The 109,353-nt window shown below is 48.0% G+C and overlaps 28 protein-coding genes across 28 annotated transcripts; 12 read left to right on the top strand and 16 right to left on the bottom strand.

Annotated features, from left to right (window-relative positions):
• Positions 1–6,079: 6,079 nt before the first annotated feature.
• Positions 6,080–6,886, bottom strand: F4807DRAFT_432555 (TIM21-domain-containing protein). The gene is made up of 3 exons (XM_047998611.1): positions 6,526–6,886; positions 6,273–6,457; positions 6,080–6,215 (listed from the first exon to the last, which is right to left on the bottom strand). The coding sequence occupies exons 1-3, from the start codon at positions 6,775–6,777 to the stop codon at positions 6,146–6,148; spliced, it is 507 nt and encodes a 168-aa protein (XP_047852478.1). The 5' UTR covers positions 6,778–6,886; the 3' UTR covers positions 6,080–6,145.
• A 310-nt stretch (positions 6,887–7,196) lies between these two features.
• Positions 7,197–8,867, top strand: F4807DRAFT_452519 (ArfGap-domain-containing protein; the record flags this gene model as incomplete). Its single annotated transcript, XM_048000337.1, has 4 exons — positions 7,197–7,268; positions 7,363–7,498; positions 7,552–8,463; positions 8,500–8,867. The coding sequence occupies 4 exons, from the start codon at positions 7,197–7,199 to the stop codon at positions 8,865–8,867; spliced, it is 1,488 nt and encodes a 495-aa protein (XP_047852477.1).
• Positions 8,868–9,665: 798 nt separating this feature from the next.
• F4807DRAFT_160152 (Ribokinase-like protein) lies at positions 9,666–11,508 on the bottom strand. Its single transcript, XM_047993324.1, has 2 exons — positions 11,285–11,508; positions 9,666–10,919 (listed from the first exon to the last, which is right to left on the bottom strand). Exons 1-2 carry the CDS (start codon positions 11,370–11,372, stop codon positions 9,751–9,753), a joined length of 1,257 nt encoding a protein of 418 aa, XP_047852476.1. The 5' UTR covers positions 11,373–11,508; the 3' UTR covers positions 9,666–9,750.
• Positions 11,509–12,014: 506 nt separating this feature from the next.
• On the top strand, positions 12,015–14,506 carry F4807DRAFT_432549 (adenylate cyclase associated N terminal-domain-containing protein). Its single transcript, XM_047998610.1, has 4 exons — positions 12,015–12,354; positions 12,500–13,102; positions 13,155–13,668; positions 13,732–14,506. The coding sequence occupies exons 1-4, from the start codon at positions 12,311–12,313 to the stop codon at positions 14,173–14,175; spliced, it is 1,605 nt and encodes a 534-aa protein (XP_047852475.1). The 5' UTR covers positions 12,015–12,310; the 3' UTR covers positions 14,176–14,506.
• F4807DRAFT_432547 (acyltransferase ChoActase/COT/CPT) lies at positions 14,507–17,273 on the bottom strand. Its single transcript, XM_047998609.1, has 4 exons — positions 16,856–17,273; positions 16,742–16,793; positions 15,014–16,676; positions 14,507–14,952 (listed from the first exon to the last, which is right to left on the bottom strand). Exons 1-4 carry the CDS (start codon positions 16,934–16,936, stop codon positions 14,826–14,828), a joined length of 1,923 nt encoding a protein of 640 aa, XP_047852474.1. The 5' UTR covers positions 16,937–17,273; the 3' UTR covers positions 14,507–14,825.
• Positions 17,274–18,103: 830 nt separating this feature from the next.
• F4807DRAFT_160101 (glycoside hydrolase family 16 protein) lies at positions 18,104–21,317 on the top strand. Its single transcript, XM_047993323.1, has 7 exons — positions 18,104–18,716; positions 18,769–18,986; positions 19,039–19,147; positions 19,196–19,265; positions 19,323–19,601; positions 19,653–20,140; positions 20,197–21,317. The coding sequence occupies exons 1-7, from the start codon at positions 18,616–18,618 to the stop codon at positions 21,059–21,061; spliced, it is 2,130 nt and encodes a 709-aa protein (XP_047852473.1). The 5' UTR covers positions 18,104–18,615; the 3' UTR covers positions 21,062–21,317.
• A 15-nt stretch (positions 21,318–21,332) lies between these two features.
• On the bottom strand, positions 21,333–22,936 carry F4807DRAFT_432544 (Metallo-dependent phosphatase). The gene is made up of 3 exons (XM_047998608.1): positions 22,095–22,936; positions 21,951–22,035; positions 21,333–21,888 (listed from the first exon to the last, which is right to left on the bottom strand). Exons 1-3 carry the CDS (start codon positions 22,619–22,621, stop codon positions 21,520–21,522), a joined length of 981 nt encoding a protein of 326 aa, XP_047852472.1. The 5' UTR covers positions 22,622–22,936; the 3' UTR covers positions 21,333–21,519.
• A 346-nt stretch (positions 22,937–23,282) lies between these two features.
• On the top strand, positions 23,283–26,180 carry F4807DRAFT_432542 (DUF590-domain-containing protein). The gene is made up of 4 exons (XM_047998607.1): positions 23,283–24,539; positions 24,591–24,699; positions 24,755–25,742; positions 25,797–26,180. Exons 1-4 carry the CDS (start codon positions 23,550–23,552, stop codon positions 25,879–25,881), a joined length of 2,172 nt encoding a protein of 723 aa, XP_047852471.1. The 5' UTR covers positions 23,283–23,549; the 3' UTR covers positions 25,882–26,180.
• Positions 26,181–27,368, bottom strand: F4807DRAFT_432539 (uncharacterized protein). Its single transcript, XM_047998606.1, has 2 exons — positions 26,757–27,368; positions 26,181–26,639 (listed from the first exon to the last, which is right to left on the bottom strand). Exons 1-2 carry the CDS (start codon positions 27,165–27,167, stop codon positions 26,391–26,393), a joined length of 660 nt encoding a protein of 219 aa, XP_047852470.1. The 5' UTR covers positions 27,168–27,368; the 3' UTR covers positions 26,181–26,390.
• A 732-nt stretch (positions 27,369–28,100) lies between these two features.
• F4807DRAFT_160062 (Pex12 amino terminal region-domain-containing protein) lies at positions 28,101–29,978 on the bottom strand. Its single transcript, XM_047993322.1, has one exon. It carries the CDS (start codon positions 29,848–29,850, stop codon positions 28,561–28,563), a length of 1,290 nt encoding a protein of 429 aa, XP_047852469.1. The 5' UTR covers positions 29,851–29,978; the 3' UTR covers positions 28,101–28,560.
• Positions 29,979–30,150: 172 nt separating this feature from the next.
• F4807DRAFT_160003 (uncharacterized protein) lies at positions 30,151–32,852 on the bottom strand. The gene is made up of 4 exons (XM_047993321.1): positions 31,975–32,852; positions 30,985–31,867; positions 30,769–30,910; positions 30,151–30,687 (listed from the first exon to the last, which is right to left on the bottom strand). The coding sequence occupies exons 1-4, from the start codon at positions 32,227–32,229 to the stop codon at positions 30,438–30,440; spliced, it is 1,530 nt and encodes a 509-aa protein (XP_047852468.1). The 5' UTR covers positions 32,230–32,852; the 3' UTR covers positions 30,151–30,437.
• A 623-nt stretch (positions 32,853–33,475) lies between these two features.
• Positions 33,476–36,743, bottom strand: F4807DRAFT_452510 (fungal-specific transcription factor domain-containing protein; the record flags this gene model as incomplete). Its single annotated transcript, XM_048000336.1, has 3 exons — positions 33,476–35,375; positions 35,436–36,338; positions 36,403–36,743. 3 exons carry the CDS (start codon positions 36,741–36,743, stop codon positions 33,476–33,478), a joined length of 3,144 nt encoding a protein of 1,047 aa, XP_047852467.1.
• A 9,527-nt stretch (positions 36,744–46,270) lies between these two features.
• On the bottom strand, positions 46,271–47,858 carry F4807DRAFT_462039 (mitogen-activated protein kinase HOG1; the record flags this gene model as incomplete). Its single annotated transcript, XM_048001771.1, has 9 exons — positions 46,271–46,343; positions 46,429–46,612; positions 46,669–46,747; positions 46,803–47,159; positions 47,224–47,323; positions 47,380–47,423; positions 47,483–47,612; positions 47,696–47,743; positions 47,803–47,858. The coding sequence occupies 9 exons, from the start codon at positions 47,856–47,858 to the stop codon at positions 46,271–46,273; spliced, it is 1,071 nt and encodes a 356-aa protein (XP_047852466.1).
• A 4,635-nt stretch (positions 47,859–52,493) lies between these two features.
• On the bottom strand, positions 52,494–55,531 carry F4807DRAFT_452508 (glycosyltransferase family 35 protein; the record flags this gene model as incomplete). The annotated part of the gene is made up of 7 exons (XM_048000335.1): positions 52,494–52,904; positions 52,953–53,025; positions 53,081–53,997; positions 54,050–54,559; positions 54,618–54,883; positions 54,942–55,262; positions 55,369–55,531. 7 exons carry the CDS (start codon positions 55,529–55,531, stop codon positions 52,494–52,496), a joined length of 2,661 nt encoding a protein of 886 aa, XP_047852465.1.
• Positions 55,532–58,363: 2,832 nt separating this feature from the next.
• Positions 58,364–60,565, bottom strand: F4807DRAFT_159404 (G protein alpha subunit). Its single transcript, XM_047993319.1, has 6 exons — positions 60,243–60,565; positions 59,836–60,181; positions 59,654–59,782; positions 59,464–59,593; positions 59,170–59,408; positions 58,364–59,111 (listed from the first exon to the last, which is right to left on the bottom strand). Exons 1-6 carry the CDS (start codon positions 60,367–60,369, stop codon positions 59,012–59,014), a joined length of 1,071 nt encoding a protein of 356 aa, XP_047852464.1. The 5' UTR covers positions 60,370–60,565; the 3' UTR covers positions 58,364–59,011.
• Positions 60,566–60,601: 36 nt separating this feature from the next.
• Positions 60,602–61,998, bottom strand: F4807DRAFT_159476 (uncharacterized protein). Its single transcript, XM_047993320.1, has 2 exons — positions 61,245–61,998; positions 60,602–60,809 (listed from the first exon to the last, which is right to left on the bottom strand). The coding sequence occupies exon 1, from the start codon at positions 61,753–61,755 to the stop codon at positions 61,270–61,272; it is 486 nt and encodes a 161-aa protein (XP_047852463.1). The 5' UTR covers positions 61,756–61,998; the 3' UTR covers positions 60,602–60,809; positions 61,245–61,269.
• Positions 61,999–67,998: 6,000 nt separating this feature from the next.
• F4807DRAFT_462036 (uncharacterized protein) lies at positions 67,999–71,078 on the bottom strand (the record flags this gene model as incomplete). The annotated part of the gene is made up of 4 exons (XM_048001770.1): positions 67,999–68,261; positions 68,335–69,009; positions 69,066–69,153; positions 69,222–71,078. The coding sequence occupies 4 exons, from the start codon at positions 71,076–71,078 to the stop codon at positions 67,999–68,001; spliced, it is 2,883 nt and encodes a 960-aa protein (XP_047852462.1).
• A 3,897-nt stretch (positions 71,079–74,975) lies between these two features.
• On the top strand, positions 74,976–76,787 carry F4807DRAFT_432401 (alpha/beta-hydrolase). Its single transcript, XM_047998605.1, has one exon. It carries the CDS (start codon positions 75,403–75,405, stop codon positions 76,405–76,407), a length of 1,005 nt encoding a protein of 334 aa, XP_047852461.1. The 5' UTR covers positions 74,976–75,402; the 3' UTR covers positions 76,408–76,787.
• Positions 76,788–79,817: 3,030 nt separating this feature from the next.
• On the top strand, positions 79,818–81,129 carry F4807DRAFT_432397 (uncharacterized protein). The gene is made up of 2 exons (XM_047998604.1): positions 79,818–80,310; positions 80,376–81,129. The coding sequence occupies exons 1-2, from the start codon at positions 80,092–80,094 to the stop codon at positions 80,700–80,702; spliced, it is 546 nt and encodes a 181-aa protein (XP_047852460.1). The 5' UTR covers positions 79,818–80,091; the 3' UTR covers positions 80,703–81,129.
• Positions 81,130–81,937: 808 nt separating this feature from the next.
• Positions 81,938–84,286, top strand: F4807DRAFT_159246 (uncharacterized protein). Its single transcript, XM_047993318.1, has 3 exons — positions 81,938–82,308; positions 82,367–83,619; positions 83,676–84,286. The coding sequence occupies exons 1-3, from the start codon at positions 82,120–82,122 to the stop codon at positions 83,854–83,856; spliced, it is 1,623 nt and encodes a 540-aa protein (XP_047852459.1). The 5' UTR covers positions 81,938–82,119; the 3' UTR covers positions 83,857–84,286.
• A 1,482-nt stretch (positions 84,287–85,768) lies between these two features.
• Positions 85,769–88,916, top strand: F4807DRAFT_452503 (vacuolar protein-sorting protein BRO1; the record flags this gene model as incomplete). The annotated part of the gene is made up of 4 exons (XM_048000334.1): positions 85,769–86,046; positions 86,113–86,542; positions 86,594–87,745; positions 87,798–88,916. 4 exons carry the CDS (start codon positions 85,769–85,771, stop codon positions 88,914–88,916), a joined length of 2,979 nt encoding a protein of 992 aa, XP_047852458.1.
• A 1,888-nt stretch (positions 88,917–90,804) lies between these two features.
• On the top strand, positions 90,805–93,783 carry F4807DRAFT_159188 (transport protein Avl9-domain-containing protein). The gene is made up of 4 exons (XM_047993316.1): positions 90,805–91,366; positions 91,437–91,863; positions 91,921–92,133; positions 92,183–93,783. Exons 1-4 carry the CDS (start codon positions 91,158–91,160, stop codon positions 93,581–93,583), a joined length of 2,250 nt encoding a protein of 749 aa, XP_047852457.1. The 5' UTR covers positions 90,805–91,157; the 3' UTR covers positions 93,584–93,783.
• Positions 93,784–94,146: 363 nt separating this feature from the next.
• Positions 94,147–97,721, bottom strand: F4807DRAFT_432386 (Cullin-domain-containing protein). Its single transcript, XM_047998603.1, has 5 exons — positions 97,272–97,721; positions 97,197–97,213; positions 97,069–97,148; positions 95,126–97,014; positions 94,147–95,057 (listed from the first exon to the last, which is right to left on the bottom strand). Exons 1-5 carry the CDS (start codon positions 97,401–97,403, stop codon positions 94,869–94,871), a joined length of 2,307 nt encoding a protein of 768 aa, XP_047852456.1. The 5' UTR covers positions 97,404–97,721; the 3' UTR covers positions 94,147–94,868.
• A 298-nt stretch (positions 97,722–98,019) lies between these two features.
• On the bottom strand, positions 98,020–100,154 carry F4807DRAFT_432382 (uncharacterized protein). Its single transcript, XM_047998602.1, has one exon. The coding sequence runs from the start codon at positions 99,427–99,429 to the stop codon at positions 98,386–98,388; it is 1,044 nt and encodes a 347-aa protein (XP_047852455.1). The 5' UTR covers positions 99,430–100,154; the 3' UTR covers positions 98,020–98,385.
• Positions 100,155–100,508: 354 nt separating this feature from the next.
• Positions 100,509–101,745, top strand: F4807DRAFT_159117 (mitochondrial K+-H+ exchange-related-domain-containing protein). Its single transcript, XM_047993315.1, has 2 exons — positions 100,509–101,169; positions 101,233–101,745. Exons 1-2 carry the CDS (start codon positions 100,733–100,735, stop codon positions 101,636–101,638), a joined length of 843 nt encoding a protein of 280 aa, XP_047852454.1. The 5' UTR covers positions 100,509–100,732; the 3' UTR covers positions 101,639–101,745.
• Positions 101,746–101,851: 106 nt separating this feature from the next.
• On the bottom strand, positions 101,852–102,391 carry F4807DRAFT_462028 (uncharacterized protein; the record flags this gene model as incomplete). The annotated part of the gene is made up of 1 exon (XM_048001769.1): positions 101,852–102,391. The coding sequence occupies one exon, from the start codon at positions 102,389–102,391 to the stop codon at positions 101,852–101,854; it is 540 nt and encodes a 179-aa protein (XP_047852453.1).
• Positions 102,392–104,481: 2,090 nt separating this feature from the next.
• Positions 104,482–105,227, top strand: F4807DRAFT_462027 (uncharacterized protein; the record flags this gene model as incomplete). The annotated part of the gene is made up of 2 exons (XM_048001768.1): positions 104,482–105,058; positions 105,115–105,227. 2 exons carry the CDS (start codon positions 104,482–104,484, stop codon positions 105,225–105,227), a joined length of 690 nt encoding a protein of 229 aa, XP_047852452.1.
• Positions 105,228–107,604: 2,377 nt separating this feature from the next.
• F4807DRAFT_159067 (uncharacterized protein) lies at positions 107,605–108,381 on the top strand. The gene is made up of 2 exons (XM_047993314.1): positions 107,605–108,126; positions 108,180–108,381. The coding sequence occupies exons 1-2, from the start codon at positions 107,670–107,672 to the stop codon at positions 108,200–108,202; spliced, it is 480 nt and encodes a 159-aa protein (XP_047852451.1). The 5' UTR covers positions 107,605–107,669; the 3' UTR covers positions 108,203–108,381.
• Positions 108,382–109,353: the final 972 nt, after the last annotated feature.

Genomic DNA, 109,353 nt, shown 5'->3' with positions numbered 1-109,353 from the left:
ACTAACACCAGCCAAGATAATACAATCTGGGGTTGGTGGTGCCTAGGTAGGTATTCATACAGATTCGCTCTTCGGTTGTTTCTTGGAAACATATCCCAATTTGTATATGTGTTGTCAGTTTAGTAGGAAGGTAATCAGTGAGTTATTGGTTGAACTCTGCGTCAGCCTATCCCAACTATCACCCCTTTGGCTATCATCCTATTTTTCTCCTTCAGTAGATTAAACCCCCAATCATGTTTGTGGGATTCTATTCGGATAGACTTCCTCTCTTTCGGATTCTGACTATCCCGCATTCAATTTCGCACAGCCCCGGGGTTCCCTGTCCACGTGTCGATCATGACATGATTCCCCAACCTTGTCGTCATCTGATTACCGATGGTCAACCAGTATATCGGGTAGTGACCGTATTAGGTGGAATAAGAGAATGATTCGGGGAAGACTGATTAGACCTACATGCCCTAGGCCACGTAAACCCTGTACAGTCGACGGCATTAAGCAGTTTCTGTGTCTCTCGGAGAAGCCTATGGAGGCCTAGATCAAGAAGATCTGCCACGGCTCAGTCCTTCCGGAACTCTTAGGGTGGATTGTGGCTAAGTTTGTCCACGCCTTACGGCCGAGCAAACAATAAGCGAGCTTCTAGTGAATGGACATCGAGCACTAAGTCCTAGGGTTTTCCTACTAAGAAGGCTCTCTAGCCTACTGATGTGAAAGGACCGATAAGTCAACGCAATTGAAACGGTTTGAAACACGTATAAGTCCTACCACTTTGCTGCGTCGTAAAGGGGGGGCCTAGGGAGCCTGACAAGCCCGACAGTCCCCAGATCGGTTCTCGAGTATCACGACACCATCGGGCATGACGAAACGAAACAAAACGAAATCGCTGTACCACCTCACATTTTGAAGAGCCCCGGGTTCTCGGTGATACCTACCTAAGTACCTGTTAGTGACATATGTACCCGCAACCAGCTCGACCAGTTCGATATCAGCAAGAGCATTTCGATTTGCTCACTTGTCTTTCCGAATTCTAGGAGGCTATTAGCCATGGAAGAAAAAAAGGGACAAACTAGCTGGACTATCCTGAGTAATGTCAACACTCTCGACATACCCCTTTCTCCCTAGTCAGTTTCCAGCTTTTATTTTCTGTCTTAGAGACCGAACCGGCACGTAAGTATCCTCAGCAGCACAAATTGTACTTTTCGCTCTATACATATACTACCTTGGCAGTCACCGGCTTCCGGGGATGATCCCGACTTGTCGTCACCCCGCCCAATAAGAGCCCAACCAAGTACAATATCTGTAAAAAAAAAACCCAAGCCTGTATGTTTGATCTTTAGGCTTGGGCTTGCATTAGTTTTCGACCCGGGCCCTCAGGTATGGTTCCGGTCCAGCATGAAAGAATTCCCAGGTGACTTCCCGTTATGGACCATCTCTCTGGTCGTAAGATAAGCTGAGCGATGCCGTAGGTCCTACGTGCAGTACACGAAGGAGGAGTTTGCGACAAAGACGTTTGGACTCTGCACCACCCATCTACCCGCTTCTAATTCGGCACATAATTTATTTACCTTTACTTTAATATGTACCTGTACGTCGTTCCGATTCTAACGCCTTCTTTTCGCAATACTTGGATGCCTCCTTGGCGAAATACTGTGAGAAGTAACTCGTAGACACCGCCGCTCAAAATAAAATTAAATCTGACGAATAACGCAAGAATTTGTTTATCTGACTTGGAGCATGTGATCTCTACTCCCATCTCGACGGCAATGGAATATACTTGGACAATACACGACCTGATCCATTCGATTGAGGTTCGCCTCTTCTCCACAAGATCTACTAGTAGACAGTTCATACAATGAAAATGAATCCGGGTCCTGATCCACAAATGTTTTAGATAGATCGCGCACGTAATCATCCTGGAAGGATCGTGAGACAATGTCATGCGAACAAGACACTTAGCCGAAGCCAAGGATCCTCATTCAACTCGTCTGCGGCGGAAGTGCAGCGCTCGACAAATGAACTAGAAGGCTAGGCATCATAGGTATGTAAGTGAAGAATGGCATTGTTGGGATAACCATAAAAGATAAATTGATTACGCCAATGCTTCACTTTTCCGGGGGGTTCTTGTAAGCTTGACAGTACCGAGTTCGATGTATGAAGCTGAGTTGAGACCATGTCTCTATCCCCACAAATTATACGTGAAGAGTTTCGAGAGCTAATAAAGACATGATAGGTACGTTCTCAGACGTGCTATATAATGCTGACGAATTACATAGTAAGAGCTCTTCCATTGGCAGGCGTTTGCTATCAACATAGTACCTAAGCGCGCATGAGCGTTGACATGTTTCTACTCTCGGAAGCAAAGCGTGTCTCCGATTAATATATCGTAACATTAAATCAGTCAACGGGGTCGGGTCAGGTGAAAAGATTCAAGCTTTATAACTAGGTACCTACTCGTTACGTCTCAGCTAGATATGCATAAGAGTCAAGAACAATCAGATATAGATATAGTAAGCCACCTAGGTGGCGGCTAGGTAAACGTATAGCCTTCGTAAGCATGAATCCTGAAGTATAGAATGGAAATTTATCAGATTATTGACGGAATCTGTCACATATAAACTACCTGGTGTAGCTACCTCCCTATATCACTAGCAATGGGTCCGCGACTTTCCTAGTGATCATATCAATAGAATAACTACCTAGGTACACTTATAATATTTTAGAGGAAGGATGATAATCCACGATTTAACGCTTAGGTATGTATAAAGATTGGGAATCACGTCTCTATAGAATCATCTGATACGTAATGTACTATGTTCAACTACAAACATATAACGATGCCGCTGTGCTGTTTTCCTCAGCAAGATATCCTATCAGCTTAGTATAATTTGATTTAAACGTAGAATGGCCAATTCGAACTGCAGAACGTGTCTCTGACCTGGGAGATAGGTTGATACCCATGATCTTAGATGGTAGGTACCCAGCTAATCGCCCTTACGTCGAAAGGCTCCACGTGCCTTAAGGATGGATTCTACCTAGGTAGTTAACAAGGGTGCGAAGTTTAATACCGCAGGGCATTGCTCACGACCTAAGTACGTGCGTCATCACGGCCTGATTTTACTAGAATTTCAGCTAACCCTCATCAATAGCATCACCTTACTCGACAATATACCCGCCAATAGGCAAATATAAAACGAGTAATCGGACCCAGTCATCACTCGCCTCATCTTTCTCTTTAGTAATTTCCGAGTGATTTTCCGTGGCATCGGTCACCATGACTCATCATCAAGGTCCAGCCAGCCACCTATCACGACGGAGCGGTGTAAACGCGGCCCATAGAAGCGCGCTTAAACTACCGGAGAAGACCTTGTCTACGAAAGCTCATGTCAGAAACTTACGACATATTCAGCTATCTATTCAAGTAAGAGGAACCCTGTTGAAGCTGTTCACCGCCCCCCTTCGGAACCGAGTCATTCCATTCCTTGCAACTCATCTCATACTGTAGCCGACAAAGAAAGCTACATGGCGAGACCCAGAAGCAAGTACCTGCGTAAAGGGTGGGGAGTACGTGTTATGATCGGGCTTCTACGACGAGCCAAGAAGACGCTAGGGATCTGTATAGACCACGTTCAAACCCCTGAGGAGATGGCGTACAGCCGGCGGCCCGTCACTAGTTTCGCTAACGTGGGTCCACAACTTACCGTAAAAGTCTCCGTCCCTTGCGCCGGGTTGAATGGAGCCATTGACTCTCAAGCCCCGAAAGGTTACCTATCACGAACATAAAAGTTCATCTTGGAAAATTATCGAACTCGAGTTATATTGTATAACTGATCACTCACTCCATACTACAGGTAGATTTCAAAAGATTTCTTGAATCAGAGTTACTAGGTATGCTTGGTCTCGTGAATGTTACCATCGAAATGGCCAACAGGCTTGGCATATTTAGTTATGATATGCAATAGAATATCTTAAAATCCATCGAGTATAACTACCAGAGATGTATAACACTGTAGACTAGGTAGGTAATGTTTAGATACAAGCTAGAATAGGGGAATAGGGGGTTCAGGTATCACTTCCAACTATTATAGACTATCCATTATTTACCTAGGTACTCCTTAACTCCAAGGTGTTTGAACGTCTTATTAACCCTATCTTCTAAGTTTCCCCTGATCTAATGTGTAACTACACATCTTAAATACTAGGAAGCTATTCAGGAGACCCAGCGCAATATTATTAATCTTCTATCATTCCCTTGGGCATTAATTGAGAACATGGTAGACTACCTACAAAAATCTCGCTACTCGCCGATGATTTGTGGAAGACAAACTCTATCCTGAAGACCTCGCCTGCATTCGAATCCTAGACTCACTTGGTAGGTTGAGAGGTAAACGTTAACGAGTCAGAATCCGGTTTTTCTCCAGCTCTAGACTATAAGGAAATGTAGTAAGACGGTGGTTATATATATTATTCCCAGTAAAAGGAATTGTGTACATTTGAAAGACGCCTACCTTGATACGCATGTATACCTAGTATCATTATGTCAACTTATAGCCTTTCCATGGTATTACCATAAGGTAGAAGCCCCTTTATAATAAACTTAAGTGTTGAGAACGTAGGTAGGTACTTCTCGAGACTTGTTCAGGGCTGGTACTCCTACTCCAAAGAAACTAGTGTTATATTATTAAAGCTATACAATCCAATATCATGGCCCTCATTTTAATCATCTTTGACGGTGTTAGAAATCGAGGCGACCGTTCGAAACCTTTTCATGAGCTAAATATCTAGTGATTTCGCGATATTCAAGCGTCTTGATCACATTTTCAGAGGCTCACGACATATCTAACCGTATGTTAGCATATAACATATCATCGTGTAATCACTGGGAAACGCCAAAGACCAACTATGCCATTGAAGTGATAATTGGATAGCAATCGTAGACTCTGAGCTAGACGATCTTGAAAGGGGACTGTCCGATATACCTCGTAATAATAGAAAAAAGGGCTAGACGTAGCCGGAAGGGGGTTAATAAGATCAAAGAACCGTACAATGCATTGAAACTTTCTTTGCAATCGTGTGCAATATAGGGGCTTACTAGATATATCTAATGTAGAAATCATGGGCACCTTAGCATTGGACCCAACAATAGGAGAAGCAGCTCTATGAAACTCTCATGTCTTCTACAACTTTCTCTTCCTTCTTCATGCCTTCTAAGGTTCTTGTTTCTGAGGCTTAATATTAACCACATGAAACTCCATGATTCATCAAATATCTGAAGGCTCATTCCAAGCGGCTTCCAAGCATGGTAATTTTCTCGACGCGTTCACTATGTGCCTACGAGCATGGCCCAACCCAACCCAGTGGCCAACTAGGCAAGGAGTTCTTCGAAACGGACTTATAGGCACGGCGGCTAGAAAAAATTCGATTAGGTTACGAGACATGTGTAGGGACTCATGACGTGTCGGAGGTCTGACCTATTGACTGGGATAGCCAATTGGTAGCTAGCTTTAGCAGTGTGGGCAAAGAGCGTAGCCCATTGTAGGTACTGCGATTCCAGACCAGAAGAATTTAGAGCTCCTGGCGCAATAATGGGTTTTTTTCATCCGAGATTTCTGTATTATCGTAATGTGTTTTTATTGCCTCCTGTGGCTTTATTATTAGGGTGCTGGTCACTTAGATGAAGCCAACACCAATAATTAAAAAGGCCCGAATGGAGGAATCATGACATGTCAAACAGACGTTGACAAGTAATTCCAGAGCTGGAGGATATAATATAACGTATTACAGGCGCAAAAGTCGCTAAATAGGTGCCTTTCACACAAGGTCCAGAGATAGGAGGCTGGCTAGGCACCTAGTCATTCGAAGACGCCATTTGCTATAAGACTATGTCGATCCTTCGTCGAACCATCCCGAGAAGTAATCAGAGCTAATTCCAGCTAACTCCAAATAGCTTGTACTTCCTATTTCCTCCGCTTGAAGGCTTAGTTTCTGCATTTTCCAGGTAGATCCTTTGATGGCCCCTGACATCCACGCACAAATACTTGTACTCAAATTCGTCATGGCCGGGACGCTTCGTTAGGTGCGCATGCACCGTGCCATTATTGAGAGGGCCTTCAACCTATGACTGGTAAGACGCCATTGGAACTCCAGTCTGTTAAAATGGACTTACATAAAAGTTTATCATTAAATGTTGTGTACCTTGGGCGTCCGTACTCAGTGTCGACCTATTGTCGTTAGTTAGGTGAAGAGGCTAACATACATCGAAACCCTATAAGACATACGCAATTGGACGCGCGCGACGCCATTTATTCATAGTTTCCTCACCATGCGCGACGATCTTCTTGCTGTCACCAAGGAGCGCCACACACTCTGGATCTTTCTTAACTCTATCGAAGGCTCGACTGAAGTATGCAGTCTTACTTTCCGGAGAGAAGACATCTTGGTACAGGAAGTATCCAACACCCCCCTAACAGATTACATTTCTTAGCATACTGTCATATCCGAGCGACCAACGGCAAACGACGGGAGCTTTACCGTCAATACCAAGCCTACCATCACAAGACCAAAGTTGAAAGTCTGTTGCGTGGCGCGCGAGGCTTTCTCTCCAACGGACAGCTGATGCCATGGCACATTGCCATCATCGTTGAATGGCGTCACGGCCCTCCTCTTGGAGGCGGCTGAACTATTCCCCAACCCATGCTGGGTGGCATAACCGCGGTAAGGAAAAACGGATTGCAACCGCGGAAGAATGGCGGAAGTACCTAACGGTCGGATTGGGAGCTTCATCACGACGTGGTTAAGTCCATGGGTGCTGATTTTCCCGATCGAAGATCCTGAAGCGAGGATATTCGTGACGAAGGAGGCTTTCAATAGGAGAGGTTAGTTGGAGTTGGTTGAAGCTTTTGAAGCTTCCGCTGAAAGCGATCCCGTGTGGGGAAACGTTGTTATCTTTCTTATCTTAGCGTATGGCTGATAATGCGCTATACCAGCTCTGGGCTAGCTCTCTTTATGAAATAGCATGTGGGTCCGTGGGTCTACTGTCCATCCATTGAAGTGTCATTTTGGCGAAATCTGGCCGAACTCCTGATTTCGATTTCAACATTGACTTTCAGGTTTCATTCCTCCCCCTTTTTATTCCACGCACAAGACGCGCACCCGCCCCTATATCAACTATAGCGCCTATTGCGTTCGAAGTAACTGGCAAGATGAGTGCGCTTGCAACCAAGCAGCAATCGCAGAAGATCTTCGAGAAATTGAAGACCAAGCCTGCGAATAGGGTGCGTGATAATCATAGTCACCCATTCCCGAACATACTACCACAGCGGTATGGCTTGTTTACAAAATGCTAACCTTGCTCGTGCGCGCGAATAGATATGTTTTGATTGTGGCCAGAATAACCCGACATGGACCTCCGTGCCCTTTGGCATCTACCTATGCCTCGACTGTTCCTCTAACCACCGAAATCTTGGTGTCCACATCTCCTTTGTCCGCTCCACCAATCTTGACCGTACGCCACTCTCACCAACCTAAACCCAAATGCCGCGCTAACTGTCCATATAGAATGGCAATGGGACCAACTTCGTGTTATGAAAGTTGGCGGCAACGAGTCTGCTACAAAATACTTCCGCGCAAATGGAGGAAGCGCCGCCCTCGCTAGCAAAGACCCCAAAACCAAGTACCAATCTAGCGCAGCAACCAAGTATAAGGAGGAGCTAAAGAAGCGGGCCGCCCGAGATGCATTGGAGTATCCCGACGAAGTCGTCGTCACTGATGTGGTTGGAGACGCTGATAACTCAGCAACCCCCTCTAGCGAACCAAGTGATGACTTCTTTTCTTCGTGGGATAAGCCATCTATTAAGAGGCCTACACCGCCCATCTCGCGGACTAACACACCGCCTGTTGTCGGTCGAACCGCTTCCCCGTTCCTAAACGCAGGCTCTAATGGGAAGGAAATCTCGAGATCTTCATCGCCGTTATCCAAGTCTGACTCCGCCACCGAAACCAAACCCGCCGCCAGCCGAATCACCACGTCTGCCGCTCTTCGAAAGACCACCACAGGGCCTCGCAAAGCCAACGTGCTAGGCGCGAAGAAGACCACTACTAAGCTTGGAGCAAAGAAAGTTACTGGAGATATTATTGACTTTGACGAAGCCGAAAAGAAGGCTAAGGAGGAGGCCGAACGAATCGCAAAGCTGGGTTACGATCCGGAAGCCGAAGAGGCCGAAGCAAAGCAGGCTCCTACATCCAAGACTGAAGCTACCAACGTTACTGCTCAGGCACCAGCGAACCCCCGTGGATATGGATCTGGTCATACCCGCGAGAAGTCGGCGGCTGAGGTTGAACGGTTAGGAATGGGTTTCGGAAGATTGGGCTTTGGACAAGTCGGGGGCGGCAAAGCTGCTGCCGGTGTTGCGCCCAAGAAGAACGCTGGTGGATTCGGATCAGTCGGACCCGTCAAGGCTGCTACCGAAGGTAAGACTTATCGCTCATTGCAGCCGATCTCTTAAGAATGTATGGCTAAATATCTCATTTTAGACGACGATGAGCGCTACGCACGAAACAAGTTTGGTAACCAGAAGGGTATTTCCTCAGACGAGTTCTTCGGGAAAGGATCATTCGACCCTAACGCCCAGGCTGAGGCCAAAACCCGCTTGCAAGGGTTTGAGGGCGCGACGTCCATCTCTTCGAACGCTTACTTTGGCCGACCTGAGGAAGAAGATCCGGTTGATGATTACGGCGATTTGGAGACTGCGGCCAAGGATTTCATCCGAAAGTTCGGTATTACCGCCGGCGACGATCTCGACAACTTGACGAGCGCGTTGGGCGAAGGCGCTACCAGGCTCCAGGGTGCTATCCGCAACTACTTGAACGGTTAAGCCGGGTCGGACATAACAGTACGGAACGTGGCAAGCCTTGTAGACTAGACTATTTCAGTCTAGAATAGCACGGGTTGAAAGGGTGTAGGCGAGGTTTTCTGTAAACCCGACTTGAATGGCAGCTGTTAGAAAAGTCTGGCGCGGGTAATACCAAGTCGATGCCGAGGGTCACGGATGAGACAAGACGCGATGAATGGTGTCACGAACACAAATGGCTGCATCAACTCATGATTTTGACGGTATAGAGAAGGTGGCATGGTACGCATATGTAGTAATGAAAACTGATTATCTGAAAACGCGTCGGGAGTTGAGTGTATTCCCTGTTGCCTAAGGCCTACACGGCCCAGGTGCCTAAATAGTTATAAAAGGGGTAATGTCGAAAGTGCGCAAACCATTCCGCCAGCCCAGGCATCAATATATTAGAGACGGGCTTTATTCGAGACATCCTATCTACCGATATATGTAAAACACCTCTGATGTAGCTACAATATAGATACGAAGGTAGGCATATCAAGTAGTAGATACCTAATAGTTAACGAAAAAAAGAATTTCAGGTAGTCATAGGTACTCATTTCTATTCTAGATAGTAGGCATGGTCTCAAAATCCCAAATTTCATACTCGTACCCGCTCTAAACCGTAATCCAGAAAAAAGAAAAAGAACCTCCGTTACCAGTGTGTTGATAAGTCTATACCATTTACCGCGCCCGTTCATTAATCTCGTGATCTTTTTGATGGATGTCGTATTCGTAATTTGCTCCCCTGCTTCTTCTTACCCCTTGTCCTGTCTTATCTTTGCCTTGTCCTGTCTGTCTTATCTGGTTCATGACTAGGTAGGTATGCAGGTACCGTACTATATGCAAGATACCTACCTACCCAAACCTCTTAGCTAAAAGCACTAAAAGCCAACCTCGTCTTAAACTCTTCGAACCGCTCTTGCACATTTACCCCGTTCCAAGTTTCGTTCCCCTGGTCATCCTTCCCTAATACCGGGGTCCCGACCTGTTCGATGGCCAAGCTAGCCGCGATGCTGCCCCACGCAGCCGCTTCCTCGAGGCTCTTCCCGCGGGCCAGCGCGACGGCCAGACCGCCTAGGAACGTGTTGCCGCCGCCGGTAGGATCGACCACTTTCGAGGGGTCGGTGTGGTACGCGGGGATCCAGCGCTCGACGCCCGGGTCGACCTCGATCTCCTCGCGGGCGATGGTGCCCTCGGGGTCCTGGAGCAGGCCCGCGAAGAGGGCCTCCATGTCGGTATCGGGCTGCAAGCCGCCGTGCAACAGGGCAGACGGCTTCTTCGCGCGGGGGCGCGGCTTGCCGGCGTTCGCCACCTTGCGCTTGCGGCCGCCGTTGCGCGCGAGGTAGCACCCCTTCTCGCCGGCGCGGACGACGATGGCGAAGGACTGGAGCGGCATGGAGCCGAGCAGCTGCTCGCAGGCGCGCTCGACGGCCTTGGTGCTGATCTCGCCGGTCTCGGGGTCGAGCCCGGAGTCCCCCATGAACCCGGCCAGCTCCGAGTGGTTCGGGCTGATGATGTCGATGAGCGGCAGCACGTTGGTGCAGTTCAGCAGCTCGTCCGGCGTGCACAGGTCCGGCACCGGCTCCCAGATGAAGATCGGCTTCGGCAGGGCGCAGCCGTCGGGCCCGGAGAGCCCGCTCCGCCGCGCCTTGATCTCGGTCACGAGCTCGCGGCACCGCGCGGGCGAGCAGATTAGGTGGAAGGAGCGCGCCGTGAGTAAGGTCGGGGTTAGGTCCTCGGCCGTGAGACGCTTTTTAGGCGTGGTGTAGCGGAAGGCGCGGTGCTCGTGCTCGTCATAGCCGTTCCAACCACGCGTGGTGAGGCGCTCGGGCGTGTGACGTATTAGTGCCGAGGTCTCCCAAGTAGAGATGAGGTCTTCGCAGGCCGGTGGGAAGTCAGAGCCTTTGTCAATGATCCACCCCACGGATCTTGAAAGCGGCGGCGGGGAGAAGAGCCGCGCCCCTAAAGCGGAGTAAGCACCGGCGCCGCCAAGGACGTCCTTCACCGGAGGCGTCGGTGGGAGAAATTCGATTTCATCTTGACTATGTTAGTTTTCTAAATTTCCTATAATTAAACCATCCCCATAGGGCCGAAACCGGAATAGATAGGATGATGATGGTGATCATATGAAATGTTTGATTCACGTGTCCGAGGCTTCAAGGTACAATAGGATCGGGTAGATAGAAGGCTGCTGCGAAAATTGTCCATTAATATCCATATCCCACCCACTTGGTTTGGACGCAGTCAACCAATCTGACCCTCACATACCGAAGATCATAAGGCTCTAGGCTTCATGATCAAAGGGCGGTGGGTGATAGATATGATGAATAGGTCCAATGAGAAATGAGTACTTCATAAGGAAATCTTTAAGATTAGGAAAGAAAAGTGAAAGTGTATCGTACCGATGATGAACATGCCCAAGGTGACGAAATCTATCTCTTGAGAAACAATATCGTCGCTCTCAGATTTGGGCACATGCTGGGCATCCATAATTTTTAATTTTTAATTTGTTTCTCAAAAACTTCGACTCTTTAAAGCTCTCCCGAACAGACTGTTGAGCGTCATGTCATGTCATGTATCGTACGGTTGGCGTATATTTTGGAGTGCATGAATGATTCCCCCTTTAGACCGCTGCTCTGGCTTTCTTGGGGTATCGTTTATGCAACAGTGTCGTATGGTTGTAGTTGAGAGGCTGCAGGTCTGAGATGGCCGTCGGCCCAGTGCCAGAGTTTTGGTGCTATTTGATAGGCAGGATTTACTGATCAGGCTGAGCTACTGCAATGCAGCCTCACTTCCAAAAGGATCCAACTTTTTGTCGTTTTTTTCGAGGCAGAATTCCAAGGTTCATTAATATAGAATTGTGTTTTTTGGTGGTTTGTCAGTTGGCAAATGCTAAAACGATTCGTTACGGCGTTGGAGATCTCATGCCTGTAATAACTTTGGGGCCAATCAGAATCGAGGATGCGCGGATTGACTTTCACTAAATAGGTTAATGTAGGGGCCCTAGGGCCCTATCGTTACCAAGTGTACCTACATGTAGGTAGGTGCCTCCTAGCTTATGTACAGTAGTGGGTCTTGGGTACGACCTTGGTACTTGAAGCTTCCATTGTGATTTCTTGGCGGCTGTCTGAAGTTCGAAATCCCACGTCGTACATCAATTTTCTGGCCTCATCGTCTATCACATCGTGCATCTGTCGCCTCGTCAGCATAGTAGTCTTCCCCTATACCAATGCTTACTTAGCTAGGCAGCAGCCTTTTCGATCCTATTAGTTACCAATCACGGACGAGGTATCCTGTGTTTCTGTCCAATTCAAACGGGTGCCTCTCTTTCTACATTGGGTCTTGATTCGATTTCCCCCTGATCGGAGCTTCAAATATCGTCAAACTTGAACTTTCGAGGAGAACAAGCCCAAGTTGCAACTGCCAACATGGCGCAAAACAATATGCATAATCTAGTAACATTAATCAAGCGGTAGGTTAACCTCTATCCTCAAAGCCCCAGTTATTTCACATCTTCTCCCTGTACAATATGATAATGGTGCTTAACGTTGTGCCTATTATACGATTCAGTTCAGCCATGTGGATAAGTCAGAGAGTGTTCTAACGAAAGGTTATAGGCTGGAAGCTGCCACAACTCGCCTGGAGGACATTGCTTCGTCGACAATAGAGCTGCCTCAAGCTGTTCCCGCCCTCACGGCTACCGTTGCAACACCTTCTGGTCCGTCTAGCATTTCGAGTCCCATACCACACGCCGCCTTACCGCCCCCTCCTGCGTTGAAAGAGGCACCCGCAGAGCCTCTACCAGAGTCCATCGAGGAGTTCGATAACTTCATCAGCCAGTCTGTCGAGAAATATGTCGCGGCTAGCAACAAATTGGGCGGCTTGATCGCCGAACAAGCTTCCAAGGTGTTAGAGGGCTTCAAACAGCAGCGTCGTTTTCTGTTGATATCCACAAAGGCCAAGAAGCCTGACATATCTGGGTCTGAGATGGTTGTCTACCAAGAGCTCCTGAAGCCTATTAACGAGGCGCTTATGGACGTCGGCAGCATTAAGGAATCCAACCGCGGCTCTCCTGTCTTCACCCAGCTAAGCGCCGTAGCTGAGGGTATTATGGTGCTGGCCTGGGTGACGGTAGACAACAGGCCGTTTAAACATGTCGAAGAGTCCCTCGGATCAGCGCAATTCTTTGGAAATCGGGTACTAAAGGAACAGAAGGACAAGTATGAATAACCCGACCCTTAATCTTCTAATCAGTACTAACCCGATCTACAGAGACCCTAGCCAAGCCGAATGGGTTCAGTCCTTTTACCAAGTTTTCAAAGACCTTGCGGAGTACGTCAAGTTGTACTTCCCTAGCGGCATTCCCTGGAACCCGAAAGGACAATCCGCTTCCGAAGTCGCGAAAACACTGACGTCCGCCCCGTCCGCTGCCGCTGCCGCTCCTCCTCCTCCTCCGCCTCCTCCCGCTGCAGGTGGTGCACCTCCACCGCCGCCTCCTCCGGGCCCACCCCCTGTCCTCCAGATCAAAGATCAGTCCGCGCCCTCCAAGCCGGAGGGCATGGGCGCGGTATTTAGCGAACTGAACAAGGGCGAGAGTGTGACTAAGGGCCTGCGTAAAGTTGACAGGTCGGAGATGACGCACAAGAACCCGGCGCTGAGGGCCGGGTCTACCGTCTCGGACTCGACTAGGGGCAAGAGTCCCGCGCCGGGGAAGAAGCCGAAGCCGGAAAGCATGCGCCTCAAGAAGCCCCCGAAGAAGGAACTGGACGGAAACAAATGGACAATTGTAAGTTGCTCGCCGCCCGTGCAATGTGCGATGGCGAACAGTAGGGACTAACGTTCGGAATAGGAAAACTTCGATAAGCATCCGGAACCGATCGAGATCGAGGCGGAGATGTCGCACTCGATCCTCATCAGCCGTTGCAACCAGACGACCATCATCGTCAAGGGAAAAGCCAACGCTGTCACCATCGAGAACACCCAGCGCCTAAGCCTCGTCATCGACTCCCTTGTATCCACCGTCGACGTCGTCAAGTCCTCCAACTTCGCGCTTCAAGTGTTGGGGACCCTGCCTACCATTCTTCTCGATCAACTCGATGGCGCCCAAGTCTATCTTAGTAAGGAAAGTATTTCTACGCGCGTATTTTCCAGCAAGTCCGCTGGCATCAATGTCAACGTCCTCGCAGGTGACGACGATGATTACAAGGAGATCCCCTTGCCTGGCCAGATCTGCTCGTATTTTGACGAGGAGAAGGGCGACATGGTTAACGAGATCGTCGACCACGCCGGTTAAGCTAGATCAAGTTGCGCCTTCTTCGGGATCCGTTCAGTGTTGACCAAGTACGGTGTAAATAAATGGTGGCGGTGATCGTCGACATTGGATTAGATTTAAGACAGACGCTACGTGATGCAAAATCTCGAACAAAAACGCTCTGCCTAGACGGCGAGCGAGTAAGTGTTAGAAAGCCAGGATACCTGGGTGTGCTCGGTTTCCCACGGTTTGTCGCATTGCCTACGTACCTAAGGTATTATATAGCATTCGTACTATTCAAAGCATTTGCAATTTCTATATGATCTATTCATATTTCCCGCATCTTTACACATAGAAGTCCGGATCATACGTGCGACCTGTTTCACAAAAAGATATTTATTCTTTGTTGAAATTTACCTTAGCTAGATACCTGGGGAAGCTATTTATCCATCCACCAACACCGGTTCTCATGCTCTAGAAGAAAATTCTAGCAAAAAAGGGCAAGCCCCGAAACAATTCGGGGATGAATACGGCTTGCGCCGGCGGGGATAGATCACGATGCAAGCAAGAAAATATCTACCCAATCCTCCCCATTCCGCAATCCTACGAGAAATAGCAGTAGCGGAATGTCTAGAGCAAAGCATAAACGAAACCCCTTTTTATCCTGTTTCTCTTCTTCCTCTGCTCCCTCCTTACAGCTTCGCCTTTGGCGGCTCCAGGGTGGGCAGGAGCAGGTCGCGGATGTCGTTCGCGGCCTCGTTGATGTAGTAGCTCAACTTCTGGCTTCCGATGCCCTTAGACACGATGTTGAAGTTAAGACTGTTTATCGAATTCTATATTAGCAGGTTTATTCTAGCAGATGGGTGGTTAGCTAGCTTACCTATTCTCGTTGATCATATACGCGATGCCGAACCCGGCGTCGATGACCTGGCTCCAGCCGTACCCGTTGAAAAACTCGGAGCTCAGCTGGCTCGTGGACAGGTACCACGAGCTACTATACCCGTACGCGGGGTCCTTGTAGAGGGCGGGCAGCTCCTCGCCGGGTTCTAGCAGCTTCTTCAAACCGAAGAGGTGGCGATCAACACCCTTGCCGTCAGACGCAGCACTAATGTACTCGATGTGCGCGTTGACGGCCTTGCGGAACAGGTCGACGCGGTCCTTGGCCTCGACGTCGGGGTCCGACATGGCGTTGCAGAAGACGACGCTCTCGTCCGACACCGTGCGGCAGGTCTCGGTGCGGCCCTGCTGGAAGCGGCGCGTCGCGGCGGACTCGTACGTGGGCCGGTTCTTGCCGTACATCTTCTTGTAGGCCAGCTGGATGACCATCTGCACGTACGCGTCGGGCGAGCACTTGAACTTCTTGATCAGGCCCTTGCCGTAGGCCTGGTACGCCTGGACGGCGAGCTCGTGCTGGCCGATCACCTCGTTGAAGTCCTTGATCGCGCGGTCGATCTCCGCCTGCACCTCCTTGGTGACTACGAAGTTGACTTTGACCGGCTCCGGGAGGTTGGATCGCACGGTGGGGTCGCTGAAGTCCAGCTTGTTGGCGAAGATGACGTCGTTGACGTAATCGTTGAGCCGGTGTGTGGGTGTGCCGTCCATCATGCTGTGCTCGCCTAGGAAACCGGATGTGCCGTTGTCGTTGACGACAAACTGCAGAGGCTTGTCGTACCATCTGTTCTGGCCATCGCCGTGCCAGTACTGGTGCGCACGCTCCTCGAGAGTTACGGGGGAGGCATCGTCAAGACATACGAGAAAAGAAGCGGACTCAATGGCTTCGAGGGCCGCCTTGTTCTTGGGAGAGGCGTCTAGAAGCACCTTGCGCGCGGCCGTCCAGACATCCCGGTTCTCGGAAGTAAGCGCACCTACGGCGGGGACTCGCTCAGCGAGGTCGTAGATGCGCGCGAATTGCGATTCGAGCTCACTCGTGTTGAGCTGCTTACCGTCGACCTCGTGGGCGACCTTGAAGAACTGGTTCTTTCGGATGACGATGATGTGCTTGTGCTCTTTGGGGTCGTACTTGACGGGGTAGTCCGCCGGCTTAGCGGGCACCCTGCTGGCATTGAACATCCATTTGTAGCTGTCCATGCAAATCGGCAGCTTTTTCATGTACTCCGGTTCGAGCGAGCCGCTATCTACCTGTTTCTTGAACTCGAGCGCGGCGGTCGTCAAAGCGGCGGCGCGCTTGGCGGGGTTCCGCCGCCGCCGGTCGTCTCGGTGCGAGTAGAAATAGCTGACATACGGGACTACGGGGTCGCGGTAGCTCAGATACGCCGCGTCGTTCCACCACTCGTAAATCCAGTTCTTGATCTCGGGCCTTTCCCGCCGCGCAATCAGCTTCTCTTGCAACTTTTGTCCGATACCGCCCGGTTTTATGAATTCATCAACGGCCTTTTTGCTTGCGGCTAATTCGTCGGGGCTCAGGAGGGGATGTAAAGATTTGAGGTAGCGGGAGGTAGTCTCTTCGAGGGTCGGAACTGGTAACCGGGGAAGGGAGTCCTGGAAGCGGAGCATGGCGCCCTTGGACTTATCCTCGACATATCCTGCAATTCTTTATTAGTTATTCCGATTACAAGAGAAGGTCGCACTCTGTGGCTTGGAAACTTACCACTGGGAATGGAGCTGTTGCTCCGTCTCGCTGCCGGCGCCATAAATATACTCTACGGAATCAGCGTCAGCTTTGCGCCACTACTCAAGCTGGCGGGTCGGAATTAAAACGTACCTTGGGAGCTGCAGCTTTCCTTACTACGGGTATTCTAAGAGCGGTCGCCTGTGCCCGACTCCTTGCTAACGAACTTAACATCCCAATGGTGTTGTCGGAGAGTCTGTTACTAAAGAGCAAAGGAAAAGAAGAGGAAAATACGAAGGCAAGACGCAATAATCTACGAGCCGATAGCTAGCCTCCCTGGCAATCAAAGGAACCGCGGTATGATGAAGTTTGTATGGGACATCTCCTTGTATTAAAGAGTGGAACCTAGGAACCTAGGCTATTTCTTTACGGGACTCCGTTAATCGAGCAGTGTCGACTCGCTACTTGCCCGCTCTAATTAAGTCTGGGCAAGCGCTACAAAAACATCCCTGGCTAGCCGTTAGCCGCTGGCCCGTAGTTGCTAACGTTCCCTAACAATTGAGAATCGGCAGTATGTCCGGTACAACATGTACCTAGGCAGGTACGTAACAGAGCTGCGCCTGCATTGAGGATCTGGTGGGTTGATTCGACCAGACCAGCCAGACCTCAGATCTCCGATGCCGAGGTAAAACTGCCAGCCCCACTCCGGCAGGGATCTCACATCCTTACCCGCAGCTGCGGGAATTTATATGTGGCTTGAATTTGTTTGTATCCATGATCTTGTGACCAAAGCCACATCCGCTTTGCTTTCCTTTCACATGTTATTTCGTAGTGCTATTTGAGGTTCCGCGTCTTATTACATCATTAGCGTCGCGCAACGACGAATGACTTCGAAGACTTCTCGAAGAATATGACCCAGGAACTCGGTCTACAGGAAAGATCATATGAAGATCTTAGGTTAGCTTGTCAAAGTGCCGACGAAAAAGTTAACTTCATTGATCTAGGTTCCCTCATGCTACAGAGGCAGCCTCGAAAGGGGTAGAGGTTTGCAAGATACCATCTCAATCAGTTCACCAATCAGAAGTATCACTTCTGTCAGATTATAATCAGCTCGATCCCCGTGGGGTACTGACATGAAGCTATCCCGCATATCGGGGTAGACATCTGGAGAAATGACAATGACGAAGTATATGACATCGATATCTAATAGCCCCCATGTATACCAGGAAACAGAGCCGAGAAGCTAATTGCTATCGTTATTATCGAATAATGACCCATGCAGCGGTGACCAAGAGGCTCTTTCGTCTAACTATGCTATTGTGTTTGGTAAGACCTGGAATGGAGATCCGCGTTTAACGTGTGGGGCATCTAAACAACACACGATCAGCTTCAAGGAAATTTCGAGCATAGCCTTAGAAGCTTTCCGTGGTTTTCACAATGCGCCAATTACAACCAGGCTCTATTCGTCTCAGTAGTAAGTATACGGTAAGCTCTTCGAATCACCAAGTATTCTGCTCTTAAAGTGATTTATCAATCACTTTTTTGAGGGCAGCTATCGAGCATTGACAGATAGTCTTTTACATCGATGTGAGACCTTCTTCGCGTTGCCGGGACGTCCCTGTCTCAGTCGCATTGGCTCGAGCCTCAGCTGCAACTTCGGGTTTTATTAGCATTCTCCATTGCAAGGCCGCGTCTTGATATCAACATTCCACCAAAACCGTGATAATGTCAATATCAACAAACTATTTAAAATACCAGCTGGGGACCATGTAGGATTTCTTCTACCAGGCCAGGTCTTCCCTCAACTTTCTTTCGCTACTACTAGCCCAGTCGCTCATTTACCATATGCTTCACTTCTAGTCACTCCTTAAATTTATTTCATCTTTTTTTAGAACCCTTATTCCGTTGGCACAATGGCTACGGGATATTCACTTACAACCCATTATGGTGGCCAGGGGCTACTTGATAGCTTCAGTTTCTTCACGGGGATTGATCCCAGTCACGGCTTTGTTGAGTAAGCATACAAGTTAAATAGACGCCTTGGAATCATATCTAATTACAAGCAGTTATCAAAGTAAAGAAGATGCTTTAGCAAAGAACTTAGTATCCGTCGATCGTGATTACAATAGCGTTATACTCGGTGTCGATTCGAACAATACTTATTCAACAAGCGATAAGGGGCGGCCAAGTGTGCGACTCACTAGCCATGATACTTTTAGCCATGGTCTTTTCATTGCGGATTTCCACCATATGCCTGCGTCAACATGTGGCACATGGCCTGCTTGTTCGTCGCCAGATATCCTCTCTTCAGGGGCTCAAGCTAACATATTTCTCAGTTTGGGCTTTTAACAATCAGCACAACGGAACAGATTGGCCCTTAGGAGGCGAGCTTGAAATTATCGAAGGCGCCAATACTGCTGAGAGGAATTTATTCTCGGCTCATACGTAAGTCTCCAGGCGTTCATCCTACTGTGACTTTACTAAACGAAACAGAACCGCAGGATGTCATGCTCCGAGTACCGGGTTTTCAGGAGAACAAGGTCCAACTGACTGCTCACCAAGTGTCAGTTCAGCGTATAAATAACGCTACACAAACTACGATGCTGACATGCTTTTATAGGACGAAAATTTCGGCTGTAATTACGCTTCTCCTCCATCCGATACAACTTCGTACGGTGATTCGTTCAATGTGGAAGGAGGCGGCGTATATGCTCTAGAGTGGGATTCAGAAGACCTGAAATTATGGCACTTCCCACGCTCTACCATCCCCGACGATATCGTCTACGGTCACGTCGTGGGACCCGACCCTTCGTCTTGGGGGCCGCCACATGCGGTCTTCGGCGGCTCTTCTTGCAAACCTGAGAACTACTTTTTCAACATGAGCCTTGTGATTAACACCGTGGGTAACTTCCATCCATATGAGAAACACTAAACTAATATGGGCTGCCAGAACTTCTGTGGCGACTACGCGGGCAATATCTGGGGCAAAGCTGATCAATGCAACCAACTTGCGCCTACGTGCGAGGAATTCGTTGCCAATAACCCGCATAGCTTCCAAGAAGCATACTGGGACATAAACTACATCGACGTCTACCAATATGGGCCGTTAACGAACATGACGATCCCGCCCCTTTCCCCGAGCGCCGCATCCTCGGTAACCCCATCGACCTCCAGCGCGACACCTGCCCCGAGAACACCTGCCCCGAGTGGAGTGACCCCAACTTTTACTCGAACCATCACTTTATCCACAGTACTTCCAGTCGAGACCGATGGTAGCACGGTAGATCCAAGTATCATTAACGGCTACACGCTCCTGGGTTGCTTCGAATCTGGCGCCAGTCACGATTCCTTCTCGCAGGTGTCCTCACACCCGGGAATGGATAATGGAGCTTGCGTAGCTGCCTGTGCCGGACGAAAGTATGCTGGTATACACAGCGAGTATGTATTATCTCTTGAACTCAAAATAGAATATGTACAATGCTAACCCATTATAGTATATGCTACTGTGCCGATACTCTCGGTCCCTCCGTCGCGGTTGATAGCGCCATGTGCGATACCCAATGCAAAGGGAATGGACGTGAGATCTGCGGCGGTTCCGTTGCCTCCCCTGAGCAATCCGGATCTGCTAATTATAAGATCAACTCCGCCCACAAAACCAATTCATCCGCCCCTGCTTCTCCAAACCATCGTCGTGACACACCAGCCGGTATGCTTCTCACGGTCTACGCCAACCTCGGGAGCGAGCCCGCTCCTTCCGGCGCTCCAGCTATGGGCGGTAGGCCAATGGACCTTCACCCTTCCACGCCAGTGCACAATGTAGCAGTCACCACCGCCCTCACCGTGACCTACACAACCGTGTGCCCGACAAACCCGGCCTCACTAATCGAAGTCGAATACTCCACAATAGTCACTTACGAAGACTGCGGTTGTACCGCGTCCAAGCATAAGACAGGTCATCCCTCCATTAACCCCATGAACGTCACGGCAACGATCCCTACTACTCCTATAACAACGGTGCCCATGACAACGCATGTAGAATCATGCCGGGCGTGCGGCCCCCACGGCGAAAGCATCATCACCCTCACCGTACCTGAGGCCATGGTCACTGAAGTCGTCACCTCGATCACGGTGCATACTGTCGTTCCCGTTATCAGCAATATCAGAAATGCCACCCACACCGCGCCGATTCCCGGCACAGCAGTGCCGCTCGCTCCCAACTTCAAACCTAGCGCCAGTCCTAGCAATACCATGCCAGTAGTTGCTGCCGCTCCTCCTAGTAGGTCTGTTAGTATGCTAGAGATGGTTGGCTGGGGCGTTGCTTTGTGGTTTGGGATATTCGGGTTCATGCTCGTCCTATGATAGGGTTTTTTCTAGGTGCCCTTACCTATCTCGCTCTCTTCTCTTTCTTTTGTTGTGTTTCTTGGGCGGCTCAGTGCTATTATGAATTTGAATTTTTATCGTTTTGTTCTTGTGTATTACACAAATGGTATGGGGGCTTAGGGAGCAAACGGTGTTCTAGGCGGGTTGCAGCATACGCATTAGCGACTGGGTAGGGGCATTCTTACGATGATTATGAAATCTTATAGCATACGTTCGCATTCAATGACAATTATTCATATAACAATGTGATTTTGGTGTCATTCCCATGTGAACGAGCACCTGAAGTTGCAATGAATGCACAAGCATTAATGGCCTAACTCCTCGTGATGAACCCGTCCAATGCCTAGGTGTGGCATACCGACCATATTCTTCTACATATATGTACCGACATATATATTTCTCTATAGTGCCATATTTTCAACCATATTTCCCAAATGTTATATCTCGATCGTTATAGGAGGCTTCTTGGTTAACTTCCCCGAAGTCCCATGTTGCATCGCCGCATTGATCATCACGCTTCCGTTGGCGACTCCGCCCAGCATAAACCAATGCCATAGAACGCTGACAAATCCGTAATAGAAGACTTTCCACGCGTCGAGCCAACCCTTATGAGGGATCATGTCCAAGATCAGCCCTCGCTTCGGACGGGACATGACCTTTTCGTAGGACTTTTGGCACTCGTCCCAGAAAATCGGCTGGACACCCCGCCCCCAGTGGACGTGTCCGAATATATGCACCTTCGGCTTCTTCTCCCATATCTCGCGCAGTAGGTTCGGGCAACCGAGGGAGAGATCGAGATGATGTTTCTAGCGTGGAAAGATTAGTCGTGAGAAGTAAAAGGGATAGGTCCAGGGGATAGGCAGCTTACCGGTGGAGTATGAGTTATGAGAATCTCTGTATCTAAGGGGATAGTGCCAGCCCAGGGGTTCTCCGTAGAAGGTATGTATTGGAACCTACAACACCAAGTATAGGTTAGAGTCAATCTCGCCAATGTGGTAAGCAGTTAACGTACGCGTGCTCGGGACCTCCGCACTTGGGAATATCAGGGGCCCCGTAAATATTCAACCTCCGGCCGCCCTTGAAATTCAGCGTGATAGACTTGTGTTCGAGATAATGCAGCGTCTTGGTATCAACCGCCTTGTGGCCCAGCGTATCTGCATCCATCCTCGACCGAATATCGAACCAGCTGTCGTGGTTTCCGCACACGAGGACCTTGTGCTGGTGCGGCAGCGAGACCAGCCAGTCGACCTGCTTCTGGATGGAGGCGACGGTGCCGTCGTTCGTCGTGTCGCCGCAGTGGACCAGCAGGTCGCCATCGGGAACGTCTTGCACGATCGAGTCGTGGGTGTCGGACAGGCACACGATCTTGATCGGCGGCCGGTTCCGCGGCGGCTTGACCGGGTTGCCGCGCAGCCACAGCACTAGCAGGTACAGGTGGAAGACGATGGCTTGCAGAGGCGACTCCAGTATCCAGTCCAGTAACGTCGGGCGCTCCCATTGCATAGGGCGGCGCAGGCCTAGCTTCACGAGCAATCCCATAGTTGCCTTTTTTCACTGCTATTTGTTGCCCTATGGCCCTATGACGTAGCACGACGAAGCTCTCTATGAACTGCCTGGAGAACAATAGGGGTTGGTTATAAAGATTGGAGAGGCAAGGAGAGGTTTGGAAGCTTCCAAGGTTGTTTAACAAGAAATCAAAGGGTAAAAATGATAGCTATGTGGGAAACATGGCTCTTTATTAGACCTTTCGACATGATTATCTCATGGATTGAGGTCTGTTTTGAAGTTGGGATTGACAGAAGGTTTGTAGCTCCCCGCCGCCGCAAAATGCGACAGCAACAGGGGCCCCCTAGCTCGCTATCATGATGCTTCAGCGCGTCTCAGTGCACCTCTACAGGGATCCATGGATGCTAGGGTATCATTTAGCGTACACGTTCCGCTAGGGTTTGTGCCGAGTGGGCGACGAACGGGGACCAGCTGTAACACTGTTTAGGGCAAATTACAGCGCACATCACTAAAGATTGGCGGGGTTCCAAGATCCCAGGAATCATTAGAGTCCTAGTAGCCCAGTTCCACAGCAGGGGTTGCACGAGCCACCTCTGCGTGCCGATTGATCCAGGTGGTCCCAATTGATGCCAATGTTCAGCTGCAAGTGTAATTAAGCGCGGGATGACGTTAATCAACTTCTTGCTTCCATTGTCCAACTTTCCCTCAATTTTCGTCAACTTCTCTTCCCTGATACTCCCTCTTCAATACCTGTTTAAGACATAACACGTCTTCCTATACATGGTGACGACCTCTTTTTTTATTTGTCACTTCCCCTCAGTAATTTGTTACTTATCATTTCATACCCTTCTCATACCTACATCGTTTCTTACATGATATTTTTACCTAGTAGTTCCCTAAATCCTACCTTAAACTTGCATGAGCACCAATCGACGAGAGCTCTCAACCACCACACTTGGCCATGTCAAGTTTCCAATACCTCTACGCTTCTAATGGCGACCGTCCTGAGCTCAAGACCAACATGGGCGTGGATTATGTAATCCACTACAAGGTCTCTGGCGATAGGGCTGAAGCTGAAGCCGGATTCATCCAACTAATCGAAGCTCTCACTAAGGTTGGACTGGCCTCCGAAGTTAGACGCGGTGATGATTCGTCTGTCTTGGTATTCGTTAAGGTAGCATCTGAGAAATACCTCACCAATCACATCTACCGTGAACGAGTCCAGGATTGGCTCTACGGCGTTAGAATCACCGCGCCAGACAAGGACGTGGCCAAAGAATTCGCTAATCAGTCTATTACCGAAGCTGAGCGATTACGTACCGTCTACCTACTAATCACAAAGCCCAAGAATGAAGGAGGTGCAGGTATCACTCCCAAGCTCGGCCAGTGGAAGAACGTTTTGTCCATCTTCCCACTCCACAACCACGCCTTCAACCGCCAATGGATCAAAGAATGGAGTACTAAATACTTCCTCACCGATAAGGATCTCGATCAGATTCGAGACAAGTTCGGCGAGAGCGTGGCCTTTTACTTTGCCTTCTTGCAATCCTACTTCACCTTCTTAATATTCCCTGCTGCATTTGGATTTGGTGCTTGGCTTGTTCTTGGCCGCTACTCGTGGTTCTTTGGAATTGTCAACTCCCTCTGGACCATTATCTTCTTCGAATGGTGGAAGAAGAAGGAAGTTGACCTCGCAGTTCAATGGGGCGTCCGTGGAGTTTCTCGCATCCAACGCCCTCGAACACAGTTCAGATGGGATCATGAAGCAGCAGACCCGATTACCGGGGAAGCTGTCAAGGTTTATTCTCCGATCAAGAGATTACGAACTCAGTTACTGCAGATCCCATTCGCTCTAGGCTGCTCGGCACTCCTCGGGGCTCTCTACGTTTTCTGCTTCTCGATCGAGATCTTCCTCGGAGAAATTTATAATGGCCCGTTCAAGTCATACTTGGTTCGTATCCCCAATTCAAGTGAGATATTGGATAATCTAATGTGCTTGTAGACATTTACCCCGACGATCATCCTGACTGGAGGATTACCTGCGTTGTCAACCATTCTCGGTAGTTTTGCAGAAACACTCACTGACAGGGAAAACTATGAGACGGTCGACAGTACGTAAACTTTCTCGATCCCACTTCATATTTACACTTTCTAACATCTCTATAGAGCACCATTCCGCTTTAGTTCAAAAGTTGTTCATTATTAACTTCATCACGTCATATACCCCTCTTTTCCTCAGTGCTTTTGTTTACATGCCATTTGGAAACTTACTAGTGCCATATCTCGATATCTTCAAGGCTACGGCCGAGAAGTTTTCCAGCGAGAACTCCATCAGCACCCAAAGCTTCCAAGTCAATCCCGATCGTCTAAGAAACCAGATGATATACTTCACAGTCACAGCTCAGATTATCAATTTCGCTCTCGAAGTCGTCGTGCCTTACGTGAAGCGAAAGGCTTTCCAAGAAGTTGAGAAGGTTCAATCTAAGGGAAAAACATCGGCTCCCGATGATGTGCCCGAAGAGCACGCTTTTCTTGAGAGGGTCCGCAATGAGGCGCAACTTGACGTCTATGACGTGACGGTTGATTACAGAGAGATGATCGTGCAATTCGGTTACTTATCACTATTCTCTGTTATCTGGCCGCTAACTCCTCTTTGCTTCTTCCTCAACAACTGGGTTGAACTTCGATCTGATGCGATGAAGATTGCAGTCACTACTCAAAGGCCTATCCCTTGGAGAGCTGATTCGATTGGTCCTTGGCTCAACTCACTTGGATTCATATCCTGGTTTGGAAGTCTCGTGAGCTCCGCTATCGTATATCTCTTCAGTGGCGAAACTGAGGGACCTGGAGGTGATCCATCGAACATCGTTGTTTGGGGTCTGTTGTTGAGCATCCTTCTCTCCGAACATCTGTACCTGGCTGCTCAATTTCTGGTTCGATATACATTGAACCAGATGGACAGTCCAGGATTGCAGAAGGAGAGAGCTGAGCGATTTTCTATGAGAAAACAGGTACTAGAGGAAAGCCTAGGTCCAGAAGTCACTGAAAAGCCACTCCCTCCTACGCCAGCTGCCGGCGAGAAGATTACTCGAGAGTCATTGGAAGATGTAGCTCGAAGGATATCCGTATCAGGTGGAGGGACCCCCGAACAATTGTATGAAAGATTCTCTAACACTGACTCAATGATACTTTGCTAACGTGCTCACAGGTTCTGGTTGAGACAGCAAGGCATGGATGAGACGATACAGATGGGCCGAAGCTTGATCTCTCAGACGAAGGAGGCTAAGAACTAGGTGTCTGAGCCGCTACGTAATATTTGGGGTCCTATAGAAGGGGCTATACTGACCTCGGCGGTGTCAATAGTAGTAGGCATGGTAATTGAGTAGGTAGCTAACGTTTGTCTATTCATCCATCTCTGAATAGAAACCGCCGGCACTTGCTTCTTGCGTTCTAAAACAGATTTATAATTTTCAAAGGACGTGCTATGAATCCGTCTTCTACGTGGCTGACTGTAAGCCATATGGTCAGTACTTGGCCTATATTTATTCATAATAACGACGAAGCACAAATACAAAGACCGATGATCTCATCTATTCGGAGAAATAGTTGCATATTCTATTAGGCTTTTATAATCCCTAAACCATATGAATTCCAAGTTCAAGTTTTCAGCCAAACAGTCGCCATGTAACAAAGGTATCCTCGTCCTCGCCCTCCACCCAGCCCTATCCAATCCCATCATATCCGACCAAACCTACGCTACCCATACACGGAAAATGATATGCAATGCAAAAAGAGAAACCTATTAGCACCGCCGCCACACGTAACTCCAGCTCTCGGAAGCAGTAGTATCGGGGTCCTTGCCAAAGTACCCGTACTGAGCCCCGGCAGCTTGGAGCGCGACGCGGAAGTTGACGTTCAGCAAGCCGACGTCGCCCTGGGTACCCGTGCACGGCGAGTACACGACCTGGCCGTCGGGCACGGTGCTCCGCGCCTCGACGTCCTGGTTCAGCTGCGCGGCGCCGGTGTTGGCGACCGTGCCCTTGATCGTGGTCTATTTTTCGCCGCGTTAGCTACTAATTAGGTACCTTACTGTTCCCGAAAAGGGTGACGCGGGAATATAGTGTGAAGGGTAAACACAAGCACGAGCAAGAAAGAAAGAAAACCGTACCGTCCTCCCCGCGTCCTCGCTCCAAAAGCTCGTAACATAGTAATCCAACCCAGCTCCCGGATCGAGGACCAGGTGGCCCCGGACAAACACATCTTTAACACCGACCTGCCAGCCTTCCGCAGCTCCGGCGATGGACAAGTGCGCCTGGCAGTTAACGGCAGACTCCTCGACGGCGGACGTGGTGCTGGTGCGCGCCTCGAACGAGTTGAGCCGTAGCGCGATGTCGTCGAAGCCGCCGGTGCGGTCCACGGCCGGCGACGCCGACGGGCACCCGCTGCCTGAGTAGGACACCGAGACGATGCGAGGGGGCGGCGAGGGCGCGTCGCGCGTCGTTAGTTGTTTTTGTTCGGCTGGCGTGGGTGCTGCGGCGGCGAGGCCGGGGAGGAGGATGAGGAGGGATGGGCTTCGCATTTTTGTTTTTCTACGTGAAGAGTTTGAGGAGGTGAAAGGGGGTTAGGTAGAGGTATTTATTTCCTAAAGTTCGAGCACGATCAAAGATTCAGGGGATGATTAAGGTTAAGAAAGAGGTGGAGATGAAGACGAAGAGTTCAGAAATATGAATTAAATAGCTAGATTAAATAGATAAGTCGTTCTTATGGCGAAAAGAGTAAACCGTCGATATACCCAGCTTCTAGAACGCGGAGGGCCCAAGTCTTTATAGAGGGAATGGTCTTGCCCGTTCGATCCTCCACATGGGACTTTGATACCGGAAACCAAGCCCGTGTCTTGCTCCGTGTAGCTACTCGTAGCGAACCTAATCTCGAACGCCGTCGACGCTGAGGAATCTGGCCCACGGTCCATGGCCCTTCTCGATATTCGTCCCCGGAGCAGATATACTCGTCATCATAACCCAAAGAATCATTAGTACATACGTCTAATCCCATATCGTCCGTCCCGGTACGCCACTATCTTAACAACAGAAACGCAGCCTGTCATTTTGGCGAGGACCGCGACCAACGAGGCAGCTGGATAGGCAGTTTACCCATATTAACCAGCTGCCCGTCGCGTACCTGGTAAAAAGGCCCTTGGAGCCCCGGGACCCTGAAATAGTCAAGCAAATCTCGCCATTGCCATCCAGCATCCCGGATAATAGCAAAACTGCACCGACTAGGTACCCGGTGATAGCCCAAGTCTAGAATGCATCGCCTAGTCCAGACGTTCAGCTTTTAAATTGCGGCGTGCGAGATTGGATTAGTCTAGGTAGCTCTCCTAACTCCCAAATGCAATCCAATTTTGTAATTTGCATAGGGGCCCTTTTATAATGCCGATAGCCAGACGATTCCTAGGCCCGTTTGGTGTGATATTTCTAGGGCGAAAGGCGTTGTTACTTCGGTGCTGGTTCTAGATCTCGTCCCAATGCTATTTAAAGTATATCGTTGTTGTAGCTCTAATCTCACTGTTAGTAAGATGAGCCTAGCCCACATAATCGGTCCATTGCCTTCTGAATATGTTGTATGATAGCACCCGAGGTTTAAAGTGAAGCTTCATAGATGACTGATAGACCCCTTCCGGCGGCCTACATCACCATAAGATGGGATGTCTGATAATTAGGAAAGACTCTAGTTGACGGCCATTATCCCCGGTAATGGAATAGGTCAGTCTAGACAGTCGTCTCGTTTAACGGCCCCTGATGATTGCAGCTAGCCAGCTATTAATAAATAATTCCAGAATACCTAGGCGTGCCATATGGCGTGTAGCAGAAGTTTCCCATAGCACATAGCTCTTTTTGGATGCTACCCCAGAACGCCAGTGCCTGACCCAATGCCACATGCAGATGCAATATAACCCAGATCCCAAATCTCTTTCAAACCATGATACGTCTTAGACCCTCCGTGCCGCCGAGAACCCGGCGTCCTGTCACGGCACATCTACCCTGTCCGTTCTCCCATTTGCCCGCGCGGTCGGCCATGAATTCTTCTTGCCTCGGATGCGAGCCCTCATGCCACTTATGTATGCAAGCGTAGCAGTAGACGACACCTGTCTGGCAGGCCGTCGCGGTCGTAATCTCGTCCTCGCAGATAGGACATAGCTCGGAATATTCAGGAGCAGGCACGGTGAAGATAGGGAGCAATGAGGGTGTGGCTATCGGCGCGTTCTCTGCCAACGGTACCTTAAGCTGTTCCTCATCTTTCTCCTTGCCCTCCCCCTGAGCCTTCTTCTGCAATGGTTTGGCCCCCAACGCAGACATACCAGATACGATAGGCGGTGGCAACTCCAGGTTTTCAGCCGCCTTCCTCGACAACTGTTTCGCAAAATCCGACGCATACCACCACTCGAGGAACTTCAACGCAAAAATGCTCGTCGGCAGCAATAACGACAAGCTCCCCAACAGCCTCGGGCCCATCGTCCTCGGGTTGAAAATGCTAGTAGCCGCAGGCGCCGCCGCATTGGCCCCCTTATGCTTCCCCAGAGCCTCGATGGCCTTGAAATCCGCCGCGTTCATCCTGCGTATGCGCGTGCCGATGAGCCACATGAACGGGTTGTGGTATTTGGAGCTGTCGAACAGGTAGGCCAGGTTGAACGCGATGATGGCGAAGTAGTAGGCGGCGTGCACGCTCGGGTAGATGTTCCGTATGAACCACTTGTAGTAGTGCAGGAACCGCTGCTTCAGCGTCGGGTTCGCGGGCATGCGCGTGTAGTTTGCTCCTAGAAGAGCCCGCGGGGCCTCGATCTCGTGACTCTCGTCCAGCTTTCGCTTTATGTATGGTATGCCGACCATCACGGCCAGGTTCTTCCATATGTCTGTCCCGCCGATCTTCAGCTGTTCTCGCACCAACTCTGGTGTGCGAGTGGCGGCGCGTGGTATCTCGGCGTGCAGGGCCTTCTCTCGCTTCAGGCCGTAGAAATGCTCGGTGAAGCTGCCGCCGCGGGTTTTTAAGTAGTATCGCTCAACAATGAGCATCGTAACAGCGTATAGCTCATCGAACGAGTTGAGAGCACGTAGTAAGTAGCGTGGGTATCGGTGAGTCGCGACTGTGAGGAGATATCGTAATGTCGGTGGTAGAAGCGTGTTAAGCTGTTGCTCGGAGAGGAGCTCAAACAGCGATGGTTTCTGATCGTCGAAGTTGCCCTGAAGGGCTGAGACGAACTCCATGCCGGATGGCTATCCTATATTGTCTAATTGGGTGGTTGTTGCAGCTAGAACATGTTTTGTATAGTAGTTGAAAGCGGTAAACTGTAAACTGTAGTTGTTCTTGTTACGATAAACATGACCCAAATAAAAGTTCGGGTGAGATCAACAACGTGCCGAGGTTCCAACGTTGACGTAAAATGAACTTTGGAGCCTTAGGAGCTCGGGCCACACAGCCAACCTACCATACCCAGGCCACGCTATTCACTCTTTGTCGGCTAACGTGTAACCGCCAAGTGTAACCGCGAGATGTGTACATGTGTAGGTACATCCATATTCCGTATATACATAAGTCAAGACATGTTCATCCCAAATGAATAATAACACAATTCCCAGACACTATTCGTTATAATGCTTATAATAAATAATGTAATGTATTGTATCATCGTGAAGTTACCCGTCGTAAGCTACTATGTTAGTATTTGGCGTAAAACATAAAGTCATGACTCAAACCAGTACAGCAAAACAACACCTCCCAGCAACAGCAACAGCACTTCTCCCAAAACTACTACAAGTACATAGAAACGAAACCGGCGGACAAAGGCTTCACACTAATCATCTGTCCACGTCACCCACGAGATGCCAGTAATCTCTAGCTCAAGTCCCGCCTCGTCTTCTTCTTCCTCCTCATCATCGTCGTCTCCTAGCTGGCCATTCTCAAAGTCGGTCGTGTCGTCGGGCCCATCCTGGATCATAGGCAGGAAGTCCTGCATAAGAGCCCTGTAGCCCCCGGACTCCATCACCTTATCCGAGACCTTCCAGAACGCAGTTGGGCCGGCTGGGCCGCGCGGGTCGAAATCCCTAGAAACATTTGTTCAGCACACAATTATCCATGAATTTATGATAACATAATACAGAGCGAAACTCAGCCAGTTGACCTACTTATCAAACCAATGCCCCAGCACGCCCTTCGCGCTCTTCACCCCGCCGATCTGCACGCTTTCGCTCCGCCACCTCTCGACGCCGCTGAAGACGGAGAAGGTGGTCCAGCGGACCTCTCCCTCGCGCGTGAGCCTAACCGAGCCTTTCGCTCCAAACAAAGCCAAATCGTTAGCACGTCCAGAGTGTTCCAGGAAAAAAACGAGGAAGGGGACACACCTCTCATACCTCTCAAGTCCGAGTTCGCGTTCTCGTCGTAGCTATCGTCCAGCGACCGCGAAATGCCCTCGAAGTGCACCACCGGCAGCTCCTGCCCGTCATCCGGCCCCGGCGCCTCGATCCGCGTCACCCGGATCTTCATGAGGATCAGGCGCGTCGCCTCGCCGACGTCGATCGGCGGCCGCGGCTCGTCGACCGCCGGCTGCGCCTCCGACGTGAAGTTGTACGCGAAGAAGTCGGTGTAATCTAGAAAGCAGACGACCCGAAGCCAAGTCCCCGTGATGCCGTACGGGTCCTGCAGATCTAACGGTTCGGGTTCGTGCACAACGGGGAGCGCTTTGTAACTTCCCGGCCAGGTCCCCGCGAAAGGGAGATCCCAGAAGTTCTTGCACACGGGGAACTTGGTGAGGCCCAGCTTTTTAAGATTAGATCCGATCACTATCATGATGGCCTCGACCTTCTCCCAGTCCACCCGGTCCGTGCTGTCGTCCATGAACGGACCCCAGTTCGTGTTGTCGGTGTACTGACGAAGGTCGTAGACCTTAGAGCAGGCCCACGGGCTCATTCTGCTGCGTCTGGTCCGGTGAGACTCTGGGTGCGCATACAGCATGGGCACTCCATAGAGACAATGCAAGTGGGCGCTCTGCTGGTGATCTACCTGCGGCGCTGGGTAGCTCTGGCCGCTAAATCCATGTCGAGCGCGCTCGAAAATGTAAGATCGGCATAGAAAGGCAAATTGGTTGGTCTCGTCCTTGAAAATGGAGCTTAGGAGATGGGCGTTGCGAGAAACCGGATGCGTCGTTTGCCGCACTCGCTCGGTATCGGTGGCGGCATTCTCAAGGAGTGACTTGACGGTCTCGTAGACGAAAGGGAGCTCGTGCTTCTGTACAAGATCGTGTTAGGAATTGGTCAACTCTATAGAGCGAGCTCAATCAGGTAGGTAAAGTGAGATTTAGGATGTAAGCAATTGAAACTTGGCAGGTATCGCACCTTGTCGTGGACATTGGCTCGACGACATATAACTTGCAGGCGGACAGCATTCTTCAGGGTCTGTTCCCAGTCTAGATCGGATTTGCGCGGATTGTCGTAATGGTTCAGATAGACGGCTTTGAAGAGCGATGCGTTGCCCTTGACGGTATGGTAGATGCTCTTACAAATGCGGGGGATCCAAGCCAAATCGGGCGGGTCGACATAGCCCAAGACGTGTTGGATGATCTCAGGTGGAAGTTCTGTTAAGAGCACCATGATCTCTGATATGCTAAGTTAAAAGTATACAGCAATCTTCTCTTATGCGCCCTGAGTAAGGTCGTTTGTGACAGGCCCACAGGAAGTGCAGGATGAGGTCACAGTGGACAGGACGATAATGTTGCTCGAAGGAACTGAAGGGAAGAGCGGTATTCGTGAGGCCGAAGGAGGGGTGGAGAGAGTTCCATCCGAGTTCGATCGTCCTAAGTAGGCTTTAAGTCCAAATATGCGGAGTTAGTGTCGAAGCGACCAATGTCATAATATAGAATTGAATAAGCAATCAATGCGCCATTTCCCTGATCCAATTCTGAAAGTCCGATCCTTCTTTCCATTCCTTACCGGACCACACACCCTTGATACAGCTTCACTAGAAGCTACACTGGAAGCTACACATGCATAGGTACTTCAGCTACCTCCAGGCTACATACATGTGGCCATACCCCACTAGACTAATTCAATCGTCTCTCAATTAGCACCTGAGATTTCTGGGTCTCCGACTAAATACATTTTATGTACATTTCTCCAGATATCGTGAATGACAAGGAAGAACCATACAAGCAATCGTGAGCTAAGTGCGGCAAGTGCGGATCATACGGGGTATGAAGACCCCCACGTTTCCAATTATCCCAGCTAGTTCCTTGGAAACACCACTAGATACAGGTAGAGCATCCCGTGGCTTGGCGGCGGTATTATATATTCAACCATCGTATGTAGGGCTTCTTCAAAACCAATGCTAGCATACATAAATACTAATAGTCCTCGAAGGATTTCAATCCAGAATACTCCTCAACATGATTTGTCCTTCTTCCCAGCACTAACGCTAAGCTAGCCCCATAAGCACTCCCACTGAAGGATACTAAGGAGAGAAGAACCAAGATCGAAAAGCATATCGTGACACTCAATAACTTCGCCAGTTTTTGGTAGATCGTTTTAAGAATCGTGTATATGTCAAAATATCAAACAACACCGGATTTCACACATATTTGTGTGGGCATGGCCGTGCGGCAGTGTTGCGTCGTTGTGGGTATATAGCGAGATCGCGGTTTTTAGTTACAATAGTAAAAGATTCGAGGTTCCAGACTCCCCTTGGTAGATACTCTGGTAGATATAATCAAGAAATTTTTCGATGTCGCTTGTCCGTAAATCCATTCCTTAGCCCTCATACATTGACTAGTCATCCTCAGAGTCTCGTTCATCGTACTTCCATATATTCCATAATTCCTCGTTTTGTTTGTGGCACGTTTCGCTATACCACGCTTCCGCCGCTGTTGAGCTGGATACAATTCCTCAGTAATGTCGCTCCTTCGTGTAGTAGTTCCCACCGTGTCGATTCGAACGAGTCTTTAAGGACCACGAGCAGAGCACTATTATTGTTAACGCCCCTCATACCTTTCAGATCTTCCGGGGATGAGACCGAGCCAACTCTTAACAGGTACTCGCGCATCTGGCTCATTTTGTCGTGTGGATTGCTTGGGATCGGTGTTCCAGGACAAGGTCCCTCTAACGCGAAGCCATAGCACCACACAACCAAGGCCGCAAAGTAAAGCACCCAAGGTCGATTTAATAAGACATCATCTCTGGCTAGATAGGTAATAACTCCTGTCTGGCGGTTATATTCATCCGGAGATGGAGTCATACTTTCATGGAGCAATACCGAACATAAAAATTTGGCAGCATAAAACGTGGCATCGCGAGCTTTCGCTGAGGGTGCCCAGAGATCTTTCATCCTACGTTGCGCGCTGCTCAGATCCTGCGATCCAATGGCTCTGCCAAGGAGGCGTTTTGCTCGGGCGAAAATCTGGCAGTCAACGATATCCACGTGCATGGCCATGTGCGCTAAATGGTGTAGTACTGTTCGACTTTCGAACACCACGTTGGCCTCGCTCCGCTTGTCGTAGCTATACGGATCGACCATCGTATCGGCACGTTGCAACGACTTATCGAAGTCCGTCTTCCACGAGTCAAACGCTTTCGTGAGTGTTGACCGCCATTTGTCCCGGCCGCCAAGAGCTTGTTGTACGCCGCCACCGAGCGAGCTCACTTGGAGATCTCGTTGGTTCATATGCCAGCTGACGCTTAGCAAGCCCGCCATAAGAATCTGCCGGCCGAAAGGATTCGTCTGGACTTCCTGCCCAGCGAGGGTTCGTTTGAGCCCTTCGAGGAACGAGATGGGCTTGATGCCATTAGACATAAGATTCGCCTCTATCCTACCAACCTCAGCTCCGCTCGTAGCCTTCCATAATGAATCATCGCAAGGGAGGGGTAAGCGCATTTCGTGCGCTACCATCACTGTTGAATGACCAAACATCGTAGCATGAATCGAATCGATAAGAAACGCCGCAAACGCAGCACGTCGCGTCGTCTCGTTTGTGATCCAATGATTCCACCATTCGTCCGGCGTATGCGCAAGCCCCGATGTAGAGGAATGCCGGGAACTATTCGCTTTCTCGTCTCGTGGATTTGGTGGTGAATCAAGAGCAGACTTCCCTATTAGTGACCTTCCTCTTCGCATGAGCGTAATCGTAGTCGCATGGTGGATATGGGCTCGTTCGTGCAGTTCTCTAGTCGAGTACATTTTCTCGTAGAGTTCCAGCAGGAGTAACGTCTGGAAGGCCCAAATTTTTGCTGGCGGCCGACAATTAACGTCCATAAATATTTCCCACCTCAGATGCCACGCCAGGAAGTTAGATAGCTGGGATCCAGCTCTAATGACTTTCGGCCCATGCGTTCTATCCAAACAAGCGGCACCTATCGCCATCACGGCTATTAGCAACAAATTCGGCGTCTTGTCTGGCGAGAACGTCGGTTTGTGAAGGATAGGTATTTGATCGCTGAAGTGAACCCAATAAGAGCCTATATATTGCTGCATCATCTTCCGGCTCAACATGTGGTTCTCATCACTTCTGTCGCCATCCAGAATACTCTCACGCTGGCGCTCGACTGGCGCGTGGTCGTTCTCATGAAACCTTTCCTTAATAAAGTCGAAAATCTCCTGGCTCTTCTCTTCAGATAAAAGAGACTCTGGGAGATTCGGGTCAAGCAGATTTGTCACCGCCATGACCTGTTGGTTAGATGGCGGGAAGTAACCGAGGGACGCACTATCAGTCCCATAATACGACATGCTACCGTATTGTTGCTCCGCATAACTAAACCCGCGCATATTAGCCTGAGACATGCCACCCTCTTCACGTATGATTAATACATACTTTGCATATTGATTTTGTGGCATCACGTGGCCCACTTGGGGTGAACCGCTAGGATCGTTAGTATTAAATAGGTAGGCGAAGAAGTCTTCCGGGATGGCAACATATGGCGATTTATTTAAAACGCCATCGCTGCCGAAAACAGGGAGTGTGGTTTGCGTTGCCATCTGATCCAATAAGACCATCTCACCATTCGACTGGGAGTGAGAATGATCATTGTAATCGTTAGGGTTTTGCGGTGCGTAAGCTTGTCCGGGTTCCCTCGGTATGCTAGCGGACGTGGGGAAATCTGAAGGTGGTAAAGTGAAGGGTGTCAGGTTTTGCTGAGTGACGTACGGTATCGTCGAAGCAGATTGGGGGTTACTTGTAAGTTGACCATGGTAATTTCCATGCTGTGTCGAGACCGGCGATAAAACGCCATAAGGAGCGCCTACATTAGGATGAACTGAAGGCCGCGGAGGACCAGAAGGGGAGTGGTGAGGAAGCCGCGCAGTATGGGAAGCGGCATAAGGTGAATCTTGGTGAATGTAACCATCGACACCATTTGGAGGACCGCCGTGAGAAAAAGCGGCAGGCGGCGTATTTGCTATCGGGGTATAAGGTGTGCCGATGGAATCTTTTGGTGACTGATATTCATAGTGAGCTCCGCGTCCTTGAGTATAAGGGCTTGGTCCAAGCCTATCGGAATCGGGAGAAACGGCACTGGGCGTAGGGTACGGAGCTCTTACGTTGTCGACGGGAGAGGTCTGGCTGATCAAGGAATCTTTTCGATTCAGCGCAGACCCCTTTGCAGTATGGCGGTCCTTATGACGGTTGCACAAGTCGAGTCGGACGAACTGGCGCTTGCAATCCTGAAAGTCGCATCTGTATATCTGTTTCGGGGAATGGTTCAATTGATGTCGATAGCTTGAAGTTTCACCAAGTTAGTGGACCAATTCAAATCGAGCGCAAACGTCTTCAAAAGGCTCACAGGTGCTCGGCCCTCGAATAACTCTTGCCGCATCCTTCAGTTGGGCATTCGAATTTCTTATCCAAGCCCTTGCGACTTCTCCTCCGCTTCCTCACGGGCCCATCCGAGTTTGACGAGTTTCCATTCTTCGTGTCACCATCGCCAGCCTGGTCACTATCATTGCCATCGATATCCTTGTCGGCAGAACGACTCCGGCGACGACCTCGCTGGGGATCATCCTCCTGATGGGAGTTCTGGGGCGGCGTCGGTTCCTGGACCTCGGTCATGGTTGGGCTCGATCGCGCGAAAGACAGGGCGGATGAGTTGACGTCTATGATCGGTGCGGGGAGAACAGAAGTCATGTTCCATTAAAGCGTCATGATCTTGTAAAGAATCGTGGCGCTTCAATTCCGGGCCGCTTTACGGCGAGTGGTCGCACCCCTCGTGGGGAGCCTCCTGTTGTACCTCTGGATTGGATAATAATTGGCCAGCAACGGCTTGGCCACACGCGCACACACGCACTCTCTTCCTCTTTCTCTTTTCTGTTTCTCTGACCTGAGTAAACGTATTAGACCAAGTGACTGACCGAGGAAACACGTTGGTGCCACAATCCGACGATCTATACGTGTTACGACGGAACAGCCCTAACCAGGTACTGGAGAGGCGCAAACGGCACAAGAGAAGCAAATGAAAAGCGGTTAGCTTCCCGAACAATCGGTTGCGACGGGACCCGACGGGTAGACGATAAACCTTGGACCTTGGACCTTGGTAGGTATTGTTAATAATAAAAAATTGGAATTGCCCTCGAAACAAACGACCTCGCCCGAACCAGGGAAGTACTTTATGTTGCGGCTACCACATAACGGGCCAAATCAAGGAATACCCAGACGCTATATCTTAGTTGCTTTGGTAACTTGATAGAATCGATCACCAGATGGAAGCGAATAAACCGGAGGTGAGCTGATTCGATGCGAATATGGGACACGCGATGGTCGTGCTAAAAGCTCAAAAGACCAAAAAAGACCAAGAAACTAAGAGACCAAACTTAAGTTTGCCTAGACCGGGAGGGAAGATGATTAGTCTTTCTAGTGCTGGGAGTCCCACGTCTAAAGACGGGTAAGAAGGTTCGAATTTGTAAATGCCGCCCATTGCGGTAAATTGCCCATGGAACGGAAGGCCTTTTTTAAGGAGCAGGTACACACCTAGCGCGCCCAGGTGCCTACCCTTTCCTACCCTTCGTGTACCTCGTAGCCTAGCAGGTAGGCATTGGTAGTTACCATAACCAAGCTAGCGCGGCTGGGCGGGGTTCAAGGTGCAATGCACTTAAGTGGGACAGAATTTGAGGAAGGATGCAACATCGAAAACTAGACTAAAGTACCCAGTTAGGCATAAGTCGTGTGGGAAAGCTACAATTTGTGCCTAGTAGTACACGGGATATCGTGATACTTGGGTACAACAAGAGTAGGTACATAGGTACCTGGCTACTATTGTACATTTAGATTTTGGGGGAGGAGGGGAGACCCGGAGAGGCGAGACATGGGGAACTCTAATAGATACATGTACGCAGTACTCAATGTCTTAAAATATATGTAAGTACCTAAGTATATAATAATGATAATAATAATAATATATTGCGATTACACTATGTAGTATAACACCACGGAATCCAACTACATACATGCCTAGGTACTAGGTATGTCACGATCTAGATTGGTTATGTGTTAGAATTAGGAATTAGTCGGGCGGAACTAACTAATGAACGAATGAACGAATGATCTACGAAAAAGTTCCCTTAGATCTGTACGTGCATAGATATATTAGCGTGTATGTAAATCGATAATAGACGTACGCGTATTCTGTATGAATAGATATAGATGGGACATCCAAGGTGCGGTCGGTTAATACCTATGTTGAGCTAAGACATGGCAGATTTAAAGATTCTTATACATCAACTAGATGGGGAACCGAAAACCTACCCGTCCTCAACGATGCACTTACTTACCTGAGGTTCCATTGCAGAACGAGAAAACCGTCGGAATGCACGTTGTTGCGAAAACATGACACTCAACAAGGGGGGTTGACTGGCCCGCCTAATGACAAGACAAGGGGAAGGTTATTATCGGGGAGAAGAAATCGTCGTGTCAAAGTAGTCGGCGAAGTTAATAACGGCATCAGAATATAGCCCGATGCCAAACCAAGTCGCAGGCGAGACCAATTGATGGTGAGAAAACGTAGGAAGAGCTCTAGTAAAGCTGCTGACAGTCATACATGAAACAGACCAACAACGTGATAACTGTGTTGCTCGTGGACTACATAGAGTTTTTCAACGAAGTCATCAAATATTGATTGGTGATCCGTCATCTAAGCCCCCCTCCGATGACCCGCATCTGACCGGTTTTGCAGCTGCCACAACCAGCGGTTAAAGTCAATTGAGGATAAGTACGAATCGGTGGGCAAAGAATAACAAGTCGTGATGAATCGGGCGAGGCGGCTGAAATGGGAGTTGTAGCAGTGGATGGCCGGATCGCTAAAATAACAACTCGAGTACCCAGGGAATGGGGTGAAAAGATGTGGGAGGAAAAAGAGTCGGAGTGGGGGTCTCGAGATGTTCACTGCTGCTAATACATAGGATTCTGGGATGATGATGGCTCGCCGGAATTGTGGAGTGCGTTCCCTGTATGAAGCCAAGGAAACCACCTGCATCTAATAAACGCAAGGAGGGATATATGTGTGTTATATGTGTATGTTTAATACGCCGAGTTTAGTTCACTTGTGTTGGGAGATGCAATGGCATACGATAGTCAGGAGAATATATCATGTACACGTAGTCTAACCCCGTCCTGGCAACCCTCAGTTGCATCTTCTCTTACTACAGCATACACCCATACTTGCCCTTGAGCTTTAGTTATTCGTCGCTGACAACCCCCCGGTTACCAGGGTTCGTCATGCATATTAGTCAAATTAGTCAAGCAAGACGTCGTCGTAACTTGATGATGTCTCGTCTCCATCAAGCCATTAGGGGATTTCACTCAGGGTAGTTAGTTAGGTAGATAGAAACAGCGCCATGAATAAACAGTACATCGTTGATAGGGTTGGTCGATATTGAACTAGGTATATGGGGCTACCGAGTCCAGCAAGCGAGGTCAGACGGCCCTTCAACTCCGTCCGGGTGGGATGGTTCCAAGTTTAGCAAGCTCAAAATGTTGCTAGCACTCAGTCGATTATAACACTTCACTCGATGATACAAAAACGTCTTAAAGGAGACTTAAGACTACTATTTAGGTATGTAGTATGCATTTACACCCAAGCTATTGCCAGCCATGCCATAAGGCTTATGAACTTACGAGATCATTCCTTGCTTACCTAGTTGAGTATCATCATTATTTCCGCAATCCGAACTTGGGCAAGCCACGAGTTTGTGATTACGGTTAATGTATTGGGAGTGTGATCCAGTCGCGTGGGTCACTCCATTCGGAAAACATAACCAAACTATTAGCGACGACGGTTACGAGTCGTCCGGGCCACCAGGGGACGGGGTAAAAATGCGCTTTGGTCCCTTACTGCCCATGCCATCTTACTTGCCCGTCTGGTAGTATTACATAGAGCTTTTTCCCGTTGGCGATCCCCGCAGTTTGATGTACACCTATGTAAGCTACATCAGGAGGTACGTACAGAGAATACAACAGCTCTTGATGTAAGGTACCGGTAGCCTTGGTGTTGTAAGTACGATTCTCTATTAAGGCTTTAGCACTCAATACGGATTTAGGTACAGATTCTGAGAACCATTGACAACATTTATTATCATTCATAGTACGTAATAATTCGCCTCTTCGGACAGGGCCGAAGAACGGATACCTATATGTACCTAGGTATAGCATGGAGTTCGTGGCTGAGAACTTAGTGAGGCAGGGAGCCCCAGAGCAAGTCAACGGAAACGATTCGATTCGAAAGGGAAGGTTTGTGGGGACTGGGGTCAAGCCGACTGATTGGTCGATTTTCTCCAAATCTTGGCAGATTTAGCCTAGGAACCACTACATGCATAAGCGTATGTGACTTATGTATTCTGTACATGTCCCACAATACAGTTGAGACTTTAGATAACTTTTAAGTCGGTTATGCAGTTTGAAGACCCACGGACGCGTTCGTTGTATAATTGGGGACTTTTACGTACCTAGGTAGCTTATATAATCCCTCTTTTCTTATGAATAAAGTAAAATAATAATATAATATACCGCACTTTCATCTTGTCAACTTTACCAAAACAGAGAATGCTGTACCCATGATATCAAAAACCAGAATCGATGACTGAACGATAGAAGGATGGCATACAACACCCACATGAGAAATTTCGTGGCAACTAGTACCAGAACAGATCTACATGGTGGCATCCATGGCCATACATATTCGCCCCCTTCAGTTGGAAGCTCAAGGCTCCCTAACTGTTCTCGGTCAGGGCCATCTTCAGCTGGTCTGCACTAGACAGAAATCGTGAAGACTACTAACTGTCCTAAGCTGACGAGTCAACAGCTGACATCTCAAGAATTATCTATTCATTGGCAAAGCAATGGCTCTCTTTACTTACCCCCCGCGCCCCCCATTTTTCTAAGAATCCTTACCTAGGTTAATGAAGACGAAACCCCCGACAATAGATCACTGTCGTCATCAATAAGAGGGCGTGCCGCGGGCTCGGTAAGCTCAGGGTCCAACTTAGTGGGACGTGTGTGATCACATCTAGGTATCTCATTATCTACTATCTAGTATTCCAAGAAACCAGTCAGGGTGTAAGATGACCTCGTGAGTCGTCCATCGTGGAGTAGGCGGTTCCAATCTGCTGGCACCTCAACAGTCGTGTGATTCCTTTCGAATCGTCTGCAAGCTTAATACTGCCCCAGGGTTTCTCATGTCAAAATTCGTGCGGACAAGCCCCAGTCGACAGCCCTTGTCTGCTTCGCTACCTACCCAATATAGGATGAAGAAAATTTTTATTCTGGTTCAAAACTAAGGTACCACTCTGCCAGTGAAGATGAAGGCCCGCACACACCCTTACACATGGACGGATAGATCGATGATCACCAATGAGGCGAGTGCCAATGCAGCGACTATGTACACGCGCGCATCCTTAGGCGTATAAAGTATTTATGATGTCGCGTCTACACAAGCCATGACATAAATCGGGTATAATCTGCAGGCAACCCCACAGTCCCACACTCGTTCCCTTTAGCAGAAAAGACGCCGTGGATACCTACCAACCTACCTACACAAGTTGTGTCGCAGCGGGCACCTCTAGGAAACCTTCTGGAAGCTGAGGAAATGTGCGGAAGCCTCGGGGTTCCTCGTCCAGCTCAGTCAGATTTTATTCCAAAGCCAAAGTGCATCTCGGCATCACCAGGGTCCAGGTCGGCCTGCCGGACTCCCGCGGTGCCCCCATGACCCATTCGGATCCATCGCCCGAAGCAGTCACTGCGGCAGCTGATCAAGTAATAGTAAGGTGATTTGTCGACGTCTTCAGGGGACGTGAGAAGAGGAAGGAAAAGGCAAAAAAGTAAAGAGGCAAAGACTTCAGCCACAGGCGAGTTAGCAGGGAGTATATATGCAGGTCGACGAAAAGGGATAGTCGGGGAAGAAAACGAGTCGCACAGGAAAAAACTGGAGTGCATGATAGACAGCTCACCACACCAATATGGGACTGGCTTATTATTCGAGGTGGGCAGGTCGGAATCGTGAAGCCTAGGATACGACAAATTTTTGCAGTTCGTCTTCGGTGTAAAAAACCATCGGACAATCCGCGATGGAGGGTGAGTTGATTCATTCACGTACCTCGTCGCCGTAGCTCGTCTATTTCTTTTCCCCGGCGGTTTCGATTTAATAAGACTTGTAACACCAGGAACGACGAGCAACTCTACTTCACTATCACCTACTATAACCAGTTTCATCCCCCATTAAAGGCAGCATTACAACATGGTCCGTCTGCGGTTCCATCGCATCCGTTTCCCTAGCAGGGAGGGCAATTGATGAACGCTGACAAACCGCATAACGTAGACGAATTGCTGCAACTCCACGTGCCTGACTTACGCTGAAGTACGGCTCGGGAACTGATTGACGCAGCAGAGACTAGAGTGAGGCTCATGATCGACATCCCGATAGACGTCCTCTCTTCCTACCATCCACCAGCCCAGACGGACGAGATCTCGGAGGCTATGCGTCCACGGCATTAAACGGCTTTCCCCTGTCGTTCTTGTATCCTGCATGCAAATCCCAACAAGGAAGCAATGACGAACACTTGGGAATACCAGTGACGCCAACAATACCATTCATTACCTATGCAACCCAAGATCCTCTTAAGGTACCTATACATACCTAGGTAGGTACGTATAAAATGCTAAGATGTCGCAAATTAAGTAAAATGCTCCTTAGAAACGATGCATCAAAACAAATCAAGTATTTTCTTTTCCCGGCAGAGAAGAATCACCGAGCCGGATTGCGTAGATATGTATCTGCTCCTCTTGTCCGCTCCAGTCACATCCCTTTACGGCCGGCGCAAGACCGGCATCCATTGCCGTAGCCGGATGCCGGTCGTAGCTACCTAATCAAGATTCTTTACATATTCTATTACTAAGATACAATGATTACACATGTATAAGTCACAGCACCTTACTTAGGAATTGAGTTCTTAACATTACCTACATTATATTATAAGCGACCCTCCTACATACCTCCTACCATGTGCCTACCTTCGTAGCTAGGCGTTTAATGAAATGATGAGATTTTATTAGACCATAATAGGGTTCGAATATAACAAAGAGGCAGATAGGAAGGTACCTACCTAGGCCACCAAAGTTCATCATAGCATTGAGCGTCCCAAAATCTTTCCGGTCTTTTTCGAGCGCACGAAATTACTATCAGACCTAATTTTCTACGTGCCCGTCCTGGATCCATTAGTTGACGGCATGATTAAGGGGCCGTACTTTTTTAAATACTAACCATCGCTATATCTGGCAGTCAAAAGTCATATACTGGACACATGCCTGCTTCTATTGTGAAACTAAGGAAACATGTTCCGTAATAGGTAGGTGGTGGGTTTCGGGACTATGTGTGGAGGTGGAAGCTCGAAGCCTGACTATTCCTCGGATATGGGGCTACTTTGACTGTCAACGTTGTTGTTGACAAGTCGATATAACTACAAGAAGTAGATAGTGACACCCACGTTGGGCTGAACGAATTCTGATCTCATAGCACGTTATGATATCTCGTAAACTAGGTACGAGAGCACAAGATCCATCTCATCTGATTCTAAGTACATCTACCTGTATGCAACCTCCTCAACTCTCATTTATCAGGTTCGACAGAGATCTAAATGTCCTCCACTACTAAGATATAAGCTAATTGCAGCACTGCTGTACGACACCATCAGTTTACCTGCAGGTCTAGTAGACTGTGCAAATCACATCCAGTGGCGAATTTATCTCGGTAGACAACTAGGCATAGGATGGTAGTCGAATAGGGCATAGCCCAACAACCCCTTTTTCTTTCCTCTATATTACCCCCCACGCCAGCGTGAGGCATGCTTTATATATCTAATAAGTTTTAATCAAGCTATATCGTAAAGCGAAAGAACTTCATCATTTGTCGTCTGACAATCGTACAGGGTTTCTATGGCAATGAATCCAATCACCTACTACCTAGACAAATAAGGAATGCTCAAAAGGGGTGTCGAGTATGCACCGCGATGTCTATGCAGTACCACAGCTTTCAGCTGTCCGAGGAAATATTATTTCTCTAGCAGAATCTTCTCCTCCTAAGCTTCCGCCTACCTCCCTCATATGTATTGGTCTGAGATTTGATGACAAAGAAGCATGACTAGACGTAGGTATGGATAGTATCACACCACCAACTAATTATATATGGAATTGGTCTACCTGTTCCTTATGAAGCCGGAGGTGTTACTCTGTATAGTATCTTATACAGAGATATGATGTGGGTATTACGATGGATGTCACGCTGATAATGGCCTCTAACCAGAGGTATAGGGTTATCATTGATAATTCTCCAATACTTCTAATACTAAGATATAGTGTAGTCCAGGAAACCTCTTAAAAAGACGTCTGACCGTTATCCAGGAGAGCTCAAAATATCCCATATTTGCCCCCCTGGTTCCAAAATTTCCACCCCTGGAGATATTCAACACCAAGTGGACTTAGACCACTTTTAGCCTTACTTCAGCCTCAGGAGGCACTCGGTGAACGAAACAAGACAGTCATCGGAATTTGAGACGTACGCGGGCCCGCCGTGTTCCGTCGTTCTACACTTTGATTAGAATTGCGGCGGATCTTGCCCGCAACCCGCCGCCTACGCGAGCCATTTCGGAGGCTGCCGACGACGACTGCAATATCCTACAGATAATACATTGTAGACATGTGTCAATAGTTCCTGTACGAGCAAGCTTTACCAAGCCTTGTGCCACTCCCCAGATAGCCTGTCGCCTCACCGATACCTATGCATGCTTCCGAACGGCACGGGGAGCTTCATAGCCAAAGAAGATACCTACCCCTTACATGAATAATTCCAAGACAGCATCTTTATCGACGTTTAAAGGGGTTATAAACACCCGTTCCCATTCTAGTTGAGTTATTTCTTAAAGAGCCCCTTTCTCATACATCTAACCTATGTGCCTGAACCACCTTACCTCTTGCTCCCAAGCCGCCACCTTCTCCACGAAACTACCTAAACATACCTATATTTATCTTATATAGGTGCCAAGTAGGTAATTCCCTACCGGTAGATAGATTTATCTTAACTTCAGGTAAGCCTGGCCCTCCGGTTTTAATAGAAAGAATAATCTCAGCACCCGACAACAACCGGTGCTGCACCGCATACCTTGTTGCGACTCGTACGGCCCCTTTCTACGGGCAGCAGCGACGACAATCTCCTCAATATTCTAACACTTGAACTCTCCTTATCATCGTTCTGGATTAATCATACAACATACCCTCTCCCTCGCCTTCATTAGCCAGTCTACCCATTAACTTACCGCAATAACCCCACCCCGATGAACGTGGACGAAGATAGGGGCAAGGCACGTATGTCAACTCCTCTCGCCCAGCATATATCCTTCTAGTCACCGAACAATTATGAATGAAAGTTGAAAGGCATGTAAGTCAACCGACATCTCAGTCCGGTCTGCCCGTCGATAATGCCATATGGCTGATCCTTTAAGCCGAGGATCTCTCTTGAACCGCTCCTTGGGAAAGAAACGATCGAGATATTCTATGAGGAGCCCATGAAGCAGATGAGACGTCACGGCTTAATAGATAAGGCAATAAGCAGTACCTTGGCGCAAAAGCTGTCTATTAACCTTTTTTCTTACGACAACTCCATACCTGGACTCTATTCAACCTAGTATAGGAGGCTGGTCTCTGTTCAAGGCCTTCCGCTGCAACTAGCCTTTGGCTATTTGCCTCTCGTACCTTTGGTAACCATCGAGTACCTTCATTGTTTCACGACGAAAGAATCGAATGGACTTTGTACCGTCAGCTTGCGCACTCTCCCATGCCTTTTAAGAAATGAGAATACCCTAAACTAGCGTGCGCGTTCGCCCCCTTGTTACGCTTTATATTACCGTCGCGTAACCCTCGCCGCCGTCACTGACCATCAGCAACTTGAATGCAATTCCTCATGTATTCCCCGTTTCTCTTGTACTCCAGGCTGATGAAAAATCCCCCATCCCCGTTCAAGGAAGTCGTGAAAAATGCAGTCCAAGCCATAACCCTGTCTCGAAACGCCCGGGCATGATTCAATTCTGGGGATTGTAGCATATTCCCGTTATTCCTGGTATCGTCGTCGTACATTATGCCTGCCGTCTGCAAGATCGATTTAAGAACTACAACATCTTCTACTGGCCGTTGAATTCCTCGAGCTGAGTCACGTTGGATTCCCTATGGTGATAATCAAGAATCTCCGAGTACCTGTTGCCTCGAATGTGTTAGTCATCGTCGCCTTACGAGGAACCCCCTTTAGAGATGCCTGTCTAGGAGCCATAGAAGTACTCACATCATGATCTTCCATGTATCCACAGGAAGGTCAGCGTCATTGAAACTCCAGTCGAATTTCTCCTCAGCAACGGGTTCGTCAGTAGGATCATGGTAAGGAGCAAGGTAGTCGTGTGCTAGTGCCTCGGTGGCCGTGATCCGCTTCTTGGGATCAAACACAAGCATGCTCTCAAGTAGGTCAACAGCTAAAAAAGGTTAGCATTTGCTTTAAAATACTCGAATATATGGTGTCAACTCAAACCTTCTGGATCAGCATTCTTAAACTTGTTTTTGAGTGGCTGACGTTCCCGCTTTGGCAAGGACTTAACGAATCTCAAAGTCTACATGATCCTAAGTCAGCAAAAAGGATCGGATAGGAAGAAGGCATCAACATACATTCTCGCTAGCAATTGTGTTGATAACGTCGTCAGGTGGGGTACCAAGGAGCTCGGTGATGATGGAGAATTGGTTGACGTGATCCTTTCCGGGGAATAGGGGCTTCCCTTCTAGCATTTCAGCGAAGATGCACCCAGCGCTCCAAATATCAACCTCCACGTCGTATTTTTGCCACGTGAGCATAATCTCAGGGGCGCGGTAGTATCTCGTCGAGACATATCCGGTCATTTGAGGATCCTGGATTCTAGCAAGGCCGAAGTCGCAAATTTTCAAATCGCAGTTCTCGTTGACCAAGATGTTGCTGGGTTTGAGGTCACGGTGGACAACGCCGGCGGAATGGACATACTTCAGACCTCGCTATATTCCAAACACATCAGCCTTCTATTTTTCTCCAGTCGTTAACCGTGATAAGGGCACGCACCATGATTTGGTAAAGGAAATATTGGATAAATTGCTTTTCTAGAGGTCTCGAGGTGAGTAATCGGTGCAGGTCTGTTCCGAGGAGTTCTGTTACGAAGTAGCTGGCGAGATGGTCAGCGCGATGCCACCGAGACTTTGTCGTCCAGGCTATGCATACATGTCTTCGAGAGGGGAGATGAAAATGTCGCTGAGAGAGATGACCTAGAAATGGGCATGAGCGATGTTTGAGGGCCTCTCTTAAGCGGGCAGATGCAACCAACATTTTCGTGCTTGAGATGTTTCAGCAACTTCAGTTCTCGATACGTCCTCTTGGCCAAGACTGGGGTGCTGAAGGGTTTCATTATTTTCTTTACGGCGACATTCTGGTTCTGGAGCTGATCTTTGGCGGAACTGTGCGGCGGTAGGTTGGCTTGGTTAGTTATTGTGATCGTGGTGGAGGGATGTTCGACGTAGTAGCTGGGCGAGCGACATACCAAACAAGGCCAAAGGCACCCATGCCCACGGGTTGCAGATCCGAGTATCTGTTAGAATATTGCGTCAATTCGAGCAGCATGCCAGGTATCGTCGCAAACAGCCATACCTAGATGTGATCTCGAACGTCGTTCCGAAGATCTGTGCTCGCACGAATTCGGCCATGGCGAATAACCAGCTGTATTTAGGGGAGGCGGGGTGGGAGAAGATTGAGCGATGATCGAAAAAAGGGCGTAAGAAGAGGGATGGGTTGTTGTCAGCTGTCGAACGAGGGGCAGAAACCCAGGAACGATAAAATTCGTGTACAGATAGGTACCGCTATCGTAAAATAAGCCAAGTTAGTTTAGCTTGGAGAGGACGTGACTATAAGTTGATTCCGTCTATCAGTATTTTTGTTCTCTCGCTTTTCCTTTTTCCCGACTTTAGTAGTAAAAAACAAACAAAAGACAACTTAAAATGATTAATGGCAATCTCGAAATGCCGTTAAGTTAAGCAGATGGTAAAAAGTGGGAAGAAAGAACAGGATTTTCGAACTTCGAAGTTGGGCTGTGCTGTGGATAAGGTTTTGGAAACACGCACCGGAACGGCGATTCGAATGTGCCTGCCTTCTCCAGCGGTGGCGATCGCGATCGAGGTTTTTTCTATGTAAAACCACTGGAAGTTACTTTTTAGTACTTAGCTAGGCACGCTAGGCATGTATGCTAGGTACTAATGCTAGGTTAGGTACATGCGTAAGATACCTACCTAGTATGATACGCTATGCACCTATCAAGGGACTTTCTGGGCCTTCCCTGGACAATGCGGCGTTGCGACCGACCGTCACAAGTGGCTGATGCAGTATCCGATTAAAAAGAGCAACTACTGAAATATGCAGGCACTCTTTTTAGATGTACTGTACATATAATCGCTCTATTGGTAGCTGCAAACCTTGCGTGTCAAGTGAGTACTTATACAAAAAGAGACCATCACCTCCTGGGGTTACTTACTTGATAGGAGACAGTTGAATCTCAAATAAGAGAGAGAGAGAGAGGGAGGTCCACTTATAAAAGATTCCCTAAACAACAGGTGTCGTTTATATGCCAATTTTCGAAAAGATCAAAAGCCTCGGATAATGAAATGCGTTATTAAATTCTAGCCGCTTTGTCGCTCTTGTGTTGCAGTGTCGGGGGGAAGAATATAGGCTGGGCTAATATGCTTAGAACGCACACATATCAGAAACATCAATCACACGAAGAGACGAGTCCATTTTGCCTAGCTTGATGCAGAGTTATCTGATGTTTCCCATTTCTGCCACCTACCTAGGTAGCTTGCGATAGATTCCCAAGTTGGCAACTGTCATATGCTTCCAAGTATGCAACGGTAAAGTCTTTTTGAACATGTGAATAGAGGTACAGGAGGTAGCTTGAAACATCTATGAATAGCAGCATATCGACAAGATTAAGCACTTACCCGTGAGACATACGTAGATCGCGAAAGGAAGATGGGAATTTACAGAATTGCCGTTCTGAACATTCCAAGAATCTTAATGCGAACCCCATCGCACGTGGTGTGAAGAATTACGGTGCCGATCTCTGTTGGCAGCCGTTGATAGGCGAAGTAGACAATATAAACAGACCCAAGCCGTAACTGAATTGGTGGGAAGAATAAGAACCTGGTCAGGTATGTTGCACCAGGATCGGCCCGTCGAAGCTACCATTAACTTGTTACCTTGACACCAGTTGTCCTGTCTATGCATTTAGTCCTCTCCTAAGAAAGGGTCGGATATCAGAGGTTAGCAAGGCCAGCAAGGCCAGTAAGGCCCAAGATATCCGATCACAGCACTTCATCGTTGACTGCCTGCCTGTGAGGTCATGATATTTAGTGACCATTTCGCGATCTTGCGCCCCCTTAGAGATAAAGAGGACAACTTCGAGAGAAGTTAATTGGAAACAACATGACATGGGGCTCTTAACTCCATGGGTTACATTTGTGACTAACCTACAGGTTGAGCTGTGTCGTTGTCTCTAGTGCCGCTGAGCTCACCAGTCATTGTCGAGTTATGGCGGCAGCTAGGACATGTTTGGTTCACCACCTCACCTGAGTCCCACAACCCAGCACGCAGGGTACTACATACAATACCAATCTTGCAGATAGCCAGCACCTGGCAGCTACGTCGAAGATTTGTTGAGTTGACAAGTAGAACTGTGTGCCAGCTCTGCTTGGTGGGTGTGATCCTGATGGTAGGCTAATAGCGCCGAAGACTCTGCATTCTTCCGCAGAATTCCTTATTTTCGACTCTGTGTTTTGTTGATACTCTTCCGCTTCCGAAGACGGCTGGCTAGCAGGCGAAGGAATTATCATACGCATAACATCAAATCTTACGAACAACATATAATAGATAAATAATATGTACATGTTGGATATTGGATATCTTGAAGTTGTAAATGCAACCGAGATATACCTAGCGCTACTAACATCGAAGCCAACTCAAAAAAGGCAAGATGTCTTCTGTATAGTAAGATCCATAGCCAATCAAAAATCATGGGTTTCGTCTTAAAAAGAAATGTGACGTCATCGTATGGGTGTTCCTCCTAGCTCGGCCCTCTGCCCTTCTGCCCCTTCTACCCTTCTACCCTTCTACCCCTCCTTTCCAAGTATATCTACCTCCAGGTAAGTAATATATTGAAATGAGACATCTTCGTCTACATAGTATTGTGTTGAAAACACAGATGATTACTAATATAAATACTGCAAGATAAGAGGCTATAAAAAAGATAAGTGCTGGCCTTGCTTCTAAATTGAGCCATCCAGTTGCTAGGGCGAAGAAATGGGACGATATAGAGGGGTATGTTGGTGGTGAATTGGTGAATTTTAGCTTAGGATCCCGACCGCATAACCGGCATTCCCTCGCAAAGTATCCGACAATCGAATTCTTAGTGCACCATCGCCGATGCCCATGATCAGTCAGCTTCTACCTCCGCATATCAGATTTGGCCCGAAACGAAAAGGGGCCTCGTGACTACCTAAGCAGCCTAAGTCTAGTCCTAAGGTTTGACGAAGCGGTCTGCCAAAAAGAAAACGCCAGTAATATCGTCGGACCTCGTTATATATTAAAGGGATATTTTATATGTAATAAATCGCCCTCGGCTCTCCATTACCTGAATGGGTATCTATGTTAGCCATCAAGAGTCCTGGTTCGTCCCTAGTAAGCCGCATTGGGGACCACATGGACAAAATGGTAAAGCAAGGCTACATATGATGACGTAGTCTAGAGGCTTTTCTCGCAATCGGGAAAAAGCTCCAGAGCCAAAAACCATCCGGAGGGTATTCCGAGCGTTTGGAGTGGACGGAGATTTGTCTCTCGGATATTGGTTCTGCACATAAATTAAACCGGAGCTTTCTCTCCCTGGGTGATGTTGTGAAACTTTTCGTTAGATGAACATACTGAATGAGATATATCAGTATGCAGATTAGATAATCATGCCAGATTGATTCCAGAGTTCACCAGCTTCAACCTTGTTCTCCTCTTAGGTAAGCGACAAGGTATGTACATGATTTTCCCCACAATTTCAACCTCTAGCCAACTGACGTCATCTTTCCTAAAAACCAGAAACTACAACATATCTTCAAGACGGGGTAATAAGGGACGAATAGTATAATTTTTTCAACGGATATATTCCAATATTTCGTCAGTATTCAATCATTCTAAGCAACACGTAAATTTCGAACCAACTTGAAAAGATACTTATCAAATCGTTTTGTTTTCCAGGTTTTGTACAGAAGTAAACAACTGGACCCTGACGATCATTCACTTCTAAGGATAGAGATCGTCCGGAGATCTTTAAACATGTCAATAAACCCAGCATCTACTAAATAAAGTCTTCCCTTTCCCAGCATACCCTCCTACTTCTCGTTATTGTTACCGCCAACCATTCTCATATCGGGTGGCCCAAAAGAGATGTACTTAATCGAAACTAACAACAATGTGAGTTTCATATGTACCTACGTATGTTGCCCGGCTTAGGGCAAGACTACCAGGACTATTTACATCCATACTAGTAACCCAACCCAACTGAAAAAAGACTATGCTCAGTGACATCATTATGTATTTTCCCCCCTCGTGGGGTGCAGACGAACATTCTAGACTGTGACCCATTCTCTGAGCCTCTAGCTTCTTAGTGAACAGATACCTACCAAGGTAGCTCCTCGAGATGAAGGGATTACCATGGAAATACCATATCGCAAGTAGAAATCGAAATTATACTCCGTGGTAACTGGTCCCCTGTTTAACTTTTCCGAGCTTGTAAATCCCCCTTTTATAATCAGGGATATTGGCGTTTACCTAGGTATCTACGAGTCTCATACGATAGTCCCTTAGGCGCTTACCTACATAGGTATATAGAATAACACAGACACTATCTCGACTTCCTACGTCTCAAAAGAGTATTAACACTCTTTCTCTCACATTCGTAATTTCGAGGCATAAAACCGGATCGATGGGCTTCTTCGCCGGCATCAAATATACCAACAAACCGCCTCATCTAAAACGAGGCAACAATATGTAGACGATATCTTGTATAATCGATACTAAACATGCTATTCAAGACCAATACTCCCATCTTCGTAATCGTAGCCTGTTTCAATCCCGCCATTACCCTATCCTCCGTTCGGTACTCGCCTATTTCGCCTCGGGACTTCCTGGGCAGCTGGTGGTCGACTAACCATAATCCCTGAACTCACGTACTCCGACTTGGATTCAGGGGCTATCGCTACCTACCTATATATAGAGGACCTGCCCAAGTACTCACAGCAATAGATTGGTTAATTACCACCCACGGCTAGGGGCTCTACGTTCCAGATGCCCTCTGCGTACTCGTTGATGCACCTGTCGGAGCTGAAGAAGCCCATTCTAGCGACACTACGGATACACTTGGACACCCACTCATCCTGGTTCCGATACTCCTCATCCACCATCTTCTGGGTGTCGATGTACGACTGGAAATCGTCCGACACCAGGTAATAGTCACCGTGGTCGCGGACGGCCGAGATGAGCGCGTTGAAATCGTTGGAGTCGCCGAACTTGCCGCTCTTGATCGCCTCGAATACCTGGTTGAGGCCAGCGTCAATGGCATGCGTGCCGTAGGTATGCGCGTGTCGCAGATCCTCAACATCCTCAGACAGGGTACCGAAGAGGAAGATATTTTCTTGGCCGATTTCGCGAGTGATTTCGATCTAAAATTTGTGAGTCGCCGGGTTCAAGAAATATTATTAATGACTTACGTTGGCACCGTCGCAAGTCCCAATAATCAAGCCACCGTTCAGGACGAACTTCATGTTGCTAGTTCCAGATGCCCTGTTCCGGTGTTAGCCCTCAGTCTACACTAATACATAGGCACTTCATTACTTACTCGGTACCGGCAGTCGAGATATGCTCACTGAGGTCTGAAGCAGGAGTAATCATCTCCGCCTTGCTGACATTGTAGTCTTCTAAGAAGACAACCTTCAGAAGGTCGCCAATATCTGGGTCATTGTTGACAACAGCGCCAACGCTATTGACAAGGTGGATGATTTGCTTGGCCATCCAGTAGCCAGGTGCTGCCTTTCCACCGAAAATCGAGACACGAGGTAGTTGTTTCTTCCTATCCTCGGGGCTCATTTCCTTGAGCTTCAGATAACGGTAGATGACACCGAAGATGTTTAATTGTTGCCGCTTATACTCGTGGATCCTCTTGACCTGGACGTCGAATAGAGATGATGGGTTGACCGTAATGTCCGTGGTGTTCTTAATGTACTTCGCAAGACGGACTTTGTTGGCGTACTTGATTTCGGCCCATTCTTTTCTGAATGATTTGTCGTCAACGAACTCCTCTAGCTTGTTGAGAAGGGTGAGATCCTTAAGGAAGCCGTAGCCACCAGTCTTGCTGGCGATGAGCTCTGAAAGTCGAGGGTTCGCTTGATGCAGCCATCTTCGCGGCGTAATTCCATTTGTGACGTTAGTAAATTTGTCGGCTCCGAAAATAGTAACAAAGTCCTTGAAGATAGTTGTCTGGATAAGATCCGAGTGCAGCTCGGCGACACCGTTAACCTTGTGAGAACCGACAACTGCCAAGTACGCCATTCGGACCATCTTTGGCTGGGATTCTTCAATAATCGAAACCCGGCGTAGCATGTCCCGGTCGTTGGGAAACTTCTTCTCTACGGTTTGCAGGAAGAAAAGGTTAATATCGTAAATGATTTGGAGGTGACGAGGTAGGAGGTGCTGCACCAAACCGACAGGCCATTTCTCAAGCGCCTCAGGCAAGACGGTGTGGTTGGTATAACCAAACTAAAGTCAGATTAGCCAAGAAAAGTTAACAAGACGACTCATTAGAACTCACGGTAGATGTAACTATTCTCCATGCCTCATCCCATTCAAGGCCTTCTACATCTATTAGGATTCGCTGGAGCTCTACGATGGCTAGTGTCGGATGGGTGTCGTTAAGTTGAATTGCGATCTGGTCAGGAAATTCGCTCCAAGCACGCTTCGTCTTCTTGAAGCGGCGGACAATGTCGTAGAGCGAAGCGGCAACCCAGAAGTATTGTTGCTTGAGACGCAATTCCTTTCCACGGTCTAAGTTGTCATTTGGGTATAGAACGGCGCTGATGGTCTCGGCTCGTTGCTGGTCTGCTACTGAGCTCTCATACTCTCCGCTGTTGAACTTTTGGAAGTCAAACTCGCCGCTGGCAGCTTTGCTGGACCATAATCGTAGGTTGTTGGTAGATGGTGTGTCATAACCGGGGATTGGCACATCGTAAGCTACAGCGGTAACTATCTCGCCGCCTTCCCAAAATGCCACGGTCTTTCCGTTCTCATCTTGGCTCTTACGAACATTGCCATAGAATTGGATCTGTGTCTTGTCAAACAGTATTCTGTACGGATTAGGCATACGTCAAATAATAACTTACGTCGACTGTAACATCATGTCTTGGGAATTCCCAGGGGTTGAAGTCAAGCCAGTAATCAGGTACCTCGACTTGGTATCCATCAATGATCTCCTGTTTGAAGATACCATACCGGTATCTCAATCCATAGCCCCAGGCAGGGAAGTTCAAGGACGCAAGGCTGTCAAGGAAACAAGCTGCAAGTCGTCCAAGTCCACCGTTTCCTAGCGCAGCATCGTGTTCTTGGCCGATGATGTCTTCAATGCGGAATCCAAGTTCGGAAAGACCCTCTGAAGCAAAGTTAGATCAAGAAATCATACGACTAAACACAAATGAACTGATCCACACCTTTGGCAGTGCTTTTGGCGCCAACGTTGAGCATAGCATTGTCCAAAGCGCGTCCCATCAAGAACTCTAAACTGAGATAGTAGACGCGCTTGCTGTCAGCGAAGGTCTGGCGCTGCTGAGTTTTATTCCATTCTTTAATTAGGCGATCACGAAACGCCAAGCTGGTAGCTGAATAAGCAGCTGACTCGTCACAGTTAAACATGCTACGAGCCAGAGTTGTCTCAACATGTCGAACGACCTCCTTCTCGAACTGATCCTTTGTCTTGAAGCCTTCGAATTGGTGCTTGGTCCATACATCACGTTGAGGCTCGGGGATCGCCGCTATACGAAGATCATGGGGTCAATAAGTGGTTCAGTATAGGGATAGTACGAGTTTAGGAACGGTCTACAGCTATAGGAAGAAAGAGACATGAAGACTTATACGGACCTTCTACGCTTTTAATCTCACTAGCCCCGAAACCCGTAAAGGTGCGCTTGTGTTTGGGACGAGAGATACCCGCGGGGCTCACCGAACCGACGATATCGACAATAGGTGCCGCCGTTGAAGGGCGACGTTCCCTAGTGGGCAGACGCTGTTCCGTTGAAGCCATCTTGTGTTATAATTCAAAGCTACCTCTAAAGATAGGACGAAGTAGCTGGAACAGAGATAAGCTAGAAAGCTCTTAGTTAGGAAAGAATAGACATCGCGCTTTATTATAAGGACCTGAAGGACCTTAAAACGAGCATGGAAGCATGCAAGACTGGTTGTCGCGCGATGATTACTTACATAGCTGGATCCAAAGAACCAATTACAAGTAAGAGGTGAGGGTAGTGGATGATGGGATTGAGGGGGCGGGGTCGTCGATGGAGATCAAAGATAGAGCTAGCAGGGTGAGCTTGTAAGGAGAGGAGATGGAGCTCCGGTCCCTTGTCGAACGACGATCACCGCGGGGTACTGAAGCTCTTCTCGTGTCTCAACACAAATACAATCGACCTTCTTTTCCACGAACTCAAGCCCGGAGGATGGAGAGGAGAGGAGAGAAGATAGCTAAGAAAGATGAAAGGAAAAACAAAGGAAGACAGACTTACAAACGAAAGGTTCAACATAAAGGAGATTAGGTTGATGGTAGTCTATCATTTATAAGGTGCAATCGGCCCCTTAGGTAATAGTGGGTACTTACAAGGGGGGATTGGGAAGTTGGGAAGTTGCGATGTTGTTAAGAGAGAAAAACATGCGATGGCTAAAGCATGATGACGACGTTTGGAGCTTGTGAAAGCTGCAAGCACCATGCTCAAGCAGATTGGAACGTGATCAACGGCAGGAATGGTGATCGTAGAACGCCGCCTCCCTGTGCAACTAATATAATCACCACATACTTGCATACGTAACATGTTATGTATAGTGTTGCTCAGCGCCTACCTATTACCTATCAACTGACACAGCAGAATATGAGAATAGACGGCGGAAGAGGTGGAAGAGAAGCTGCTAGGAGTGCGGGGTATGCAATATGTACTAGGTACCTACCTAGGTAGCTAAGACGGACTAGTTCTCGTTCTCGTATAACAGATGGAGGAAGCTCCGGCCTACAACTAATAACCAGTACGATAGCTAAGCTCTTGAAATACCATTTTCGACAGCCCAAGTCAGTCGAATCTAACGTACTATAGAATTATATTGATATATTGAAAAAGACCAATCTAAGGATTACCTGTCACTGCCAGCAAATATTTAGGTACCTAGCTGGCTACCCAGGCTGGCTCTGGGAGGGCTATCTTTGGTCTAGCCTTCAATACCTAGAGTCTAGAGCTTGAAATTTTATAATAATATCAGCTCTTGACTCTTGGCAACCTATTGCTACTGTCTGAGCCGCGCAGAGAGCGGTTATTGGAGTATCAGTGCATATAACTTACTAGGTATCACCTGCAGCTTGTTACACATATGTCATAACGCTTCTTAATACTACCTACTTCCCATCCCGCAACATGGTCGCCTGACAGCTTGCTTGTCTGTACCATTCCCTTTTAAAATGCAGCAAGACCTAGATGTGGTCCCGAGGTATGAGAACATACCCACAACACCATCCATCTCGAACTGTAAGAAGGCTGCGGCCTCCACAGAGAACTTGAAACCTGGAGCTCTAAGCTTCTTGAAATCCAATTGGTCAAAATAGTGATCGAAATAACATATACAGCCGCTTCAAAAGACTAGTGACGCATATACTGGCTTCTACTAAGACATTCCTCATAGATGTTGTGCTACGCGGATATGCAGGTAGCCGGCTTGCAGTTCCGGACCTTAGATTGTACCAAGTAACAATTTTCGAAACAACATCGGAAAAAACGCATGAATATTCTTACAACAAGTGTCTCTTCCCTACCTATATACCATTTTCCAAGAGTCAACTCGTACCCATTATTCTAGAACTCGGCAGCAAAAAGCCAGCAAGTATAAGTATAGATAGGATCGTTGCTGTCTGCAAAGGTAGAGAATCGTGCCATTGTATCTACCACCCGCAAAAAGTCCCAGCCATATACAGGTCATCGCTCGGGACACTCGGAACAAATCTAAGAAAACAGAGAAGCCGCTCAAGGTAAGTCTAGCTTTGCCTACCAACTTACGCCAAGTTTAAATGCTGATCAGAGCTTGTCCAGGCAAATCTGCGACAGCCTGGGCCGACCAGCACCAGTAGTCCAGTATCTGTCCAGCGAGTTTTCCGTGATACCTAATTCTGATTCGATTTTTCAGTCTGATGATACGAACGATGTACTTGACCCTCATCATAAGTCCACAATTAGACCGTGAGCTGCGTTATCTACAGCGTCATGGTCCCCACGGCCACCCGAGTGTTGAAGAAATCCCGGCACGAATTACTAAACTCGCCAGCGAAATATGGAGGTCTTATGGTCTTGGAGATAAGTCGCCAGATGAGATTGAAGAGCACTCGACGAGCTCGATTATCCATTCTTGGCCCTGATGTCAGTTTATGACCTGAAAAAGATTATCGAGGGAGTTTACCTATATTTCCAAAAAGCTCCCTAGAACGCCTGAAACTCGATTAATGTCTACTAGGCATCCATTGCGCTCGGGACGTAAATATTTCCCCTAGATTTATATCGTGGCTGAAAAGCTTTTGTTGGGAGTATATACGCGACATGCAGCGGTGATAATAGGCGGTCATGTTATAAAAAATAGTCATCCTTCCTATCACTGTTGAGACGTAAGTACTTCCTCCTAAGCAACTAAATCTACAAATATCCATAGGACCGAGATGGCCCCGTCAGTGATTACGGTAAGTGATTTGCGTACCTATTTATAATTAGCTGCTCTCGGCCGATACATAAGTGATGGTTCTTCAAGGCATGTGAGGAGATAGCAAGGAAAAGGGGTTATATAGATAGCCGTGGTCCGAGATCCCACGTTGGGCATTACACTACAGATCCATGCACACACACGAGAAAAATTTAAAATGCATTACTTATTCATGATCTTTATTATCTTCAACACCCCCCGCGTCTTAGACGTCTAGGAAGTTCGCTCGTAGGCTTACATCATGAATGAGGTACCTATGATAAATAGGCCCAAATCGAGGAACCTAGTGGTAGCAGCTGTTTCGCAGGATACAGAGTCCGGCTACGAGCTACCTACTTGGCCAGGGACCCGTTACACTCAATAAACGCGTCGCCGCCAATATACCCAGCGCTGTCCTCTTGCTGCTTCCCCCATCAATTCCATATCGAATTGCTATATGTCGTAGGGCGGCTCTCTCCCTTCTCTCTCTCCGGCGTCGGGCAATAACCTTCTAAGTAGGAACGAAACACATTAAACCGTCTCTCTCGCCCAAATTCATATGTGGCAAGTTGTAATTTTCTGTCACCGTTCCGTGCCTCATTTTCATATGCCTCGGAACATATTAAAGGCGTCTGCGAATATCGTCGTGTCCATGACGCCTTGCGATACCGTAAGAAGCCAAAGAAAAAAAATTTGTATCAGGTTCCCTGCCCAAAACTCCTTGCCAATGCTTTTGTGGACCCCGCCTTCGCATAAGACGAGATAAAGCCTCGATAGGCCATAAACGTTAGAAGAGACGAAATCACAAGATACCAGAATCCTTAAGCGCATTGTTGAGTATCGTTTCCTTCACAGCCGCAAAAACCAAGCGGATGTTGGAAGTGTCTGTTGCTTGGGTCAAACTAGACGAACCATGTTAGCCAATGGAAAGATGGAATCCACTTAGAGATCAAAACATACTGTGGGTATAAATTAAGATGAGCTCTGTTGACCTGGTTGAATCTCCAGAGTAGATACTTCGCAGCCTTGTTGACGTCGTTGCCACCAGAGTAATCTGGGAAGTAATTGCCCAGCGGTGACCTGGGAAGTTTGACTTTGAATATGTCAACTTTGTTCAGGAACAATATTATGCTCGTCCTCATGAACCATCTCGAGTTGACAACTGAGTCGAACAGTAACAAACTCTCCATCATTCGATTCTGATACCATGTCAGTATAAGCTAACCATGCTTCTGGCGGTTGCTTGGGGCATACCTGGCTGCTTTCTTCGAGTAGCACCTGATCATACTCGCTCAACGCCACGCAGAATATGATGGAGGTAACATTTTCGAAGCAATGAATCCATTTCTTCCTCTCGCTTCGTTGCCCACCGACGTCAAACATGCTGAACACATAAGGTTAGAATCTGGAGGGTGCGGAAGCTGTAGTAAATTCGGTCACATACTGAATACTGAGAGCCCCCATCTGAAATCGCGTCTCGTAGATACCCGTAGTCTTCGTTCGCGCGCGGAGAACATCCATCTCGTTCGGCATGTAATCTGGAGCGCATATTCGCGCCACCTCGTCGAAGAAACTAGTGTAGTGTGAATAGGATATAGCACGTCAGAAGATAGAGTTTCTACTCACTATTCAGCGGAATCCATCAAGTAGAATTCGGTGGAGTGTTGCATGAGCCGCTCAATGCAAGGATCGTGCCATAAGGCGTGTACGGCCGTAGCTACTTTCTGTTCGATATGCGCTGAAGGACCTGATTCGACGGTGTACCCTAGCAGATATTCACAATATTCTTTATTTTCCTGACTGCTCGCCTCGATATCGAATTGGTCCATCGCGATTATGATGGCTTTGGCGCATTCGATCAGGTTCTTGAAGACTGTTGCGCGATAATTGTAAAGCTCATCTTCGGAGTATCCTTTCAGATGAATGATCTTCATCTGCTTGACAATTGTCGACTTCCCGCTCTCTCCGGACCCTAGTGGAGGACGGTTAGTGATTAAACTGCCGACCTAGTGACCGAGCATTAGGAAACCCACCCAGTAAAAGGATCTTGCATTCTCTCCGCAGTCTCTTAGAATCCTCGTCAAGTGCGCGATCGATAGCTTGACTTCGCTTTTTTTGCTCCTCCTCCTCCTTATTCGAACTCATGCAAGCGCCCATCATGAAGAAGGGTGGTGTTGGCTATCGAGCCAACGCGATGAATGAATAGAGTAGTTGGGAATAGAAGTTGGCCTTTGTGGCGCTCGAGATGATAACAAAGCGCCCAGACGATTGGAGATAGCACTATTGTCTATTGGCGCATCCTGTTCTTGTCGGAACTCGACTACAATAACCCCACTACCGGTTACGAAACCTCGGTATAGAAAGGTGGCCGGTGAAGCTGGTCGGGGTTGGCGATGGCGATGGTGCGCTAATTGTTCTCACGACTCGATGATGAGTTTTCTTCGCTCGGCAAAGCCAATTAGTTGATTCCAGGAGAATTGGGAAGAATTAAGCTTCGATGGAAAGTTCGGTAACTTTTGGGTTTGGGTTGATTCTATGGAGACAGGAAGGGTTTATCGGTAGTCGAGGAAAATATGACGAAATGGATTGTCAAGAAATATCTAAAGTAGGGAGGTGGTTAGTGTTAGCTCTGTCCCCAGTCTTATTAAACTCGGAACTGAAGTAGAGGCACATTAGACGGTCGATCGGCTAGAGTCAACCTTGAAGTGAGGCGGTGCTAGTATGATGTAGTTAGGATGTATATAAGCGGCTGGGCCGTTTAAGAGAAAAATGAAACTAATATACATAATAAACCAAGAAAAAAGAGTAGGTTATATAAGTCATAAGTCATACGTTTAACTTATGGCTCCCTCAGTGATTCAACTCGGAAGTGTTCGAGAAGGGATTGGAAGGATTGAGTTTCTTTTGCCATCCAGCTGGGCTCACTCACAGCTCAATGGAAGGTTGGAGGGTTGAAGGGTTTCAAGGTTACATACCAGGTTGGTCACCAAGCATAGAAGTATCAAGCATCAAGCGTAAATGGATACCTTACCTACACACATTAGGTAGGTAAGTATCTGTTTATGATGTCGATGTCTGTGTCCGGGTGGCTCTCTGTCGCTTGACGTATGTGTAATGGCAAAATGGGGAAATCCATAAACCCGCGCGGGCGTACAATGCGATAGTCGGGAAGGTCTCGACAATGGACGGGACGGGTCGGGACGGCTGCGAGTCTAGGGGGGTAGCGGGAAGGGGGTGAAGAGTAATAGGCGATAGGCGACAGTAGCGTAGGTACACACACAAACACACGATAGACACCTCGTCTTGGTGAAGGGGATGTGGTAGTGTGTAGCGTGTATCGTGTAGTAGTGTAGTAGTGTAAAGAGAATGGGTGAGAAGAAGACTGACCGAGCGTCGCAATAGTGTAGTAATCGGATAGTTAAGAAAAATGCGAAAGCGTAGATGTTTTATGCATACATATACATATACACGTACATAGATAGGTAGGTAGGTATACACATACAAATACAGTTTTAATATATGTATGTGATGTAGGTGTATGGACATATGATGAGGATACGTAATACGTGACCGTCCTGGACAAAGAGGGAAGAAGGATAAGGCAAGAAAAGAAAAGGACAGTGAATGGGAAGTTGCTAATGTTCAGATGATACTGTATATGAAATTAATGTAACACTTACCAAGCAGTCGAAGCGAGTAATAATTAGCACGCAATTCCAACTTGTCCTACTGGATATTCGTGATCACAGTGAAGGTATCGACGGCGGCAGTAGTGGTGACAGTGACGGTGACGGTGGATTCTCCTTTGAAAAGCTTTTGACGGGTGAATAGAGTAACCTGTTCTAGAATTGGGAGAAAGTGAGGAGAGGAAACTTGGAAGATCGTTAAAAACGTAGGCGGTCACGGCAATCGGTGGAAAAAGGTAACAGGAATATACAAACGAGGCTCAAGAAATGACACTCTTCTTTGCGCAAAGAAAATAAAATATAATATAATAACAAAGAAAAAAAAACGGTGAATAATAATAAGCCAATGCCTATCGGGATTCAATCAATCATGCTTCTCAAATTGCTTGCGTTGCTTGTTTTCTTTCGATTTTATTGCTCTTCCACCTTTCCACCTTTTTCCCTTTTTACTTTGTCACCTCCAAAATTATCCAGTCAGTTCCAGTCGCTGCAAAAGTCTCCAGAATCCCGAAGGGCTGAACATGAGATACCTAGTAGGTAGGTTCGATGGGAAGACTCGTCCGGTGATTGGGCGGTATGCATTTGGTGCATTGGTTGCTATTGTTATAGACCCTTGCAACCACGCTTTCTTCTGCGCTTTAGCGTGTGCCTGTCAGCGAAACGACCGGGGTTGACCCTTCGTATTGTACCTGTACATGTACAGGTACGCAGTGGAGGGATGCAGAGGGCAGTCAGTGCCCAGGTAGCCAGGCAGCCAGGTGCAGGTGCTATTCTCGATTTGAAGTGTGAAATGTTGGAGTTTCTTTTAGTGACCTGACATGTGCGTAACTTTGGCGCTCGAGGCAATTTGTGATACCTGCAAAAAGTCGGATTATGCCGCACACCTACCATTGAACTAGGTATTAGGTACATTTAATTGGATTACTCATGCGTTCTCGTCTAAGACTAGTACTTGAGATAACCACGGTGAAATTGCCAATTGGAAAGTACCAGGTGATAGATGAGCTCTTACTCGGAGATTTAGCCAGTGTAACTCTATCACTCTAACTTTCGACCACAAAAGTGGGCCACAATGATCACAATACTGGATCCCTCGCTGCTCAAAATCGCCGTAGGAAATGACCCACATAAGCTTCATTGGCAGATTGGATTGGCCCTCACATTTAAAATAGAGCTTCAAGGATCCGTAGGTACTGTACCTAGTAGGGATCATGCTTCCTCTGTTATCTCCACGAACGCAATGAGTTCAAGGTTGAGAACTTCAAACAAACATCTACCTAGCAGGTAATCTTCTATTTTCTAAGGGGGGCAATTGATACGAATCTCGAGTCAGGAGTCCGGGAAAAGCATCTATTTAGTATTCTATTTAACCAATTATTCTCACAACTCCATAGTTAAGCTTGCCCGGATCAGGCAGCTGTCTTGCGACTTGAATTGGTCGGCATTGGGGATATCATTGGCCCGGTTATCGTTCATATCGTGTTTCTCATCACCTGCAGGGAGACGGGACTCAGTTGCATCTACAGTCGCATCGTAGGTCCAAGTTGACAGCTACTACTTTCCCAACTTATTATTCGACCTGACCTTACCCCGTGCGTCCCGAACACCACATTTAGTATTAAGTCCGGAAAACGATTGAGAAATGCGTAGTCTAATAGGTATTGGACTACGGAAGTATAGGCAGCTCTAGGCCCTAGGTAGATAGATATAGTAGGTATTATCAAGCCACCATCTCAACTTATCTATCTGCTTTTTTTCTCTTAGTATGGTAGCCAACCCCCTTCGTCATCTTACATAGTAGCTTTAAGGGTGATGCGCCAGTCTATAATTAGAGGGACGGACCAAGACCGTTCGGTGACTTCGGCTTTCCAAACAGGGGCTAATGAGCATTGCAACGCTTTATTATTTTGGTCATAGTGGTAGTCTCTATAGCGGACAGAGATACTTCATTCGGTTATCTAAGTCAAGTTTAAAGCCAGACGTCACTATCGGGGTGGGTAATACTTGCTTACCTAGGCATAACATGTTACTACTTAAGAACAGCCTTAACGATAGTTCTCTTTCCTGAGTCCTGAATAAATAGGTACCTACTCGTTGACCGCTCCCCGCGACTCGCTCCCCGTCTTTAGCATGAAGCATACCTAGGTACCTAGGCATGATTGCTTGAATTCGACGAAGGCGGGGTTCCGTAGCATCCAATAAATTCGAGTATTCATACATATCTACCTCAATGGTCGATTAGTCTTACTCATTTATTTATTTCTCGGTCCTGCTCGAAGACCGTCCAATCGCGAGGTTCCAAGGTTTCAGGGGGTGGTAGACTGAGTAAGCTAGCCCTTACCTAGTAGCATTTTTGGGCTATTCAGCTGGTCTAGCATATTCAATTTGGCTGTTGGATGTATACCGATTATCTCGCTAGTCACCGCCGCCTCTCCTCACCTCACTCTTGCAGATGACACTACATATCACTGGTTCCCTCGTCAGACGGCTATTGCCCACGTGTTTGATGCGCGCCGGAACGAGACCCCTAGATGTATGTAAGACGAGCATTCAAGTATCTGTACCCGGCGTCTCTTGTCGTCAAATCCCGTGGCTGAGGCGTCATACCTCTATTGAAGCTTTCGGGTCTGCTCTTTACCTAAATATAACACTAAAGGATTCGATGTTGGTCGATGTACATATGCGTTTAGTCATAATGCCGTGGCAAACATATACCTACCTACGTAAATTCTATCTTACCACTTACACGCCTATGAACTATCAGATCTTTAAGATTCATGATGATGAATCACCTCGTTCTTTTCTTCTTAGTGCGCAAAATTCTCATGCAAGAATTCGCGTGTACGCTAAAGTCCGTTTCCTTCCGCCAACATCAAAGTTGAGACGAATCTCATTCCCTTCTCCTAGTTGGTTACTAGATACGGGAGCCTATGCATGAGCCACATCCACTCGCATCTCTTACTCACCCCTTGGTGCCAGGGTACTGGGGAACGGAGATACGCGAAAAGGAGCCCTATGTTTCTCACCATTGAGAAGAATGCGGACCATTGATGTCTTGCGGGCGAACTCGTGTTTCATACATCCTCAGAGTTCGTTAGATCGAGCCAGGTTCCAGGTAAAAGGGGTTTCCGTTTGTATCGTACTGTATCGTATCGCATTATGCTTATATCTAGCATAGCCCTGCGGCATGAACATTCCAGCATTCTTTCAATGAGTTCTCCATTCCTTCCAGAAGGTCTTCCCAACATCGACCCGCTTCATCCGGGATCTTACTTTTCGTTTCTCGCATTCTTCCGCCCTTAGAGCCAACATTTAGGGCAGACCGGGCAGATGGGATTCTTTGTATTATGTACAGTACAGTACCTTGGGAAGACCCCCTGTTGGAGTTTTATTTTCATCCGCGACAAAAGGATTCCCTGCGGCTGATGAAAGGGACCAGACCAACTGCAGGCTTCGCACGTGGCAATTTATCTTGTCCGTGCTTTCATTTGACAAGGCAGGGAACCATGGAGCAAGCCACGTGTCGACCAATTGAAAGTTGGTACTTCCTTTGATGATGTTATGTACATAATTCCTACTCATCGGGAATAAGTTCGCAAAGCTCTTCCGAATACCTTTGATCTCCGGGTGATGGTAGAGATGCTTCGGACGAGAGAATGGTACATGTGGGATAACGACGCTCTCCGAACAGGGTCGTTCTGCCGATAAAGTCTAACGAGTGCCCTTTCTACGCCGTCTACAGAATACCTAGTGGGTAAATAGGTACCTGTATATTCTCTTACAGATTTATTCTCTCGAGTGTAGATTGCATACCAAGCGCATCATACATATTGAATCTCGTCTTCGTCATAACTTTTCATACCTATGTAGGTACCTAGTAGAAACTCGTTTTCTTGATTGTCGGTCAGTCAGTTCCGTGTTCCACTGCTGTTTGTCTTGCATCCACGATGCGGGTGGTATATCGGGACGATCATAATTTTGACATCGGGATCGTCGAGTGGATTATATAAAGCGAGGAACCTAAACCCGGTCTTTATAGGAAACGTTCGATATCGTGAGTTCCGCATACAGTGTGCGAAGCCTACCTTCAGGTCCGGGACGACGGCACACGAGCAAAGAATGGTGGTCGACGATGGTGGAAACGTGGATAAGAGTGTTGACAAGGTGACAGTTCTTTCTGTGAAAATTTCCCCCAATCTTCTCCACCAGATCTCTACCTAGGGTTCCCATTGCAATACTCGATTCGACAATCTTCCCTTGCATGATAGCCTCGTATTTCCGCACCATAGAACCATCACCAACGACGACGTCTCCAATGCGCGCCGTTGCGCTTCCTGCGCTGCAAGTCCAGCTTGCCGTTATTGCTCTTCTTGTCGCGGCGCCGCGTCCCACTCGTCCCCTCTCTCTACCCACCATACATTGGACGAGCAACATGTTTTGCGGCGGCGGCTTCCGCGCCCCGCTTCTCACCGCTATATGCGACAAGACGCCGCTATCTAGTATATACGAGACATCTTCATCAATAGGCGCGACAGCGTTGTTATACTCTTAGTCATCAGAGATTGTCGAGAGAGCTCTCGACGCGCTATTCGCCTGACGACCACACGTCATCTAGTTTCCGACGCATTCTCTACATCAGAAGACCGTGAAATTGTGGATAACTCTTTGTCACGTAGTCCTTCTACATACGCCTTCAGCTTGTCATTGGCTACGTAGTGACGTCTGTCCCCTTTCAGAGAGTATGCGCATGAATGCGATCTCGATCTCTTGGTCAACCTTCAACTTGCGGTCAGGAGTTAGGGATATCAGGAACAGCTCGAGGAATGCGCCGTTGCTTAGTGAGCTTTGTAGTATGCTGCAGAAATGGTGATATAGCGGCGACGAGAATCACGACTTCTCGGGACCCGAGAATGAGTCTATCTGGTTCATGTTGACAACTGATCTGAGAATTAGGTATAGGTACTCGGCAAGCAGGTGGATATTGCCTCTACGGCATGTATACACGACAGACTATAGGATTTTCGAGGTATGTTTTAGACAACTCATCATGCAAAGTATAGAAGAGCTTCACCGCAAGTATAGTTTCTACCAATCATCTGGCTAGCAGAAGAGCGTACCCCTGAAGTTGGATGGTATAATATCCAACAACTCATCACATTACGAATCTATCAACCTACTCTAAGTTCGAGTATACGTTAGGTCGGCGATTAGTGTATCATTATTTTCAATATACTGTTAGATTGCATATCGCGTTGTTATTATGTCTTTGATTCAAACTCACATGCTCTTGCTCTGAAACCCGACGTTTCTCTTCCTCGGGCTTTGAATTTGACAAAAGGCTTGTGAATTGTTTTACCTTAGTCTTGAACCGTCATGGCTATTGGTAACCTTGAAACCCTCTAGGGGCAGAAGAGACACAAGTTAACGAAAAGTATGACATTGATTGTCGAATAATCCGACACTACCTATATAAGGTTGACGCTCACGGGCGTAGAAGTATGAGTATGAGCAAGCCTCGATCCTAGATTCCATATCCAAACAAGACTTTCCAACAGAGTACCCTAAAATCTTCTCAAGTCTTGTCGACTTATTTCAATGTTGTCCAAACACCAATAACTCAGACCCGGCCCACTATATGGCTCAAGCAGAAAAGAAAAACGCCTTCCTATACGTCCCCGGTCTCCACACTCAGGAACAACTTATATTCCTCCCAATCCGTACAAGGCACTCAAAAAAGCGAAAGGGGGTATATGCAAAGTAATATATCGATCGTCCCATGCCAACCATAACGTCATTAGTTTCGAGTATCAACCCATCTGCGCGTATAATTTTTTCGAAAGAGATGGTATTAAAAAAGAAGAAGAAGGGGAATGATGGTGCGCGAGCTGGGTAGTGTCGCCGTCTTATTCTTAGGGTCAGCTTCCTATTTCGGAGTTGGCGTATAATAAGCTACCTACCGAAAACAACCCAAGCGCCATTCTTCCTACGGAAGGAATCCGCGTGGGGGGGTTCGAAGTAGTTTTTTTATTGTGTTTAATCGATCGTATAGCTTTTTGGCGATCGTCGTTTTGCAGAAGAGCCAGGGTAAATTGAGCAGCTAACCTTAGTAGACACCCGCTCTGCTAGGAGGGAGAGGCGGCGCCTCGCTTGTAGGAGTAACCGAGCTGAACGGCGCCAGCTTGCGATCTGAGTTCTTTCGAAGCGAGAGCTGGAATCGTAGCGGTCCCTTCTTCTCCCAGCTGGACACGCTAGCAGTATCACCAGGTTGAACAGTCCTGATCGTGTTAGGGTCGAGATGGGACTGAGGGAATATCCCCCAGGCCTTGGATGTAGTTCCTGACCAACACCAGTGGTCGGTATAGGCCCCTAGTGAGCGGTATATCAGTTTCCGTCTACAAAATACCAGCGTGTATTGCTAAGGGATAGAGGAACATCTTACAAGCAATGTTTTTAATCACGTCTCCCTTGTCAAACTTCAGCCACCTATCGTCGCCCTTCTGATTCCATTTCCATCGTGCCACAGCCTGGACATTACTCGTATTCTGCATCTTGATCTCGTGTTTGGCCGGGGAGTCGATCTGGACAGAATCGACTTCGAATGCGGCGCGTACTCCATCGTGCCAACCAATACCCCATTTACCTTCGTATTTTGCCGGGAATTCGATTCCTATTATCTTAGCTCCTATGGCGTAGTGTAGGACCGGGTCTCTGCCAGGGGGTGAGCGCATAACTCCATTTTGGATCTTTCTCGTCTCTGTCGCGACGGCGGACGGTAGTCTAGAGAGTTCACGGGAGAGGCCAGTCATAACAGACTGCATCGGTGGATGTGGGAAGTGAAGGTCAAAGTTGTCCTTGAAGGCTGGTGGTATCTCGGGGGCCTCGACCACGGTAACGCCGGGAATGGGGGGAAGTGGGCGGGGATGGCGAGCCATGTGGGCAAATAATTGGCTTTGGTTGAAGAATACTGTGGCGTCACTCTCTTCGACAGTCCTTCCTTGTGCAATACAGAATATGCACCCGTAGAGCTGTTCCTCAACGTGTCTAATTTGTAAATGGCTCTTTTGGAGTATACGCAGCCGAAATCCAATGGAGTTGGACGTAAAACTACCGGAAGCTGGAAACATGTGAGATGCATTATACCATGTAAATAGATGGAAGGGCATTACTTACAGTCGTTGTTGAGATCCTGCTCGACCGACTTGAAATCGATTTCAAATAGACAATGGTTGCACTTTGCTACGACAGCCATGGAGAAACCCTGTATTTGTTAACAACTTGTTGGCAAAATAATAGAATGCCCAATAGTGTATGTAAAGGATAACTTACACCAACAGGACGCTTGATTTTCTTGAAACCAAGTCGGCCTGCTATAACTTCTTCCGCCCCTTTACAGAAGCCCTTGAGCTTATAGAAAGAGCTGTGAGGTCCTATACTACAGTCGGGTATCCGCGAAGGTACCATTTGGCCATCTGACCTAGGGCTTTCCATGTCAACGGGAATCAAGCCCTCATCCATGGCCGTTGGTAGTTGGCCTGTTAATATATTAGGACGGGCCGTCAGGGTGGATGAAGAATGATTCGTAATCGTTCCCACACCAGAGGATATGCTGGGATTCGTCGCTGTACGCTGATACACGGGTGGATGTCCCATATACTCTGGCGGTTGTGCTCCTGGACTAAGAGGTTCCACAGACATAATCGAGCTTCTTTTATGTGTCGTCACAGGAGGGGGTGCAGGAGCACTAGGATTCGTAGGGCTCATACATTCGACGATATCAAAAACGGAACTGTTAATTGACTCGGTTGACGGATGACGAGTCGAGCGACGACTACCAGTGGGCCGCGCCAAAGAATTTCCTCTGGGAGGAAAGTTAGGGATGGGCGGGAGACTAGCTTTGGGGCCTTGCATATGAATAGCGCTGCCTTCGGGGATGGACTGTCCAAGAACAGAAGACGTATCAGAGGGTGAGCGGCTAGACGAAGGATCAGGAAGTTGACCCGGCCATGCAGAGCCTTCGTTGGCGGGAGACCGGTTGGCAGATGAGAATCCGCTATACGACTTATGGGTCGAGCCCTGTGTCGAGTTAGTCCAACGCTTGCTCTTCCTAGGCGACCGTGACCCATCACTAGCCGTCCCCAAGCTACGCGAAGCCGCGCGCATTCGTCGGTCATCGTCGTCTCTCTGGGATGGGTGGATGGGCTCGTCGGTCCTGCGGCGAAGTCGTAAGGGGCTCGAAAGGCTTCCGTGGGGACTAACCGGTTGCGCGTGGGGGATGGTCGGGGAGTCGCTCGGGACTGGAGGGCGACGCTCCCATCGGTCCCCTTCCCCTGGATGTTGTTCCACGGGACTGACGGGCGGGGCCGAACCGACTTGCCATGGGTCAGTAGAGGGCGGTCTTGGCGGGGGGTCTGAGGTGACATCGGAGACTACAGAGCGGTGCGAGTTACTTCGGTCGAGGTCGCTCACTGATCGTGGGGGTAGGTCCGCGTCCAGACCTTCGTCGGGTCCCGCTACCGCTCCCATCATGCTGCTTAGTTGCAGCTCTGTCTCTTCCATCAGCTTCTCTGTCGAACTGGACGCCGGAGGGTCGACGACAATACTTGTTGGGATCTGCTCATAATGAGAGTTGCGATCAGGGACGACCGATGCACCCCTTGATGACGATCTCGCTGACGTTGGCGCAGGGGCAACTAGCTTCATCCGCTTGAGGATATCCACGATCTTCGGCGCCGCTTTTCTCGATGCCTTCTGTAATTCTTCGAACTTGCCGGCATCGAACTCGTCGGGTTCGACATAATCGTCAAAATCCCATAATAAGTCCTCTAGTTCGGATCGATACTGCGCAATTTCGTCTAGCACGTACCAAATGGTCAGCTTTAATCCTCGATTCACCATAGGATCACGGCCTACGGTGCCTGGCGCAATAGAGTCATAGAGGGGAGCCTTACCGTTTTCCTTGATCGCATCAACAAAGTTCACGCCATACTCGTCGAAATTCTTAGTGCAGAGCGGCTCGATCCGCTTCAGCGCCCGCTCTCCTTCTCTTAGGAGGTTCTGCGCCGCCTTAAGCATAAGCGGCGACGTCTCTTCGTCGGCGTTCGGCGTATTTCCAATTGCTATATTGCCCTTCTCCACGATTTCCCTAAAAGGCGCAATCGCAAGTCGCTCAACTTCGTCCGCCATGGCGACTAGTAAGTTGGATGTAGTAATTGGCAGAAATCGTCCAACATGCACCGCGACGTCTATTTGTCCGTCGAGACCGGTAAGAGAGTCGAGGGCTCTTAATCCTGACACCCAGGATTGAGGGAAGAGTGGAGCAGAGAACCAGTCAGCATGGAAGTTCTCGCGGCTCAGCCCTCTCGGAGGTTTTATGTCGAGGTTCCGTAACAACGCTGGCGGGTGCAGCAATGCATAATTCGAGTTAAGCTAGGTTGAAGTTTAGGAAGAGAAAGAGAGACGAAGGAGGAATATGAGAATGGAAATTCGACCCCACGGGACGGAAAGGCTGAACTAGATAGAGTCTACGCCAGTAGGAATGGTAACCCGAGTTCGCTACAGCGTGCATCGGTAGCTTACATACTACATAGTACATACACGCAAAGTATCATCGACCGTCCGCCGGGGCCTAACGGAACGGTCAAGGGTTCGAGGAGGGTCAAGAGTGGCGTCTTTTGGGCCAATGCAGAACACAGTAGGTTATGACCCTGGCTTGCGTGGGCTCTCAGGGTATCTGTACTCCATACAACTCCATACAACTCCATACCCGCGTTAGCTATCGAAGTCTAGCGTCACCGGGTCTGTCAAGGCTTTGATTGGCTCCGCCGCTTACGGTGTCGACACTGACAGGGGCAATGCATACGTTCCACTGGCGGGCACTTTAGCGCTTCCCTACCTCTAGTACCCACGACGAGGAATTCCTACCTGCGAATCTGGTGTCTTAGATGGCCCCTGCTACGATCACTATCACAATTGAAGGCTATCTTCCCGGTTTGAGTACAACAGAACACGACGAATGGAATAACACAGTTGGATAGGAGACGCCGATATTCAAATTGGTAGGCCCGCTAGGTTTAATGACTTCAAATGACTTCAAAAATCCAAAAAGGGGGCACTGCTTTTACGGATAGACATAGGCAGACTCGCGTAGACACAAGCCTACGACAGGCCTACTATAACACACGCTATCATTCAGCCGATGGGGCGGTGCTATATGGAACTACGACATAGTAATAATACATGTCCACCTTACATACATACCCAAGTCGAAATCGCTCAATCTATCAACCTAGTCGAAAGTACCGTGTAGTTGCGATTGATCTTCAGTTGACAGTGTCACCTACTCCATATGTATACATCTCCTATTAGTAACACGACCGTTTCTTCGGGTTGGGGTAAAGAGCGGGATGGACGTCTTTACCTCGGCCGTACTCTTCCGTAGCATAAGCCGATAGTGGTAATAGGTACAAGGGTTTGTCGAGTCGTTTTTGATATGAGCTCCCAGAAAGGTAAGCATCCGAACAGTTGAGACTCGGTTTGTCAACTGATGCTCAGCCGATTTCCGGCAGGCTGGAAATGAGTTCTGGGTTGTATAGACGTTGTGTAAGCGTGAGGGTGCATTGAAGACAGGCTGGCCAGATACCACCTATGGCACTATGGCTGTATGGTTACTACCTACGGTACAGTAGGGTAGGGCAGTAAGGGTTCGCGATGGATCTGAGTCAACCCACCATCGGCAAATGCATCTCCACCGGAATCCTGTAGTATTGGGACGAATCAACGTCCAAGGTTTTCTTCAGGGAGGTTTCGTTGCTGACTGATTTGTTACCATCGTCTCGTTACCTCAAACTCATGGATCAAGCCATGGATCCAAACTTGTTCACAGACTCCCCTACATACATGCACTGTAAAGAGATGGATGAGACATGCGTAGCGTTTGATAAAAGCCCGGGCCTTTAAATTACTTGAATAATATAAATATACAACCACTATATGCATGTGCCATGGATAGCACGAGGGATTCCGACTACGTCATGCGAGATATTATACTACTATACACGTATTAGAGAAGGCCGCAAACGATGGCTGCTGTTGTAAAGACGCGGTTTCGGGATCAGTATCCCGACAGCGACAGGACATTGTTATTATCAGTAGCAAGGGCAAATTAAAAAATGGAAAGGGAAAAAACTCCTTCCAATTCTCATTTCTGGTTTAGTACTGTAGGTGCTAGAGATATTCGGGTTACCTAACCAGTCCTATCCTACCCTATCCTACTAGTCGGTGGGATATTCACCCCCGGACATGCAGCTAATAGCTGCGCCATTCCACATACGTGATACCTTAGTCTGCACGACAGCTCTTGGCATCAGGGCTGACGTCTAGCACCGCTGGACAGCTGAGATACATACTGTACAGTGGGCATATTTGCATGGCTCCTGGACTCTAAAAGATTCAAGCAAGACGCCAAGGCCAAGGCAAACCGAGGCTTTATTTTTCAAGGCAGATTTTATAAAAGCTCACTCGCCAGCCAAGTTACGATCGCTCAGCTGCAAAATAGCCTCGTTTTATAAATGGAGACCGCTTGCCTACCGAAAAAGGCGGCTGAGATTTTGTCTTAGCTGTCATCACCATGCACGGAATCAGAGAAAGCATCCATAGCAGCTAGTCCGAACTGCCCGAACCACGCTTCACTGCGACAACTAGCAAGCAAATCAAGACCGGCAAACATCGACAGGTCTCCAGAGTCTCCACCAAAGCTTTCACTTTCACCATGTAGTGTACCGCGAATACGGACAACCCCAAGCAGAGATAGCCTCTAGGCGCTTCGGTCCTTTGGGAAAACCATCAGCGCGGTATTTGCACCTCTCCCCGACGTTGCGTTAATCTCGCAACCTCGCCCTCATGCATCCATGAGGCTCGATGTACGACGTGAGTTGATCCTTTCAGCGAGAGTTGCGTAGGAGTTGCGTAGGCTATCATTAGGGTAGGGCGGAAACAAATGAAACCTTGTCGGCCTTCCAGAGCTCGGCTCGGCTCTTAAAGCTTCTTTACCATAGGAAGACGATGTTCCCGCGTTCCCGTGGACCGAGTGGATGGGATCTCGACCTCGATCTTGTTTTGAGACAAGACAGTGTGAAAATAGCTACCTAATCATACCTAACGAGGGACCATACCTAAGACCCATAGACAGGTTTGTTCACCTTGCAACTCAGTACCCAGTACGACCATCCTTTAACGGAGCCATCCGGCTAACATGGTTCCCCACTGATGGCTCCCACCCTAGCAGATTGTTTGGGTCGTTTGGGTCTACTGTTCAGGGGTCGCGCAGTCTCACCCTATCGTCTTCACCTTGATCAGTTCACATGCAAATACGGTCAAGGCATGGAGGAGTCCATATCCATACCTACACACCAACATCCCACCTACACCTAGTAAATGCAATCAGCGTCTTATGGCTACAGGTTGGTTCCCCTCCCTCTCTCGTCGATACCACCGTAGCAGTCATGAAACGCTACTCTAGCTCCCCTTGCATCCTTTAAATCAGATGAGGCGCGGATTTTCAAGACCATTCAGCAAGAATTCAACGTAACATGTGTTATACTGTTATTACTATCACAACCTAGGCATGTAGGTACTGGTTATTGTTGAGTTACTCCTAACGGCATGATCGTTTCCGTGCCGCTTCGCAGGGGGTCGATAGATCTCGCTTCAAGGGTACGTGTATGAGATAAGAATGTCCGCCAAAGAAAAGGAAGGTCTTAAAGCTACTTACATAGGTAGGTAGCCATGATAACTAGCCATGTCGGCCATGTCTAGCTCGTAAACTAAGCTATAAGAAAGCCAAGACGAGAGAGATCTCACTGTGGGTTACTAGGTCTTGCTGCAAGTCTTATATTGGAGGTAAATAATAAAGCTATCGCCACCAATCAGAAATTTATGGGCAAATTACTAAATGTATGTAATTAATCCTGACGGCGCCGGATCTAACAGCATTAAGTCTATCCGTCTACTAAACTCCGACACGTGGGATACATATTAACATATTCCACTTCGTACGAAAGCAAACCAACTCCACGTGGGAGCTGTAGATGGAACCACCTTGTAATTGCAGTTCATAGCTATTGTTTACTAGGAGGACCTGGGTTTTCGTACGATGAATTACCCAATTTCACTATACGAATAGCTATATATTCTGTAAAACCAGCAAACAAACTTCATACTAGAGGTTTCCAATGTCTTGGGTTTCCACGTTTCCACAGGGAGCAAAGGGGGAAGGAAGCAAGTTGTGGTTTGTCTATCAACAATTTCAATGGATATCCATATATCATGGATCTTCCGAAATATCTCCAGCTCCCTACATAACACCACTAAACAGCGTGCGACTTCAGCGGCCTCATCTATAGTACCTAGAACCCACACTCCTAAAAATAAACTTGTTTGAAGGCGATGAAACAAAAAAAAAAAATCTAGAACATCGCACAACGTATAGGTAATCATAATAATAATAATAATGTCCGAGACCATTCGTCTCCCCCACAAACCCGATTCCCCGCTCTCGTATCAATTCCTGCCGGGACAAGGTTCCTCCTCCACCACCCACCTCGTCGTCTTCCTCAACGGCCTCATCGTCCCCCAGGACGGCTGGGCGCCCACTATACGAGACCTGCAGCGGCGATGGTCCGAGAAGGGCTCTAGCAGCCACCCCCCGCTGCTCACGTACGACCGCTACGGCCAGGGCCAGTCGGCCCGCGACCCCGCCGACGCCGCGCGCGGCGGCACCCACAGCATCCAAGAGGTCGTCGGCGACCTGCACACCCTCGTGCGCCAGATCTGGCGGATCAAAGTGCGCGCGACGACGACGACGCGCCGCAAGTGCCCGCGCGAGCCGCGGACCACGCCTCGGCTCATCCTCGTCGGCAACAGCATCGGCTGCGTGATCGCGCGCCTGTACGCGGCCGAGTACCCGGGCGCCGTCGAGGCGCTCCTGCTGCTCGACAGCAACATCGCGAACAGCGACCTCGTGTCAATCTTCCCGGACCCGGACGCGCGCGGCTTCGACCCGGCCGCCGACCTGCCGCCCGACGTTACTATCGCGGACCTGCGGCGCACGCGCGAGGGCTACGCCGCCGTCTTCCACCCGGCGGCGCCGAACCCGGAGCACCTGGACCGCCGCGCCGTCGCGGCCCTGCTGCCCGACGCGGACGCGCCGGCGCTGGTTGGCCCTGGCGGCGACGGCCCGCTTGTTACGGTCGTGGGACATGATTGGAATGCGTTTGCTGAGGAGGGGTTGCGCGGGTTCATGCGTGTGCCTAAGAGCCTGACGAATTCGTTCATGAACCCGGCTTGGACGAGGTATAATGAGGGCCTGGTGCGAATAACGGATGCGCTGAGGGCGCGAGGTCCCGTGACGGCGGTTGGATGTGGACATTTCATTCAGAGGGATGACCCGGTGCTGGTTGCGGAGCTGGTGGAGGATCTGCTGGGCAAGGTGAGGGATTGGAAGCGGTGGCGGTAGTATTTCGTGCTACGACAGTGCTTGGACGGGCATAGGTGCTGGTGTTGAGGGCTGCGGTCTGTTCACATGGAGTTCACCTGTACCTCTACCTCATGACGGCGTTTGATTAAGCAGCGATGGTTTAGCGATTGCATTTTCTCCTGCTTGCTCCAGTCACCATTCACTGTGTACACTATTCTGATGAGCCTCTACGAGCAACGTTTCCAGTCATGAAAAGTAGCGTCTGTTTTGTTCATTAAGCACCTATGTACCTACCTCCAAGGTAGAAGTTACACATAGGTAGGTAGTTTATATGATAGATCAAAAAGCGATGAGCCTGGCCCTGAAGGAGACGTCATCCAGAAATAACTTTGTTACAACGTTGCCGTTGCGCGCCATGTAGTATTGAGGGATGGCCCTATCGGAGGATATTCCCGAGCTAGTCGTGCCTCCCCCTATCATCAGAACCCTAGGCCGGGTTATTTCTCTCTATACCCAAATACACCTTCGATGCTACCTCATTAAACCATCTGATAACAAAGCGGCTGATGCCCAAATATTCATGTGGCTAAAACTTATCAACGTCGATTAGCTGCGTTACATATTAGCTAAGTAGACAGGCTAACTGTATATCTATAAAAGACGCGAGATGACGGCTGATTCCGAATTGGTAAACATGGGGTGCAGTAGGGACATTTAAGGGACCTTTACTCCTATTCCCCTAAAAGTTAAATGGTGTCTTTGCCTTGCCTGGATAGTTTGTGAAGCTGACAAGGAGAGAGATAGGTATCGGCGATATTCCCATGACGCTAATAGAAGCGGACTCTTAAACTCGCATACGACCCCGGACAAAAAGATCGAGGTGGTATCAAGGATTAGGTCGATGTAGCTCAACCACACTATCACTTAGCCGTCTGCTAGTCTTCACAAGTCTGATGCTACAGAAGGTAGCTGAGACTGGGTCTAGGGACGAATGCTCCTGCATATCTGTTCTGGAATTATCTAGCTAACACGCTAGCAGGTGGATACTGCCGACATAACGTTCTCTGCAATGATACATATCTTCCGCTTTAGGCACGTGTTTTTGTTTAAGACTACACGATGCCCCATTGATCGAACACGTTACAATGAGCTTCACGGTAGTTATGTAGACCCAGTACTTGTACCATACCTTGCGGTTGAACGTGGTCATGTTCAGAAGCATACGCAATACCTCAGTTGCTTCTAATGACCGAGCGTGTGCTAGCCAAATAGAGTACTGAATCACCTGAAGCAAATTCAAGATAGTGCTAGTGTATGAAGACCATGAAGCGATCGAAGATTATTCTAAAAACTAGACAGGAAGTAACGTAGGGACTATTATAGAATAGAACGGGTGAGAAACCTCCTATGACGGGCAAGTTAGTAGGTACCTAGCCATTGCTGAGCACCTCTTACGTTCAGTGTGATATAGGTCGCTGGCATTGATGTAGGTAGATACTTGGAATAACAGTTTTCACGCCTATACATTGCAATTTCACTTCGCACAATATTTCCGTCGAACAGCTTGCCGCCGTCGCAAGCGTCTTGGTTGAAATCGACCGCCTGAGCAGCTTTGGTATCCGTGCATAAAGTAGGGCGTAATTCACTAAGTCTCCTGGGCCTGGTCCTGTTAGATTTCTCTAAAGCTCTTGTCATTAATATAATGTTAATTCTTTAGAATTCTTACCAGCATACGGAGAAAGTGGCCATGTATTTTGCTAGTAGTAGATAGTAATAAGAAATTAGCCGAAGATGATACTGACAGTTTCATCCAGACACCTAACGATGCTTCAGAACCCATACCTCTCAAACTACTAACAAAACAGAGCCTCCAACTCTTCAAAAATCGACTAGGTGACTTCTAGGCTGCCTTTATCCTAGACATATGTGTGAAAAGGGGACTGACTTGAGTTATCGGGGACTTAGGGGGAAGTGATACATGCCAAAGGCTTGGTGGAGGAAATGTATCTATCTAGGAGGTAGACGGGCCTTCGAAAAAACCTATATTTACCCAAGTCAAGGTTTCCTCAGTACTCCTTTTTCGTCAATATTGTTTAGTAGTTACTATTCCAGACGATGAATATATTCTAATTGAGTTGATGAATCCGGTCTTCTTGGACAGTCTCCATAGCTGCAGTTTTCAAGCATATTTGGTTCTACCGTGGTACTATACCTCCACGGATTGACACCATAGTATGCTAGGTGCTCAGTGCCGTAGTATGAATTCCACCGAACATCTCCTCGTTACCCACCGGTAAGTAAGGTTGAACAACGAATGGTTCCCAAGGACAATGTTTCGACCCATTGAACTCTAGAGTTAGCAGTTCGCTTCTATGTATCGGGGCGACGACCAATTCTTATTAGAGAGTAGATAACCACCCATTTGGCCTTTTTAGATATGCAGAGTTTGGTCATGTATCTCTAAGACACGACGTCGTCTCAAACAAGAACTTTCTAGTGGAGTTCACTTAGCCCCCTGTAAGAAGTCTATACCTTCGCGTTATGGGACGTCGTGTTTGGATGGTAAATACGTCAGTAAGAAGTGCCGCTGGCGTAAGTAGCCGTCCCTTTAACACTAGGGCCCGGGTTATAATTGTTCTCTTACAGACTGGCTAGGGCTGGAATGAGTAAATATCCGTGTGGCTACCTAGGTAGACAGATCCCGCACGTTGTTGAATGATCTTCTTCATAGCGAACATTGTCTATTTTCAATATGAGCACTCTTAAGATAGGAGTGGATTGCGAAGTCCCATGAGATGACTTCGAGATAATTAAACTCTTGCTCGACCCCAAGAAAAGCTTAGTGATACTTATCATCTTCGAAGTATATCTGAAGTTCTTTAGACAGAAGAAATGAGGATCGCGGCGTTGCTTTTCTACAGCATCCCTATCTGTACAGTCTGGAAGGAGTTGTCAGTAGTACCCCTTCGATGCTTTTGAAGCTTCCAAAAACCCTTCCATTTCTCTCATTTGATCCGAGCTGACTCTCTCTGGCCTATCCCAACAGGTCAACTTAAGTGCATGCATTCGATATGAAATTTGAGAGGTTCATGCAGAGCAAGATGGAATAGATATAGAAATTTACGGGGTGTTTTCGGCGATGGTTCTAGGTCGCTCTTTTAGTGACTTAATAATATTTATCGAATTGTGTTAATTCTCGGTTCTCGGTTGTAGAGATCGAAGTTGTTCATCCGATTCTCTTTCCCATTTAAAGACTTGGAATTGCCGTTTGTAGTCTAACGCATGGACCACCCCGCAAGCCTTGTGAGTCCCTAGTGCCTGGATTTCTCCACTTTACGGGAGAGCTTTCCCAAATGCAGGGTCCGATGCTCGGTAAGTGGCTCGATTTGGACCCACTGTCGTCATTGGTGGCTGACCCGTGAGCCTAGCTTAGAACCAGAAAAATAGCATGGGATCCCTAAAAAAATATGACAATTCTAATAATGTGGGCGGTCTACTGAAGTGGTCTTTGCGGTCTCTGCTCTCCAGTCTCCTCTCCTCCCCTTACCTCTATCACACCACCAATGCGTCGATACAAAATAATCCAATTCCCTTTTCGCCATTTGCTCTTTTATCGTTATCCTAATCCCTTTCGCACGTGTATACCTGCAATTCCAGGCATGAAACTTCTGAGTCCAAGCATACCCTCCTCGTTGCTTCCAGTTCTTTGATTCCAAAATCGAAATGCCTCCAGCAAAATCAAAAGCGAACCACGACGACGCAAAGTCGGAGACGACCAGCGTCAAGGACCGAAATGGTCACGGCTCCAACCATCACCAATCGAACGGAAAGCTTCGACGTGTGGCCAGTTCCAACGGTACACAATTGCGAGATGTGACAGCCGTCAACGGCAACTCGTCGACTGCCCCAACGCCAGCGTCACAACCCGGCCACGTTCAAGGGGTAAGACCAACTTCGGCGCTCTGCGTGTTCTGACTGTAGATCCGCTGACAATACATTTCCTGCAGCTTCAATGGCCATCATTTGATCGAGATGTCCTACACGACTACCGTCGCAAATACCTCCTCCACACCCCGACCGCTTTTGCCAACCCATACCACCACTGGGTGCTCTCGCGACCAGGCATCGGCCTACGCTCGCCCACAATGGCACGAAAACAAGAATATCGGCGACAGAGCAAAGAAGAGCTCACGAAAGTCGTCCGAAAACATTTTAATGCGCTCGGTGTACAAGAGACCGATGTCATCGTCGACTTCGTTCACAGGGTCAGAAATCCGGGCGTCGTAAAAGTTAAGAGAAACAAAGATCTACCACATTCATCTCCATTACCATAACCATAATTGGATCCATATATAGATACCCCCCGAAAGCAAGGATACCTGCACGTTTGGTTTTTGGCATTATTGCATTATTATAGACATTACCACATCGCAAGACTCGCTTCGAGTCCTTTGCTTGACTCATTTGGCTTACTCGCACTTTTTGCATTATCCTGGAGTTTTAGCGCTGGCCTGCGCTGGGTGGGACTCAACCGCGGAGGAACAGGGACCGACGACTAACGAATCGATAGGAGCACTATGAGATACTCTAGGGTATAGGTATATACGGTCTGTTTTCGAATTTATATTTTTGATATTGTACTATATAATAGGGATTCTTCTTATACTAAGTAAATACCGAATACTCGCATCTTAAACTGTTGTTTATTTACTTCAACGCTTCCGCTTCGTCGATACTTTTTAGTTAGGGGCTGCCGCTTTTTGAGTTTCGTAGTTCTTCTGAAAAGGTGTTAAGCCGAACCCCTCACGCGGGACGCGCCTCCAATTTCCTTTTACTAATGGGATTTAGATTGGATGCGCCATTCGTGTGGCACCGCATCTGCTTAATAACAACCTCCGATCTCAACCGTAGTACATACTACATTGGAATGACCAATGATCTGTTATATGTGGATATAGAAGGAAACGACAATTGCTGCGATATGAATTGTAGAATACGCATATATAAAGTTATTAGATACCAGTATACAATATTCTATGCAATAGACGAACTTACAGGTTGGTGAAAGCTGTCTTAAAAAGTATTGCATCTAAGACAATTGGAGAAATGCATCATGCTGTAAGTCCTCAGAGCATGATACATCCACCTTGGCACCTTCTAAGTTTTGACACCAACTGAATTAAGCTTATTTTCTAGCACCCTTGGGCGTAAACTTGGCGAAACATTATCATTATTTATCTCTATAAATCGGGTTATGTGGGTGTTATCACTATTAACTCGAGTATTGTGATAGTGTTCGTCACTAGAAGAGGATGCAGTGATACGTACCATGGACGAATGAACTTATTAAGTTAACATACTAGATTGCATATTGCAGCGATCGAGCAAGATGTTTATTAATACCTAATAGGCAGGCTCTAAATGTTGATATTCAACTTAGAGGTACCTAGGTACCTCGGTTAATGGTGTGGCTAGTGCTAATGCTGGTTGTGGCTTAGCATATGTCAAAATTCAGCCAGTGGGGTTTGAGAGAATCGAGAATCTTCCCGTTTGCTCGGCATCAGGTCTTAGCGTAGAAAAAAAAAGTTCGAGCGTCATTGCGACCATCTTCAACTTTTGCTGTTACCCACCTACCCTTGGTAATATATTTTCGATTCGTTCTATATGCTCTGTTCATAGCTTGTTGGCTATACATATCATGAGGGATCGCAATAACTCGGCGTGATTTCACTGCGACTAGGAGCATTTAAGATGAATTCTACTCTATTCACGAAAGCTGCGATACCGTCGCGCATACTGTCTCCAGCTCAGATATATCGGAGGCAAAGATTACGAGACCACTTACGAAGGCGCGCACAAAGCAATACGATCACTTCATTGTCAAAGAGGCCAAGCAATACAATAAACCGGCCGACCTGCCAAGCTGCGACATACAGACGAGTTAGTTTACCCCTCCTAAATTTACTTCGTGCGTTCATACTGATTATCTTCGATACAGTCCTTCCATGCCACCCCCCGTGCGCCCGCTATCAAAGACCCGTACAGTACCCTGGGTGTGGGGAAATCGGCTTCGGCAGGAGATATTAAGAAGGCCTACTATGGATTAGCCAAGAAGTACCATCCGGATACGAATAAGGACCCATCGGCGAAAGATAAATTTGGTGAAATCCAGTCTGCGTATGAGATTCTGTCCGATCCCAAAAAGAAGGAACAGTATGACCAATTTGGGGCTGCCGCTTTTGATGCTAATGCTGGACCCGGACCTGGAGCCGATCCTTTCGCAGGAGGAAATCCGTTCGCCGGCTTTGGTGGACAAGGAGGCTTCGGTGCTAATTTCAACTTCGAAGACCTCTTTTCCGCATTCGCTGGTAGAAAAGCTGGTGGGCCTTTTGGGGCAGGAGGCCCCTTCGGAGGAGGAGCGCACGCAGGTGGAAGAGGGAGCCCGTTCGAAGACGTCCTCATCGGAGAAAATATCGAGGTACAAACGAGCATCTCATTTATGGACGCGGCAAGAGGGACGAAGCAGGCGATTACGATACATCCATTTATATCATGCAATACTTGCAGTGGAAGTGGTCTAAAGCCAGGCACCAAGCGGACGGAGTGCAAGGTCTGTGGTGGGACAGGCACACAGGTCCATTTCATGACGGGCGGCTTCCAGATGGCTAGCACCTGTAACAATTGCAAAGGTACCGGCACAACATCTCCTAAAGGATCAGATTGTCGTGAATGCGGTGGGAACGGTGCTGTTAGAGAGCGCAGGACTATCACTGTGGATATCCCTGCTGGTATTGAAGATGGGATGAGATTACGGTTAGATGGAGAAGGAGACGCACCCATCACTGGTGGCGAGGCCCCCTCCGGTGCTAGGATGGCTCGAGGGGACCTCTACGTTTGCGTGCGGGTCGCCTCGGACCCGAAGTTCAAGCGAGCGGGATCTGACATCCTGTACACGGCAACCATCCCATTAACTACAGCCATACTGGGTGGTGAAGTGGCGATCCCGACGCTAGATGGCCAAGTCAACGTGAAGGTTGCGACAGGCACGAGCACTGGCGACAAATTAACGCTGGCCGGGTTGGGTATGAAGAAGCTAGGTGCCCGCCGTAGCAATTCAGGAGACCTAAAGGTGGAATTCCGAGTCGCGATGCCAAAATATCTTTCCGCCAACCAGAGGACGATTGTAGAGATGTTGGCGGACGAGTTAGGCGACAAGACGGCCAAGCGGATTATGAACGTCAAGATGCCAGGGTAAGAATGATTTATTCTATTCCCGTATGAGGACGTATCTAATTCGACAATTACAGATCTGCGGGTAGAGAAGCAACGAAGGGTGAAGATCCCGACATGCATAGAAACGAAGGTTTTCTGAAGTCGATATGGCATAATCTGACGAATAACCCAGGTCACCAAAAACCAGGAGACCCAACGTCCGGTGGCCAGAAGAACTCTAACGAAGACCCCAAGAAAGGCTCTGGCTCGGGTTGAGCTTGCAACCTACCTAATATAGACGCTATCCTTGAACCAATGACTGGTGAACGCCTCCTCAAGCATGTACCATACTCGCACACCTGAAAGATATGTCACGAAATATGATCGCCTGGAATATAGATATTAGAGTGATTGGGATTGCATGGATGGTGTTTGATGATGGATGGGATGATGCCCGGGCGTCTTAAGTGGAATCGACTCGCCGGCGAGAGCATGTTTGCGCGCCTTGATATCCACAATATACTCGCTAGGTGTGTATTTGAATCTGTACACTACTACTAATAGGTACAGGACACATGATCAGATAATGCGAGGCCACTCTCCTCAATTCAAGATACGTACATGATGAATCGGGTTATGGGTGATCTTACCTTGTTCATAACAAGCCCCACGATTTCTTATTTCTTAATTCTTTACCTACTACTGCCTACTACACCTACATTACCTACATACCCAGTAATGTGCTTACTGCATTCTTCATGCACGTGAGATGTCAGGATGTGTATAGATGGGAGTATGATAATGTGTAATGTATGGAGTTGAATCTCACAGACGGTTGCAGAACTGGCCTCGGTTGGATGAGCCGTGAGGAGAGAAGAGCAGCCCTATTGAATTAAGGTCGCAGCAGCGGCCCGCTAGGCGCTGATAACCCTTGTTTTCTTCACCAAGGCCTTGGAGTTAACCGCCATAAGAGCCAATCATGGTGAAGTTAGAGCTAAAGACGATTATGAGCTGTAGCCAATGACGTACGTTAGAGGGGGTATTACGCCCAGTTGCGCCCTGCTTAACGCTCTCGTCACCTGCATAAGTGTGTTATATCGCGGTGACTATTGTTTAAAGTAGCGGAGAGATTGTTTTATACCATCAGTCCGTATCTGTTTCTGGTGAGGGGAAAGAGATCGGAAGATACACGATCAATTGACTTTTGACTGAAAGCGTTTACATGTTCGCAGTTGAGTTGTACAGCATATCTGCAGTAGCCTATGATCTCATTATCGCGGGCTACACAATGAGAATAAAAGCGTCTCAAATTAACGGCTATGTTACACGTTAAGTACCTAAGCGATCAAATATGTTAAATTACCTAACGTCAAATGGTCTAGTATGTGCAGACATATAACTCCAATGCAATGCTCCTTCGTAAAACCTAGGTGCTGGGTAGATATGAGAAGTAGCTACCTACCTAAGTATTCATTCTATCGTAGTTGCCTACCTAGTAGGTAGATATTTGTAGGCAGAGAATTAGAAGGTTGACCGCTGCTGACGACTACTAGGTACCTATCCACTATAGCCGGGTAGGTAATATCAATTTCTGGAAGGCGTCCCGGCTACCAGTGGTGGTGCATCCACTTAAAGACTAGACCCCACTTGAGCACCGTATGTGGAAAGATACATACCTGCCTTAAGACCTTCCTCGGCGGCTATCATTCTTTAGACGCCAGTTCCAGACAACTTCAAACGTTTTGTCGTTTACATTGTTTGAATCTTCGATCTGCATGTTCGCTGGCCAGCTTCATGCGCCTCATTGCATTGACAATCGCGCCGCTTGTTACTCTACTCATGCGTCATCTTAGTTGACCAACTCATCACCGACCGCTTACCTATTCAACCCATTACCCTCGACCATCATAATCGGGATCATTGGGTTACTTCTACCTTGTCCAACTAAGCCGTTCACCTTTACGACATTGCTTTTTAGCGACAGCATGTTGGCGTGTGCATCGATTTCCATTGCCAAACAGCTTCTGGGTAATTAATTCGGACCAAGACTCTTGCGACATCGTAATCGACAAAGCTTCCCTTCGTATTCGCGACGCCAAACCCCTTCTATGAGAAACGAAGCCCGATACCTTTAGAAAGAGCAAAGTCGCTGGGTTGGCGTGCCCTACCACAGCTCACATCGTCCACCATGACGCAGACTCCCATGATCTCGGTGCCTCTGAAGGCTACCAACGAGATCGATTGGATTACCCCGCTGAAGACGTATATTAGAGACACATATGGCGACGACCCCGAAAGATATGCGGAAGAATGCGCAACACTCAACCGCTTGCGCCAGGACATGAGAGGTGCTGGCAAAGACAGCACTGCTGGGAGGGACTTGTTATACAGATACTATGGCCAACTCGAGTTATTGGACCTTCGTTTCCCCGTCGATGAACAGCACATCAAGATCTCATTTACATGGTATGGATGTCGCTTTGCTAAAATGATACGCGGCACAAAACTGGTGATCTAACTTGAAGATGGCAGGTTTGATGCGTTTACTCACAAGTCCACGTCCCAATACTCGCTTGCGTTCGAGAAAGCTTCCATAATATTCAACATATCCGCTGTTCTATCCTGTCACGCCGCCAACCAAACCCGATCTGAAGAAACTGGCCTCAAGACCGCATACCACTCTTTCCAGGCCTCTGCTGGCATGTTCACCTACATAAACGAGAATTTCTTACATGCGCCATCCTCCGACTTGAGCCGGGAGACTGTCAAGACTTTGATACAAATAATGCTTGCGCAAGCTCAAGAAATCTTCCTCGAGAAACAAGTTGCCGACCAAAAGAAGGTAGGTCTACTAGCGAAGTTGTCTAGTCAGGCCGCCTATCTATACCAGCAAGCACTGGAAGGCGTTCAAGAAAATGTCACCAAGGCTATCTTTGAGAAAGTCTGGCTCCTATTTACCCAGGTAGGTATCCAGTCCTTGAAAGGGTAGAGTGCATCATTAACTTTTATTCAGATCAAAGCGAGTTTGATGACGTCGAATGCGCAGTATTATCAAGCGCTTGCTGATGAAGATGCTAATTCGTACGGCGTTGCTGTCGCAAGGCTCACGACGGCTGAAACGCATGCTAAGGAAGCTAATAAGATAGCTAATAACTTCCCTAACACCATGCCGCCTAGCGCAAATCTAAGTGCTGATACGGGGACCTTGCTAGCAGAAATCACGAAGCGGAACTTAACCACAATCCAGGAGAAGTTGAAAGAGTTGATAAAAGACAATGATTATATCTATCACCAGACTGTTCCCGCGGAGGCTAGTTTGATCCCAGTGCCGAAATTGCCAGCCGCCAAGCCAATACCGGTGAACGAGCTTTATGCTGGCCAGGACATCCAACGTATTACTGGTCCGGATTTATTCTCAAAGATCGTCCCGTTCACAGTTACCGAGTCTGCTAGCTTGTACGATGAGGAGAAAGCAAAACTAGTACGTGCGGAGGCCCAGAGAGTCGATATGGCCGACGTTGAGATGGCGACGAGTTTGGATTATCTCAAGCTGCCGGGCTCTTTGAACGTGCTGAAAGGAGGTATCGATCAGGATATCCGGCCAGATTCGGAGTTCCAGACTTGGTGCGACGATGTCGCAGGGCATGAAAATCCAATATCGATATTCGACACGTTACGTATAGACAAAGACGCGATAATGACAGTTCTGGATAGGTGCTCGAAACAACTCGATATGGAAGAGAGTGTTTGCGAGAAAATGAGATCGAAGTATGAGAGTGAGTGGACACAGCAGCCTAGCTCACGGCTTACTACTACGCTGCGAGGAAATATCCGGAACTATAGGGAAGCCTTGGACGAAGCAGCGAAGAGCGACGGCCAGCTGTACGCCAAATTTCGTCAAAACGAAGTGGACTTTGAGGAGATGCGGAATGCTGCGCAAACAGGCGAAGTCGATTCATTATTCCAAATGGCCGTTAACAGAGTCAGGGGAAAGTCTAGTAACGCAACGAGCCCAGCAAGCGGCGAGCCGAATCTACTAGATGCTGACTTTGAGGATGATAGTCCGAGTGTTGCGGAACAGATTGCTAGGGTTGAGGGCATTCTTAAAAAGCTAGACCTAGTAAAGAGGGAACGAAACCAAGTATTGAAAGATCTTAAGGAAAAGGTGAGAATGAAAAATTCTCGGCATCCGTATACTATTTGACTAATCGAATTAGGTCCACAACGATGATATCTCACAAATTCTGATTTTGAACAAGAAATCCATACCAAACTTTGAGAAAGAATTGTTCCAGTCCGAACTAGAGAAGTTCCGCCCTCGCCAGGATCGGATTTCGCAGGCAAACCATAAGCAGGCCTCACTTATGAAGGAATTGCAAGCAACGTTCAGCCATCTTCTTCAGGATAAGCGTGTACGTTCGGAACGAAGCAAGTATGAAGTCCTGCAACGACAAAGGAATTCGGTGGTCAATAAGTATAAGAGGGCGTATCAAGAGTTTCTCGACCTCGAATCTGGGTTACAAGGCGCAAAGAATTGGTACACCGAGATGAAAGAGACTGTTGATAGCCTGGAGAAGAACGTCGAGACATTCGTCAATAACAGGAGGGCTGAAGGTTCCCAATTACTCAATCAGATCGAGCAAGAGATAGCCGCGAACAAGAGCACGCAAGCTGAAGCTGAACGGGAAAGACTGCGTGGCCTGATGGAGCGTATGTCTATGGATCCTAACGCATCACCACCGCCGAAACCAGGCTCGACGCGGCCCGTGCCAACGCCGCTGTCTTTTTCGAGTACCCCTCGTTATCCTCAAAGCAACGTCACTGGTCAATATCAGATGCCAACATCTCCGCCACCAAACCAGGCCAGCTATCCTAGCTTTTCTAACCCTCCACCAAGCACTACTTACGCATCTACGCCGCAGCAGTCATATACTCCCAATCCTCAACAAAACAACCAGCCCTTTGGCCAAGCAGCATATAATCCTAGTAGCTGGGGCCGGAATCCCGGACCTGCGTCGCCGCCGCCGAACCAGACTACATTCGGGCTTGGTGTAGGTAGCAGAGGCCCTGCCTCACCTCCGCCAAACCAGACTTCCTTCGCGCAGAACCAATACAGTACCTACGGAAACCCACAAGTCCAAGCTTCGCAACAGTACATGCCTCCCGGCTTCGTACCGCCTCCACCTCCTCCCGGACCTCCGCCCTTAGGACCGCAGCAGACCATCCATTACTCACAGCAGCCGCAGGAGTATGCGTATGGGCAACCTCAAAGCTCAGTTCCTCGGTCGGCGCAACCACAGAATGATCCATGGGCGGGGTTGAATGCTTGGAAATAGAGAAAGAAGCAGGGTTATGACATTGACGAGGAAAATACGAGCAATGATACTATTAGATTTTGGGAAGCCAGCCAACTGTCCATGGAAAAAGTACTCAGATAGCAAGTCTAGAAATACTAGTAGTCTACCAGATTTTGGGATGTGATGTCTAATATGTATCTATTTAAGCCGACAGGTCTCTAAGGTATTGGCTCATTAATCGAGTTGAAAACTTAGATATCGGTTTGATACAAACATGATGTTGTTATGTCTGGATTATGTAATAAGTGATGGCTTTCAAGGATCAAGCTAACTGTCGACTAACACTCGAGGTCATATTGATGCAATCGAAAGGACTACAACCCCACGATAGAAGTCGGGCTCGGGTTCACTTACAGCTTGTCTCGGCAACATGCATGATGGAAGGAAGCAGGCAGAGAACCCTTGACGCTTTCATCGGGTCTAGCAAACATTGTTGAACTTGGAGAATGCAGATCTTGTCCCATTGGCACGGATGAGTGAATATGCAAGTCGGTCTTTTATAGTAACTACTCGCCGAAACTTATAGGGATGTCTATACTTGCATGTATATACATATAAGCGTTTCAAAAATTGCCGGTTAGTGATATGCTGGGTGATAGGTAACATACTTACATCCATATAACATACTATATACCTACAGATCATCTGTACACAGATACATAGCAGGTGGGATTCCCCGTCGAACTTGCAGGATCGGTAGGTAGTTTCGGAGAAGAAGGAATGTAATTAGAAGAGAAAGAGAAGGAAATGAAGGAAAGAAACAGAACAGTTGGGGTCTTGGCAATAGAGTTAATGTCGCGATGCCGGGAAGGGCTATGATAAGTTGAGGTCGTTTATGCAATGCAAGACAGTTGGCATGGCATATCGCCACATCTTGTAGCACTCTAAACCGACCTAGGCAGCTTAGACGAGGGGGAGAGCGCGGTTGCGAGAAAACTAAAGATAGACTCTTCCTTGAATTGTGATATTCAGGTAGATTCTGATATAGAATTGAGATTACGAAGATGGTGCTATTATAGTTTAGTGTTTCTAAAAGCAGACTCGATGTTGAACACTGGAAGTATAATTCGATGTCCCAACAATATGGATCCCAAGTATAAGTTCTGTATCGATAAAAGATTTATTGCTAAAGAAACTTAATTACTTCTCAATAATCACACGTGATTGGAGCGACCTGTAGCTTCTGTCTACGCTAGTATGAATTAAGTAAATAGGTAGGACTGTTCCGTCGGTGTTGAAGGCGATGATTCACCGATGATTAAACGGAGGGTAAGTGGGATCTCGTACGTCGTACTGGAGGTAGCGCTTGACCATCGCTAATTCATTGGCGTGGAAGCTGCGTGGGACCACCTAAAAGCGAATCAATATTATCCAATCTTTTTATTTTTTATTTTTTTGAATTTCTCCCATTTCCCATGAACAATAATAAACATTGCGGTCTAGCCATCCAGCCATCGACATCGGTATACATATTTCTCTCTCTCTACCTCTCTACCTCTCTGATAGTTACATGACGATATCTCGATGCCGCAAGAGGCATTGAAGATCATGTATATTACTCCACCAATGGCACTTGTGTGACGCTAAGCTCGACTATTCTGATCTATCTGACCTCTTGTTTCCTTGTCATCGTTACTGGACTACGAAGTACTCGAAGTACTTTCCTGCTAAGTTTCTTGGCCGTCGTCGGTGGGAAAAAAACACAATTGTCAGGGTCAGATTTCTGGAACCAGGCTTACACTTGGACCGGATAACGGCCATTGGCATCAACAACTCTCCTTTGCTAGTCTGGTCCAACTTCGTCTCGACTTTAATTCATCTCTGGCCTTTTAGTTGTTCAGATATCTTTATGTTACCTCTTTATTAAAGCGTCGGGGTCTTGTCCTATACCAGAGTCTCGTTGGCTAGCGTGCTTTCGAATCGATCTACCTCCCGGGACCTCTGTATGCCACCAAGCAGTTCACCGCCCCTATCCGTTCCGTCCGAGCCCCTAAACCAGGCGGGTATTAGCTATATGGAAATATTGAATCCCGTTGGATAGATTGCCGCTCTGCCGTTATTGCTCCACCTACGGTCAGGAACAAGTGTTGTTACCACCTCAGCATCATCTACGATCCGCCTCTCCGTATTCACCGCCGACAGTAGTACCACTTTCGAGCTTATACGTACGCGACCCTCCGTCCATAATATCGCCAGTGTCTAGATTTTCGAAGCTTCGCAATGGCTACCCCGGGTTCCAACAGCACTGGGGAGGGCGGAGAGGCGAGTAAGGTGGCCGGCTTCATACCGCTGGTGACGGTCGTAGACTTCCACCACCATAGAGGCCCCGAGGTCGAGAGATGGTTTGGCGTAGCTGAAGGACAAGACCCAGCAGCCGACTATGACTGGACGTTGCTCCCATTCATGGCTTTGAGCGACGGGGCTCACGCGTGAGTTAGATTTTTGGTATGGCACGTATTCCTAGGTATCTAGCACTAACAAGCCAATCGGTGTACGTAGATCGACCGAAGACTTCTCGTATTTCACCCTTTTGCGACCGGCCACCGACGATTCTCCTGCAACCTCGCTCTTTGGCATATCGTGCACAAGGCAGCTAGATGCCTCGCAATTGCTTGTTCGGCCTGCTGATGTGACGCGTTCGACGGTTCAGAAGGCGGTTGTGGTGATAGCAGACAGCCCGCAATTCTTCGGCATGCTTAGGGAGCGACTATCCATCGTTACCAGTGCCTGGTTTGCTCAACGCGAGTTCAGTGATACCGAAATATTGCGGAGATTTCAAGAGAGCCTTGCTGATGAAAAGACACGCGGCCAGATGAACGAGGATGTCGACAGAGATCAGTACTTGGGAATGAGCCTCCGAGAACTGGTGAGGGAATTCCGATGGCAGACTTTAGTGCTGTTGAAATGTTGTCTCCTGCAGCCGAAGGTGGGTAACCCAATACAATTCGGTCGTGTCCCGACTTAGAACTTACAAGTCACTTAGATGCTCTTCTTCGGCTCGCGGTGTGAGCGTCTATGCATGATGCAGTTCTCCCTCATCTCCTTAATACCGGGTTTACTTAGGAACCTCCAAGACTGTGCAGGTCCAGACCTGAACAACTACGAGAAAAATCTAAGTCAGCCAACAAGTTTGAGGTCTAGTGACCGAAATTCACTACTCTCGTACATGGGGTTACCACTGCAGATATTTGGCAAGGTGAATTTATTCCTCCCTTTAACACCAAACGCGCGTTGACCAGACATAGGGGAGTTTGTTTGGGCCGTACACACCCTTGCAACAATTAGATATCCTAGCGGACTTCGGCACAAAATCGTATATAGTTGGCAGCACAAATTCACTACTATTACAGCAAAGGGACCGATATAGCGATATACTAATCAATCTCGACGAGAACACGATCAATATTACCTCCACCTCACTGCGCACCGCATTGGCGCTCTCACATTCTGATAGGCGGTGGATTGATTTTATCACGCAAGAAGTGAACGATACATGGGACGACACGAATCCAGGTCGGCCGAAAACAATGGGGTATCGCGGCAGCGAAGAATTCATCCGGCTTCAATTTGAAGAATATCTCTTATCCCTCATCTCTTCGGTTAAATATCATAATTATCTCACCCAGAATGGCCATAACCCCAAGGCCCTTCTTCCGCATATTGACGGAGACCCGTCTGTGGATTTTAGCAACGAATGGGTTGAATATTGGATGAGGACGGAGAACTATCGCATGTGGAACGCGCATACGGATTCGCACCTGTTCGACATCGTTGAACCGAAGCACCCCTGTGCCGGGGGGCTCACCGTCGACGATGTTCAGCGGCGGATCCAGCAACAGGTTCAAGACCTCCATCTGGACGAGAGGTTCGCAGTTGGCAAGGAGGTTCTGGGGAGGAACCTAGCTGCAGGACGCGATAAAGCGAGTACTATGTTTAACAAACTGTATGCAGATATGGAAGCTCTCCGCGAAGCGCAAAGGAAGCGCGCCGAAGAATCCCAGGCAGCAGAAAAGAACGGCTCCGCAACACCCGACGCAGACCCCGGAAAGGCGCAGCAAACAGGGAGCTCAGTCAGCGCGAGGGCCGGCGCATATATCGGAAGCTGGACTTCGTGGGCCGATCAGAAACGGAAGCAGGGTTGGGGCCGATCCAGCGGAAGCGCTAGCACCGGCGGATGGGGATTTGGTAGCAAACGGCTGTCGAGAGGGTTTAACACAGATTCAAACAGCGAAAAGAACGCCACGCCCCTTAGCAGCCCGGCGCTCTCATCTCCTGGGTTTACTTCGACCGAAAAGATCCAGATGTCGGATGTACAGCACCGTGCCAGCGAGGGTACTGATAGGAGACCACTTACCCAAGATAGTTTTGGAGAGAGCATGCTTGATGCTGCGGGTTCGACGGAGAGCGGGACCTCTAGTCCGGCTAGTGTCCGGAAGACCGCTCCGACTCCGGAACGTAATGATGCGGTCAACGGTTCGAAGGTGGAAGGAGCGGATGAGCATATTGACGCTGCGAAAATCGCTTCGAAAAAAGTTGCCGAAGTAGCTGCGAACGAGAAGGATGAGAAGGGCGAAGAAACAAGTGAAGCCAAGAGAGAAGAGCCGAAAGTAGCGGCAGAGACAACCGCTAGCGGCGAATATATATGAAGATTTCTATCTTCCTATAGAAGAGACGACCACAAAGAGATGATAGTAGAAAGGGAGATAACATGGTACTTGTGGCATCAATTGGATAAGAATGCAGGCTCCATAAGAAGCAATGATCGGAGAGCCAGACAGAGCAGAGCAGCAAGACTTGGATGAGATTTTCGCGGCGCAGCTGTACTTACCGGTACTTGACGGAATGGCTAAGGGGACGTGGCAAGATACGCGGATGAGATGAAGGGTTGTGAAGTACTTACAACTACTATATTATACATGTCTCCCTCTCTAAACACCATTAGGGACAGAATAGGGGAAAAGACGATGGCCCACAGCCGAATTAGGTAGGATGAGATGAAATGAATTGGAATGAATTTGAAATTCGAAGACGAATCATGAATCACGATGAGAGCAAAAGTACCCAATACTGAAATGTCGTTTCCGTTAGGACTTGGTATGACTTGTTATAACATAATAGATTACATGGGTAGACTACTTGTTTTATCTCAGCTGCCTACATGGTCATTGATTTCAAACACTAAGGCCTCGGCGATTTACTAATTCTGAGGTATGAACCATTACTTTGTACATTGATTATGAGTTACAACACTACCGGGAAATGAAAATGGTATATGTGACTAGGTCTACGTACAATCAAGAAGGAAAACATTCACGGTGAAGATGCCAATGCGTATCTAGCGAGTTTATTCGTTCGTGTCTACTAATTTTGGGGGGTTGCTTCGACACGTATCGGTATAGCAAGAGATGTACCGGAGTCCTAGCCTGCTTAGACTTGCGATCACTAGCCGAGCGAACTCGGTTCGTTGGCAAGGCTAGAAGCAACGGTAATCGTGGGTAAGAGCAATGCGTTCATCAAAGTGGGATCCGAGGTTCTATGGTCAAATGGGGACTACATCTCCCCCATGAGTGCGTGCCACCAATTTCTGGGCTGCCAATTTCGTCGCGTCGTCAACCATATGCAGCAGCCCCATTCCATCCTCCACCTCCTAGTACCGAGAGTCGGGAGACTTGACAATTATCGGAGTCTCGTCGTATGCGTAAATTCAGGAATCGTCCGTGTTGCCCGCCTCGAAAATCTTCCAACCAACCAACCCTATCCGATTTCATATGGAGAACCAACCCCCAAGTTTTGATTTCACGCCCTCGGAATGTGTGATGACGAGCATTAAGTCGCCACCGGGAAACAAATGCTGGAAGAGGGAAATACTAGGGATATATGCGTAGGATTAATGCAACTTTTCTCCGAACGGGGTATATGAAATCCCCTGAATTAGGCAAGATAACCAAGCTCGTCGTCTTCCAAACGTTCCAGATATTCCTTATCAAGAAGAATCTCAATGCACTTCTTGATATCGCCCACTCTAGGGACGAAGCGGGACTTGATCTGGTTGATGGTATCGCCAACGAGCTGAGCGTGCTTCAACTTCTTTCGCGCCTTCATGATTCGCACAATAGAAGACTAAATCATGGTTAGCACTTGAAGAGATACAATGATACAACCGGAAAGCAAAACTGGAATGAACATACTTGTAATACTAGCTGTCGGTCCTCCTCAATGGTCTTGTTGGTGTCTGCCTCTTCTTGTTTCTGCTCGGACTTGGTGGCGATATTTAGGTTGACTCGGATCTTCTTATTCTTGAAATCGTAGTTAAGATGGAACATCTTTCCGGGACCAGGCTTCTCGCCGTCGGGTTTCATATGTAGAACCTTGGCTTTGAGAAGAATACCAATACCAGGATCTAATGCCTCGCTACTTAACTGGGTGACTGATGCGATATCCTCGTACGAATGGGCGTCCTTAGAGTTAAACATCAAGAGAACCGCCATCTGGTACACGCTAACTTGGAATGTAAAAGGCGTCTTCGAGGCTTTGCAGTACCCGGTCTTGAGTTCTCCTTTGCAAAGCTGCCATAGCCAAGTAAGCTTACGACCCTCGTGCTTGTTTCTATAGAAGAGCGTGAACCGGTCGATATCCGATTGGATTTCAGCCGGCGGACTGAAGGTCGTGTTAGGAGGTGTCAGCGGCCAGAAGCTAGTTCCTAAGATTGAGTACGTAGAGTCAAGTGGTTGCTTCTCTAACTGGAGGCCCTTGGTGTGCTCTTTGAATCCGGTGTTTAGATCCTTGGAAATTTGCATGTCCTGGAACATGCGCTGAAGCTTGTTTGTGTACTCGAAGCCACACGCCTCCTTAAGCTTACTGATCATGCTGGTCTCGGCGTCATCGGAAGAAGAACTGCTATGTACGAGCCGTCGAGCTAACATTCTCGAGTAGAACTTCTGGAAAACATCCTTGTCCTCAATGTACTTGAACACAGTCATTATTTGTGTCAGAGTAGTGTCGAGCTCCGCTTCTTCCACTCCAGTTCCGCTCTTGCGCAATAGTACATCGGTGTACTTGGCGAGGAGTTCAGGAGATTTGCTGCTTCCTGCCTTGCAAATATCATTGCGGTTCACAAACTCTCTGCAAGCATTGTCCAAAGATCGAGTGAATTCCGGCTCATCTGCAAACGCGCGCTTGACTAGACCCTGATACCGTGTATGCGTCTCGAGCAAGGCCTCGACGTAGACCTTAGGCTCCAGCTTCTCAGCGTCCGAAGCCACCTTAGCAACAGCATTAAGGCCAGCGTTCCGAACGTGAGTCTCGAACTTCTGTCTGAGAGGTTCCAAGCCGTCTGGAATTCTGGAAAGCAGATTGTACATACGGGCCATATCATCCTCTCGATCGTTGTCCAACAGGACCTGGAACTCGTCTCGTAGCATTGCCGAGTGATCAGCGATCAGCGCCTTATTGCATGTCTTCTTCAGAGGCAATGCTATGTCGTTGTGGAGGTACATGCGCACACGCTCCTCCTCTTCGGATAATCGAGTCTCCGCCTTCTTCATGTATTCCACGACACTATTCTCCGCAACGAATTGCTTAGATTCGGCTTTGTAGAAATCCTCGGTCGCAGCGAGGAAGGGCTTCTCGAAATGGAAGCGATATGTGTCGAGAGTCGACTTGGTGGCATCGTGCTCGTCGAGACCGAGGGATACGAAGGAATCGACGACCTGCTTGATTTGTCGGTGCTCTATGGTCTCGCCATTTCTCTGCTTCTCGACCAACATGAGTACAGCATCCATGACTTTCTTGTTGACAAGGGTAAAGAACTCAGTGCGCCACTGGTACAGATGCAGTGTGTACACATCGTACGTGTTCTTCTTCCCTTCATCCATCTCTCTCTTAACCCAGTGCCGGTTAAGATAACGGAAGAGGTGATGGATATACTTCGCGGCGACAGTGTACCTGTTCCACTCTCTAATGTAGAAGGTCAGCAGCGCCTCATCGGTGTGCGCCTTGGACTGTTCGTAGAGTCCGTTCAGATGATCGGTCAAGTACTCCTTAAGCTTCCTGTACAGATCTTCGCCGAGGAGGTGGGCTACGATGGGATTGTCAGCGAGAGCAAGTTGATTGGAAAAGCTAGGGTCAATACCTCCTCTATGAGCCTGGCCTACGGCGTTAGAACTTCCCAGGCCAACAGCTTTCTGAGATGTGCAGAAGTTGTGGACGGCACTATTTTGTCAGTTTGCGGCAAAGAGGTCGGAGGGGGAATAAGCTCACGTGTAAATGCCCATGTACTAGATTGAAAGGTCAGCCGTGGAATAAAAAGACACGAGGGGCTTCTAGAAAACATACCGTTGTCATGTCCATGCCATCTTGCAGATTAACCATAATCTTAGAAATACCGGCCTGAAGGTATTCCCATGTTTGCACGATATCCTCCCGGTTCGGTACCGGAGGCATCGATCGAGTCGCCGTTACAGACATGGCGACGGACGATTCGGAAGAGCTTTCCTCCGAAGAGGATATCAGGTAAAGATGATGGGCAGGTCGGCGCTAATGTTTGTGGTGTTATGGGGAGGGGTGAGTTCTCTAGATAGGCTGGTGTTAAGAAGTCAAGTTAGTGAGGACTAGAAGAAATGAATGGGAGGAAAGAAGGTGAATGATTAAAGAGTGAACGAAGTGGGGTGGTTATTGTTTTGTAGAGTTTGCAGAAAGGAAAGGAAGGGAAAGAGAAGGCAGGCGCAAGTCGCGTTGCGTGTACGATTTCAAAATCAACAGTGTGAAGAGAAGGGAAGGCAAGAGCAATATTGTGTAGGAAAGAGCCACCCGAAACATACAAGTGTCTGCCAATCTGGCAGCCTGGCGTGAATCTTCCAGACCCGTGACCTGAGTCGAAAGATTCACAATCTCAAACGGTCGGTGACGCAGTTACTCTAGAAAAAAAGGACGGAAATAAATATAGGAGCTGGAAAATAACACGACGCGATCGACGAAATGCTCAGTCGTGATAAAAATTGGGCGACGTGGAAATTGATCTGAGGTCACTGCTCTGTGAAAGAATGGATGGAGTTAGATTTCCAGGTCGCCGCAACAGATTTACTAGGAGTTAAGACCTGGGAGTTAAGGCAGACAAGAGCATCACTCCAAAAATGACCCGGCAGAGACGACAATCCTAGTCACCTAATGAGGCTAGTGCGTTGTTACCGCCTCCGCCCCCACCTTCAACACTCAACTAGGTTAACGTATCTAGGTACCTAAAGCGGACGCAACTGCCCCTCCAAAAGATACACGGGTACTTTGAATACCTACTGTATTACATAATACTTGATTTTCGTTGCTCCATATAGGTACTGTATCTCCTACCACCTTATACCTACATTGTACCCTATTTTGACCCGCCCAGATTCATTATAAGATATCGTGATAGTATGACTTTAAGATATATTTATTCATCTGCTTGCATGGTTCATTTTTCATGCACATTATCTATCCCACCGAGCTTCTCCGCAAGTCTGAACACATTGATAGTGAAATTCAGAATCCAGGCGATCAGCCCTACTAGCGTCAGCGCTGCAAGCCCCCTAGCCAGATGTAAAGACACATCTTCCATCTCCGACGAGCCAGCGTTTGTTGATAAGCCGTCGCCGCTATGATACACCAATGCTTCGAACGCCAGCGCCGTACTAGAAGATTTTAACACGATGAAAACGAGGTCCAAGAGTGTAAGAGACACCTTTTGCGCCGGGGGTCGAAGGCCCAGAGGTTTCCCCGTGTATTCATCCCAGGTCATATAAAGAGTGTAAGGGATGGCGACAACGTCGATGACAATAGCGACAATCGCCTGTGATGTCTCCGGGGTATTTGCGGCTGAAATTTCCGGGTTCTTGTTTCTCTGGAAGATATTACACGCAAGGGCAAGGGCCGCGATCGAAGTGATCAAGACTATCAGACGGAAGATGAGTGGTGCGATAGGGTGCCTTAGTACGAAGTTGGAAATCTTCATGATCCATGTCTTCTTCCTAGACCTCCCCTTAGTCTTAGGATCTAGAGGATGTAATGGACTTCGTACCGGCTTGTCGAGGCCCGGCATTTGTTGTTCCAGAGTCTCATAAGGTACCACCTCGAACTCGTCATCGGGACTCCGGCCGTACGAAGAGGATTGAATGAAATCTCTCCATCTCTCGTATGGGTCTTCATTAGGTGCTCGGTAGCCAAGCCCCATAATCACAGGCTCTGCCGTGCGTAAATGATCCCATCGTCGTCCTGGCCTGTCGGCTCGTTTCCTTAGGAACACCGGGAGTTTGGATACACGATCATGTTTTTCGTCGACCCAGTCCACATAGCCATCCTTCGATACCCTCCTCCTCAACGGCCGGTTTCCCTTGCTCTGCTCTGGGTGGACGCTTGGTTGGGGAGGCTTGAGATGCTTGTCCTGCTTCGGGCCATGTGCATCTTCGTCGTATAATTCCACCCAAGCAGGTACAGTAATCCTTAAAGGATTCCGGCTCATCTCAATGTTTGAGGCGACAAATTCATAGGGTTGTGAGACTCTTGTAAGAATAAAGTTGAAAGGGGTCCGCGGTCATCGATTAGCCGGACAGAAGTGCCAGTCATCCTCTCATATAGCTGGGAGCTTTATGTCGTTCGGAACTCGGAACAGGTGGGGAATTAGCGTTCAATAGAAAGCCGCCACCAAAAGATACGTAGTGCTGTGCGCGTTTTCGTAGGCGCCGACTCCCAAACTTTTTCCAACGCCAACGCGTGCCGGACTGTGAAGATATAGAGGTAATAGAACAAAGCGCAGAACCACCCCGGTAGTCAAGCAGAGGGATATAAACAATTACTTATTAATCGGCCGTGGAAGAAGGGATTAAACGCTTCGAGATCACGGGTAAGTCAAGTAGGTGCGGAAGGATCATTTAAACAATGTCATGGACAATACGACCCTCTCATGACGTGTTTTGAAAGGAACAATGAAATGTAATGGTAATGGAGACGAAAAAGGAAATACGGATGGTATAGTACACGACACAGAGAGCTTTTCGTGTGCACCGTATAGGTACGATGAGAATAGCAAGTTAGAATTATGTATGCTTGAGAATGGATGACAAACTTTATGTGATCACAAAAGCGCAAGATGATTAAATTAAGTCAGCTCCAGCAGATTGGGCGCGTTGGCCGGGGAGAGCTCTTCTTGGCAGGGATATACTAACAAGATCATATGGTCGATGGGAAGGCCATAGCTTCAAGCTAGGAAGGATTTGTGTTTCGTTTCAAAAGTGGGACAACAATGTATATCTGTATATCTGGATATGGCTACTGTACCTGTCCTTCAGCCACAGAAATGTGTGAGTTCCTCACGATTTATTCCCGTATGTATTTCTATTAATCTTATTTACCTAGGGACTTGTGTTAGAGTTATTCCCGTCTTTAAGATTGAGCGCTATCCTAATGTTAATAAACGTTACCTCTACTGACCCACGTGGGTAGTCTTTGCGTTCTGGTACCGCCGCATTAGACGTACAAACCCGGGGTATCTAGAAGGTACCTAGGTAGCTATCCACAAGGTTCAAAATACGCAAAGTGCAAGCCACAGCACAATCCCGGTTCACATGCGTCACCAGCGCATCTTCATTTGCTACCTTAACGGTACTCTTCTGACAAGGGTTTTAAAAAAAAAGCTACAATTTCAACGTCATACAAATATTTTATTGCTACCATGCGACAACCATGATTTCGACAGAATTTTCCAAGAGATGAAGTAACAGGAGCCCGTCGCATTTGCCATCTAATATTCGCCCTTTACTGCAATAATGAAATTCTTCCTCTTACCTATCTCGACTCGGCGAACGTTGCTATACTGCCAGAAGATCCAAGTTTTGCCGAAAGAAAAGCAAAGTATAGTCGACAAGGCTACAGTTCGTGCCGCAAAACTTTGGTCCGGTTGGGAGAAGAAAGAAGCAGGATGGCAAAAGAAAGTCGTCGTTTATGGGAACTCCTTACTAAGAAGGATCCATTTTGAAGAATGGGGTCTCAAATCAGTGCCTCCCTTGTCTACCAAACGAAGAGAGGAAGAGGTCCTAGGAAAAGATAAAAATCAACTTATTTACCCCGAGGATATCATCCCCACGAAACACGCGGTAAACGTACTACGAGCGCTGGGCACAGACCGCGAGCCGTTGCATAAAACTAGATTAATATGGTGTCTTATTGGAATGCCAATCAGCGCACCATTTGCTCTTGTCCCGGTGTAGGTTTATTGGCCCTAAGTATGCATTCAAAATGTATGTCCTCCTAATAATCAGTTCTCCAGAATACCCAACCTTCCTTTCTTCTACCTAATGTACCGAGCTTGGTCACATTGGCGCGCCCTCGCGGGTGGAAAGCACATACGATTTCTCTGCGACAACAACCTCCTATCTTTATCGCCATCTCCAGTTCTCAACTCGATATACACGCCGCTTCTCGGCCATTTTGCCCTCCCGAAAGATTCGAAAGCAGATATAGGGGGAGCAACACCACTACCCGACAATACCTCGAAGGTTTCCGAAGACGAGACGCTGCTCCTTTCGCAGGATAAGGGCCGGCAGCTTGTCAGGGCACTGGAAATCCCGGAACTCGAAGTTGAGCTCGAGAGGGCGATATGGCAAGTCGAGACAGCTATTCAAAGAGAAAAGGAAAAAAAGGCCAAACCCCCAGATGCGACCAAAACGAAGTGATGAATTGGTAAAAAGAGGACCACGGGTAATGCGTGACGATAGGGCGGTGTTTAACGACGGTACGGCCATGAACATATAGAAGGAATACCTGGACCTGGTATGGGGATAGATAGACGGGTCTGGTTCGTCACTCTTTGGTGACATTTACCACGGGAGGGAAGAGAACAAAGCTACTCACTCGCATGAGCAAGAGACGAGCAAGAGGTATAATAATCATGTTCGCCAAGCTTGAATTCTACTGAGTGCGACTACACGTATTGCCGATAAGATTCCAACAACACATAAAATCCCTATGATGATTACTAAACGCTTCGTCGTTACCGAACGCAACGGGTAATTCGTCTCTGGTAGCCATTCTTCCCGATAGCTCGCGTCCGCAAGTGCTTGCTTCTCCATATCAATTTGTCGTACACCTGGGCCGTTGTCCTGATATCTGCCCTCTGGGCGATGCTCTGTGCGAGCGCGGGTAGAAAGAGAATCATCCATTTGCTTTTCCGGTATCCCATCATAGTCGTCGTCATTTGTAGTTCTGGCGCAGCTTGCATTGGCAGGACCCCGAGACGACATCGTCTTCCATGCCACGGCAGCTTTCTGACGCATTAACCTCTGCGTAGGACTCTGCTCGTGTTTTGCAGCTCCATTCCGCTTCTTTCGCCTCGGTGATGCTTCGGGATTTGACGGGTTTAAAGGCGAAGAAGTATGTGGCATATACGTTTGTTCTCTCGAGGGTAAAGCCCAGGGAACCATCGCCATTTTATCGGATCAGATGGGTGTACGATAGCCAGATGTAGGGTTTCGAGCTTAACTGAAGCTTTCTAGGAGATGGCTATTCTTTGATATCCCAAACAAAGACGCCAAGAAAAGAGCGGGCGAGTACTATAAGACGGTAACATTCAATTGTTGTGCCGGTCCGAGTTAGGTTAAATCTTCTCAAGATGTCTTATATCCGCCTCCCTTGCGTCCTTATTCAAGCCATGGAAGAATCCCGCCCAGACGGCGCGTCTTGAGCCTTGGGAAAGCAACTACGGCTGGACTAATAGGACGTATACGCCAATCACCAGAAGAGAACACGGTCTAGAGCGTAACCAAATTGTCGGTAATAAAGTATATTGGTTGCTTAACCGCCGCGCCGGCATATGGCTTCACAGCCTTCTACTTGTCTCTATTCACGTCTTATCATCTAAGTGCAACTTGAGAGAATCTGTCAGACCTCCTTTAATTCCTTCATTCGTAACACCTCGACGACTGATTCATTTCCATTAAACGACAGCATCCTAGGTACGTATCTAAAAGGAGTAGCACTATTATGGACTTTTTATCCATGTGATATCTTGGTGGCCTCTTCTCCCTCGGGCTATCATAGAAGATTCCTTTTCCCTCGAGATTTCCTTCGCCACGGATCACCCCTTTCGTGCTATTTGAGTTATCGTATCATGCATATAAGGATCACCTCGTAAGGGAATCGTGTATCCGACACGTCTATGTAATTATTCTCACCATGAGTGTCACATGTAAGAGACCAGAGACAAACATTCAAATTGAGCCAGCAACTCAGCCTGGCTTTATTGTGTTACCAACAATCTTCTAGTGTCGAATATACCTAGATAGTCTAGAAACATGGTGGTTCCATGCGTACTAATATAGGTACACAGAGAAAATGGGTTCGACAAGCATCATCACAAGTCAACTTCTACTACACTACGTAACGAATACCAAATATACATACGCCAACAAAGTCGTTTTCGCTTAGAATACCATATATACTTATATAATAACGTGCCTAAATTGTCGATCAATAAGGGGTCCTCAACAACAGTTGGATTTGCAAACTGCCTCAACCCACACAAACAACGATCATTCTAGCGGGATCTGCCTATCATGAGTCTGGTGCCTGAGAATAGAGCTCATGAACGTCAAAACAATACCCAGATTTCCTTGATCTCCTCAAGGTCCCCGTACAATTAAGTGATACTTGAGCGAAGGTCTACGGACGGGGACAAAATTGTTGTGTAGGATTCATTATCAGGACATTACAGTGTAGTCTAGCCTTCTGGGCATGGGATAATGCATACGACGATTTGATTGGACGAAGCTTCGGGATGGCGATCTCGCGGTTTTGCAGTGTCAGAATACCCAGGCTCAGGAGGCAAACGGTCAGAGCACAATGCCCAGCCGGAAATGGGTTGTTAGCGTGGTGGCAACCCCTGTCTGCCATCCCATCAAGTCTAGACATTTTATAGTAACCCTCCATATCGAAGCGGTATGAAACAATGCACAAGAGATCTGGTAAGATAAACTCGTCTCTTGACAGGTGCCCCGGATGACACCATCCCAAGTCTACATGCTGCATATACATTCGGCGTGGTCTGGGAACAGAGCCGCCAATACGGCTTCCGAGAGGATCAGGAGGCTTGGCGCAGTAGTACCTACCACCCAAAAATATCGGGGTTGCGCCGTATCTTCGTAGACATACACGGCATCTTATACTAGCCGTCTTCTGGCGGCGGGATACCGGCCGCCAAGCTGTGTGGGGTTTCAGTCGTCGAGTCAAAGTGGTGAAGCCATTATGAAGCCATCTCCAGGTAGAAAAAATATGCCATAAAGATTGAGCAGATGTTGGTGTGATCGCCAGCTCCCAGAGCGAAGATATAATGTGCCCGTTTCCCAGGCCAAAGATCTCATAATACTCTCTCTCATCCAGGCAGATTGCTAGACATCCCTCGTTCACTATCATACACCTAATTTAGAGCTGCGCTCCTTTGATTCTTATACTATCTTTAATATCCCCGTTCGAAACGGTACATTTTTGTAATTTTCTTACCTACCTAATTTACGAAGTCAAGATGAAGTTCACGTCAGGCCCCATTTTCGCTACTTTGGCGTTGACCGCCTACCTCCCGAGCATCCTTGCAGCTGAGGGATTTGCCCCCAGCCAGCGCTCAGTCGCCGTCTTCAGCCGTGGCGAGTTGGCCAACAATGCCACCGCCGCTGCCAACGGTACCGACGTCGCCGATGCAGGTCAAGCCGAGGAGAACAAGGATGGAGAGAACGCTGACGAGAACGCGAACAATGACCAGAACGCTGAGGACCAACAGAACGCCGAAGAGCAGAACCAAGACGATAACCAGAACGATCAGAACCTCCAGCAAGAGCTCGGCGACCTTGAGAACCTCAATGGAATTAACATCGACCCCAACAACCTAGAGGGCAGTCTGCAGCAGAACATCGGAAACCTCATGCTCGGCCTCGGCATCTGCGACTTCAACATTGGCAGCATCGGTGGCATTGGCGTTGGCAACCAGATCCAGCTTCTCCTTCAGCTACAACAGCTCCAGCAACTCCAGCAGCTCGGCCTCGTCAACTCGTTCTCCATCCAGCAGCTCCTGCAACAAGAGCTTCTCCTTGGCCAGTTCAACCTCAGTAAGTCACCCCTTGCTAACGAAGTCTCTTAGCAGAAATGAGCTAACTTCATCTAGACATCTTCAAGCGAACCATCAGCGCAACCATCAAGCAGGCCGCTCGTGCAAACAAGCGCACTGTCATGACCAAGAGAGAGTGCAAGGGCCAGAACAACGCCAAGGGTAACTAAGAAGTTATGAGACCAAGATACTTAGCATTTTGTATGCTTCGGGGATAATAGGGGCATGGTCGGAGTATGTCTAGGCCTGCATTTGCAGTCCGCTGCCTATTATTGTAATTTAGGCGTATACCACAGTGAACTCCGTGCCAAGGAAGAGCACTGGTAGATAAATCAAGGGATAGTCTGGTTATCAACAACAATGATTTTCTTCATTTGGATAGTTTCGACGACCGTGCCTCCTTGATGTGACTCTTTGTTGAAACCTCCTAACCCTTGCCAGGCGATCCTTTCGAGATGAGATGAAGTGATGACCTTGGATAGTCACATCGTCCAAGACACGTCTGCTTATTGGACTAAGTAAGCTAGACGCTGCTAGGTACCTAGTTGAGGGTCCATTAGTGTGAGGTTGGGTTGTTTCTAAGTCAAGGGGAAACAAGTCACGATGAGGTCTATTTCATTTTAGCTTAACCTTCGATGTGAATCATCTATGGTTAATTATAGTGATTTTCTCACCGCCAGAGGGCCACTGCATGATGACTCGGATAGCCACATCTAGTAACAGATCAAGTGAGACCGACAAACAAGATTGTTTGAGCTGAATATGATCGGATGAACTCAGATTCTACTAGAATACGACTGTATATCACGTTCGGATGCATCGACTTCCAGAGTGACTATAGGTATGACTTGAGCTTATCGACGATACTCAATCAAGGAATTTAGTCATGCCCTAGGCCTGTGTGTGTCGCATCTGTAACACATCCGATGTCCAAGAAAAGCAATTGGGGTACATGCGAAACCCGGGGTTGGCAATCGAAAGATCCTGGTCTAGGCTTTCCTAATTGCCGTGCTGGGAGATCTCTCGAAAGTGACAGAGACCCTTGTTGGTCCGGGGTCCGATTGGATGCTCGAGGGCTTCAAGATGAGAAATATGGCGGGATGATTGGCTAGCCCACTCGCCATTATAGAGCTGAGAGACATAGCCGTGTTGAGATCATATCCTTCCGAATATCTGAGCGAATGATGGGTACCTAGTAGATCCCAAATCTTCTTAATGATAGAGCTGAAAGATGGGAGAAAATCTTTGTTTACGGGACTATCGAATTCGAGAACCCGAACCCACTTCCACCTACGTAGTTGGCGCTGCCGACTAGCCGGCGGTAGACATCCCGCATCTGATCCCTGTTTAGTTAAGACTTTGCCAAGAAGTTGACGGCGCTTTGGCCATGAGAACTTCTTAACTTCAACTCCATCGCAATATAGATGATGCTTCTCAGTCCTATGTTTAAAGCATGCCTCGTGGGCGTAGGTGTGAAGGGAGATCGCCTTAGTCATTATAGGAAACGCCTTTCCTCCTTTCTAAGTTACCCAGTGAGTTATGCCATATCCCGTTTGGTAGCACGAGTAAACGCTACATAGTACAAGATGGCATGGCGACCCTGGACGGCGATCAAGCAAGTTGATAGACTAGTCTGATGTAACAAAGTCAAAGAGGCACAGGACTCACACGGGAAAAACCATGGCAACTAAGGTATATCTCGAGATATGGTACATATCAGGCTCTGGCATAGTCAGATCCCGTTCCACTAACGTTAATTAGACTACTGGAACCCTTGAGATGCGCTCTTGATCTCCGCTATGGCCTCGGGCCAAAGGTCTTCCGTGCGTGATCAGTGCCGCCTGCACGGCTTACCCCGTTATACGGGAGGCCAGAGACTGGCATGAGGTGAGCCGCGATGGGGCCTTTGGGCCTCTTTTGCCTCTTTCCTCTGGGTATCCTACCATGCAGCGGTGCATCCAGGGGTCTTCAGCTGTTGGCGTTTACCTCCGCGCGAGGCCATAGTCACTAGGTCGTCGCCATGGCTGTCTTTGCCAAGATATTCTAGCCTGAGATCAAGCATCTCATCCGCAATATGCCCCTGGACACGGCTCGTTTTACCATCCACACATCCGCCTAATGAAGCCTACATCCTGACACGCACCGGATCTCTCCTTCAACCACGTTCCGAATTATTATTGTGTTCTGAAAATCTTGGCGTTGTTTCTGGGACTCATGCCATCCGATCAACATGTCGTGCCATTCGATATATAAGATGACGTTCACTTCGTCTAGATATGTCTCTTTTTTCTAACCATTCCACTCACCAATCCAAAGACATCTTCAGATCTCTCAACCCATTCTTTCATTCTTTCATTCAGAGGTAAGCTTCCAGCTTCTATCTACAGCCTCACCTGACAATCTCAGCTAACATTGAAACAGCTGTGCTCGTTGTTCGCTTCACTCTTTACATATACACTCATTAGAACTGTCGAGGTAAGCTGAACAGTGGCAACGGGACCCGAACCAGAATCATACCTATCAACAGCATAGCTAACTGGTTCACATAGCTGTGCTCATATTATATTCTAATATTTTAATTATTCAACACTCTCTACACCTACCTATTCAAAATGAAGGCCTCTACCATCTTCGTCAGCGCTCTTGCCGCTTTCGCCACCGCTGCCCCTACCAGCACCACCACCACCCCTGAGAAGCGTGCCAGCGTTGATCTTGCTTCTTTCAACAACTTCAACTTCGGCAACCAGGACCTCCAGTACCTGCTCGCCGTCAACGGCTTCAACATGCAGGCCTTCGCCCAGCTGTCTGCCTTCAACAACCTCAACATTGGTGGCTTCCAGAGCCTGTTCGTCGGCAACACCTTCGACATCAACGCCCTGCTCCAGCTCCAGCAGATTGCTCTCCTGGCTCAGCTCGGTGGCCTCGGTGTCTTCGGCAACTTCGACCTCAGCGCTATCCAGCTCAACGTTTTCGACCTTGGTCTCCTTGGTAACATCGGCAGCTTCGATGTCTCTACTCTCGTCCAGCAGAGCCTTGTTCCTCAGCTCCAGACCGTCATCCAACAGACCCGTGAGTAACCCGATAATCCACAGAAACATTCATGAAGCTAACCCACATCATAGAAATAAGCGCTGTTGTCCTATAAACGATCTCATGATCTACTAGGGCACACCTCATCTCAGGGCACCTATAATGCAGTGAGCGAGTCTACCTTACAAGGACACGATTCAGTGCGGGGATGAGAAGGGGAGCAGATTGGGAAATATCCCTGTATTTTTCTTATTTTATGTCAACTGCCGTTGTTTCCTCGCCGGCAAGATAATAATATGGATTCATCGGAGCTCATCTCTCGATAATTCTACCTACCGCTTACAGGGGATGCTACAAGCCGGTTGCGGGTCTTCGGTCAGAGTGGAAGGGGAAACACAAGCATAGCAAGGGTAGAGTGAATGAGAATGGGATTCATTGGGTTTTCTGGAGATGATTCTTATCAATTTTACCTCTCATTGGGATAATTTATCGGACTTAAAACTGATCTGAGTCTTCTGCGATGTTTTGGTGCTTCTTGAATTTGCCTTTGGTAAAAGCTGGTTTCTCCCGCATATTTTTCTATGGGGGTTCCAACAGATCGAAGCATAGAAAATAACTTTCATATGCCAAATCAGATAAACGGATGTTGCCCACGTTTGATCGCTTGGTTGTGAAACTTCGGGTGGGCTCATCAAACACAAAACAGCGAATTCTTGATCGAATTGGTGTTTTCATGCGATGTAATTGCCAAAAGATTGGTGACAATAGAACATCTTATTAGGGTTTAAAATCATTTCAAGTTCTACTTCTTTTCTGTCACCACCTTACCATGCATAAGGGGCTATATATTATAACATATTGGGCTTTTTAATCATGTTGATATCATCGACGTATCCTCAACCACTTTCTCCCTGTTCCTCCGTTTTCCCTTAAACGACTCTCAAGCACGAATTATTACTTCCTCTATCCTAACCACAACACTTGAAAATTAAAAGCTCTTAATTTTCGGGATAGGTATTGCTACATTTTCATACTGCTACTCATTCATTTGTCGAGTTCTCTGCTTCATATCACACATTAAAAAGACTGAATCAGCGCGTCTGAAGATGTATTTGTCAGGGGCATAAGTGGAGTAGGCCTAGAAGGAGGTCCTGCGGACCTCCTGCTAGGCAAACGCGAGTTAGCAAGGTATAAGAAGGGGGCTTCGCCCCCTTCAACCTTAGAGGAAGTAGCGTTATTAGTTCATCTCATACTTGCTATATACTA

The sequence above is a fragment of the Annulohypoxylon truncatum genome, assembly GCF_022578515.1.
Source record: "Annulohypoxylon truncatum strain CBS 140777 unplaced genomic scaffold F4807scaffold_24, whole genome shotgun sequence".
NCBI lineage: Eukaryota > Fungi > Ascomycota > Sordariomycetes > Xylariales > Hypoxylaceae > Annulohypoxylon > Annulohypoxylon truncatum.
The sequence above is the reverse complement of the archived record's forward strand: the minus strand, read 5'-3'. Positions and strand labels throughout refer to the sequence as shown.

Bases quoted from the DNA above. Each gene is read 5' to 3' on its own strand.
- F4807DRAFT_432544 (XM_047998608.1), bottom strand. From the start codon at position 22,621: ATGGGATTGCTCGTGAAGCTAGGCCTGCGCCGCCCTATGCAATGGGAG. The intron at 22,036-22,094 runs GTACGTTAACTG...TTGGTGTTGTAG, and splicing joins TGCGGAGGTCCCGAGCACGC to GTTCCAATACATACCTTCTA. The intron at 21,889-21,950 runs GTAAGCTGCCTA...TTTCCACGCTAG, and splicing joins TCATAACTCATACTCCACCG to AAACATCATCTCGATCTCTC.
- F4807DRAFT_160152 (XM_047993324.1), bottom strand. From the start codon at position 11,372: ATGGATGCCCAGCATGTGCCCAAATCTGAGAGCGACGATATTGTTTCT. The intron at 10,920-11,284 runs GTACGATACACT...AACATAGTCAAG, and splicing joins CTTGGGCATGTTCATCATCG to ATGAAATCGAATTTCTCCCA.
- F4807DRAFT_432382 (XM_047998602.1), bottom strand. From the start codon at position 99,429: ATGAGCCGGAATCCTTTAAGGATTACTGTACCTGCTTGGGTGGAATTA.
- F4807DRAFT_432401 (XM_047998605.1), top strand. From the start codon at position 75,403: ATGTCCGAGACCATTCGTCTCCCCCACAAACCCGATTCCCCGCTCTCG.
- F4807DRAFT_160101 (XM_047993323.1), top strand. From the start codon at position 18,616: ATGGCTACGGGATATTCACTTACAACCCATTATGGTGGCCAGGGGCTA. The intron at 18,717-18,768 runs GTAAGCATACAA...AATTACAAGCAG, and splicing joins CCCAGTCACGGCTTTGTTGA to TTATCAAAGTAAAGAAGATG. The intron at 19,266-19,322 runs GTCAGTTCAGCG...ATGCTTTTATAG, and splicing joins CAACTGACTGCTCACCAAGT to GACGAAAATTTCGGCTGTAA.
- F4807DRAFT_159188 (XM_047993316.1), top strand. From the start codon at position 91,158: ATGGCTACCCCGGGTTCCAACAGCACTGGGGAGGGCGGAGAGGCGAGT. The intron at 91,367-91,436 runs GTGAGTTAGATT...CGGTGTACGTAG, and splicing joins TTGAGCGACGGGGCTCACGC to ATCGACCGAAGACTTCTCGT. The intron at 91,864-91,920 runs GTGGGTAACCCA...CAAGTCACTTAG, and splicing joins GTTGTCTCCTGCAGCCGAAG to ATGCTCTTCTTCGGCTCGCG.
- F4807DRAFT_432539 (XM_047998606.1), bottom strand. From the start codon at position 27,167: ATGCGAAGCCCATCCCTCCTCATCCTCCTCCCCGGCCTCGCCGCCGCA. The intron at 26,640-26,756 runs GTACGGTTTTCT...GGCGAAAAATAG, and splicing joins GCGAGGACGCGGGGAGGACG to ACCACGATCAAGGGCACGGT.
- F4807DRAFT_432555 (XM_047998611.1), bottom strand. From the start codon at position 6,777: ATGAAGCTCCCAATCCGACCGTTAGGTACTTCCGCCATTCTTCCGCGG. The intron at 6,458-6,525 runs GTAAAGCTCCCG...GTAATCTGTTAG, and splicing joins TGGTAGGCTTGGTATTGACG to GGGGGTGTTGGATACTTCCT. The intron at 6,216-6,272 runs GTATGTCTTATA...TAACGACAATAG, and splicing joins CGTCGCGCGCGTCCAATTGC to GTCGACACTGAGTACGGACG.
- F4807DRAFT_159117 (XM_047993315.1), top strand. From the start codon at position 100,733: ATGAAATTCTTCCTCTTACCTATCTCGACTCGGCGAACGTTGCTATAC. The intron at 101,170-101,232 runs GTAGGTTTATTG...TCAGTTCTCCAG, and splicing joins CCATTTGCTCTTGTCCCGGT to AATACCCAACCTTCCTTTCT.
- F4807DRAFT_432542 (XM_047998607.1), top strand. From the start codon at position 23,550: ATGTCAAGTTTCCAATACCTCTACGCTTCTAATGGCGACCGTCCTGAG. The intron at 24,540-24,590 runs GTTCGTATCCCC...ATGTGCTTGTAG, and splicing joins GCCCGTTCAAGTCATACTTG to ACATTTACCCCGACGATCAT. The intron at 24,700-24,754 runs GTACGTAAACTT...ACATCTCTATAG, and splicing joins AAACTATGAGACGGTCGACA to AGCACCATTCCGCTTTAGTT.
- F4807DRAFT_432547 (XM_047998609.1), bottom strand. From the start codon at position 16,936: ATGTTAAGTTCGTTAGCAAGGAGTCGGGCACAGGCGACCGCTCTTAGA. The intron at 16,677-16,741 runs GTAAGTTTCCAA...AAAGAATTGCAG, and splicing joins CAACAGCTCCATTCCCAGTG to GATATGTCGAGGATAAGTCC. The intron at 14,953-15,013 runs GTAAGCTAGCTA...TTCGATAAACAG, and splicing joins TATATGATCAACGAGAATAG to TCTTAACTTCAACATCGTGT.
- F4807DRAFT_159246 (XM_047993318.1), top strand. From the start codon at position 82,120: ATGAATTCTACTCTATTCACGAAAGCTGCGATACCGTCGCGCATACTG. The intron at 82,309-82,366 runs GTTAGTTTACCC...TCTTCGATACAG, and splicing joins AAGCTGCGACATACAGACGA to TCCTTCCATGCCACCCCCCG. The intron at 83,620-83,675 runs GTAAGAATGATT...CGACAATTACAG, and splicing joins ATGAACGTCAAGATGCCAGG to ATCTGCGGGTAGAGAAGCAA.
- F4807DRAFT_432386 (XM_047998603.1), bottom strand. From the start codon at position 97,403: ATGTCTGTAACGGCGACTCGATCGATGCCTCCGGTACCGAACCGGGAG. The intron at 97,015-97,068 runs GTATTGACCCTA...ATCCCATCGTAG, and splicing joins AGGCCAGGCTCATAGAGGAG to CCCACCTCCTCGGCGAAGAT. The intron at 95,058-95,125 runs GTATGTTCATTC...ACCATGATTTAG, and splicing joins ACCGACAGCTAGTATTACAA to TCTTCTATTGTGCGAATCAT.
- F4807DRAFT_432397 (XM_047998604.1), top strand. From the start codon at position 80,092: ATGCCTCCAGCAAAATCAAAAGCGAACCACGACGACGCAAAGTCGGAG. The intron at 80,311-80,375 runs GTAAGACCAACT...CATTTCCTGCAG, and splicing joins AACCCGGCCACGTTCAAGGG to CTTCAATGGCCATCATTTGA.
- F4807DRAFT_159476 (XM_047993320.1), bottom strand. From the start codon at position 61,755: ATGTCCATACACCTACATCACATACATATATTAAAACTGTATTTGTAT.
- F4807DRAFT_160003 (XM_047993321.1), bottom strand. From the start codon at position 32,229: ATGGTGCTCTTAACAGAACTTCCACCTGAGATCATCCAACACGTCTTG. The intron at 30,911-30,984 runs GTGTGTCCCCTT...TTGGAGCGAAAG, and splicing joins GGACTTGAGAGGTATGAGAG to GCTCGGTTAGGCTCACGCGC. The intron at 30,688-30,768 runs GTAGGTCAACTG...AAATGTTTCTAG, and splicing joins CTGGGGCATTGGTTTGATAA to GGATTTCGACCCGCGCGGCC.
- F4807DRAFT_159067 (XM_047993314.1), top strand. From the start codon at position 107,670: ATGAAGGCCTCTACCATCTTCGTCAGCGCTCTTGCCGCTTTCGCCACC. The intron at 108,127-108,179 runs GTGAGTAACCCG...CCCACATCATAG, and splicing joins GACCGTCATCCAACAGACCC to AAATAAGCGCTGTTGTCCTA.
- F4807DRAFT_159404 (XM_047993319.1), bottom strand. From the start codon at position 60,369: ATGATGGGCGCTTGCATGAGTTCGAATAAGGAGGAGGAGGAGCAAAAA. The intron at 59,783-59,835 runs GTGAGTAGAAAC...ACACTACACTAG, and splicing joins TTGATGGATTCCGCTGAATA to TTTCTTCGACGAGGTGGCGC. The intron at 59,594-59,653 runs GTATGTGACCGA...TTATGTGTTCAG, and splicing joins ATGGGGGCTCTCAGTATTCA to CATGTTTGACGTCGGTGGGC.
- F4807DRAFT_432549 (XM_047998610.1), top strand. From the start codon at position 12,311: ATGGCGCAAAACAATATGCATAATCTAGTAACATTAATCAAGCG. The intron at 12,355-12,499 runs GTAGGTTAACCT...GAAAGGTTATAG, and splicing joins CTAGTAACATTAATCAAGCG to GCTGGAAGCTGCCACAACTC. The intron at 13,103-13,154 runs GTATGAATAACC...CCCGATCTACAG, and splicing joins CTAAAGGAACAGAAGGACAA to AGACCCTAGCCAAGCCGAAT.
- F4807DRAFT_160062 (XM_047993322.1), bottom strand. From the start codon at position 29,850: ATGGAGTTCGTCTCAGCCCTTCAGGGCAACTTCGACGATCAGAAACCA.